General features: G+C 38.2%; 3 protein-coding genes across 9 annotated transcripts; all 3 read left to right on the top strand.

Moving 5' to 3' along the window:
- Nucleotides 1-1,862: 1,862 nt before the first annotated feature.
- On the top strand, nucleotides 1,863-20,959 carry tut1 (terminal uridylyl transferase 1, U6 snRNA-specific). The gene is made up of 10 exons (XM_079801558.1): nucleotides 1,863-2,044; nucleotides 2,628-2,818; nucleotides 5,936-6,136; nucleotides 6,222-6,336; nucleotides 8,787-8,911; nucleotides 9,015-9,241; nucleotides 9,348-9,457; nucleotides 10,523-10,645; nucleotides 11,146-11,238; nucleotides 19,493-20,959. Exons 1-10 carry the CDS (start codon nucleotides 1,969-1,971, stop codon nucleotides 20,635-20,637), a joined length of 2,406 nt encoding a protein of 801 aa, XP_079657684.1. The 5' UTR covers nucleotides 1,863-1,968; the 3' UTR covers nucleotides 20,638-20,959.
- A 19,430-nt stretch (nucleotides 20,960-40,389) lies between these two features.
- On the top strand, nucleotides 40,390-43,730 carry pyyb (peptide YYb). Its single transcript, XM_079846155.1, has 4 exons — nucleotides 40,390-40,528; nucleotides 40,787-40,974; nucleotides 43,197-43,274; nucleotides 43,434-43,730. The coding sequence occupies exons 2-4, from the start codon at nucleotides 40,787-40,789 to the stop codon at nucleotides 43,453-43,455; spliced, it is 288 nt and encodes a 95-aa protein (XP_079702281.1). The 5' UTR covers nucleotides 40,390-40,528; the 3' UTR covers nucleotides 43,456-43,730.
- Nucleotides 43,731-45,747: 2,017 nt separating this feature from the next.
- mpp2b (MAGUK p55 scaffold protein 2b) lies at nucleotides 45,748-127,350 on the top strand. 7 transcript variants are annotated; one of them, XM_079801317.1, is made up of 13 exons: nucleotides 45,748-46,096; nucleotides 65,744-65,817; nucleotides 99,910-100,010; nucleotides 100,741-100,893; nucleotides 101,001-101,156; nucleotides 110,281-110,508; nucleotides 117,237-117,368; nucleotides 117,954-118,056; nucleotides 121,569-121,622; nucleotides 121,944-122,105; nucleotides 123,685-123,887; nucleotides 124,979-125,107; nucleotides 126,401-127,350. In XM_079801317.1, the coding sequence occupies exons 2-13, from the start codon at nucleotides 65,787-65,789 to the stop codon at nucleotides 126,575-126,577; spliced, it is 1,629 nt and encodes a 542-aa protein (XP_079657443.1). In that variant the 5' UTR covers nucleotides 45,748-46,096; nucleotides 65,744-65,786; the 3' UTR covers nucleotides 126,578-127,350. The 7 variants fall into 7 exon arrangements, with proteins under 7 accessions (XP_079657443.1, XP_079657441.1, XP_079657442.1 ...); XM_079801315.1 differs by having other exon boundaries at nucleotides 121,554-121,622; XM_079801313.1 differs by lacking the exon at nucleotides 45,748-46,096 and adding an exon at nucleotides 73,970-74,104 and having other exon boundaries at nucleotides 65,742-65,817.
- Nucleotides 127,351-128,259: the final 909 nt, after the last annotated feature.

Here is a 128,259-nt window from a genome sequence, read left to right as displayed (position 1 = left end):
TTGAAAGTTGCGAAATCGCTATTGTGGAGTTTTTCTTTTGCTATTTGAGCAAATGGGGACACAACATATATTTAATGTTTTCTCTCATTCCCCCCTATAAAAGTTAACCCAACTATGACAACTTCCGCTCTGAGAAACTGTGAAAAGGGTCAATGCTCTTTTCATATATTGAAATGTTCTCTGATCCCACCTGTTACATTTATTAATTAGGGTAATGACTTCTATTCAGGCCAGCCAAACACCAGCACCACTGACAGATGAAGAAGAGATGGAGGAAGAATATCCAACAGGAAAAATAATAAAGTATTTGTAGGAAAAAAAGATGACCATAAAAATTGTAAATAAATGTATAACAGCTGTGGTGGTGGTGGTTATGGCATATATCTCATACTACCATCTGGCAGCATCCTTCCATCCCAATCCCATACAGTAATCCGTTTTCAGAAAGTGTGATGATGGGAATATGAGTGTCATCAATGCGTCCAACCACTGGAAATCCTAAAGGAAATTCAAATTATTAGGTTACTTCTAGGTTTATCAAGTGAATTTCAGGATCCTGTATGCCATTTTTGTCACTTTGACAGTGTCCTCATGATGAAATATGACCAATGAATGAATGAATGTTCCTGTACTGCAAAGAATGTTTTTCTTACTTTGTATATTTGTCAAGTGGCAGATAATTTAACTTGTTTTAAGTAAACTTGGCTTATAGATTTTTTTTTAATATTTATTCTTGAAATACGACAAAATACTCGGTAAGAAAAGCATTTGTGCAGTTTAAATGAATGAATAAAGTATTTAAACACTGCTGGCGCTTTAAAAAAGTGAGGAGACAGAAAGAAGCTCTTTACCAAAGAAAACCTGCTCCTGACCCGGTTAGGTTCACAGAGTAAGTTACCATGGTAACTGACTGAGTTTAAGTTACCTCTCTTTCAGAAATGGGCTTGACCTACCCTGCTTTCTCGGGTTTGACATACCTCCCATTCTGAAACTGAAAACTCAGAGTTTCCCTCATTTCAGGGTTAACATACCTTGGGAAATTTCACTTGTGAAATTGTGGGAAAAGTACATTTTGTATTTGTTGTACATTCTCTAGAGTGTAATTGTATGTGAATTGTTTTGATTTGTCCTTGTAAATTACTGCTTTAGCTTGATATTTGGGTACCATATGCCACAATACAATGCATTTCGCTGTTCCTTGCGGACCAAAGGTAATACCAACTGTGAATTTTATCATCTTTCTTTGCGAAAGGTTGACATTTTTATGCAAAATTTAATTGAAAATGCAAAATAACGTTTATTTTCAATATAAGTGGAGGCTACTCCCCATATATAACAATTATAATCAGAAATAAAGCATGGAATGCTTTGAAAATAGAATATCCTGTGTATAAAATAACAACATAAACAAAACAGAAGATCTTTCTAGTACATTTTCAGGGCTGCGCTGCATACAGTAAAAAACAAAACAAAAAACAAGTGCGCACAATATCAGTCAAATGTAATGCACAGAATTGTTGTATTACAGATATACCTTCCCTTTTGACAGCAGAGATAAATATCGCAAATTGTAACATATAATACATTTTAAAACCCTCCTTTTGGGATAACCTGTATTTATTTCCTAAATGATAATGACTGTAAAGAAGTCATGCAACTCAATAGAACACAAAGTAGCACACTTCGATTTGAAATGCTACTTTTGGTTACATATGATAATGTGTTCAGTATTTTTCATTTAGCTGTATATACTAAATGTACATGAATTAATACAAAAGAAATAACTTTAACTTTGACGTTCAGTCTCTGGCAACCCTCCTGACGGACGGAACTAAAATGTCCCGCTCAGTGTTTCTGTTGGAAGAATTCCGGGGACGGACGCAGCGGAACATCATGGAGGGAGATTTGAGTTGTTTTCTGTAGCATTTTGGACGCTTTTCTTTGGAATTACCAACACACAGCCTCTCAATGGAGCTCGATAAAGACATCCAGACAACGCAAAAGGGATTTCACTGCAACCTTTGCAAAGTTAATATACCCAACAGTAAGTTATTATAAACTAAAAACATTAACTTAGCCCTAACACTAGTGAGACACGTTTCTAGACGTTAACGTTACTGGTTATGCGACAATTGATGTAGGTGCAGGGTTTTACATTATATTTAGGGCACTGTTTGCCAAAAGTACTTTTTAACACATATGGTAATACTACAGAATATATTGCAGCATCTTTGAGTTTTATATAATATTATTGTAAATATGGTAGTCATTCATGAACATTATACGAAATAATGGATAGACGTAGTGTGGTTTTGACAGCTTCAGACCAAAGCAAGCAATTTTAAATACCATCATTCGTCTTGCATGCATTATTTCTGGCAAATTCGTGTGAATACAAGTGGATATAAATCAAATAGAATAAAGGAAACTTGAATTAACTAAATACTTTAATATTATTGATGAAGGTTAATATATGAAGTATAAATATGTGAGTACTTGAATTCAAAGATATAATCAATAAAAGAGAAATGAATGAATAGTATGCATAAGAAAATCTTCTTTTGGAATTACCAGTATTCCGTCACCCATGTTGCTTTCACTTTTAACTGAAGTGTTTTTTTGTGCAGGGCCGAGCCTGGAAGATCATGTTAAAGGAAAGAAGCACCAGCATCTCCAGCGGCTCCGAGCTCAGCGTAAAGCTCAGGAGGAAAACAGCGTGTTTGTGAGCGGCTTTAAACCAGACACCTCTCAAACCGATCTGAAGGAGTATTTCACACAGTTTGGGCCGGTGTCAGATGTGATCATGGACAAGCAAAAGGTTAATAATACACACTGTCTTTACCCTGTGGTTTAATTCTCTTGTGGTAATAATTTGCTCTTTGTCTTGGTTACATGTGTGCTTGAAAACAGAAGTAGTGTAATCAAATTCAGAATATTAAATTATCCTGACATGTCATACTCAATTTATAACCCAATTTCCAGAAAAGTTGGGACATTTATAAACTGCAATAAAATCAAGTATTTGTGAGTTATTTCTCTTTAACCTTTATTTAACTGCCGAAAGTTCAGAGAAAATATTTCCAATGTTTCCACGGACCAACTTAATTTTTTTTATTTAATTTTTTTATATATAAACAAATGTTTATTTTGATGGCTGCAACGCAATCCAAAAAAGGTGTGGCTGAGGCATGTTTACCACTGTCACATCACCTTTCCTTTTAATTACACTTTTTAATCATTCGGGAATTGAGGATAATAATTGTTGCAGTTTTGCAAGTGGATTTTTTTTTTGCTTTGGATCTCATCTGATACAAGACAGCTGCTCAACAGTCCATGGTCGTCCTTGTCTGATTCTCCTTTTCATGATAGACCATAGATTTTCATTGAGAAACCGATCTGGACTGCAGGCAGGCCAGTGAAGCACATTTCTTCTATGGAGTGTCTAGAAACTTTTTTTATCATGTGCAGAATGAAGCCTGGCATTGTCTTGCTTCCCAGGAAAGATGTCATCTTGATGCCATTAAATGTCTCTTTATAATCGCAATATATGCCTCCACATCAATGGCACCTTCACACACATTTGCAAGTCACAGATGCCGTTTGCACTGATGCACCCCTATACCATCACAGATATTTGCTTTTGTACCTGTCGGTGATGAAAGTCTGGATGGTGCCTTTCGTCTTATGGGACTGAGAACTCGATGTCTGTTTTTCCCAAAAGCAAGCTGAATCGTGGACTCATCTGCACACATTTCCACTATGTTTTGGATCATCTGAGATGAGCACGGGCCCAGAGAACTGATGTATTACTTTCTCCTTGCATAACAGAGATTCATGTTGCATTTGTTGATTCAGCAGCAGACTGTAAAGTTACAACAGTTTTTAAATGTACTCCCAAGCCCATGTGGCTGTATTTAACACACTAGCATGATGTTTCTCATGCAATGCCATCTGATGGTTTGTAGGCAGGTTTCCTGCCTTGCCCTTCACGGACTGAGATTTCTCTGGATTCCTTGAATCTTTTCACAATATTATGTATGCTAGATGGTGAAAGGCCTAATTCTTTGCAGTCTTCTGTTGAGATGGGATTTTTGATATGTTTGACAATTCTTTCATGAAATTTGGTACAAAGTGGTGAGCCATGACCCATCTTTACTTGCAAAGTATGGCAGCAAAGTCTTTTATACCCAATCGCTTCACCTATTACCAATTCACCTGCTAATTGTGGACTGTTCTATTCTATAGTCTTTTCGCTTTTATTTTGCTTCTGTCCCAACTTTTGGGGAGTGTGTTGCAGTCATCAAAATCAAAAATGTGTTTATATTTACAAAATACAGTTAAGTTGGTCAGTGAAATCATTGGAAATCTTTTCTATGTACTTTTGTCAGTTAAACAAAGTTTCAAGAGAATTAACAAAACATTCTTGTGTTTTTTTTTTTTTTTTTTTCTGGAAATGGGATTCTAATTCAAGAAATGTGTGGTTAATGTTATCCAATTATCAGTGGTGTTTACTATGGAAAGCATCACTGTTACTGTTGCTTTATACAAGCCCTCAAATTACACCTATCTACATACTTTACATTGAAGTAAGGAACCATATTTAGAGAGCAGATTATCATAGAGACTTAGGGATTTGAAAACATCCCATAAAACATGTTAAAAAGTTGGTATGGTTTTTACTCGGTAAAGCCTGATATGAAATAATAGTCCGAAAAAAAATTATTTGAACAAAATAAACAAACAAACAAAAAGGTTTGCATGTTTGTGACCCTGGACTACTAAACCAGTTATAAGGGTACATTTATTTAAATTAAGATTTATACATCATATGAAAGCTGAATAAATAAGCTCTCCATTTATCTGTGGTTTGTTAGGATGGGACAATATTTTGCTGAGGTACAGCTAATTTGAATATCTAGAATCTGAGGGTGCAAAAAATATATAAATATTGAGGAAAATCTCCTTTAAAGTTGTCCAAATGCATATTACTAATATTTTTTGGTTGATATATTTACTGTTGGAAATTTACAAAATATCTTCATGGAACATGATCTTTACTTAATATCCTAATGATTTTTGGCATAAAAGAAAAATCTATCTTTTTGACCCATACAATGTATTGTTGGATATTGCCACAAATATAGCGTGTGAGTCGACTTATGACCACTTATGTGGTCCAGGGTCACAATTGTTTTTTTGTTTTGTTGAGTATCATATTTGATAGATCAGGCTTTTATGGCTCATATAGCTTGATATAGGATATTATGGAGCTCATACTTGAGGAGGTAGAAAACTATTTTTTAAAGGTTCAAACTGAGCAGAAATTTGCAATTTTTTGCAGTTGCTCATATTTCTATGTCAAAAAAAGAAAGATGCAATTCTGATAGCTTAATGTAAATCAGTGAGATCTTTATATCAGTATAGAAGCAGACTTCTTGCATAACATGCATTTAAATATCTGCTGTCAGTGTATATCTCCCAATAATACGTGTTAGGTAAGATGATATTTACAAGATTAGTTTTATGATTTAATTTTTCAATCATAGTTTTCATTGTTGGGGAAAACATATAATACAATGCAATACAATGATGATTGACAGATGAACAAATAAACATTCTTCAAAAGCCTCACATTTTAAATGTATGGATAATCAAGTAAACCTAATAATAGTTTAATCTTGAAATATGACTACCAAACATCAGTAATTATCTCACAGAAAAAAGGCCTTTTACTTTCTAAAAATGTATCTATCAATCAGATGACAGAAGGCATCTAGTAGGTTGTGTACAACAGGGCTTTCAGCTTAGTTTTGATCATGTCGATTGATAATTTAGAGGCCTTAGAAATCTGTGCATCAAATATGATACAGTAGGCTTTATATGAATCGTTTGAGTCAATGGAGATGTTAATTGTGAGAGTTGTTGTTCTGTGTAGGGTGTGTATGCTATAGTTGAGTTCTCCGAGCCACAGAACGTTCATACAGCTCTGGCACAACTAGAGCATCAGCTCAATGGACTCCAGCTCCGTGTCAAGCCCAGAGAGAGGAAAGAATTCAAACTGGCCAGCAGAGGGAAACCCAAAAACACCCAGATCAGCCTGGACAAACTCAACTATGAGATCTGCAAGGCTACATCTGTAAGAGAGCATTCCACATTCACACAGCTTTCTTGTTTTAAAGCCTTTTCATTTTTTACATTTATTTTCTTTTTGTGTGTAAAAGGTAAATGAGCAGGTCCAGAAGGTGGTGGAGAGTTTTGAACTGACAGACAATGAGAAGAAAGTGAGAGATCTCCTAGTTCAGCTGCTACAGGAAGTCTTCACAGAGTTCTTTCCAGGTCTAATCTTAACTCAAACTTGAACCAGATTTCCATCATTGCATCCTTATCCCTAGACCTATGTTTCCTAATGGGGGTTCATTAGTTAATGAAGAGCTAATGATTAAATCAAATGCAGAGAACTTCATCTCTGCATGTGCTGTGAGTTTAAAGGGGTCATGCACTGGCTTTTTTTTATTTGAACACTTCAAATAGAGGATTCCCCAGCCTGTGACCGCGTGCTAAGGTATGTAATCAATAAATTTCAAACGATCTGTAACAATGCAATACGAACACATATAAAAAACATGTTTTACTCACATAAGTGTGTTGCACTGTTCCTGTCGGATCCAATATAGGAGGCACAGTATTGTTTTAATCTCAGTATGTCTGCAAATCCAGTCTCGACCTGTATCTTGTTTACAAACGATTCTGCAGTGAAATGAAGGAACAAACGCGCAATGTCGTATGCTCGTGAGCTGGAACCGGCATTTTTATTGCTCTGTGACGCTATCCGTTTAGCTCCACGAGTCGGTGGGTGGGGCTACAGAAGCAGGCGTACGTATTTATCTGTTGAGGGTGCTTTTCAGCATTCTATGACGTCAGTGGTCGACATATTCTGAGATTGAGCGTGTTCTGGGCCTGGTGTCAATAAAAGCTTTTCTTTGACTAACAAGGAAGTTTTCAGCTCCAAAACTTTTCTTATATCACAAATTAACTTTTATATATCAAAGGAAAGGAAAGTTAATTTCTCAATTCATCACCCCTGCGAAAATGCAGTGTGTGATAGGCTTACGCTATTTACATTCACTTTTGTATCATTTCCAAAATGTTTGTTAATAGAAGTTCACAGCATTTATTTGAATATTCTGCCAAAACAAAAGCTTGTATTTTAAAGGGGTGATGAATTGAGAAATCAACTTTCCCTTGAGGGCATGGTAATATAAGAATATCCTGTAAGTTTCAGAGCTGAAAAAGTCCTTGTTATTCAAAGAAAAGCTTTTATAGACACCAGGCCCAGAAAACGTGAGCTCTCACAATATGTCGACCATTGACGTAGTAGGACGCAGAAGCACCGCCTCAAGCCCGACCACTGACTCGTGGAGATGCCGGTTCCAGCTCACGTGCGCAAGACATTGCGTTTGTTTGCTTCATTTCACAGCGGAATCGATTGTAAACAAGATAGAGGTCAAGACTGGATTTGCAGACATACTGAGATTAAAACACAATGCTGTGCCTTCTATATTGGATCCGACAGGGACGGTGCAACACACTTATGTGAGTAAAACATGTTTTTTTTTATATGTGTTAGTATTGCATTGTTACAGATCGTTTGATATCTATTGATTAGATACCTTTGCACGCTGTGACAGGCCGGAGAAGGTTTGTGCGTGCGTGTGTGTGTGTGCGTGTGTGTGTGTGCGTGTGTGTGTGTGTGTGTGTGGTTCGCGGTTATATTCACTGATGATCTGGCGAAATTATACAGAAATAACATTCCAATCAGTCAAGGGTGGATGAGAGATGAATCATTGTGTTTGTTTGATAAAGACATTTTGCGAGCCTTGGCTGTAGGCTGGGCGATTCATTCCGGTTGCCGTTTGCCACACGCTGTCACTGACAGGGGAGCAGAAGCTTATTAAATATGCAAATCTTATCCAATCCTAGCCGTGGGCGTTTACTTCCAAGTCTTCAATGCGGCAAAAACCGACCGTTTTTCAGAGACCCTCAAAACCAAGGCAGAAAATAGCCTATTACTTATTCATTATTATGTTTTTGAATGTAAAAACCCTGCGAACATCATAAGTTGACCTCAGACAACAGTATAAAAAAAGCAATTTCATGACACCTTTAAGTGTTAAAAGCTTGAGGGTTTGAATGTTTGAAAGTGAAGAATTTAAGACATACATATTCATATTATAACTTGTAATGTAAAATAAAATGTGATTTAATCATCACATTTATTTTAAAGTACAATTGTAATTTATAACAGTAATGCATTTCTGTCTTCATTTTAAAGTTAAAACCTAATAATAATAAAAATTTATTATTATTATTATTATTATTATTATTATTACATTTGATTGGGTTCCTAAAAACACCAGTGTGAATGTAATGTAGACTGAGACACTATCACAACTAAAAAGATGCGTCCACTTCAAAGTCCAGCTACAAAGTGAACATATCTCAGTTCATATCTAAATACATCCTCCTGGGGACCCAGGAATAGACTTTACTTTTGTCCTCTGTAGTGGACATTATATTTTAGTCAATTTCTCAGTTACAGTCTGGATGTCCTATAAAGTTCACATTCAGGGCTTTTCAGAGATACCAAATGTTTGGACGTTTCACAATGACTAACTGCCTCTCCTTGGACTTTAAAAATGACTGAATTGTCTGTCATAAATCAAAATGTTATGTGATTTTTAAAATTAAAATATGACTTTGCTAAGTCTTTGTGTCATGTGTTATAGATTGCCAGATTGTGCCCTTTGGCTCCTCTGTGAACACATTTGGGATTCACTCCTGTGACCTTGATCTGTTCCTCGACCTTGAGAACACCAAAGCATTTCAAGCTCGTGCAAAGTCTTCTGGATCGGTGTGTTAGCACCACTAACACTGGACATCTGTGAACTCAGACATCACATAATGAATCAATTTATTTCTATCTGTAAAATGTCTAAAACCACCCATTTCAACAGACAGGAGAAAATCCGTCTGAGGATTGCCATTCTGAAGACTCCATTTTGTCCGACATTGACCTGTCCACTGCCACTCCTGCTGAAATTTTGGAGCTTCTTGCAGCCATTTTGAATAAGTGCGTTCCAGGTGTGCACAAAGTACAGACGCTCAGCACTGCCCGACTTCCTGTGGTCAAGTTCAGTCATCGAGAGCTCAACCTCCAAGGAGACATCACAATCAACAATAGGTTGAAAACAGTTATTTTCGGCCTTTGAATGTAGCACCCCATTGCACAGTAGTATACTTCAGGTTTGTGACATCTTTGTCAATAATGTCTTCCCTTTTTGCACCAGATTGGCAGTAAGAAACACTCGATTTCTGCAGCTGTGTTCAGGCATCGATTCCAGACTGCGACCCTTAGTATACACCATCCGTTTATGGGCTAAGCAGAAACAATTAGCAGGTAATGTAATATAGTTTTATATGATAATTAATTGTCTATAAAAAGGTACATTATGTAATTAAATATTTTGCCATACACAAGTGCATATTTTTAGGGCTGTTCAGTTTGTTTTCATTGTTACAGCATATTATAGTGATACATTTTTAGTGCAAAATATTAATTCTCAATATAATATTTTATGTAAATTAATATTGTAAATATTGCGCATGTAAAATGACACTTGTTTTCCTCTTTTTTAAAATTAAAATCTGTGTAAAATAATTCAGAAATTCAGACATGTACTTAACATTTTAAAAGTATTTAAATTACAGTAATGAGACAATTGAGGCATCGGATAAAAATAAGCTTTGTTGTCATGATATCAAAATGCAAACACTTTTAATGGTTCTAAAACCAAGCTTCATTTTCCCTAGACAAAATATAACTACTTTTTCCTTTTGATTTCGAGGTGATATACTGTATGACCTGGACATTTACTAGCTATGTTTCCATCCGAAGTTGCGAATTTAAATTTAACTAAAATCGGAATATCGCATGAAACATTTGCAAATAAAGCACTGTTTATTCCGGATCACTTCCTGATAAACTGGTGCTAAATATCATTAAGAAAAGTTGGAGTAGATAATAGAATAATTGTATCATATAATACATTACCTGCATCTCAGAGCGTGCAGCCGAATTGCAATAGTTATCTTGCTTTCGGAGGCGGATGCCTGCTGTTTGGGAACGCATTCGTGTAAGAGAGTTCTGAAAGGTATTTATACTAAACCACTTTGATGATAGACTTTGACCAAAACGGAATTTTAGTTCTGTGTGTTTCCATCGTAGTTTATGGACATTTTCTTATAGAATAAAACATTTATCCAACTACATTGAGAGCACATGTTTTTAAGCACATTTTTAGTATTTATGTGCATCTTGGCATTTCTATCCAACATTTTTTTTTAAATCAGATATTCCAAAATGTGCATAAAAATAGGTGGGTGGAAACAGCTTTTGACAGTTTTTGTGTAATTTGCTTGTACAGTTTGCTGAGTTAAACCTTGTACATTTCTAATGTCATAGGGAACATGTCTGGCCCTGGACCATTGTTGAACAACTACGCTCTTACACTGCTGGTGATCTTCTACCTTCAGAATCGAGACCCTCTTGTGCTTCCCTCTGTCAATCAGCTCAAGAACATGGCCTGTACGTTAACCAGGACTTCTGTTAATTTAACTTCCTTTATAAATTGTTTTATCTATATTTTATTACTTAATACTAATGCTGCCAAACAATTAATTGCGATTAATCGCAAATAAATGTTTGTTTACATAATGTGTTTGTACTGTGTATAATTATGTATATTTGAATAAACACACATACATGTATACATTTAAGAAATATTTTGAGATAATTCTGTGTATCTGACAGTTCAAGTAACAATGCGTCACTAAAGAGAACTGAATTCAGGATTTGTGCGCACATTTCGGGTGTGTCAGTCAGCGCAAGTAACGCATTGAGATCTTTTTCATGGCTTATTGTGCTTAATAACTGTATACTATTATATGTTAATAAATTCTATTTAATGAAATTTTTCGAAGATTCTTTAGTTTTTATGCATCAATGCAGAATTGTTCACATCAGCGTTGTAAAAACGTATTATATTCCACAGCTCTATTAATAATGTTTTTTTTTTTTTTGTGTAGGTGAGGAAGAAGAGTGTGTTATTGAGGATTGGGATTGTACATTTCCTAGTCAGCCCTTTAGTGTACCACCAAGCAAAAACACTGAAGATCTCTGTAAGTACCACACTTGCTTTTAGCTCATTTCAGTTGACTTATCAGTGAGTGTTAACATGAACGTTCCTAATCCAGTTAAGGTGACAAAGTGCGTGCCCATGTACATGTGTTAACCTGTTTTTGATGAAAATGAAAAACAGGTTTTGTTTCTGGCATCATTTACTCGCCCTCATGTCATTCCAAACCTGTATGCATTTCTTTCTTCTGCTGAACATTAAAGGGTAACTAAACCCCAGCTCAGCGCTTAACTCCACCCACTGGCAATATTTGAAAAATGCTGGAAAAGTGGGGCAGAGCCCAGCGGAGACAGAGGGGATGAGCGGAGGGCGGGACTGAGTGGAGGGCGTGCACCTGAGACCCGCAGTGATGCATTGATCTGATTCTGATTTGATTGATTTGTTCAAACCTAATAGCCTATTATAAACAGATTTCATCAAATAAAAGTTAGAATATATACGCCAGCACGTTACGGTATTGTTGTTCGTTACCACGGCAACCACTTGCGTGTCAGGGTTTGAAAGTGCGTCTCATGTATGAAAATGATCTTCTGTACACATGACGGGCGGCAATAATATCGCAAGAAAAGCCTGACGTTTATTGACAACTGCCTTATTTACCCGTATTTTAAAGCAAGTGTCAAGTAAGTTTCATTCATAATGTTTCTACTTCAAGTAACATGAGAGTTCATACTGGAGTGAAGCAGTTCTCATCATGTGATTGGAGAAAACATTTCTTAGGGCGTGGTGAGCCGTTGGAAGAACCATCATGCGTCACGATGACCTACAACGTCCAATAGGAAAATTCAACTGCAGTAGCCAACGTTCATCCTTAAGAGGGCAGCACTTAGACGGTTTTACACCATTGTAGAATTAAAACACTTTATACCCAAATGTCAAAACATTTACTCGAATCAATGAACAGCATTAATAAAGCCCCAGTCTTGCAGATCATTAACTAAAAAAGGATATTTTGAAAAATGTTTGGTTCCCATTGACTTTTTGGTCAATTGAAACTAAAACTGTTTGGTTACCAGCATTCTTCAAAATATTTTATTTTATGTTCCACATAAGTCATAAAATTTGGAACGACATGAGGGTAAATAAATGGTCAGAATTGTCATTTTTGAGTGAACTATCCTTTAACCAGCATTCTGTCTGGTTTCTGTTCTCATCTTGCGCAGACAAAGGAGTTGTACAGTTTAAAAGTCATACTGGATTGGATTTTTGATCCACAAGCATTGTAGAATGAGTCCATACAGGTTTACATTTTTTTTTAAGTGTAACATCGCAATTTACAGTTTGGATACAGAGTTGGATGCTCCTTTTAATTACATTTTCTAGGTAATTGATATTTAAAACGTATTGTAAACTGGTTGTCAACCGTTTTTCAATACACAATATTATTTTAATAAGCTTTTTTTGTAATTGTGAACAAAGGCAGCACTGCATGTATTCTCTGTGGGTAATGCAATCCCAGAATAAATAGGGAAATGTTTCCTATTTCCTCTGGGATTGTCTTATTGCCATTTATCTAAATTGTAATTGTTTGGCTAATGTTGAACCACCCTGCTGTACTCAATTAGTTTTTTCTAAAGTAATATAATTTATCTACCAGAATACTAATTTTATTTGTTTCTTGATAACTGTTTTATTTTGTCAGAATGCAAAGCTGCTTTTGAAACAATAAGGAACATTGATGAACATTGTTTACAACCATTATATATATGCAGTGTAATGGTGTAGTTACAATATCTACCAGCAGGGGCCAACATGGGCTAGTTTTCATTCAATACTGAAAATATTCATAGAAATCTAATGTTATAAGAAAAATTTCAGTAATTGTGAATTTTTAATTCACACAATATTGTGAATATTGGTTGCAAGTGAATCAAATGAGTCAAGTCTCAGGTTCATGTGAATGAAAATTGTGGTAGTGACTGTGGAGTATGAATGGAGTTCCTGCCCATGAACAGTATTTCAGTTAAGTCACTTATGAGGTGCCTTATAATGCCCAGCTATACTCAATTTTCTGCCTTTCAAAGTATGCTGCATTTACTGTCAAGTCACCTTTATTTGTATAGCGCTTTTTACAATGCCGATTGTTTCAAAGCAGCTTCACAGTGTTAAACAGGAAAATAATGCAACAGAATTTGATTCGGCTGTACAGCCGCTCTGGAGAAAATGGTGACGTTATCCAGTTAATTTCAAGTGACAATGCGGGCAGATTAGTAGTTGAAATTTTTTTTGGATATTTAGTTGAAAATTTAGTGTCCCCAACTGAGCAAGCCAAGCCAAAGGACAGTGGCAAGGAACCAAAACTCCACCAGGAGAAAAATAAACCTTGTGAGAAACCAGGCTCAGTCTTGGTGCCAGTTCTCCTCTGGCCATCATGCCATGTTGGTGAGGCAATTATTAGATAGGAATATTCAAAATATCGGAGTCATCACGCCGGAGACAGACAGACCGTCCGTCCGTCTTATAAGCCCACCCAGGATATCTGCCAGCTCACCCTTTTATAGCAGCCAAGAACCGAGCCTGATTACTATGAATTTCACGGTTTACATTTTTTAAAGAATTTTCTTGTTTTACCAGTATATGATAAATGACCGACCGACCCACCCCAAGACTAGTTTCCCACTGAAGCTAAGCAGGGTTGAGGCTGGTATGGGAGACCTCCTGGGAAAACTAGGTTGCTGCTGGAAGAAATGGTAGTGAGGCCAGCATGGGGTGCTCACCGTGTGTGGTCTGAATGCCCCAGTGTGACAGGGACACTGTAGTGTAAGAAGCACTGTCCTTCGGATGAGATGTTAAACCAAGGTCCTGACTCACTGTGGTCATTAAAACAACCAAACCACTTCTCGTAAAAGAGTAGGGGTGTAAATCCGATGTCCTGGCCACATTCCCTCCATTGACCCTTATCAATCATGGCCTCCTAATAATCCCCATTAAAGGGTTAGTTCACCCAAAAATGAAAATTCTGTCATTAATTACTTACCCTCATGTCGTTCGACACCCGTCAGACCTCCGTTCATCTTCGGAATAGAAATTAAGATATTTTAGTTGAAATCTGATGCCTCTGAAAGTCCTCCATTGGCTCAATGGTACTCTACACTCTCAAGACACTTAAAAGGTACTAAAGACGTCGTTACAAAGTCCATCTCACTACAGTGGTTCTAAAATAACTTTATGAATCGGCGACAATAGTTTTTGTGCGCAAAAAAACCCTAAATAACGACTTACATAGTGATGACGATTTCAAAACAAAGCATCATGAAGCTTCGAAGCGTTATGAATCACTGAGTCGATTCAGCAGTTTGAATCGCCATATTTCAGCAGTTTGGCGGTTTGACACGCGATCCGAATCATCATTCGGCTCAGTGATTCATAACACTTCGAAGCTTCATGATGCTTTGTTTTGAAATCGTCATCACTATTTAAGTCGTTATTTAGGGTTTTTTTGCGCACAAAAACTATTGTCGCCGATTCATAAAGTTATTTTAGAACCACTGTAGTGAGATGGACTTTGTAACGACGTCTTTAGTACCTTTTAAGGGTCTTGAGAGTGTAGAGTACCAATGGAGGACTTTCAGAGGCATCAGATTTCAACTAAAATATCTTCATTTCTGTTCCGAAGATGAACGGAGGTCTGACGGGTGTCGAACGACATGAGGGTAAGTAATTAATGACAGAATTTTCATTTTTGGGTGAACTAACCCTTTAACTGAATTGGCTCGATCACTCTCTATAGCCAGTGTGTGGTGAACGCACTGGCGCTGTTGTGCTGTGGCTGCCGTTGAATCATCCAACTGGATGCTGCACACTAGTGGTGGTTGAGGAGAGACCCTGACATGATTGTAAAGGGCTTTGGATGTACAGCAGTACATAGGAAATGTGCTATATAAATACTTCACTTACTCACTCACTCACTCACTTAATCAAAATCTGTTTATTTATACCAAACAATTTATATCACAGCTCTCCTCGATATAAGAGTTTTTATCATTACTTTTACTTTTCTACTGTTCAGTGACAATTTGTAAAGAAAACGCCACAGAAGCCTACTGTTGCTATAGTAACGAATGTAACTTGTTCACACTGAACGCATTTTTCTATCACACATTTTTCCATTCCACGGCACTGCCTTTTCATTATTTTTATACAGCAAACTCAATCACATAGTCGAGAGATCCATGTTTGGATTTATTACAGTCACAGATTTATCACAATGGGAGCTTTTGCAAAGATTCCAAGTGGCTCGTGACTGACCGACAGAATGGCACTTTCATTTAAGTAGTAGAACATCTCAAATGGAGATTGCTAAACAACAGCTTTCTTCTTGGTGTTTTCAGATCATTTTAGCTTTTTCCGCACTGTAGAGAGAGCATGTGCGCATGGTTACCAGATTGCAAAGATTAAGTAAAACATTGGGTAGAAAATGTGATCTTTTAACAGAAAAGCTCTGGCAACTGCAAGCATGAAAGCTTGTTGCAGCCTGAAAAACAGTCTGTAATGTTTTGTCGTCGTTTTTTTTCCACAACAAAAACAGTGATTTGGTCGAGTTTTTATTTTTAACTACATGTTAGTCTCAGTCTTATTTCATCAACGATATTGCATGTTGATATAGTCATATTTATCATTTAATGACGTTGATGTCGCCTCTTTATCGTCTTAGTCATTCAAAAAACACTATTCAATGTGCATTTATCATTGTTTTAATCACCATAAGAATGTCTATTTACCTAAAAATTTTCTTTAACAGTTCTCCTCAGTCATCCAATATAATCAGTAGGGATGCACCGAAATGAAAATTCTTGGCCGAAACCGAAAACCGAAAAAGAGGAAACCAAGGCCGAAAACCGAAACACCGAAAGAGATTATGCCAATTATTAGTACCATTGCATTTATGGCTATGACTGTGTACTAACTTTACTAAAATCAAGGCATTGCAATTGCATACATTAATATTAAAGTTTCAAAGAATAAATCAATTACAAGTTATGCCAATATTTATTTAGCACATTGCAACAATGCACAGTATAAAATAAAATTCAAACTAAAATGTTTAACCCCACTCATTTGTACATTAAATAATAATGTACAGGCCTACAGAAAGGTTTTTAAATTAAATGTTCTCTCATAAAAACAAAGTGCATTTAGGTCTAGTGCATTTAAAAATTTTCTCTGTAGGACTAACGTTACTACAAGAAAGTGCATTCAGAACAAGTGCAACTGCTTAAAGATACAACTATTTTCTCTGTAGGCCTTCAACATAATAGTGTATCAAAGCAAAGCCATAGCCCATATGTTAACTGTAGAATAGGGATAGCGGTACACAAAACTGACGGCTCGGTACAGCAGTTTTACAAAATGGCTTTTTATTTATTTTTATTGGTTAACTGGAAAAAAAAAGTATCTGTCCTTAAATTAATTAAATTATAACTAAAAGTTTATTGCATATATTGCTCTAAACTATATAGGGAGCCCTTACTTGCACATTAATATTAAAGGTTAAAAACAGAGCCCAAACTATTAGCCTAAATTCAGTTGCTATTTATTTTTAGGTCTAATAATCAACACTCAAATAACATAGTACACAAACATGTACACTTCACATAAGGCAGTTTTTGCAATACCTTCTAAATCTAATTATTAAATAGTTTTTTATCCAATTCGTTGTTGAAATATAATCATTTAAACACAGTGTCTGTCATTTTATTTAAACATAAATGAAATAATCAAGATATCATTAACAGGTTCAGTAGAATATAATGAATATAACGGCTAATATAGGTCATATATTTAGTGAAAGAGTTGATTTTTCTAGTGAACTAACAGCTGTGGATACTGAGGTGCCTGAGGTAAATGATGCTACATGACTGTTTAGTTTACAGCAGTTATAGGGAGGTCTTTCTGCCGTTGAAACACTGACTGAGCGATTACACCCCATATGATACGTGACAGTAAGTTGTAATGTATCCTCAACACACCTTAGATGTTCATTCATGTTTATTCTTAAGGAAGAGATGATCGATCGCGCTCACGCGCGCGCGCTGCCGCCAGATTGAAGTGTGTTCCGCGCTTAAAACATGCCCACTGTTAAAGATTGCGTTCGGTTTCACAGTGAAGTCTGGTCCTCTTCTCATCGAGAACATGAGCTCTCGTGTGCATGGGGCAGACGTGGGTGTTTCTAAGATATACTGAAATACGTCCACAGCCACACCGCAAACATGTTGCTTCAGACAAGCACGTGCAGGTCGCGGTTTCTGTTTGCGTCATCACAACATTTCGGCCATGTTGTTTCGGTGATAAAAGTCTTTCGGCCGAAAACCGAAAATGCACTTTTGGGGCATTTTCGGCCGAAAATTTTCGGTGGCCGAATATTCGGTGCATCCCTAATAATCAGATATTTTTAAGACAATTATTGATGATATTTTTAGCATATTTCCAAGGCTTTTTGCGCACTACCAGATAGTGCTGGGCGGTATACCGGTTCATACCGAATACCGGTGTTTATTTATTTTTTTATATGAATTTTGATTATACCGCAATACCGGTATATGTCGTTTAAACAATGTTCGGAACACGGCGCAGCGTGACACTGTTTGAGTTTACATTGTTGTGGGTACATCAGCTGTACACTCGCTATTGCGGTGCAATGTGGGATTGAATGAGTGCACTCAATAATGTCCACTATGGTTTCGGACACCATTACAAATGGCTGTCCCCTCAAATAATGCCCTATTTGAGGTTCTAGGGGGGCGATTTCGGACTCAGCCTATGATTACAGCAGAGAATTCAAACGACACACGATGAGATTAACAACACTCACCACATGGATCATATAGGACAGATATAGACCGGAGCGAGCGCCTTTTTTATGGACATATTTCATATACTCTAGTGCTCTAAACATGAACCAGAAGCGTGTATGTGCACATATTTCATCACGTCTTCTTCAAATTATATGTATGCAAACAAGGACCCTGATACTACAGCCGTACGTCTGATCACGACAGCGATGACACGATGGATTATTCTGATACACAGAAGACAAGGATTTAAGTTAATAGACTGACAATTAAAAGATGAATGGGAAAAAAATAAACTGCTTTATTGTTTCTGTGTTAAACTGATGTGTCATTTGTTCAGAGACTGTAGTGCTCTTAAATGTTTTAAATATCCTTAGACCTTTTAAATGTTCTTCTGCGTTTCTCCCTCGTTTTGGCAGTTTGTTGTTATATAGGGTTAGATTTTTAAAATGCTTAAGGTGCCTTTAACTCTGTGGTTATATTTTAATATTCATGTGTCTATAATGAATGTGTTGCAGGTCTGTGTTTTATTGGTTGTCTCCCCACAGCATCATTTTGTGGGGCTTTGCAAACCTGTATTAATTCTAGCGTGGAACTTTTCTACAATATTCACTCATCATGACAGTAAAATAGGGAGATAAAGCAGCAAAGGAAGCACTTCAGTTGGAAATGACAGAATGTAAAATACCAGCATCTGGCGTTAAACCCATATTGAACCTGTACATTTACAATAAATGGCAAATGGAATGGAACAAATTTGTAAATAACAAATTATATGAGGTGAATCCAGTTTTAAATCAAGGAGTTATTATTTTGAAAATGGATATGACCAGGTTGTATATACGAAATGCCGAATTGGACATTCAAGACTCACTCATTCATATTTATTGAAGGGGGAAGAGAAACCGGTTTGTGCTCTGTGTAAGAATTTCACGAGTGTAAAACATATTTTAATAGAATGACCTTTTTAATGGAAATTTTTAACTAGGTTTCTCCTGGAGTAATTTTAGAATTTCTGTCAAATATTAAATTGAAAGATTCTATGTAATAGGTGTTATTATTACTGTTGTTGTTATTTGTATATATGCCTGATTTTGTATAGTGATTGTTTTTAAGAAAAAAATTGTAAAATTATTGTAAACAATGTATTGAAGTGATACTGCTGATTGCCATGAATATAGTAAAATAGGGCATTCTAGTCAATCTACTGCAGTATTTCCCCTCTCAGTCAGTAGAAAATGTGGTTAACACCCTTTCATGTATCATGCGAAACCGGTATAATTTAGAAAAATACCACTGTGATATAAATTTTTGGTCATGCCGCCCAGCACTACTACCAGATGTTTGTACAGGCATCAGTAGACTGTGCATATGATGTAAATTATGTCACACGTGCTGTCCATTGTGTTATTCTCCCTATAACTTTTCCTATCTCCTTTCCCTCAGGCACTTTGCTTTTTGGATTCTTCACCTTTTATTCAAATTTTGATTTCCCTGCATCAGTGGTGTCTTTGCGAGATGGCCATGCGCTGCCTATTACAGACTTCCTTCAAAGTGACAAGGAAGAGGTAAACGCTGCAGAGGCCTCTAGTCCCAAACCGAAGCGCTCCCCTGTCCCTAGACTGGGCCCTATGAATGTCCTGGATCCATTTGAGCTAAACCACAATGTGGCCGGGAACCTTAACGAACGAACACAAAAGAACTTCAAGAGGGAATGCGGCGAGGCCGAGAAGTACTGCCGCAGTTTGCAGTACCAGCGCAAATCAGCCAAGGGCAAATCCTGGGGCCTCGTGCGGCTCTTTGCACCGCCAAGTGAAGCAGGACCCCGTTCAAAGGTTGAGACTGAGAAGATTATGGAGGTCAGCATCCCTTTCAAGACAGCCGTTCTTCCAGAACCATTGCGTGCCCAACTGGCAAAGGCTGGGAAGGGTTTTAGGGGTCTTTGGTTTGCAAAGGTCTGCTCTGCTGTGCAGATGGTGTTTCAAGAAATTTTAAAATGTTCACCCTCAGAGGAGACTCAAACTGCAGACCTTTGTCAAAGTCTGGACGGAGCCGACAAAGATGGAAATGAAATGGAGATGAATAATAACCAGAGTCTAGAAGACACTAGTCCTCAAGCCAAAAGTGAAGCTGGTAAGAAAAGGCCTCTTATAACGGAGGAGGGTCCATCAACCTCCACTGTTATACAAGCTAAAAGACCGAGACTAGATGTTGATATGGAGCACCCAGAGCCAGTCCACTGGACTTGGGCTCAAAGGAACCGCGTTTGGGCAGGCCGACGGAAAGTGCGGAGAGATCTCTTGAAGACTAGCGATGAGACTTCCAAACCTGAAGGAGGCTGCGTTGACATTGAAAGCAGGGTGACACAGAGCATTGTGGAGAAAGAGGAGAAACTTCAAAATTGGTTGGAGTTCAAAGTGGATGCAGAAGTTGTTGGTGGGAATGAAAGCACCAAGGTTGTCCTCCATTTTCAACCCAGCCATGATTCTGCAGGCGTCTTTCAAGACTTCTTCCATTTTCTAGAGTCCTTCCTGCCTAAGATGGCAGAAACGATCCTAGGGAGAGCTGAAGATGTTACAGAAATGTCATAATTGTTGTTGTTTTTTGGTTCAACGTTGAATTTGTATAAAATCTGCATACTTTGAAGTAGAGCTAAGAGGTCTACTTTTTGCAAACCTTCTAAGCAAAAAAAAAAGAAGTTCTATTTTAGTGATTTATGTTTTGAGAATGTAACCATATACTACATGCTTTTTTTATTGCATGTTTTGAGTTCAAATTTATTTCCTGTTTGAATTGTTTTGTTTGATTTTGTTTTTTCCCCCTCGTGATTTTGGCATGTTTGCCTCTCTATAATGTAAATAATGAATGTGAACACTCACATTAAAATTTAAGCTGAAAGTTTAAACCATTGAGACCTGGACTGCAGCTTTCTTTATAAAATGGATAGGTGCGATTTCAAAATCGGATTTGATGCACTGTGTTTGCTCTGTTGTGAACTATCTGGTACTGTCATGAGCTTGTCAAATTCTATATTAATACTCCAAATTGCTTTGTTGCTTGGCAACTATAATTGCCTACAGATACTTGTAGGAACTATATATACTAGCAGCCATATCACCCTGCAGCCCAAGACTGGTTTCCCACTGAAGCTAAGCAGGGCTGAGCCTGGTTAGTACCTGGATGGGAGACCAACTGGGAAAACCAGGTAGCTGCTGGTAGAGGTGTTAGTGAGGCCAGCAGGGGGTGCTCACCCTGTGGTCTGTGTGGGTCCTAACGCCCCAGTATAGTGATGGGGACATTATACTGTAACAAGCACCGTCCTTCGGATGAGACGTTAAACCGAGGTCTTGACTCTGTGGTCATTAAAAATCCCAGGATGTCCTTTGATAAAGAGTAGGGGTGTAACCCCCGGCATCCTGGCCAAATTTGCCAATTGGCCTTCTCCATCATGGCCTCCTAATCATCCCCATATACAGATTGGCTTTATCACTCTGTCTCCTCTCCACCAATCAGCTGGTGTGTGGTGGGCGTTCTGGCGCAATATGGCTGCCGTCGCATCATCCAGGTGGATGCTGCACATTGGTGGTGGTTGAGATTCCCCCTTCTATATGTAAAGCGCTTTGAGTGCCTAGAAAAGCGCTATATAAATGTAACAAATTATTATTATTATTATTATACAGGTGCTGGTCATATACTTAGAATATCATCAAAAAGTTGATTTATTTCACTAATTCCATTCAAAAAGTGAAACTTGTATAAAATATTAATTTATTACAATTTATTAAATTTTGATAATTCTGACAGCTAATAATTTTAATCAACAATAATTTTAATTCTGACAACTAAGGAAAATCCCAAATTCAGTATAATTAGAATATTGTGAAAAGGTTCAATATTGAAGACACCTGGTGCCACACTCTAATCAGCTAATTAACTCAAAACACCTGCAAAGGCCTTTAAATGGTCTCTCAGTCTAGTTCTGGAGGCTACACAATCATGGGGAAGACTGCTGACTTGACAGTTGTGACAGACGACCATTGACACCTTGCACAAGGAGGGCAAGACACAAAAGGTCATTGCAAAATAGGCTGGCTGTTCACAGAGCTCTGTCCAAGCACATTAATAGAGAGGCGAAGGGAAGGAAAAGATGTGGTAGAAAAAAGTGTACAAGCAATAGGGATAACCACACCATGGAGAGGATTGTGAAACAAAACCCATTCAAAAATGTGGAGGAGATTCACAAAGAGTGGACTGCAGCTGGAGTCAGTGCTTCAAGAACCACTACGCACAGACGTATGCAAGACATGGGTTTCTGCTGTCACATTCATTGTGTCAAGCCACTCTTGAACAATAGACAGTGTCAGTAGCCTCTAAAGACAAAAAGGACTGGACTGCTGCTGAGTGGTCCAAAGTTATGTTCTCTGATGAAAGTAAATTTTGCATTTCCTTTGGAAATCAGGGTCCCAGAGTCTGGAGGAAGAGAGGTGAGGCACACAATCCACGTTGCTTGAGGTCCAGTGTAAAGTTTCCACAGTCAGTGATAGTTTGGGGTGCCATGTCATCTGCTGGTGTTGGTCCACTGTATTTTCTGAGGTCCAAGGTCAACGCAGCCGTATACCAGGAAGTTTTAGAGCACTTCATGCTTCCTGCTGCTGACCAACTTTATGGAGATGCAGATTTCATTTTCCAACAGGACTTGGCACCTGCACACAGTGCCAAAGCAATCAGTACCTGGTTTAAGGACCATGGTATCCCTGTTCTTAATTTGCCAGCAAACTCGCCTGACCTTAACGCCATTGAAAATCTATGGGGTATTGTGAAAAGGAAGATGCAATATGCCAGACCCAACAATGCAGAAGAGCTGAAGGCCACTCTCACAGCAACCTGGGCTCTCATAACACCTGAGCAGTGCCACAGACAGATCGACTCCATGCCACGCGCATTGCTGCAGTAATTCAGGCAAAAGGAAGTATTGAGTGCTGTACATGCTCATACTTTTCATGTTCATACTTTTCATTTGGCCAAGATTTCTAAAAATCCTTTCTTTTTATTGGTTTTAATTAATGTTCTAATTTTCTGAGATACTGAATTTGGGATTTTCCTTAGTTGTCAGTTAAACATTTGAAATATATCAGTCTGTGTGTAGTAAATGAATATAATATACAAGTTTCACTTTTTGAATGGAATTAATGAAATAAATCAACTTTTTGATGATATTCCAATTATATGACCAGCACCTGTATGTATCGTGGTGGAACAGTTCACATTTTTGCTATACATTGTATGGATTTTGTCATGGAATTAAGCAAATCCTCTACTTAAACTTGATCTCCATATCAATACATCACATGTATTGTGTTGAAGTATTTGAGCATATGTTAAAGCTGGTGTGTCTGGTTTTGTATTTCAGTGGTTGGTTGGTAGGGTTGCCAGGTCTGCATAACAAAACTAGGCCAAAAGTAACCCAATGACCATATCTTAAATATCAAAACTCAGAATATGCTATTCCCATACATAAAATACATATTTTACAGTCACTGTTATGCAAATTGAAAACCACTTTACTGTAGTGCGTAGGAGTGTAGCAGTACATATATTTAAAAAGTAGCATCCATGCAAAAATCCTTTAAAAATAATTCTCTAATAAATATTTCAGGAAAATATAAGTATAAGTTCACAAAATGTGTCCCGTTTCCCGGGGACAGTCCCGGTTTTTAATGTTCTGTACCCGACTGGAGTTGTCCCCGGAAATGTCCCCGTTTTACAGCTCATTCCAAACAACCCGCGCAGATATATTGGAAAAAAGCGCCCAACCAACAAACGCTACTACGCTGACTCTACTTGGTAGCGCGCGCCACTACTACTTCATGAAGAACGTACCGAGTTGAGAGCAGACAGAGCGCCATTATCGTCAAATATCAAAAGAAACCTCGTTGTCGCTTTCAAGGTAGTAACATACTACTCATTCATTTTTAATTTAAAGTAATATTTTATGTGCTTTATAACAGAGCCTCAACAAGGTGCAGGATTGTTTTGTCCCCAAAAGTTCCGCACTCACAATGCAGTGATTACCACACATCTGAACTATAACTTAAATATAAAAACCTTAACCCCAAACAATTACACTTGCAACCAATACATGTGCAGAATACATATACTTTCTGCTTAAAATAATCCTAAAGACCAATTAAGGACAGTAAGAATTATTTTCAAACATAAAACTTTAGGATAGTATAACATTTAACATTTATATAGTATAAACTTAAATACAATTATAAAATGTTACAATATTTGTTTGAATAGTTTTATTTATCATATTTGTTTTATTTGTGTAATGTGTTTTTGTTAAGTAATGTTACAATATTGTTTTGAACTGTTTACAATGGTTAGCTTACCAATAACTGTTTTCAATTTGTTTTTTGTTTTTTTATAGTGTTAAATCCGGACCAAAAATCCTAATAATCAAACTAAATCATGATACTTAATAATGTTAAAGGGTTAGTTCACCCAAAAATGAAAATTCTGTCATTAATTACTTACCCTCATGTCGCTCGACACCCGTAAGACCTCCGTTCATCTTCGGGAACACAAATGAAGATATTTTAGTTGAAATCCGATCGCTCAGAAAGGCCTCCATTGGCACAATGCACGGTACACTTTCAAGACCCTTAAAAGGTACTAAAGACGTCGTTATTGTACCTCTCACTACAGTGGTTCTACAATAACTTTATAAAGTGACGAGAATAGTTTTTGTGCGTAAAAAAAACCTAAATAATGACTTATATGGTGATGACCGATTTCAAAATAATGCATCATGAAGCTTCAAAGCGTTATGAATCAGCGAGTCGAATCATGATTCGGATCGCGTGTCAAACCGCCAAACTGCTGAAATCAGTTGACTTTGGCGATTCAAACCACTGAATCGACTCACTGATTCATAACGCTTCGAAGCTTCATGATGCCTTGTTTTGAAATCGGTCATCATGATATAAGTCGTTATTTAGGGTTTTTTGCGCACAAAAACTATTCTCGTCACTTTATAAAGTTATTGTAGAACCACTGTAATGAGATGGACTTTGTAACAACGTCTTTAGTACCTTTTAAGGGTCTTGAGAGTGTAAAGTGCATTGTGCCAATGGAGGCCTTTCTGAGCGATCGGATTTCAACTAAAATATCTTAATTTGTGTTCCGAAGATGAACAGAGGTCTTACGGGTGTCGAACGACATGAGGGTAAGTAATTAATGACATAATTTTCATTTTTGGGTGAACTAACCCTTTAATATTAATATAATAGGACTCCACAACAACAACAAAAACATTCAAAAATGTGTTGTCCCTGTTTTTTTATTAAAATATAATAACAAATGAGATTTGAGTGATATTTTGACCACTCAAAGGAAATGTCCATTTTAGTCCAATGTTTCCATTTCAGAAATATGGTCACTGTTTTCACTACATTAGTTTGAATCACTACATTTTAGTGATGAGAAATATTTGCAATAAATTTAGTCATGGATGATTTTAAATGTTCGAAATAGTTAGTTTTTTTCAAATGTTTGAATTTTGTATGTGTTTATCTGTTCCAAAGTTTAATAAATCAGACACTGATGGCACAGTGCTCTGTTTTAAGTCTTTTTTTTTCGAACCAAAAATGCTTTGCGCTGGTTAGGGGGTACTTGGCTGAAAAAATATTTCACTGAGGGTACATCACTGAAAAAAGGTTGAGAACCACTGCATCTGACGCTTTGCATTGCACTTGATGTAAGGCTTGGATGCAGCTGCTCGGCCATGGAAACCCATTCCACAAAGCTCTCTACACACTGTTCTTGAGCTGATCTGAAGGCCACACGAAGTTTGGAGGTCTAGCTATTGAGAAAGTTGGTGACTTCTTCACACTGTGCACCTCTGCATGCGCTGACCCCACTCTGTGATACTACGTGGCCTACCAATGCGTGGTTGAGTTGCTGTTGTTCCCAATTGCTTCCCGTTGTTAAAATACCACTAACAGTTGACCATGGAATATTTAGTAAGTCAATTTCACAAATGGACTTATTGCACAGTTGGCAATCACGGTACCACGCTTGAATTCACTGAGCTCCTGAGAGTGAGCCATTCTTCCACAAATGTTTGAAGCGTCTGCATGCGCTTGATTTTTATACACCTGTGGCCATGGAAGTGATTGGAACACCTGAATTCAATGATTTGTAGGGGTGTCCCAATACTTTTGGCAATTTAAAATAATGTAGGCATTTTTTACTGGTACCGTTTGGCATTATAGGACCCACAAATATTTCCCCATTGCTTTATTATACATTACAACATTATAGTAGTTTAATGTAGTACTGACACTAAAACTCTGTAAACTTTCATTTTCATTCTAATTTTCGTTTTGGGTGAACTATACACAATACATATTGCCACTATCCACAATATATATTGGTGCTTTTTTGTATTGTGAAATTGCAATTATATTGTGACGTGTATAAAAATAGGTGGTATAAAATCCACCCATATACTCATAAATATACATATACTCACACCCATGCAGTATAAAACAGTGATATTTTGAGGTATGCTAATAACTAGAAAATGAATATAATTTCAATAGTAACAACTTGAGTTTAATGTTTTTATCCAGTATTTTATATTAAGACATGATGGTGACATGAAAATGTATTGTATAACAGGAATCACTCACCTGTGGTAAATTCAATAAGGCTTTTTCATTTAATTACTTTTCGAAGATTTCTTTCCATGTTAATATTCAAGACCTGTTTTTCCACATTAGCCTGATGTCCATATGGTGGACATTATGGCCTTAAGACATGGTTAGAATGGAAAACCTGTGAGAACTCTGGAATGAAGATTCAAAGGTGTGTGCAGAGATAAATGACTGTAATTACACAACAAGGCATGCTGCTTCATTACAGCTGCTGTATATGACACTGGAGGATTAGTCACTCACAAATGAACAGCACTTAATCTGCCTTATTTCATGCAGTCTGACGTGGATGCAAGAGCAATTAAGAGAGATAAAATGGAGGAGGTAATAGTATTTTTCTCATTTTTATTGTTGGGAAATGCAGGGGAGATACATAAATAAACCTGATTCAAATTTTGCTGAATTTTTTAAAAATTTATGTTACAAATGCGTTTAGTTCTATTTGATGCATTCAACTTGATATTCAAGTATTGATATCAATATTCTGTGGTGTTCTCTTTCTGGTATGTTTGCTGGTTTTGAGCATGTACCTATTTATGGGTATTGTGCTTGTTTTATGGTGCGTTACTGATGACGTCATTAGTGACATCTGTGAGTTGATTTTTTTTTTTTCTTAGTTGTTGCATCAGAAGGTCCATTTAGGTGGAGGACAACAGATTAAATAAAATGTAACCATTACAGACACGCACTGTAATGCCCTACAATTTCCATTCAGAAATAGCTAGTAAATTTCACAATTAATAACAAAGAAACTGCATGTAACACATTGAATTAAACAAAGCATTTTGAAGTAGAAAGAAATAGTATTTTCTTGTAATAGTATGTAATATGTAATAGTAATAGAAATAGTATGTTCTTTTTCATTAGTACCTGTAATATTCTCATCTTTCTTGATTTTTTTTAGTTAATCTGTTTTATAGTTTCAAATGCTTTGCTCCCAAAACCACTAAATCATTTATTAAACTAGATATTTTCCACTTGCAAATGACTAATATACTACTGAACATAAATTATAATTAAATAGTTCAATAAAATTAATCATTGAATTTAATAAATATTTTACAATTACATCACCGTTTAAATATATTTAAAATATTGAGTTTTATAAATTATGTATTTGAATGTTTTTTTGCCCTTTAAAACGTGACACTTTTTGAGCCAAGTGGATTTTGATCACAATTCTTCTTGGTTTAATAAAAACGAATGTATTAGTTGGGAGTTGGCTGGTTTGTATAGTAAATACACCCTAAAGTAGGCCTACCAGACAAATATGTTTTACAGTTGTGCACTGAAATAAATCAATAAGATTGACTTAATTTTTCTTTGGCAAGTTTTTGCACGCATATTTTTTTAAGTAAATTTCACATATGGAATTAAATAGACTCTACTTAACTACGTTAAGTAAAATTTACAAAGAAAATAAGTAATTTTAACTTGGCCAGAAAAAGGTTGAGTAATTTCTACTTAGTTGATATTTCCTTTACAATACATTTTCCTCAAAAAATATAACATTTAATTAAACCACACTTTTAAAGTGTATGCTTTACTTAGAAATATCTAAGTAAATAACACAACATATATTGTGTAGATACCATATCTACATAATAGAAATTAAGCAGTACTTGAACACAGAGACCTCAATACTTGGTATACAATACACAGCGATGGTAACATGTTATGGATCGTTTTTGAGTATGAATGTGTCATTTTGAGTTGAAATGAATTTGTAATAGATTACAATATTTCATAGGCAGTGTATCATGATTTAATGAATCCATTTGGACATGTTTAATTATTTAGGCTTGGTTTCACAGGCTTTTCTTAGACTAAGCCAGGATTAGGCCTTAGTTCAATTAGGGCATTTAAGTAGCTTTTATAAATGTGACTTTGAAAAAACATTACTGGTGTGCATCTTGAGACAAAACAATGACACTGACAAATTTTAAGATGTTCGTGCAAGTTGCTTTCCGTTTCAGTTTAAATTTAGTCTGGGACTATAGCTTAAGCCTTCGCTGTGAAACCGGGAATTGGTTGCATAACTTGTGTTACATAACATATGTTATAAACCTTAGTTATAACATAAGTTAAATGTTATATGTTATACGTTTTACTATCAGTAGAGAGACTCAATGATCTTGATGTCTCTCGCAATCTACATTTTCTACATCTACACAATCTACTTTTTGAGAGAAGATTTTATTGTCGAAAAGTGGAGAAATTTAATGACAACAATTTATGGACCCTAGACCAGGCACAAAAACACATTTAACCTGTAAATCTTTAACGGCACATCAACTGGTATTTTAACTGTTTTAATAAGAGGATGCTAATTGAAGAAGAAAGAGTTACAGGTTGAGGTTTTACTCTTGGGAAATCAGTTGGGTTGTGTGCATTACGAGTCAGTTGAGTCACTAGACTTATTTGTTGTTAGCTGCTATTTATCTCCCAGTGGGAGATTTAAGATATGTCAATGAAACCGCTTCACAATAGTGAGCATTTAGAAGTGTGAAGAGGGCATTTCTTTACCATTGAACTGTGGGTAACCAGTGTCTTTAGCAACAGTTGGAGACCCTTTGCAGTTCCCATCCTCTAACATGGTTAACCTTTGAGCAGTTCTCTGTAAAAAAAAATATCAACTTTGTTTTACTCAAAACAATTGAGGCAACTATTTGCATCAGACTTCTAAGTATTTTAAACTCCTCTAATTTGTGTTTGAGCAAATAGACTTATAGAAGTAATTTCAACTCAATTTTCCTCGAAACACAACTCAAATACTTTGTGTAGCAGAAACCTAATTCAACTTAGTAAGCGCCAATAAAATTAGATGTAAAAATAACTTAAAAAACACATGAAGATAACTAAATTCAAAATTTTCCCTCCCAATTAAATCCCATGCAAAGCATTCTGGGAGCTAAAATATCCTTACCCCCAGTAAGATGCACACAATAAAATTAAGTTGTGACAAAATGTTAATTTAAATATAATACGGATCTAGCAGCAAACTAGTCTGACTCCGCCCTCCTTCGTACTCAAGGAAGTTAACGCTTGTCAATGGAGAGTGGCCAGACTCTCTGCACAAATTAAATGTACGAGATTCTGGTAGGACCAGACTAGCAGCAAACATCCTCGAAACATAGAGACAACGCTGTTATAAAATTACCCTAAAATATGAAATATGAGAAAAATTGCTAGATTTGTGTTGCCATATGGAAAAATACATTGTGAAAAAGGTTTGTTGTATCAGCCGAATCCAGCTGTACATATTTTAAGTAAATGTAACTTAAAGGTTTAGTTCACCCAAAAATGAAAATTCTGTCATTAATTACTCACCCTCATGTCGTTCGACACCCGTAAGACTTCCGTTCATATTCGGAACACAAATTAAGATATTTTAGTTGAAAGCTGATGGCTGAGAAAGGCTTCAGATAGGCCTCCATTGGCATTCAGTACATTTACACTCCCAAGACGCATAAAAGGCACTTAAAACGTCGTTACAAAGTCCATCTCACCACAATGGCTCTACAATAACTTTACGATGCGACGACAATAGTTTTTGTGTGCAAAAAAAAATCAAAATAACACCTTTATCCAACTTGTTATTGTCTTCCGTGTGTGCCTCCACGACGCATGCGCGAGAATATGACGCAGATCCGGCGCTCGGACACATGACCCAGAAGCGATTTGTTTACAAGCAGAGGAAGACGCGCGTATCTAAAATGTTAAATTCTACATTGATCGTGCTTTAGGTCTCGGCGAGTCGGCGTAGTTCTCAAAATGGGGCTGAATTGTGCATTTCATGGATTCCCGAACGCTGGCGCTATACGTCATATTCTCACGCATGCGCATTAAATTAAATTATAATGTGTGATTAAGGCACTCTTTGAATTAAGGGTAGCATTTGATTTTACAGTCCTGTTCCAAATGTACATACTATGTACTTATTATTTAAATACAATAACGGGGTAATAACTAGGTACTAATAACCTACCCCTAAACCTAACCTTAACCCTTGTTACCTTATATTACGTAAGTGCACATACTTTAAAATAAAGTGCAACCGAAGTATATACATTTAATTGCCTTTTAGTGTCAGGATTACGGTTAATAACTAACTATTTGCAGTTTAACCCTTAAACGCATTCCTCAGATCTTTAGAGACGTCATTCACTACCCTCCTCATAAAATCAACCATCTTAGTATTCCTCAATCAATTTTATTAAAAATTATAAAAGAATGCCTGTTTTCCCATTCATTTTTTGTAAAAATGGTATTGGGTCGCTAATGACCCAAGTTATGTAATAGTGTAAGTATATTTTTTTCTGCACAGCAATAATTGAATCTTTATTATTTATCACCTTTGTTCCACAAGGTGGCAATGTCTGATACACAATGATGAAGTGACGTTTCACTCATAGTTACCGCAGGCAGAAAACAAAAGAATAGGAAGAATCATCAGAAAAACTTGAAATGGCTCAGTGATTTACAGCAGAGCAAGTACTGAACGCAATCAAATATTAGTGTCACTGTCACTTGATGGTGGATCTGGTGAAGATGCTGTCAGCGATCAAAATATTGATTATGAAGATGTTGAAAATATGAGAATATGTTAGAGATGGCGAATGAGGCAGATGCTGAATGTACTGGGAAATGAGCTGTGACAAGGACAATGATGATGGTATAAAACATCTGCTCAAAATGAACCCTTCCAAGCTCAAAAAGTAACAAAATATGCTTTATTTTATTCTTCAGTATTTGTTCCTCTAATATCAGGAGAGTTTTATATTATCGTGACAGGTAGAGATCCATCTGTGTTAGATATCGACCCGGGGTGCTAAAGACCCGAATATGTAATAATGATTGGCGAAATATTCATGCATTTAAGGGATCAGAATCAGAACCTGGAAAACACATGTTTGTTCACCAATTTTAATATTTGTGTCGACGTATCCTATATTGTGGTCCCTCAGTGGTTGGATGGATGGTTGGCCTGGTAGTTTGGGTCTGAGGTGGGAAAATAAGAGTTCAGCAGTAACTTTTTTCAGAAGAAATTATAGTAAATCTCCTAAAAATTTCCTTAGAATGGGATCTATTACTAAACTCAATGCAGGACCACAATACTTCTAATAGTTTTACAAAGTTTCATCATAAAAACAGTTGCAATTTTCACTAGGCTATGACCTTCATTATTCCATTGTTTAGCATTTTATGTTACACGCAAACACACATATATTCAGATAAGTTTCACTTATCTAAAATGTGCATTAACATAATTTAAAGCATGTTAATCTCTTTGGAAATGTTCCTTCTCTCTCTCTAATGTCTTATTCTTAGCTCTTTTTTTCTTTTGGACAGAGATTATGCTATCAGTGTTCTTCTTCTCACAGGTCGTCTCTCAGAAATGAATCAGCTCATGTAAATATGCTAGACTGCTACCAAAGCACTCTGCTCACATTAGTGAAGCCATAACACACGATAAGACTGATAATAATTCCATGTTTTCCCCTGACTCTCTGTAACATTGAGACAGGAGTACAGTCATAAATGCAGGAAGTTACAGGATTTTGTGCGCACAAGTGGAAGACCGCACAGTAGCGAAGTTAAAACAATGAACGATTGCAGCGTTTCATAAATGGTCATAAATGGCTTTTTAGAGTTCTTCTCTTTGGCTCCTTTCTGTCTGAATGATAGCAGTGAACTTTTCTTGCCTCTGTCTGTATGTCTATTTTCTGTTTGTTAGACTTCTCACACAAACATAACCTTTGCCAAAAATTGCTTAATACATAGTAATTTCACAAAGATTTAAAGACAGCTGAACATTTTTTCACCATCAATCATCAATATTTTTTAACTGATGAAAATACCATGTGAAGGACTCTTCTGTATTGATTTTTTTTTTTACTGGACCTTACCCACATTTTTGAATTACACACATATAGGCCTATATGAGAAAGGGATAAGAACATTCAACTTTCATGTCAGTGCTGATGCTGTGTCATCTCGTCAATTACCCTTAAAAAGCACCCATTTTCTGCAAACATATTCTCAAAACTATCATTTTCAACATCTTCGAAACCAATATTTTGATGGCTGACAGCTTCTTCACCAGATCCACCATCAAGTGACAGTGACACTAATGTTTGATTGCGTTCAGTACTTGCTCTGCAGTAAATCACTGAACCATTTCAAGTTTTTCTTTTGTAGACTGGGTAAACCCAGCCCGATCTGCCGGCGATTTGATTTCGCCCTGCAGCTCAGGCTGGAAACCTGTAAATTATTCTATCCTGCTTCCGTTACAAATCTGCGGGGATCAATCACAAACTGGCTTATCCACTTGGCGCTTTTTGTTTACATTCAACATGGCGGCCCCCGAAGCGCAGCAACCCGTTGATGCCGCTGTTTTAAAAGATTTCAAAGGCAAGTTTTCTTTGAAACAGAACAGAAACATGCCCTGGAACAACACCTACAAAAGAAGGATTTGTTTGCCTTACCAGTGTTGGGCACATTACTTTAAAAAAGTAATTAGTTATAGTTACTAGTTACTTCTTACAAATAGTAACTGAGTTAGTAACTGAGTTACATCATTATAAAAGTAACTAATTACCAGGGAAAGTAACTACTGTGTTACTTTTTTTTCTTCAAATATGTCAAATAACTTGGATGCCCCCAATATTAATTATGTTAAATTAATGAATTGGACTAGCCTGACAAGCCAGACCCACATCAAAATGTGGGGTCTGGAAACTCACCATTGACAGGGCTCAATCCGAGGGGCGGGATAAACGGTTGTCTTTCAAATTCCCTCTGTACGCAATTGGATAGCGCCATGAGCGCTACAACCAACCAGAGCAAAGAAGGTGAAGCCGAGCTAACGTTAGTTGATAGACTTTTGCCGTATCCGGTTGGCAAAACTTCGAACATATCTTCTTTTCTTAAGAATGACTTCAGTGCCGTTCTTTTCTCAAAGAAAAGCTTAAAGGGTTAGTTCACCCAAAAATGAAAATTATGTCATTAATTACTTACCCTCATGTCGTTCGACACCCATAAGACCGTAAGAGAGAAGGAACAGAAATGAAGATATTTTAGTTGAAATCTGATGGCTCTGAAAGGCCTCAATTGGCACAATGGCACGGTTCACTCTCAAGACCCTTAAAAGGTACTAAAGACATCGTTACAAAGTCCATCTCACTACAGTGGTTCTAAAATAACTTTATAAATCTGTGAGAATAATTTTTGTGTGCAAAAAAACCCTAAATAACAAATTACATAGTGATGACGATTTTTAAAACAAGGCATCATGAAGCTTCGAAGCGTTATGAATCAGCGAGTCGAATCAGTGTTTTAAATCGCCAAATTTCAGCAGTTTGGCGGTTTGACACGCGATCCGAATCATGATTCGGCTCATTGATTCATAACACTTCGAAGCTTCATGATGCCTTGTTTTGAAATCGTTCTCACTATGTAAGTCGTTATTTAGGGTTTTTTCGCGCACAAAAACTATTCTCGCCGATTTATAAAGTTATTTTAGAACCACTGTAGTGAGATGGACTTTGTAACGATGTCTTTAGTACCTTTTAAGGGTCTTGAGAGTGAACCGTGCCATTGTGCCAATGGAGGCCTTTCAGAGCCATCAGATTTCAACTAAAATATCTTCATTTCTGTTCCGAAGATGAACGGAGGTCTTACGGGTGTAGAACGACATGAGGGTAAGTAATTAATGACATAATTTTCATTTTTGGGTGAACTAACCCTTTAACTCCAAGTCTTCCAGAGTCGCAGCCAAAGCCGATTCAAAAGACCGCTGTTCGTCAGCTTCTTTGTTTACGAGTAGCACTCAGAACCTCCGCAACTCTGCCGTGACGTGCCGTCATTATGTTAGGCCCGCCCACCGACTTTTCACACGCTGTGATTGGCCTGACCAGAGTTTGTTTTTTCCAGCTCTCAGCTCTACCGAGAGTTGCTAGACTACACTCGCGGCAAAATAAATTTTCTGCCTCTAGGGTGCGTCTAGATTTCTTGGCTAGAATTGGACACTAAATATAATAAATTATTATTATAAAACATTGTACATTAATGTACACTATTGTAATGTTGCTGTGGGACAATGTTATAGACACCTATCAAATTCAATACATTATTGTAAATATTATCAGTAGGCCTAATATAGTGTACATATTGTGTAAATATTATCAGTTCTATACTACTCCTTTGGTAGTGGAGCTCACGTTATCACCTGGGTTTTTAGCCACTAATTTTGTGGCGGCATGTGATGATGTGATGATTTTTCATTAGATTGGAATTACTTGCCACCGACGTGGAGAGACTCTCTTCCTGGGCATAAGTTGCACGTTACATAAACATTCTTACCTTTCACCTCAACGAGGGAAAAGTAGTGCTTATACTTCCAGTTTGCGAAAGCTGCCTTTGAAGTCGTTGGACTTGCCATTGCTCTGACTCCTCCTGGTCGTAGGTGTGTGTGACTGTGCAAATGCGTGTGCGTGTGTGTGTGAACTCAACCTCAACCTTGTCTCCCACCCACCAATCATCATCAGTTATGTGTACCACCCCACCCACCCCCCAACACGCAAGGCATGCACACACGCCCGCACGCACACACACATGTTGCAGGTCTGACTGACAGAGAGCCTGTTCGGATGAAAACCGCTTCAGGGAGCTCAATTATAGTAACACCGTATTTTATTCTCAGTAACGCTAATGGCGTTGTAACGGGAGAAACAGTAATTCGTTTGATTACTCATTACTGAAAAAAATAATTCCGTTAGTAACGCCGTTTATCTGTAACGCCGTTATTCCCATTACTGCTTACTACCGACCGGCTTTGGTAAAAGCCTAATTTACCAGCTAGCCCCGCTGGTGGCCAAAAGAATGGAGCTCAACTTAAACCCTGGATCGTTGGTCTGATTGGTTGTAGGACTATCCAATTGTCATTTTATTTCGAGTCATTTGAACAATGCCCGTCGATCACGCCTCTTGTGCAGTAGAAAATACAGAGCAGACTCCCCAGACTAATGTTCAATCTTAAAAGATTGAGCTTGGTCTGGTGATAGCAAGACAAATTATTTTGTTTTCTGCCTGCAGTAACTATGAGTGAAACGTCACTTCATTTGTGTATCAGACATTGCCACCTTGAGGAATAAAAGTAAATTGCACTTATTCATCAAAGATTCAATTAGTGTCATTTGTGACACTATACAATTTTTACAAAAAAATTTATGGGAAAACAGGCATTCTTTTATTTATTTATTTTCTTGTTATATTGCTTACAATGAATTTATTGAGGAATACTAAGAACTTGATGTCTAACTTAAAAAAATTAATGAGGAGGAAGGTAGTGAATGATGTCCCGGGTCACTAAAGACCTGAGGTATGCGTTAATTGTATACTGTGTTTACAATTAAACTGTTTAAGGAAACTGTTTAAAGATTAGCTTATACTCTAGTCTATATGATGGAATAGGCTACATTCATGTACAATATTGACAATACAGCAATAAACAAACTCTTTTCTTTTTATGCCGTGTGTGCCATTTCACTACCTTAATATGCTTTAACTTATTTATTTTGTCATGTTTATTCTGTACATCATTCCCTTTCCCCACACACAGTTTTATGATTCTTCATATAATTTAATTTTATGCCTAGTGGAATTATTACACACAATCCTGCTAAAACCTAAAATCAATACAATTACAACAAGCTCCATAGTAAAAATGTGTTCCCAGTATTGATCCGAAACTATAACACCATTCATTTTCATATGAAAGTATATACATGCAGAGCACTCTCAGATCAAACCGTCTCTTCTGTCGAGTTCATCCGAGCACACTCTCATCCGCACAACAATGGTCGCGTCAGAGGATATTATTTGTTGAGTTATCTTAGCGTAAACACTCAGCCAATCAGTTTGTGCTTGTATTATCTGCCGTGGCTTTCTCAGTGTTTATTCATACTGATAAGCTGAAGTGTGAGCATCAATATCTACTGTGTGTTGTTTCTCCTCATTGACTTTTATGGTTGCACTGGTTGGGCGACTCCAACCACCGATACAATCCTAAAAATTTTACAACAGAAGCCTCAGGAAATGTTCCTGTAAATTGTATGCGTAATATAAACAGAGAAACAAGCAATCTGTCTTGCACACTGTAGGCTGATCATATTTGTATTTGCGGAAGAAAATGTTCTCAAGAAAACATGTACTGACCATCACTGAGATTTACACAATTTCTATATGCCTTCGTGATCGGCCATGACATTAGGATTTACACTTGAATCTACTCCTGCATTTATGGGAGCTCACAGAGAAAGTGCCCATGCGCCTTTACTTATGTGTATGAATATGAGTATAGATTTATAAGTTGAATATTAGTAGAATTAATTAGGTCTATAACAATATTACTTAATATTCAACAGTATTATTGATCTGACTGAACTGATGCTGTTGTATGAGAACTGAACTGAGTTGGACGATGCCATCATTTTTTTGCAGAACTGCTTTATGAAATTAACTAATTTAATGATTGATGATCTTTACAAATGGAACTGAATCAACACCGAACTGTCTTCAGCTGTATGGAGTATTTTTGTAGGCCAAAACCCAGAAATGAATTAGCATTTTAGCACTTATGATTCCATCGTCCTGAAGTCAGTGGGGGTTTTTAATGGGTTTTTGGTTTAAAGTCTGTGGTGAACACAAGCTCAAGATATTTTCACATTTTATTCTATGACATAAAATATATCAGTAATACCCCCTTGTGATTTTAAAACCTTTTATTTGTCTTGAAAAAGAAGGTTGCTAGTGGCTAAATGGAACTACTGAGATCACGCGACCGTGGTGTAGTTTGTTTATAGAATAGCCTACTTTTAGCTTTTTACTTCTGTTGATTGTATTTGGGCCAATGGAAAAGAGGGAACTGATCTATAAATATGTAATTACTGCAGCACTCTATTAACATTAGGATGTAATCTGAGAAAAAATGACAGAAATATGTCAATTCCAACCCAATCTCATGAGAAAAATGTAACTGTGTTAATTACATGTCATTGATCTTTTTGTATGAATTCGGACGAAAACATGTCAGCATGAAGAAGGTCCATCCCTAACCTTAAACATTTGATTATACGAAAACGTATGAATGATATCATACAAATTCATATGAATTAGCTTGGCCTACTTAATCTACTCAAACATAAAAATAGTATCTAACTTAGGGTGACCATATTTTGATTACCGAAAACCAGGACACTCGGCCCGGCAATGAGATACTCAAATAATACTCGAAGTTTACTCAAAGATTTCTTATTAATTTCAATACGTTTAAAGTATGCCCCCTCTGTATGGATAGAAAATTGTTATATTAGGGCCAGGACAGGACTTGAAAACATGTCCTGGGAAAACCTGATGTTTGGTCATCCTAAGTGCCAAGAGAGTTTGTTGGATTTGTCTGTTCAACCATATTATTTGCATATTATTACATTTCCCAAATCTAATTCCCGACACTTACATTAAAACATAATCGAGTTGTTAGTCAATATATGTCATTTGAGTGCTCTGATGGAGTCATTAAAACACTTGAAGATTAATTCCACTGGCTAGTTAACTGATAGTTCAAGATGACTATTGATTAACCACCCCTGCCTTCTTTAGTAATCAATGATGTATAATTAACATTTCCAGCTCTCATTTTCTTCCGGAGTCTTTATTCTAAATGAATTTCTGTCATTTAGAGATTTGAGAGAAATCAGATCAGAAAGGATTTCCACATAAATCGTTGTATCACCTCCTTTGTACCACATGTTACAAATGTTCGTGATGCTAAGACAATAGTGTACAAAGCATTTTTTTTTACTTTGTTAGTTGGACGCAATCTGGATTAACGAAGGTCAGAACATGAGCCACATGCGTAGGCCTACGTGTCTGCACGCATTCAGCATGCGCTGTGTGTGTCCGCTCAGCTCCGCCTTCTAGTGGATTTACACAGGCATTTTACATTATTTAAGTATTATTTTAGCGGGCCCTTTATCAAACGCGACTCGTGAATATTATTCGCAGTGCAAAATACTTGCTAAACTTCAAAAATACCTTATTCAATGGACGCTAAAGGCTATATTAGGTAGGCCTATATTCAGTGGGGTTTACTATGGGCTGGGAGTTGATACTTCATCTGACACAACTAGAGAAAAAAGAGACTAAACGTTACGGGAAAAATGTGTTTTAATTCAAATTAGACATTATATCCGGAAATTAAGCGAGTAAGGTCCTCAAAGAGCGATTTTCATTCACAAAAATATGGAGAATGAAAAAGGTAAGCCACCAAAGGCTGTAGGCTACGCTGATTCTGACATATCAGTTCTTAGTTTCAGTCAGTGCAAAGTAGGCTAATTTGATAAAATAGCAGTATAATAATAATAAAAACACACCAATGTTCATTTCGTATTTCCAATAATAGGCTACCCATAAACAAGTAATATTCAAACACTATTTTCGTTTCCCCTATCGTGAATTTGTAGGCCTACATTCTTGTAAAATTCTAGCCTACTGATGTGCACTACAGTTGTGTGTGTGTGTGTGTGTATGGACTATTTTACAATGGCTTCAAACATAAACACAGCTGATCCAATCAGAATTTTGAATCTGAAATATTAAATAGTCCTACATCATTCCATTCAAGACGAAATACAGTACCTATAGACACTATGTGCATAACTGCACAAAACCCATTGACAACTATTATCCTTAATTTACATGTCAGGAAGGAAATATATCTTCCTGTGGGAGAATGCCAAATGTTTTTTCTTAATAAAATGACATCTTAATGAAAAAGCGACCATGTTATAAAAACAATAAGGCACTTGAGGCCATATTGTGAATATATCCCTGCTTGTTGTGCTTACCTTATTATAAAAATAGTCACAATATTTACCCTATTGCTGAATTATGTAACAGCATACAATTGTCTAAGCTTGCTCCGCCACGGAATAAAAAATAAAAAGGGTAATTGGCTAATTGCGACATTTTTTCTTTCAAAAGTAAGTTTATACTCTCTTAAGAATAAAGCTTCTTAAATGGTTCTTTGGCAGGGTGTATGGTTCCATGAAGAACCTTTAATATCCAAAGGACCTTTCCATTGGACAAAAGGTTCTTTGTAGCGCAGACAGGTTCTTTAGACTATAAAATGGTTAGAAAAAAATGGTTCTTTTAAGAACATTTCACAAAGCGGTTCTTCAGGGAACCAAAAATGTTTCTTCTATGGCATCACTGTGAAACCCCCTTTTTGGTTCTTCCTGGCACCTTTATTTTTAAGGGTGTATCTCACATTTCAGACGTTATAACTAGCAATTGCAAGTTTATATCTCACAATTTGAGAAAAAAAAGTCAACGAGTTATAAACTCACAATTACGATAAAGTCAGAAATAAATTTCGTCCTGTGGCGAAAACATGTAAGTTACAAAAAGTAACAAATTGTAAGTTTAAGCAAATGTAATTCTAGTATTATACAGCCGTCTTGTTAATGTCCAGAGTCTCCTAGATATTGAGATCACAGGGTTGGATGGCTTGTGCCAATGACTCATTAGTTCATCATTAACACTCTGGTTGTGTGTAAGTGCTGGGTGGGGTTTGGACCTCCCTCTGGGGTCTCTTGAGCTATAAAAGCATCATGGTCTGGTGAGAGAGGAGCAGATCAACAGCAACAACCAACTTCAGCTCTACACAATCCTTCTGAGCCTGAACATCTATTGCAAAGTAAGTAGCATTCTGCTTCTTTAGTTGATGATAACTTAATCATAACGGCATCAGAATCAGGACCATGGATAGCTCTGTTACAAAATACATTAGTGTGTGAACTTGACAAAACTGTTCAGCGTTGAGCATCTCTTGGGTCTATTGATAGAGCAAAAGGGAAATGTTTCATATCTTTGAAATGTTCTGTAGACTTTGAGACTTGCTCTGATCAAAAGTGTTACTTTTTGTGACTAAAGGTTTTCTCTCTGTGTCTATCAGATGGCAAGTGCACTGCGATCCTGGACTGTGCCGCTGGCTCTTGTGCTGTGTGTCATAGTATGTCTCAGCAGCCTGGCTGAAGCTTACCCGCCTAAACCAGAACCTCCAGCGGGAGATGTGGGTCCAGAGGAGATGGCCAAGTACCACACGGCTCTAAGACACTACATCAACCTCATCACACGACAGAGGTAAGGCTACAATGACCCGGCTGTGCAACGTATAATTGTATGGGTAACACATTACAATCAGGTTCCATTTGCTAACATTATTTAACTACATTAGTTAACATATGATAAACATATGATAAAGCTAACAATGATAAATACACGTGTTAATCTCAGTTAAGTTTAATTTCAACATTTACTAATACATTATTAAAATCAAAAATTGTACCTGTTAATATTATTTAATGGACCTGAGCTATGAACTAACAATGAACAGTTGTATTTTTATTAACTATTAATTCATCAAAAAACGTTAACTAATGGAACCTTATTGTAAAGTGTTACCGTTATTAGTACCACTTAATGATAACTTTTATTAATAATAGTCAGAACATGATATTTGCAGTACTTAAAACTGTACTAAATGGAAATGTCATGAAACATTTTATTTCATATTTATATTTCCCAAAAAAACGTCATATATTTGATAACAGTATTAAATGTAATTTAAGTTAACATTATTTAATACATTAATCCTCATGAAATGATAATGAACAAAATGTTTACAGCATTTATTAATGTATTTAATGCATTTACTAATATGTAAATTTGTTACATACATAACATTAGATAAGCTATTATAAAATTAACATCAATTAACATTAAACAATAATAGACCTATATCTATAAATTTACATTAACCTACATTATTAATGTTTCTTAATGTCTTCTTATTGGAAGTTATTAATTGTTACAATTGCAAAGTTCATATTGTCTTAGAGACAATCCTAATCCATAAAACAGAAATTCTGTGTAAATTGTTTGTAATAGCATCTTACATAAATGTCACATTGGACTGAACGCAACAATATCTTTTAGAATTATTTTACAAAACAATTTCTTCTGCCCGTAATTCATGATTAAAGCCCATTGTACAGATGCAACCCAAGCTGAGTAAGTTCAGATGATTCTTGAAATATGATTCTGTGGAAATAAAAGCAGAAAACAGCTAATGGCCCAACAAAGATTTTCAGATGATAATGGAGAATATGATGCCTAAATTAATGGAATCATTTCTAACACATCTCTCTCTCGCTGCCCTTTCTCTCTTGCTCTCATCATAATGACGTAATTTACTGTGAATGAGTGTATTGCAGTTTTTTTTTTTTTCACATCACATTTTACAGTCAATGAGTTTCTTGAGCCTTTATTAAATTTGTTTAAATATCCCTAACAAAAAAGTACTATAGCAGGTACAGTTATGGTATTAAATGTTGTTACCATACATACTTTGATATGTAGGCCTATGTATTATATTTTATATTCCTGTAATATGATATTTGCATGGTACTCAAGAGTAGAAAAAGAAAAAGCTATTATTATTGACTAAAAACCACTAAACTAAAACCATAAAAAAAATTCTATAAAAATAAAAAATACATATTTTGATTTTGATTCTGCTATATTGTTCTCATTTTCTTTAAGTTTAACTTGATATTTGACTTAAAATGAAATGTATAATAAAAAATATTAACAAAAATATAATAGGATGTCAATGTTAGTCCCTAAGGTTCTCAAGCTGCCTTTTGTCTGTAAAATCTCTATTGTTTGTAAAGCTGCTTTGAGCAATGCGTGACAATGTTGTGATAAGCACTAAACTAATTGAATTGATTTGAATACAGTCAATGCAAGAGGGTTCATAAGAGAATAAATCGATTCGATTTTACAGTTTAAACAAAGCCTCTTTTTATTGTGTGTTCTTGGTTTTACTAAATTGTGCGTTGCTATGTTTTTCTCTGAACACTCACAAATGTGCGAGGGGTGGGCTGAGTAGCCAGATATCCTTCAACCTGTACATAACCCCTCATTATTGTGCTGTGCGCTAAGATAGATTGTTATTAAGTGGGATTAACATGTCTGGTAACGTCTCTGATAATGCATGCTAGAGATCTACCCTGATATTTTCTGCAGCAAATTTAACCTTAAAAGGCCACAATTAAATGACGTTCGTGTGTTATTTCGGTTCGGTTTCTTGTTGATTTGCCTATTTCTCTGAATTGATCTACATTTATCTTGAAGATGTTTCAGTTGAATCAGGAAGTTGGATGGTGCTTGTTTGTTCAGCACTATGCTACAGCTCACAATTAGGGTAATGGAATTTGAACAAACGCTAAGCACGTAATTTGTGCTTCAGACTTGACCGACACCTCAAATCATGCTCGTACATCTTGTTTCTCATTCTTCAGATATGGGAAGCGATCCACCCAAGAGGATGCTGTGGCTGAACTGCTGTTCGGAGATGATGAACAGGACGTCAGGCCCCGGTATATCTTGGTTACTCTTACATCACAGCTTTGTATCAATGCATGTTGTATTTAATCACAGATACTAACGCACCTGCTTAGACAGTCACAGTCAGTCCAGAGATATTCAGACAAACCCCTGGTGGAGATATGAAAATTAACAATTTTGTTTTTGTGCAGCATGGAAGACTTGTTATGGTGACGCGACTCCTCTCTCCTCATCTGTGGCTGATGCACTGGCTTTCTTCATCCATTCATCTCTATGATAATAAATGAACAGCAGAAACCAGCATGAGCCAAACTCTCTTCAAAAAGAGGCTCCAAAAACACCTCATGATCCGTATATCTCAATCGGCCTCTTTCTCTCTCTTTTTCTTTTCTCTTTCTATGATTTAATTTACGCTTTGTGAAAGACAATTGTAAATAATTTATTATTCATCTGACAAAATTGACAATAATAAAAAATAACTGAATGTTGAACGCTTGATTCCTCTCTTTATTTATGCATTTAATTGTATTTATTTCAGTGCTATCAAACGATTAATTGCATCCAAAATAAAAGTTTGTGTTTACATAATATGTGTGTGTACTGTGTAGCCTATGATTATTATGTATATATAAATACACATACATACATGTATATACTGTATATATTTATATCCTATTACATATGAACTATATAATAAATAAATAAATATAAAAAAAACTTAAATATATACACATGCATGTGTGTGTATTTATACACAATAATTATACACACACACATATATTATGTAAACACAAACTTGTATTTTGGATTAATCGTTTGACAGCACTAATTTATTAATTTACCTTTTCTTAAATAAAGAAAGATTGTGTCTGAACTAGTACATCTGTATACCACTAGATGGAGGAACTCAACAATATTTCTAAAATGTTTTGTTTAATTTGCCAGTATCATTGTTTTATGATCACAGTTTGGAAGATTGTTTTTTATTGTTATAAGATAAATACAAATATTTAAAAAAATTACCATAAATATTCATATTGCACTGAACAAAAACTGGACATTCTTTAACTTCATATGGTACGTAATACGCTATACATCACATTAGTATTTCAATAAGCTGAAATAAAAATGTTTAGGCAATATTAATCTGTCTAATGATTTATATTTCTGTCTTTCAAGTGAGGATGAAAAATTACAATGAATAGAATAGTCCTTGGTATTATCATAAGTTTGGACATGTAGCTTGGTAATACCACTTTTTTTATTTCAAGTGCACTATATTTTCAGGATATTTTTGAAAAATAACCGAGCATGCTAATGGGATAGTGTGTTTGGTTGTCTATAATTGCTATTAATATATATATATATATATATATATATATATATATATATATATATATATATATATATATATATATATATATATATATATATATATATATATATATATATATATATATATATATATATATATATATATATATATATATATATATATATGTATATGTATATATATATATGTATATGTATATATATATATGTATATATATATGTATATATGTATGTATTACATATATACATATAGCAGTATATATGTATGTATATATATATATGTATATGTATATATATATATGTATATGTATATATATATATATGTATATATATATGTATATATGTATATATATATGTATATATATATGTATATATGTATATATATATGTATATATATATGTATATATATATATATATATATATATATGTATATATATATATATATATATATATATATATATATATATATATATATATATATATATATATATATATATATATATATATATGTATATATATATATATATATATATGTATATATATATATATATATATATATATATATATATATATATATATATATATGTATATATATATATATATGTATATATATATGTATATATATATATATATATATATATATATATATATATATGTATATATATATATATATATATATATATGTATATATATATATATATATATATATGTATATATATATATATATATGTATATATATACATATATATATACATATATATATACATATATACATATATATATACATATATATATATACATATACATATATATATATACATATATATGTATATATATATATATATATATATATATATATATATATATATATATATATATGTATATATATATATATATATATATATATATATATATATATATATATATATATATATATATATATGTATATATATATATATATATATATATGTATATATATATATATATATATATATGTATATATATATATATATATATATATATATATATATTAGTAGCTATGTAAAGACAGAGACTGCGGTATGTGGTGAATTGTTCTTAAACTGTAAAGGTTTGAGTGATTTAATAAAAGGTATAGCTGGCGATGTTGTGGGGTCCGCAGAGAGGCGTGGAATGTGTTGCCCCTTTAAGACTCACAGCATCTCAATATACAACAAAAGCGCATCGCCGCCGGCCAGATACGTGATGTAAAGCAGTTACACAGATTGTTTAAATCTTCGTGTAGTTATCAGGTACTGAGAGGTTGACTGAGCAGATAATCTAGTTGAAAGTGTTCGCGTGGTAATATATTGCTGTCTGTGAGACCACGCACTGGTTGCTGTGTTATCAGGTGTATGTGTGTGGTAAATAAAACGCGAAATTGTTAATGACTCGGAAGCCTATGGATTATACGCGTTAATTCAGCGACCATCATCATGACCGCCGTCTGCAAAAAGTGAAAGACGTGCACTGCTGGTTTATTTCACCCTGTCAGACATCACAGGTGAGTCAAAGGCGTTCATGACAGATAGTGAAACAGCTCATTACACTCCTTTCTGCACAGCGAGCTATGCGACGAGATAAACAAGTAGGATATAGACAGAGTTTGAGCTGAACTGTATTTGAGTCTTTTGCACTGATCGATGTCAGTGTTTATCACTGTGCTCGCACAAAAAAATACAATGGTATTACATTGCCTTTTCTGGATATTTGGTATGTTAGTAATATGGGATTCTTTGGTGAAGCTACCATTTACCATGTAAAATAAATAACACAGAATAGGAAAATGGTAATCATTCAGTACCATGGAATATATTATAAGCGTACCATGCTTTACCATCTGATACACTGTACCATACATACCACACTAAATGTGTTCAGGTTGTATTTAAACTGAAAACCATGTATTTTTAGTATATATATATTGATAGTTAATTAACAGTTCGCTTAATTTACAATGACGTCACCCATCATGATGACTTTGTAAGGTGACTTTGATCTCACTGCTTTTATTAGTTTTTTTTCCCCAGTCCATAAATCATTAGAAAAGATAGATGATGTAATTAAATATTAACTATATGCTGTCAATTCATTATGTTTATAATTGAAATACTTTATACAAGTAGCCATGAGTGAAAACAACAACAGCGTCACTGCATGAGGCTTAGTCCAGAGTTTGGTTTCTAATGGACATTTTTTCCTGCAAATATAGTAATTATTATTATTAATTTAAAACAATATATATATATATATATATATATATATATATATATATATATATATATATATATATAATTTTCTATTATGGTTGTGAGACAGATCTGTCAAGGTTAAATACTTGTTTTTATTTGCATTATTAATTTCATGTCATTATTATTATTATTTTTTTATTATTATATGCATTTACATTCCTATTACCATATTTCTATTTATTATTGAATTTATTCAATAATTTAAGTTTTATGTTGTCCTTTTTCTTCTTGTAGTAGTTAATGTCCCATATGTCCTGTATGTCCCTATATTTGGCTATAGTTGGCTATATTCATGTCCCTATATTTGGCTATGAATCAGTGGTCAGTTCTTTTAATATGTGTTTGCTGGCTTGTGTGGGAAAGTCGACACCTCTTCAACTCCTACATTCTTTTCTGAGTCTCATTCATAAACATGACATGACCTCTCTGCTTCTGTTCCACTCGGTGTGTGACAGCTTTACCCACGTGTGCAGCTCCAGGGACTGTTTCCATGAAAACCGGTGATGTAGTCATTGCACTCAATAAAAACAAGTGACAATGCAAGATGAGGTATTTGACCAGAAGGTCTAGGATTTGATTGATTTTGCTTTGATTTTAAAACTGTGATAGGCTATAAGGTCATTCACATGTTTCCGATTAAATAATATACAGTCAGTGAGACAACAATATGCCATGGGAAGAGGTTTTCGGTCGTCACTCGTTTGGCACATTATTGTACACCAGGTGGCACAACAGCTGCCAAAGAGGCAAATTTGCTTATTAAATTATCTGTGTGTAGACACACAAAGACAGACCATGAACACTTCTAAAAGCTGACCACAGATTGTTCTGAAACTTGAAACCAGCCAGTTACTTAAATAACGTACATCACAATCTCGTAATAAAGATCATTAATCAACATGTCTAAATGACATGCCTAAACACAGAACAGCACCATTAACAAGATTTACTCTCCAATTTTCTAGCTCTTTTGCTCCATTCAAATACCCTACAGTAGAGGCTCTTGGGATTTCATGTGTTGCTAGGCAACCAGCACTGCAGCTGCGCAGCCGGAGAGTTAATGCTACAGTACTGTTAGTGCTGACCTCCCACTGTCATCTGCTCTCCTGACTGCCTTTGGTTAAGTTAATTGAGCATATGTGTGTGATTGTGTGTGTATGTTTAATACGGCTGTATCTGCGTAAATCAAAAGCAATACAATCTAGAAAAAAAGTGGTGCTTTGCTTGTGCAAATTCACAAGTGGATGGCTGAAACTCATTGCTGTTTACACTGATGTTTCAAATGTGTCAGGTGGAAACAGGGCCCAAGGTATTATGGTCTCTTGATATTTTAAGTCCCTTCTTCAATATTAGTCAATAAAGTCAGGCAAACATCGTAAGTCTGATCACTTAGGCTACGTTGACACCGCAAGCCTTACTGCTCAATTCTGATTTTTTTTGTATAGCTGTTCACATTGTTGGTTTAAATGTGGTCAATAACAGATTCCAGTGCGAACAGATCATGGTCCTGAACTGACCCGCATGTGCAAAAGAACATTAAAAAGTCGTCACGCAGCACGCTGTCATACGGAAGTAAACTCAGAGAACATTCAAGCGATAGTTCACCCAAAAATGAAAATTAGCCCATGATTTACTCACCCTCAAGCCATCCTAGGTGTATATGATATTCTTCTTTCAGACGAATACAATCGGAGATATATTAAAAAATGTCCTGGCTAATCCAAGCTTTATAATGGCAGGGAATGGCAGCCCAAAATGTTTAAGCCCAAAAAAAGAGCATCCATCCATTATAAAAGTACTCCACGCGGCTCCGGGGGTTAATAAAGGCCTTCCGAAGTGAATCGATTGGTTTGTGTAAGAAAAATATCCATATTTAACACGTTATTTAAGGGGTACTTCAGCGCTGGAAAGATGCATGTGTATTTAAATTTGGGTAATTTATGTAATTGAAATTATTTTTGAAGTTGGTGCCTTCTAAACTGAGAAAAGCCAGAAAATGTATTTTTGGCTCATATGGATGAAAGACAACAACTCCCAGAATGCACTTGCTTCGCTGAGGCCACTCCCAAGCCACGCCTACCGGTTACACCCCACCATTGTTTTCTTTTTTATAGTAATAAAATAATTTATTTCAGTTAGAGAACAGACACTGCAATTCAAAAACTGAACGTGTCTGCTCAATACAGCACGAGCCGAACGAATGTCGCCGCACAGACCAGCAGCAGGAGTCAAATTTCATTCATCACGAGAGTAAACAGCTGACAGACCAGATGATCACGGAAGATTTGATTTCAAAGCTAAATGCGCCTATTTAAGTGAGTTTGTCATTGTAACGTTTTGTTGTTGTGTTTTTTCATGAACCCACAATTCAAGCAACCCGCCCCGATTTGGCGCTAATTTTAAACGAAACTAAAATGAGCACGGCATTCATTCACAGCCGCATTGTCATTAATTCACGGCCTCACAGTCATTCACGGTGCATGTCCAGTCTGGCGTGTTTTCAGTTCATGCCTATGGAAGCTTAACTTTCATAGGAATTTATTGAGCTTTGCTCCGCATCGCTCCGTTATGAATGTCCGTGCGGCCGTCTGTGTCTTACATTCTGTAAGTGAGATCCCACCCCTATGGGCGGGTTGAAAACATGCGGAACTAGCTCCTACTACTGGCTGTAGTCTCTAGCCTCTGTCCAAAAAAGCCTCCGATGACGTAAAATGATGATAATTGCGTCATCGGAGGCTATTTTCCAGACATAAAATACATAAATTTCTTGTCTCAGGGGGAAATTAGGGGGGGGAAGCATGATCATTCAAATATACTACCGGGTTTCTACTGATACAAAGCTTAATACTAAATCACTGAAGTAACCCTTTAAGTAAAATATAGCTTCCGCCAGACCACCTTCCGTTTTCAACTTATGAAAAAAACGTAACTGGCGCAACATCAGATGTAGCGTAAGCGTTTTGAACTGCGAGAGGTGTTACACTTTCTTCGTAAGTTGAATATAGAAGGCGGTCCACCAGAAGCTAGATATTTTACTTTATAAAGTATTTTATAAAGGCCTTTAGGCCTTTACTAACCCCCCGGAGCCGTGTGGAGTACTTTTATAATGGAATGATGCACTTTTTTGGGCTTCAAATTTTGGACTTCCATTCAGTGCCATTATAAAGCTTGGATTAGCTAGGACATTTTTTAATGTAATTTTGATTGTATTCATCTGAAAGAAGAATGTCGTATACACCTAGGATGGCTTGAGGGTGAGTAAATCATGGGGTAATTTTCCTTTTCAGCAGAGTTTTTAAACATTTATGATATGAGCCCTCATGTTTTGCTTTCATATAGAGCTGTCACCGTCCTTCACTGACTATCTTTCGCAACTGTCTTGAAAATTTTGGTATGTAAAATCTTTGAAGCGACTCCCATGTGCGCAGAATTGTGGCGAATGTTGCATTAGAGTGACGTAAGAGTCGTATGAATTCCGATATGACTGTTCAGACTGAGGTCGCATTGCAAAACATCTGACCGGTATGGGATTAAGGACCACATATGGAAGTGTCTCAAATCAGAATTGAAAAGATCAGATTCCATGTGGTTTGTGCTATTCACACGGTCATGACAAAAACCGATCTGAGTCACATATGAGCAAAGAAATCAGATTTGCTTTACCTGTGGGGACTATATCTTTTAGCAAAGGGGTTCCCAAACTTTTACGTTAGCTGAACCCCTTAAAACTTTTACTTGAAGTACCCCTTGAAATTTGAAGTTACCATTTTAATAAGTTAGTGACGCACGTTTACGGTTAATGATGAATAATGTCACATAAAACACAAAAATGATGTGTGTAATTGAACACAGTGATGCTCTTCACTTTGAAACACAGTGCAACTGACTTGCTATATATTTGTTTTGCAGCCTTTAATTTGATAACCCTGATATAAGATTGATGAAGTTTTCAGATTTATTTCAATTAATTGTGCAGCCCCATTTTATATTTTAATGTTACGTTTGATTTAATTAATTATTAGCTTTCCATCATCTCACAAACTGCAGTTTCCTCATACCCCAGTTTGGGAAACTCTGTTCTAGCAGAAGAATGGATTCTCTAGTAGTAACCATTTTATAAATAGTATTTGAGGGTGTGTTAAATTGTCAATGTAGTAAAGTTTTTTATAGTAACTAGTAACTTATTTCTTTGTAAACAACTTTGTAAAAACCACTACTTGGTGTAGATTGTAATTACTATTTAATGTAGTCTCTGTCATTGCCATGGTGAACCAACACAAAGGAGAAAAGAAAAAATAGAAGCTGCGTGTGCGAGGGGAGCTTATGGTTGTCTTGGTTACAACCATTTTCCCAACCTGAGGGAATGGAAAGGGGCTATTTTTAGCCCATATTCACCAGGACCTGTGGATTTGTGCCTTTTTTGAACATTTGTTTGTTCAGTTGTATTTGTTCGGGATACTGCTATCCCGGATTGAAATTTTGTTAAACTTAATGTGCAGAAACTACTTTAAGTCATTTGTAAGTTGTATCCTGAAGATGAACTGTTTTTTTCCGAACAGTGCCAGACAGAGGAACCTGTTTGGAACCTTCACTATGTCATAAAAGGTGGCAGGCTGATGTTCAATAGATTGGTCGGTTTGTTTAATGTTTGACCTCAGAACTTCAGTTTTGCTCTATGTTAAGAAAAGAAATCTGGATAAAAAGCATCAGTGAATGGCAAGTTACATAAAAGAGATGAAGTGGTTTAGATCATCTACTTCTGGTCTTCTGGTCTGGTCTTTTGACTGGAGATCTTGTATTCTAGATTATCACAGCATCTTTTTATTCACTAAAAGGATATGTATTGTCATACACTGATGAGCCCAAACATTATGACCATCTGCCTAAAGCCGCGTTTCCACCGCAGGAACTTTCCTCTGAAACTGGGGACTTTGGGGTGGTACTCTGTGTGTTTTGACCACAGGAACCAGTGTCTAAATGAAGTTCCGGGTAAAAATTTCCCCCAGTACTTTTTCAAAGTTCAGGAACTTTCGGGGGTGGGACTTGTGCGCTGAACATGCTGATTGGTTGAGCTCACGCAGCCTTTTTTGTCAACCTAAAAGTTTGTTGCGGTGCGTGCAGTAAGAGTTGTTTGCTATTCGAATCAACAATGGAGTTTAAAAAATACGACCGATGGACTGACGACAAGGTTCAGGCTTTATTACGTTTAATCCAGTGGGCTCTGGAAAGTCGCGTGCAGTCTTACGTAAGGCTGGGCAAAAAACTTTTTTTTTCTTCGATTAATCGTTTTTTAAAATGTGGTCGATTCAAAATCGATTCTCAAAGGCCACAAATCGATTTTTCCCCATATTGTTTCCCCGCAAACATTGAACATAAGATTAACTTAAATCTAATTACTAGTCTTCTCCTCTAGATGTCACCCTCTTATTTGCCTTGCGCGATGTTACAAAGGAGGGAGAGGCGCGTCTGTCATTCATTCATTCAGTGCTTAAATGGCGGCTTCCGGTGTGTTGTCGACGTTTGTTTGCATTATGATCGTTGTATTAATCTTGAGCGTTCAATTAAGCACGTACTTTGGCCATAATAGACATATTCAAATCAACTTTCAGTCAATAGACAGTGCAGGACCAGTAATTCGAACCTAATAGCTTATATTATAAACAGATTTCCTCAAATAAAAGTTAGTCTATATATGTCAGCACGTTAAGGTATTGTTGTTCGTTACCACGGCAACTACTTTTGTCCAGGTATGAACACACTTCTCGTGTATGAAAAGTAACTGCACACATGACGGGCGGCAAAATCGCAAGAAAAGCTTGTTGTGTACTGAAAATTGCTGAAAATCATCCAATTTCCTTTTTATGTTTTAGAATAAATATATAAAAATATCCATAAAAACAAAATTGTATAAATACTTCTCAGATACATTTTTTAGAATATAGTTGCATCAAAATTGTATTGTAATTAACATAATTGTATGCATTTGAATTATAGAGATGGGTTCTATTTTAATGTACCCAAGTGTACCTAAAATAAAAAGTTTATTATACAGGTTTGTGGCTCTTAATTTCTTTTCAATTACCCACTTGTAAACTTATGTTCACTGTTCTTTTTTTATACATTTATTATTTTTATTAAATCTATATTCATTGAGTTGAATCGAGAATAGAGAATAGATTTGAGAGCTTGCGAATCAAAATCGAATCGAATTGGAACATCTGAATCGATACCCAGCCCTAGTCTTACGTCCCTGGACTAATCTTCGCGGTACTTTAGACTGCAATGGAAATGCAGACAGCAGCAGGTCTGGGGGTAAAAAAAGTTCCTGGGACAAATTGTTGGTAATTTCGCTGGAAACGGGGCTTAATATGCTGTTGCTGCCAAAACAGTGCCAACCTACCGAGGAATGCACTCTATAAGACCCCTGAAGGTGTCTTGTGTAAGACGTTAGCAGCAGATCCTTTAAGTCCTGTAGGTTGCGAGGTGGAGTCACCGCGGATCGAAATTGTTGGTCAAGCACATCCCACAGATGCTCAATTTGATTGAGATCTGGGGAATTTGGACGCCAGGAAAACATCTTGAACTCTTCACCATGTTCCTCAAACTATTTCTGAACAATGTGTGCAGTGTGGCAGGGTGCATTATCCTGCTAAAAGTGGCCACTTCCATCAGGGAACACCGTTGTCATGAACAATAAAACACAGTTGTTCTCTGCAACAATGTAAACCCAGCAGGGATTCCCAGGAATTCCTAGCAAAACATTGCCCAGAGCATCACACTTCCTCCACTGGCTTGTCATCGTCCCAGAGTGCATCCTGGTGCCATCACTTCCCCAGGTAAATGGTGCACACGTACATGGCCGTTCACGTGATGTAAAAGAAAATGGGACTCATTGGACAAGGTGACCTTCTTCTACTGCTCCAAGGTCTAGTTCCGACGCTCGTGTGCCCATTGTAGGCACTTTCGGCGGTGGACAGGAGTCATTTTAAGGCACTCTGATTGGTCTCACAACAATCCTTAAAATTTGATGTGACTTACGCCAGAGTAGACCTTCTGTTGACTCAGACCAGACGGGATAGCCTTTGTTGCCCTTGTGCATTGATGAGCCTTGGGTGCCCAACACCCTGTCGCTGGTTTATGGTTGGTCCCTCCTCAGACCACTATTGGTAAATTCTCCGCTGACCGGGAGCAACCCACATGCCTTACCGTTTCTGAGATTCTCTGACTCAGTCGCTTTGCCATAACAATTTGGCCCTTGTCAAAGTCGCTCTGATCTTTATTCCTAATTGTTAAATTAGGTCATTTCATCTATAAAGCAGTTCTGCAGAAAAACAGTGATGTCGTCATCAAGCTCAGTTCAGTTCTTATCCAATAGTGTCAGTCAATTCAATAATATTGCTGAATATTCTGTCACATTGAGTTCACTTAAAGGGGTCATGAACTGGCTTTAAAAAAAAAAAGTATACTGTTGTCTGAGGTCAATTTATGACATTTGTGTGGTTTTTACATTCATACATTCAAAAACATTATAATAATAGGCTATTTTCTACCCTGGTTTTGAGCCTAGCTCCTGAAACGCTCTGTTTATGGGCGTGCCACATTGAAGACTTGGAAGTAAACGCCCACTGCTATGATTGGATAACAGTTTTGCATATTATAGTGAGCTTTGGCTGCCCCGTCAGAACACGTGGGGAATTGTTTTGAAAATGTGTGGAAAAACGGCAACTGGAATGATTCGCCCACGGGGCTCACAAAATGTCTTTATCAAACAAACACAATGATTTATCTCTCATCCACCCGCAATTAATTGGAATGTTATTTTTTATTACTTGGCCCGCCAGATTGGTGGATATAACCGCGAACCGTGCATCACTAACACACACGCACACACACACATGTTTGTTTTTGTGAAATGTGAGGACATTCCATAGGCGTAATGGTTTTTATACCGTACAAATCGTATTTTCTATCCCCTTACACTGCCCCTGCCCCTAAACCTAACCCTCACAGGAGACTGTGCAGTTCACTTTCTGTGAAAAAAAACTCATTCTGTGTGATTTATAAGCATTTTGAAAAGTGAGGACATGGGGAACGTCCTCATATTTCACCCTCTTTTTGTAATACCTATGTCATACCCATGTCATTATACACATTTGTGTCCTGATATTTCACGAAAACATGCCCACACACACACACACACACACACACACACACACACACACACACACACACACACAGAAACACACACATATATACAAGCCAAGTATGCGCATCAGCAAAAATTCACTGCAGACAAATCAGCATGTTCAAAACTTCCGCGATTGTATTTTTCCTTCAAATAACAAGAGAGTGAACAACGCACATCAAGAAAGAATGTTATTTCACTATTTAAGATAGCCCGTCGCCGGGCAGGCCGGTGATACATTTTGGTAGCCCGACTGGAAAACACATTAACGTTAGACCCAGGACGTTGGGTTCTTCTTCTTCGGTTGAGGCGGTGTTTCACTGCTCTCTGGGAAACAAATTCGCAGATTGATCGTTTGCTGAGCCAGCTGTCAATATAAGCTTTTCTTTGACAAACAAGGAAGATTTCAGCTCTGAAACTTACAGGATATTCTTATATCACGATGAGCTTTTATATATCAAAAGCTCAAGGGAAATTTGATTTCTCAATTCATGACCCATGAACCCTTTTTTTCGGTTTAATGTAAACCAAAAGTCAAATTGGTTTAGCCAGTCAAGCCATTGTTTTAGCAATCTAGGTCCATTCTGGTTTTAAGTGCATAAAATGAATTGTTACCATAACAATTATCAATTACCATAAAAAAAAATTCTATTTCATTTGTAACATTACAAAAATGAACATTACATACAGTAAAAGGTGTTGTGAATTTTGTGGGTGAGAAAACATTTCAGGATTCCAGATCACTCAAATCTTTACGGTTCCATACACGTTTAAATAAGAATCCTTATATCATCCACATGAGAAGTGAAAACAAAGGATTTATATCAATAATACTATTCACTATTATTATATTAATGTAGCCAGTGAATTGACTGGTTGCTCTCTAAAACACCACCCACCAAATACTTTAGCAAATACAAACACTACATATAATTGACACACTCTAAGTGCTTGCTAGTTCCCTTTCAGTCGGTCACGTTCGACGTACGTCTCCATTCTCTCCTTCAGGGAACGAGGGTTACATGTGTAACCGAGATGTTTTCTGACTGGTTCACATGGTGGGCTGCAGTCAGATTCCTTCTTACATACAGTGGGGCAAAAAAGTATTTAGTCAACCACCAATTGTACAGTTCTCCCACTTAAAAAGATGAGAGAGACCTGTAAAAAAAATCCAGAAAGTCACATTGTCTGATTTTTTAAGAATTTATTTGCAAATTATGGGGGAAAATAAGTATTTGGTCAATAACAAAAGTTAATCTCAATACTTTGTTATATACCCTTTTTTGGCAATGACAGAGGTCAAACGTTTTCTGTAAGTCTCCACGTTTCATCTTCAATGCCCTTGCTGATGGAAGGTTTTTATTCAAAATCTCACGATACATGGCCCCATTCATTCTTTCCTTTACACGGATCGTCCTGGTCCCTTTGCAGAAAAACAGCCCCAAAGCGTGATGTTTCCACCCCCATGCTTCACAGTAGGTGTGGTGTTCTTTGGATGCAACTCAGCATTCTTTTTCCTCCAAACACGACAAGTTGAGTTTTTACCAAAAAGTTATATTTTGGTTTCATCTGACCATATGACATTCTCCCAATCCTCTTCTGGATCATCCAAATGCTCTCTAGCAAACTTCAGACGGGCCCGGACATGTACTGGCTTAAGCAGGGGGACACGTCTGGCACTGCAGGATTTGAGTCCCTGGCGGCGTAGTGTGTTACTGATGGTAGCCTTTGTTACTTTGGTCCCAGCTCTCTGCAGGTCATTCACTAGGTCCCCCTGTGTGGCTCACCGTTCTTGTGATCATTTTGACCCCACGGGGTGAGATCTTGCGTGGAGCCCCAGATCGAGGGAGATTATCAGTGGTCTTGTATGTCTTCCATTTTCTAATAATTGCTCCCAAAGTTGATTTCTTCACACCAAGCTGCTTATCTATTACAGATTCAGTCTTTCCAGCCTGGTGCAGGTCTACAATTGTGTTTCTGGTGTCCTTTGACAGCTCTTTGGTCTTGGCCATAGTGGAGTTTGGAGTCTGACTGTTTGAGGTTGGGGACAGGTGTCTTTTATACTGATAACAAGTTCAAACAGGTGCCATTAATACATGTACACTTCAACTATGAGAGACAGAATGAGAAAAAAAATCCAGAAAATCACAAATTATGGTGGAAAATAAGTATTTGGTCACCTACAAAAAAGCAAGTTTTCCGGCTCTCACAGACCTGTAACTTCTTCTTTAAGAGGCTCCTCTGTCCTCCACTCGTTATGATGAAAATTACAGGCCTCTCTCATCTTTTTAAGTGGGAGAACTTGCACAATTGGTGGCTGACTAAATACTTTTTTGCCCCACTGTATATATTTACCCTTTATTCATACTATCATGAATATAGTAGATTTAGAATATAAAATTAGATTTTTACATATTCTTTTGCAATGATGACAATTACAATTACGATATTTTACCAGGGTGTTACAGTGACAACAATGTTAAAGAAAATTGTAGACAATGTAGTGATAGTAAAATTACAATGGCAGTTATAATTAAAAGGGGGAAAAGGGTTCGCTCTCAAACAACACATTTTACTAATACACTACTGACATTAAGTTTGGAGAAACTACTCAGATATGCCCTTTTCATTTTTTTTTAACTCTTAGCTAAAGATGTTCCAAATCTTTTAGAATTATGAGAAAAAAATATGTCTGTTTGTGAAATTGCACTTTCTTTCCATAATCCATAGAGAGGGTCCATTTCATGTAATGCATGATAATTGAAAAAGCTGAGATTTTAGGGGGAAGAAAGTCCATTAGACTTTAAAATCTATTCAAATGGTGCAATTAGCTCTGTTCCAGATATAAAGGGTCCATGTGGCTCCAGCATTTGGACTTTTTCTTATTTCTTTGCAATTTATTAACCTCTCTCTCACTCTTTCTCTCTGGATCTGTTTCTCGTCACGTTCTCTCCCTTTTTTTCATCATTTCTTCAATTTTTTTTTAAATTACAGAGAGACTGAAGAATACAATACACAGGATACAAACTGACAGATCTGTATACATAACGCACCTATATTCAGTGGTGGTAAGTAATGAAGTAAAAATACTTTGTTACTTTACTTAAGTATTTTTTTCGGGGATCTGTACTTTACTTGAGTATGTTTTATTTGCATCTACTTTCACTCTTACTCCACTATTAAAGACAAAGTTTACTTTTTACTCCAATACATTTCCCCATGCCCGCTCCAAGTATTTATTACACTTGCTTTCCAAACCAACAAAAAACGTGGGTGCAGGAGAGAATCAAGCTAATAAACTGGTTATCTGCCTGCATGCTGTCAATCGGTCATGGATGATCCAGTCTGGGATAGACTTGGAAAAGCTGACTAGGTTTGCCACAACGTTAGCTCAGTGTTTCCCAAACTTGTTTCTTTCGCGGCACACTATTTACTATGAAAGCATTGGTAACACTTTACTATACGTGTGCACAAATATGCATTAATTCATGCTTAACTAATGCACAGATAATCAAGAGTTAATGTATGACTCATGAAGAACTAAACCATTTATTAATGATTACTGCATCAGCAACTAATGAACATTATATATGATTAATAGATTAAGTAATACATGAGTTTCTATTAATTAAATATGACAATGTATTAATTCCCTAATAACATAGTATATTAACTAAAAAATGTAAATTAATATGTTAATTATCACAATGGGTCAAAGCCATGCATTTCAACTTCCAGTTGTCTGCTTTAATTAATCATTAGATAACGATTTGCAAAGGTTTCATTATGTCATGACTTCACTTGTTGGATCACTATTAACTCATTGTTAAGTAATATGTCATTGTGGTTATGGCTTTTCAATTAATTTTAAATTAGTTAATAGTATCTTGCACATCTTCTGTGTGATGCAGCTAATGTTATGGAGCATGTCTATTTTAAGTTCAACCCCTATACTGTTGCTTCATTGTCTCTTATGATTGCAAATCTAACAAATTCTTAATTGCAGTATCTAATCTTATCATTTGTTCAATTAAAGCATTGCATATCACTCCCGAAACAATTGATCTGCTTAAGTATTGATATTTACAGTTAATTTGAATATTTACTTTTTACTTTCGGTACTTGAGTACGTTTTAAATCGGATACTTTTGTACTTTTACTCAAGTGATGTTTGAATGGAGGACTTTCTACTTTTACTGGAGTAATTTTTTATTTAGGTATATATACTTTTACTCGAGTATAACTTTTGAGTACTTTTACCACCCCTGCCTATATTGTACATAACATACATTACTGCAGGTAGATAAAGGTATACATGTAGATCTGTATTTTGTACATAATATACAACTACACATGACTGTATCATACATTATTTAGCACCTTAAGGGCAAGTCACTGAACATCTATTTTATCCGTACATTTCATTATATTTAGTCACATGTTATGATTCATAACTAGAAGAGGACTCCATGTTTTTTTTTTTTTTCAAAAGTGATGGCAGAAGAGTGAGGCAGTTTATTTCAAGTGTTACAGTGTCTATTAGTAGTTTAAAGGGGCTATATGCGTTTTTCTGAAATTTAAACTCGCAACTGACACCTGTGGCCAAAAAACAGAACTGCTCTCATTTTCTGCTCGCTCTCGCAGCGGTGGTGACGTCACATGCGCAGACAGCGCGGGAAAAGACGACCCGCCAGAAAATAGGAAAAATAGGATACAGGCTTATAGGTGCACCCACTGTGAGCGGACAAGGTGTCAGTATGCTCATCAGGAGATGTTTGAGTCATAAATGGTAAAATAAAAAGGCTATTGTTACGTTTATTTTGGGGAAAAAGTTGCATATAGCCCCTTTAAGCCATTTTTTTTATTTCTGTCCTTCCTGTTTAATAGTATTACTTTTTTTTTTTTTTGTTGCTAATATGGCTGAAGTAAAGATTTGGCCCATTAATATGAGAAAGATTTCCCAACAGAAATACTGAAGGGGGTAGGGAAATTTAAAAGTCTAGGATCTCTACTAGTTTAATTACAACTTCTGCCCAGAATTTCTTTACATGTGTGCAGTTTCAAAAGGATTGGATGTAATTATCCAACCAATTGTGACAGTATGTACAAGTGTTAGTGTTAACAATGCCCATATGACACTTTACTTTTTGTGATATGTACTCAATATAGTATTTTGTATTGGAGCAATTGTATCCTCAAATTACTACAAAAATATTTTTACAAAATTCGAAGGTCTAGTTCGGTTGAGGTCCTTTATTCCATTTGTTTGTAGGTAATGAAATTGTGTGATCATTAGAGGCTAGGATAAGGTTACTATACATTTGTGATAATAGCTTAAGGGTAAAGAGTTTATTTTTTCAAAAAGTAGGTATATTGTATTGTTTTTCTTTTATATCCTCTTTTAGTTGTATGTATTGATAACGAGTATATTTTCCGGAATATCATATGTCCTTTGTAGTTGTTCAAAGTTATGAATGAGTCATTTTCAAAGTCCAACTAGATGGTGAGTGGGTAAGATGGAGCAGACTGTTGGATTTACTCCAAGCTAGTGTCATACCTATAGTGAGATATTTAAAGCAATCATGTTTCTTAATGCTATTGTCAATAAAAAGGATGTTTTTTGAATCATTGATTCTAGATTCTATATATTTCCAAGCTGAAGTTGTATCACTAGACATTTGATGTATTGTAACTGCATTGCTAAAACTATAGTAGTAGAAATGTGGTGCATTTAACCCTCAGAGAAATTTAAGTTTCTGTTAGGTGGAAAGTTTGATTCTTGGTTTCTGCCCTTTCCAATAAAATGTGTTAACAATTGTATTAAGAGAAAAGTTAGAGGGGGGAAAGACAGGTGTCATAGATCCCTTACAGCACATTTAAGAATAAAGCAGGGTTTTCTTATATTTAAATATGTAGTTTTTATTAATTCATTAAATGAATTATCATTTTTGTTATTTTGGTAAGTTAAACCAAATAAATGTTTTGTCTTTGTCTTATATTTAATTTTCTAAATATTGTATTATTTTAAGTAACACATTTTTTAGTTAACTATAATAACCCTGCATCATCCAACCAGATCTCATGAGAAAACAATTATCTTACATGGCCATTTCATATGAATTTGTAACGTGATATGAAACACGATTTTTAGAAAAAGTAAGCATGAAGGTCCACCCCAAGCCCATCCCTAAAACTGTCAGTGGAGGGTAAGCAGATTGTATGAAAATGTATGAATGAGATTGTACGAAATAAGAATTTAGCTTGCCATAACGTTAAATATACAAATTGCCACGAGTGTGTTGTATCAGCCTTAAAATAAAACAATTTACTTACACCAATGAAGCCAGCACAATAAAATCAGGAATTTCATTTGGTGACACTAATGGCACAGACTCCACCACTTTAGTAGAGACAACTGAGCATTGTTAAGAATGAATATAGTGTGTCTTTACTGTGATCAGGATTGCCTTCAGGATGTATTTCAGAATGTACTCTTCCATTGCTTAAAGAAAGAAATACTTTTGCTTCTCTTGTGTTAAGAGATGTAATTTTGTCTATCACTCCTGTAGCTTATCTCTCACTTGTCAGTAAGACACACACAGCTCCTGCGCTGGCAGGAATAGCAGATTGCCACTGAGGGAAAACCCATGTCACAACAGACTGATGTCACAAAGTAAAATCATTAAATTCCATCCTTCTGCTAGAAAAATAGTCCCTGCAGTGACAGCAAACATCAAGTGAATGTTCCTAGTGGTGTCATGCTTCATCTGATGGAGCTCAAATAAAAACATAGACAACTCTAAAGCTCAAAATAATTCATTGGTTTGAGTAGCGTAAACTTAAATTAAACAAATTAGTTCAATCTGAGTATTTAGAACTTTCTTTTGAGTTCACAAAACTGACACATTTTAAGTAAATGTTTTATTGTTTCTTTAACTGATACTGGGCTGGGATTTCTATTTCCCAGCATGCTTTGCCTGACACTTTTAAAAGGGAGAGTAAATGCTAAAATTAAGTGTTATAAAATGTTTGTTTTTTTATGTGCAAGATTAAGTGGGCGATTTAGTAGTGTTTAATGTTTTGTTATGTTGGGTTTTTTGGGGGATTATCATCAATGCTGACTAGTGGAGCATGAGCTTAGTTTGAGAACAGATATATTTTAAATGGTATATATGGTTGTACTCATTCAACAACTGCTAAGATATGCTAATTCGATCAAAGCATTGTGTTACCACCTTGCAAGTTAGCATTTACTGAATTAGCTAGTTAAAACTAGCCAAGTTTTGATTACATGGTATTTTTAAGTTGTATAAATTAGCTTACTCAAATATTTTTATAAGTTAAGAGCAATTAAAATGTATGAGTAAAAAAAAAAAAAAAAAACTACTTTCGTAATTTTTTAGCTTGAAAAAAAAAAGGGTGTTACAAACTGCTCCGACACAAAGGGTTGTTAATCCAAATGCAGCTTTATTAGAGGGACAATCCAGATACATAATCCAATGTAGGCTACAGTAGGGATGGCTGACGCGAAACTGACGTTTCGGCACTTTGTCGAAATCCCAAAGCGCAGATGTTCGGGATGTTCGAACGGTGATTCGAAACACCCATGTCACGTGTCGTGACCAAGGCTAAATGAAGCTTCAAGTGTTTCATCCGGTGGCGCCTGTCGAAACTGCGTTTGATTGAAAGGGGCGGGAACAAACCACACAGTCACACATCTGTATGAACATAATTCATTATGTTAAGTTAATCCATCTTCACCTCGTGTGGTTTTGTGAGAGGAGAGAGATTTTGTGATAGCGGTGATTTTGTGATGGCAGTGGTTTTCCCTCATTTGTATGTACTTGCTAAAAAATATGTGTGCATGCCAGCAACAAGTGTCCCTTGTGAGAGGATTTTTTCAAAGGCTGGAGAAATGATATGTAAAAAAAAGAAGTCGGCTAAGTCCTTCAACAGCAGAGCAAATAATATTTTTATTAAAAATGTTACTTAACAAATGTGACACATTGTGGCTTTATTTATTTTATTAATGTTCATTTTTCATGACCAACAAAAACCTATAGTTATTCACAATGAGGAGGCTACAGGTTACAACACCAAGATCATAGCTGTCAGACAGATGTTAATTTTTATTTATTTATTTATTATATGGATCATTGTCAAGGTTATTTCAGATCAACACATGCAAGTGACCACTAGGTGTCGCCGTAGAGACGGGTGTCGGATTGATTCGAAGCTTCGAAACAATATGGCACATTTGCTTCAACTGTAACCAGTGATAAACACTCGGGTGCGTTCACACTTGGTTCGATTGCCTGGACCGAACCCGAGTTCGATTGCTCCCAACTCCCCCTGCCCCCGCTGGACTGTGTTCATATTATATTATTTGGGTCCGAACCGGGGTTCGTTTGCGTCATCAAAGCAGCAGCTGTTTACCCAGTTGCTTAGTAACGACAGCGAGCGTGAAGGCGGCAAAATGCATAGCGTTGCTCACCTCACTTTTATATTTTTGTTTTTTAACCGTTGGTTTTCTTTCTAAAGCTTCAGTATGTAATGGCACTTGCGTCTATATGCCATGTACTGCAATGCTCTAAAGAATGCTGAAGACGAGCAGAAATGAGATCTACAAGCTCTCTGCTTGCAGTACATCAGTCACGCTCGCCAGGAAAATTAGTGAAACACACACAAACACAAATTTTTATCAAATCATACGTTATTAATAGCGGTTCACTTTCGCGATTTAGTACGATTGCATTCACATCAGCAGCGAACCGTGACGGAGTTCACATGAACCGTACCCCAGACCACCCTTTTTAAGCGGACTCTGGTACGGTTCCCGGGTGCGCACCCGAGTTCGGAAGACCGCATTCACATCATCTAAACGTACCGAACTCTGCCGTCAATCGAACCCGGGTGCGCACCAAAACTGCTAGTGTGAAAGCACCCTCAGAGATGCAGTAACCTTGCAGTGAACCACAGGGTGAACAGGCTAGATAGGCAGAGGTAATAAGGTAAATGAGACACAGGTGTAAACAATGAGTGCTGATGAGCCCGGGCAATGGATATATATATATATATATATATTATATTTATTTGTTTTCAGAATTCTCATTTATATATTTGGAATTTGTTAAATGATATATGATATTATTGGAACTTCACAACGTTAATGACAGAAAATTTGTTTCTTCTTTACTGCAGCAGGAATATATGGATTCAGAAATTGGATTATGAGTGGTTTGAATAGGTGTTTCATTATATTCTTGCATGTTGTTAACTCTGGGTAACTGTAATTTTGCTGTTGAAAATCATCTCCTTTGTCTTGTGAACCCAAGGGAAACTTCTTGATTTATGTTTTGCTTTGTTATCATTAATATTACACCCTGCTCACAGTCTTCAGAACCCCTGTATTATCATGTTAGTAGTTCTCCGTGCTCAAACACTGTTGTGTTTCTGCGTTAAGAGTTTGGTTTTGACATTAAGCTAAAGAGAATGTTTAAGAGCACTGGAGCGTAACACACACACATACTGACACACTCTCTCTCTCATGCACATTCAGCTGGGTTATGCAAAGTATTGCTGAGGTGCACAGTCAGAGTTTAACAGCTTCAGTGAGAGCTATATTTAACATGGTGTGTGTGTAGTAGATGTGTCACGCTGTAAAATAGCGCCTTTAAACTCCCCGTAAGAATGTGTCGTTTAGCTGTGTGTGCATCCAGGACGTGTGCAGGTATCCAAAATTGTGTGAAAGAGTTGCCAAATTTGCCCATGGCTTCACACATTTATTTTCCCTCGAGGATAGTGTAACATGCTTCTTTTTCAGGAAAGAAAAAGAGACTAAATGCTGAAATGATTTCTGTTTATGTCAAATGTAGAAAATCTTGGAAAAGTGTTTGTTTGCTTACCTGGAAATTGGATGATTAAAAAAAACAAAAAACAGTCATGTATTCAGTGCTGGGGAGTAACTGATTAAATGTAATATGAATTATGTAATCAGATTCTTACTAAGTACTTGTAATTAGATTATATTACATTTTAATATGCTTATAATCAGATTATAAACAGATGGATTGTATGATTACATATTATTCATACATTATTTTGACCTAAAATATTTACTTGAAGATTTTAAGTTAATATTTAAATAATTTGACAACACATTCGCACGCTCACAGTTCTCTAATGTTTTTAATGGTTACACTGGTATGCAAGTACACAAATAAAATAAAAATCCGTTTTTAGAGTCTAAGTAGTGTTTTTGTTTTAAAAGTATCTATTTTTTCTTTACATTTACATTTTTTATGATTTAATTCATTCGGTTTTCATCATCTCACAAACTCCCTGCAGTTACTTTGCAAACCCTATTTTGGGAAACCCTGTCATTTAATGCACCTTGTGTTGTTGATAATAAAGAACGGAATACATTTTTTTCCTCTTTGCTTTTTTATGTACATGGTACAAAATAATCATATTAAAATCTATATGACAAATGAGGTCGAAAGCAATAAGAATACATTACCTAAATGTGTATTCTAATAGATTATGTTACAATTTTGTAATTTGTATTCAATAATGGACTACAATTTGTAAGTAATCTTCCCAGAACTGAATGTATTATAGCTCTCTGCAGAGAGGGGGGATTTGGGGTAAATACTTGGACTGACCATGTGATGAAGTTGCTTTTCATACAGAAACTCTCTCTCTCCCTTTTTAGTTGGACAAATTTGACACACGGACAGACACAAACGAAAACAAAAATGCCTGTGGCGTCTGCCAGCTCTGACTCAGGTAAGATACTTTATTTGAATAATTATCTGAAATTAGAGTTTGTTACCATTCCAAAATCTTGTTAGTCCACAAAAGGGTTTTGTGAAATAATGAGAAGGGAAAGTCAGTGACAACCATAACAAGCCAGTCAGCCTTTTCTGGCTGGAACACCACAATAAACTGGGATTAAATGTTTGTGCTTCACTGAGCATCCACACATCCGCCAAGCTTCAAACCTAGCTTTCACGGCAGAGACACTTGAGTCAATATCATTGCATTTCTCTGAAATCAACGTGTTGTTCTGTTATAATGTTCTTTTGATGAAAGAAAGACAAAACAGAGAGATGAATCACATGTTGTTGAGGAGGGATGATGAAAAACAGAGGTGATGAGACAAGTAACATAAAACAAGCAATTAGAATTTATAGAAGGTGCAGATTTTTAAAGAATAAAGATTATAGTAGAAGCAAAACAATTCAAATAGATTAAATATAAATGTAAACCAAATGTATATCAAATATTACAGTAGATATCTATATTGCTTGTCCATATAGGTATTCATTCATTTAGATTTTTAAAATTGTACCTCATGGCACCATTATATAATTAAATGAGAAGTGTGCATTTTTTTTGTAGTTTGTGGGACTGTAGAAACAGCTTACCAAAGTGAACTTTCTGAAAAAGGTCACTACAGCTGGTAAACACCTTTGTACTACCTTTAAGCACATAACCGTGCCTTGGCTTAAGGATGACCTTACAGTCATTCAGCCCAAACTCAAGACAGGATGAACTAATAGAAAAGCGACTGCAGGTTACCAACTCACTTAACAGAGGCAAGCACTAGCAAAAGTTCAGTTTTGAGAGAGAGTGCCCATAATCTGACTGACTGTATCGGCTCTAACCGGGGGCCTTGGAGGTCCTTGAGGAAGGTGGACATGTCCCAAGTTAGAACCTTAAGGGGGCGAGACTGGTTTAAGATCGTTCCTACTCAACGACTGCCCAGCAAAGGAGGCATGGTACAGCACATCAGACCTTAAACATGGACAGGGTTCACCCACCGTCCAGCTGCTCATGTAGAAAGGAAAGGATTGACGCCACGTCAGAAGTTACAATATCATCATTCCGGACTGCGCATCAGTTAGACAGACCACTTAAGGGAGTAGAGGCACCTTGTAGATGGGGTTCCTGCCTCTGCAATGGTGTTTAGCACACTCCACGATAGGCACTAAGGTCTCTGTCGAGGCCACGCATGAAGGCTCCACAACTCTGTTTGGGTGTGCCAAATTGAGCCTGCCGCTTGGGAGAGGAAATAGCACTCTGGTTCAGCCTGCCCGGCATGTGCGCTGCCTTCACTGAGCGGAGGTTGTTCTGTACCTACAGGAGATCACCATCATGTTGTCCGACCGTACCAGGACGTGGTGGCCTCTCAGGTCTAGTAGAAAGGCCTAGATGCTAGGTGTACTGCCATCATCTCCAGACAACTGATGTGCCAGTGGCACTCCGGACCTGACCAGGTGGCGATCACTGTGTTTGAGACTGTGTGTGAGACATCTGTCTTGACCAATTTCTATCTGGAGATCAGGCCCAAATCCACTACAATTGGGGGGACTGGGGGTCCTCCAAAGTGCCAGATCCCTGACACAGCGGTTTAAGCGTCCCGCTTGCCAAGCTCAGGGTTGGATGCAGGATTTTAGCCAGGACTGAGGAAGCTGCTGCCATGAGGCCCAGAAACCTCTGAAATGTCTTGAGGGGGCAGAGACCCCTGGCTTTGAATGAGTCACATTGAACGTGTGCTCTGAGTCTGGCAACAGTCAGGCTAACATCTGGGACGAGTCGAAAACTGCACCCAGGAAGTTTAAATAGTAGGATGATAAACTGGTAAGCCACCCCTTTGAATGCAAACCTCAAGAACAGTCTGTGATGAGGGGCTATATGGATATGAAAGTATGCATCTTTCAGATCCACTGATAAAATCCAATCCCCTGTGCGAATCTGTGAGAGGATTTGTTTTTAGGTTAGAATTCTGAATGGCCGTCTCATGAGGGCACTGTTAAGTTGTCTTCGAGGATGGGCTTAGGGCACCATCCTTCTTCGGAACGAGGAAGTAGCGGCTGAAAAACCCTGACTCACTGTGGGCTGTGGGGACTATCTCTATGGTGCCCATCGCCAGTAAGTTCTACCAGAAAGACTCGGGAGAATAAATACTGTGACAATTATCCATTTATTAACAACCCAGCAAGCAATAAAGTACTTTGGCATAGGCCTCGTCCGTAGCTCGCAATCTGAGGGTCCGGACTCTGCATATCCTGCCTGAAGACAAAGGCAGAGGCGCAGCCGACCCCCCCATGAGGTATGGAAGGGACCATCCTGGTGGTGGTGGGGTGGATGCAGGGAAGGATTTGATTTGGAGGTGGTGGGGAGGATGGCGGTGAATTGGAGCGTCAGCATCTGCGAACTCAGACATGACTAGTTACCGATCTTTTATACCCAAGTATTAGAATGTGATTGGATAGATAAAGTTGAAGTGACGTGACAATTGAGTCTTCCCGGCAGAACTTATGCTAAAGCTTTCATTTCTCTACCTCGGTTCGTAAAACATGCGACCGGACCACACCCTCAAAGCGGGAGCGTCTGTGAGCAAACTGGAATGAGTAGCCTCGTTTGATAATGTCCAAGACCCAATCTGATACTGAGAATGGCCTCCCATCTATGCCGACAGACGGCGAGAGGCAGGGATGCTGCGTGTGGCAGGTCGCCGCTCTGAGGCGGGGAGCTGACCCTTGCGCTTTTGAGAGAGAGTGTGAAAAGGAGAAATGCCCTTTTTATTTTTTGATCCGCTGTAACAGACTTACAACGCACACATTTGGTGGGGACGTAGGCTAAAACGATTTTTAAAGTTGTACAAATGAACAGTTTATGCATTTTTAACAAGCATGAATTAACAATGAACAGAATATTTATGAATTCATTAACCTATATCAGTGGTATTCAAATGGCAGAGCGGGGTGTCCGGTTCTGGACCCTGGCTGGGTTCCATCCGGACCACTGGACATAGTTCATAGCTCCATTTTACCGTACACACACCACAAGCGCTCAACTTAATTTATGGTAATGATCTTTCGTCAAATGAGCCAAACGACATTCAAGCCCCTTTATATTCTGTGCGGGTTGCTCCTCTCTTCTGCTAAAGACATAAAGCGCTACATGAAGAGCGGCAAATGATGCGGTTATTTTAACAACAGTAGCAGAAACATGGTGAGCAGGAAAATAGATATGCTAAAACACAGCAGAAAACGAGAAAGATAAAGAAAAAATGCAGCGAATAAAATTATTTTGATCTGTCAGATGATTTGACCGCTAAACCAGGTTTGAGACAAATGAATGTGTGGCGCCTTTAGACTTTTTTCGCATAGGCGTACATTTAGCAATATTAATCAGCATATTAAGAACATTTCATAACAAAATTTGGAAAATGATTTAGAGATGGCAAGGGAAGGCAAAAAAACTTTGAAATTACTAATTAAATTTGTTTTGTGCTCATGATGAGAGTTTGGATTATTAGATTATGTACTTTGTTTGTTTTTAGTAGTTTATTACTTTGATCAAAATATACAAATATTCCATACTTTTTTTAATTGGTAAATCCTGCACCCCCAGTATGTTTTCTCAGTCCCAAGGACTTCTCTATGCTATATACGTTACGTAGGTGTCTAAATGGAAAAAGAAAAAATAATAAAAGGATTATTAATATGAGCCTGATAAAACAACTGATCTTACCTTTTTATACTCGTATCCAGTTGGGAGGAAGATTTACTTTTTTTGGTAAATATTGGTAAAAATTCTTAGACATCACTGCTTTGGTTCTCAGGGCCCAAGATTCTCATCTTTGTAACTATTTTGAGTGTTTAGGATTTTTTTCTGGTAACACTTTATTTTACACTGTCCTTGTTGCATATGTTACATGTACGTACCATAGTAATAACAGTAAATTATGCAAAATTACATGCAACTACCAAACCCTAACCTACCCTATTCCTATAGTAAGTACATGTAGTTAATTAATATTCCTGAGTAATTTAATGTGTAATTGCACTGTAACACTGTGCAATTATACACTGTAAAATAAAGTGCAACCTTTATTCTTTTACAAAGTTCTATGGATGCCCTGATGGAAATGTATAATTGTTCCAAAAAAACTATTGTCTGAAATACTTCTGGAAAGGAAATATAGAGACCGGACCTCTTGGAAATGTAATTGAATTTCCCTGACCTACAGTAGATTAATAAATGCTGTAATACCTAATACCTAATGTGTTGACTAATAGTATTAAATTCAAACCGTAAAATGTTAACAAGTACGGTTATTAAAATAAAGATGCCCCAGAGTATATATTTAAAGGAAGTACCTTGTGAGTCAGCATCACCTACATCAAATGTGTATCTTTTAAAAGAAACAGACATTACTATCCTTCTGTTAAGGTGCACGTATCTGGTATTAAATTAATGAGCTCACAGTGTCCGACCTGCAGTCATGAGAAAACACACATTGTAATCTCTTACACTGCAGAGAATCTTGGCTCAGAGCTGATACTTCCAGCTCTGTGATCGCACTGAATGAGCACGCAGACAGAAAAGAGAGCAAGAAAAATTAGGTGAACTTGCCTTTTTTCTGTGAATAACAAAGGGTGCAGCAACCTGGGACAAGTTACTGTTATTCACAGGTTAGTGACCCTCTGGGACGTCTGTTTTAGATATGTGCTATCTGTCTTCTGATGTCTAACCAGTCGCAAAAGAGGTTTTGTAGACTGTAAGATAAGAGATACAATGACTTCAGACCTGATGTTTGCCAGTATTAACAGGATCTTGTCATTGGATGTGCAATTGTGCATATAGACTAAATTCGCTTCACAGGATCGGTTAAAGGAAACATACTAAAACATGATTTATGAGTCGTATGGTAAAGACTCTTTTTATAGAGGAAGAAATTCCACAGGGACAAGCTAGAGTGCTTTAGCAGCACAACATGAAGAAGTGCACTGGGGCTATAGTTGGTCAATGATGTTTGTCATCAGTTTTTAGTTTTATTTACTAATTTATAAAAATAAAAATACATTAAAAAGCAATTCATATAGTGACTTGAATACACCTCTCCTGTGGTTAGCTTTTTTACATTTCTGAATGTAAAAATACTTGGATATTATTTAGATGTTTTAAGGGCATAAAGTAAAAAATGTCAGGGTGATACAATTAACTGTCCAATGAAAATAAATATTTTTTATTATAATTTACTAGAATTATTTTCTCCATTGATCATCTTTAAAAAAAAAAAAAAAAAAAAGATAATTTGATATTTTATGACAAGGTTAAATTCGGTGTGGCTCCACAAAAACTTAGTTTTGTGAAAAATACGATTTACCTTTAAAATGAATGTTAACAAAGTTTTGGAAAATAATGATTAAGATGCATATGTATTCAAAATATAGGGAAAATATGTTACTTGATGATAACACCACATGACAGTCATTTCCTTGAATATTTCTTGAAAATGGTATAAAAGTTTGGTATCACTTTACAATAAGGTTTCATTTGTTATTTGTTAACATGAAATAAGAATAAACATCAAATGTTGTTTGTTACTTAATTCACTGTGAACTAACATTATTAAACAACAAATATTTGTTTTTTGGTTAAGTAACATTAACCAAGATTAATAAATGTTGTAAAAAATATATATATATGTTAGTTAATACATTAACTAATGTCAACAAATGAGACATTATTAAATAGTTACCAAGTTTTATTTTTTAAAACATGACGCCAGCATGAATACAAAAAGTGCATTTCTAAGACTTATACACGTCATTAACCCAAGTTTATTAGGCAGATGTTGTTTATCCAAAGTGACTTTTCAAAAATAAAATATGCATTACGAATGTTAAAGTGCTCATTCTAAAATATGAATACAGATTCATGCTTTGGAATGTGTGGGCGTACAACTTAATTGACCTTTTACAGTTATTCACTGTGGTTATGTAATTATATTGTGTTATACAATAATGTATCTAGTAACTGTAAATGATTAAAAAATGATTCCGTTAATAGCATGTATTAGAAATAATTTTAGATATCAACTTAAACGTTGGTTAAATCAAGGCTTTTCAAACTTTTAGATGCCACGGACCCCCAAAGATGAACATCCGCGTGTCAGGATAAACACCCAATTAATACACTAAAAATTTATATTATATATCTAACATTAGTTTCTATTTAGTTACTTCATTATATATCTTTTCTACTCACTAAAATAATTAAAAGTATTATTTATTTGTTTAATTAAATCCAATATGGATATATATTTATATTAATATTTTTATGCATTTATTTTAATCTAATTTATTTATTTTACATTTTATTATATGCTAATTTAACACTTATTTTTATTTATCTAAATAATTTATGTGCTTTAGTTAATTAAACATTTAATCAATTATTGATTTATTTTAGTATTTTTTTCATGGTCTTTAGTCATGTTTTCCACGGACCCCCTGTGGGGTCAATATATACAAATAGCACTTCCCATGCAAAATGTCATGCTAGTAAAAAGTGAATGTTGGTCAATAAAAAAGACATCAAGAATCAAAATAGACGCTTCACATCTTGAGAGAAGTAATGCTGACTTAAAGAAATAAAGCTTTATTTAGAAACGTTTATACTGTTTTAAACAAATATAAACTTTTAAACAAATATAGTGCAGTATAGTAATAGAGGCTTGTATTATAATGTTTATTGTATTCAAATCAGTTCCTGCTAATAATCCCAGATATAAATTCATGTTAAATATTTCCTGCATAATTATATACATAACAAAATATGTTATGTTATGTTGTGCCCATCATCATAATGACTTCTATCCATTGCCAATCCTGCCTGAAATAACCATAAACATAAGAGATAACGTGCAAAGTAACAATTCATTTACATACATATTTCCTTAATACTAATTCTGTGCTGTGCTGTGAATTGGGTGATTTTAAATGAAAGTTTTGGCTGTCAATCAATAGTGCCCTCTGGTGCTCAAACGTTTCCTGTGGCTTCACCACCGGCTGGCAGTGTAGAAGCAATCTGGTCATATAAATTTGCCTGTACTTTATAATGCTGCTCAGGTTTTAAACATGTAGCCTTATACCAGTCTCTAGTATCCAGCATGCTTTTCTGTATTGTGCTGAGGGAGCAATGCTTTTTCAGCAGGTTCTAAGCACCTAAACATGCTGATCCAGAAGCCCAGCTCGACTACTCACCGAATGAAGTGCATGGCAAAAGGGTTCTTTGACAGAATGTCTTGAGCTGATCTATAGGTTCTGAGGTGGGTTAGGACTAGATTGTCAAAGGTCTTCATCAAAAAGGATGTCAGTACTTCTAGTTTTTGGCTGCCCGTTGTTTCCACTTAGCTTGCCTTCAACACTTTGCGTCACCACTGTTAGGACCTGCTGGCTTCCTATGCTTTTCCTTCACCTGATCAACTTGCCATTACTGAAGTGTCATCCAGAGTCCTAATTTAGCTCATATTCAGTTGACACTTGAGATAATGAGGTCCAGTTTGCCACAAGTAAACACTAGCTGACAACATCGTGATGGCTAACTGATTATACAGCATGACATAACTCCTTTAGCCAGTTTTTAGAAATGTGCACTTTCCAGTTTTTATTGTTGAATTTAGTCCTCATTGCAAAGTTTAGATTTACTGTTTGCAAGGTTATGTTTACAGAGTACACTGTAAAATAATTGCATGAATTGGGGTATCTGTCAGATAACTTGTAGTACAAGTTCTAGTGTAAAATCACAAACCTGACTCTCAATCTCTCCCATACCAGACAGGGGCGCCCCGAATTTAGCGATTAAGCAAATGTTGTGATTATCATTATTTGAATACCTTTTCTATGGAAAGCACTTTGAATTACCATTGTGTATGACATGTGCTATTTAAATAAACTTGCCTTGCCGTGTATTTTACAGTAGTACTGCTACAATACATATTGCAGTTAAATATACATAAAAATTGTACTGGCTTCACAATGAACAGGAACAGGAAATGACTGATGTAGCAACATTGTTCTGTAGAATCACAATATTTATTTGTGTCTGTATTACAGTCATCTCGTGTTTTTATTTTCAGATTAACTGTAATAGTGTGATGTCCACAGTACCACTGGTGCTTGGGTTCCCAGCATGCATTTCGGCATTAACACATTTGTCCGCCTCTTGGTGTATTTTGCTGTTGCTGTTTTCGTCGTCACTTCAAGTTATTTGGGTAACAGTTTACAATAATGTATTTTTGTGAGGTTTTTTTTGTATTTTTGTTTGATAGTTCACCCAAAAAATGTATTTCTGTCATCATTTACTCACCCTCAAGTTGTTCCAAACCTTTATGAGTTTCTTTGTTCTGCTGAACACAAAAATATATTTTGAAGAATGTTTGTAACAAAGCAGAGAGAGCAACCATTGACTAGGGGGAAAAATACTATGGTAGTCAATGGTTGCTCTCTCTGCTTTGTTACAGACATTCTTCAAAATATCTTATTTTGTGTTCAGCAGAACAAAGAAACTCATACAGGTTTGTAACAACTTGAGGGTGAGTAAATGATGACAGAAATTTCATTTTTGGGTGAACTATCCCTTTAACAACCACTAATACATTAGTGAGTGCACTGTTTATGTATGGTATCATGAACAAGTTACCAATACTTTTACAGGACTCTTTACTAATCTACTAATATATTTTGAACATTTTATGTTGTATAAATTATCTTCAGTTAATTGCAAATTAAAAGTTACTACATAGTTAACTTCAGTTAATTCAGTTAACTTTAGTTTATTTATTATGAGCAAACATTTAAAATGAACAATAGCATATTTATAAATTAAATATTTAACTTAAATTTAAAATTAACTTAGTTTAAATGCTGTCGATGTTGTTCATGGTTAGTACATGATAACAAATGTCTTGTTTTTTCAAAATCATTGGAAAGTGTTACTTGTTTTGTAATGTTCAAAGTTTATTCAAATTTTTTTAATCTAAAATTAATTAGTTGTTTTATGCCAAGCGTTGGTGTTTTGCATGCCCTGGTAACTCATATTAAAAGATCACCAGCAATAATAACCACTCAGCTCACCACAACAGCACAAACTAACTTAACTGCTTATAAAATATATTTATTTAGTTGCCTACTAAATTACAGCTAATGTGTTTTTTGCTGCTTTTTGTTACTTTTTAAATTTTCGCAAAAAAACTATTTACCATATTTGGTCCATAAAAGTGCATATATCCATCATATAACTGCTCCACGCGGCTCCTGGGGGTTAATAAAGTCCTTCTGAAGCGAAGTGATGTGTTTGTGTAAGAAAAATATAGACTAAAATAACTAACTTCCTGCGGACCGCCGTATGCATCGATTTACCCTTGATTGACCCTTAAACCCTTGACGCATACATATTGACAAACGCAGAAGCGCCAGAGGATGGAGCAAAACAAAACACCGGTCATGAATTATAGTCTAAAAAGAGAAATGGCGGAGGATTACGATATAAAAGATGAGGGGCTTGAGTTTGTTACCCAGCCCTATCCTCGAGAGGCGTCAGAGCTTGCAATGCTCCTGTACATCGCTTCAGGGGTTATTCTTTTGCGTAAGTCGACTCACGCACTGCTGACCGCCGGAAGCTATTATTTTAGTCTATAAAGTTTTAAATATGGATATTTTCCTTACACAAACGCGCCACTTCACTTCAGACGGCCTTTATTAACCCCCCGGAGCCATGTGGAGCAGTTATATGATGGATTGATGCACTTTTATGGACTTCAAAAGCGGAATGAAAAGTCACTGCCATTATAAAGCTTGGAAGAGACAGGACTTTTTTTAATATAACTCTGATGTTATTTGTCGGACAGAAGAATGCCATAATCACCTAGGATGACTTGAGGGTGAGTAAATCATGGGCTAATTTTCATTTTTGGGTGAACACACTTTAAACCACTGGATTCGCATGGATTATTTTAGTTCCCAGCATGCTTTGCAACTACTGAATTGGGAGAGTAAATGAGATATTGATACTTTATTAGTGTTTGAGTAAAGGCAAAAACCAGGGACCTATACCATGAAGCTGGTTTAGGTGGATAGAATGTTTCAGTTTAGTTTCCACCAACCCTGGGTTTTAGGCACCATGAAAGTGGCTCATCTTTTAGCGCGTCTGAGTCCCTGTATACCTATATATACAGTATATTATAATATGTTGGAGTTTCTTTTTTGTGGTTATCATTGTGCTGAAGAAGAGCTTGTGATAAGATGGAAAATAGTAGTGATTGTTTTTTCATTCATGTCAGTGCAGTGACAAACTAAAAATAAAACGTTTATCTGAAATTAAGATAAACTCATTTTATGTTAGCATTTGCCTTAAAATATTCAAAAGTACAGTGTATGAACATTGTAAATTTGAATTAAAGTGCCCCTATTATGCTTTTTCGGATATTATCTTTCATGTAGTGTGTAATATAGCTGTTTGTGAATGTAAAAGTTTTGCAAGGTTTCAAAGAACCGTTTCTGAACTGCATCCTGCACGAACCTACATAGGTTTGTTACAAACTTGCATAATGCCGTCCATATTGTCTTTGCTGGCTGTCCGCAAACAATTGGTGTGATCGGCTTGATGCGGCGCTACACAGACCGATCAGTGTATGACATCAAAGTACCGCTAGAGAGATTAGAGAGCAGACAATTCTGTATGCTTTCAAATTACTCTCGCAGTACTTTGATGTCATACACTGATCGGTCTGTGTAGCGCCGCATCAAGCCGATCACACCTAATGTCTGCTTTGAGCCGCCCTCAAACTCTGTAGTTGTAGCTGAGGCCTGGAAGAGTTTGATTCGTGTTGTTGACATGTCAAGCAGATGCTGTTCTGCGCTGCGAAAGCAAATCCACTTTGCATGCACTTCCAAAAGACTCGAATTGATACTGTAATATAAAACTGAAGCCATTGTTACAGTTCATATCACTAGCCAAGTTTACATGCGCACTTTTTTGTCATTCCGATTAAAATCATTCCAATTGAAAGATTCGGTGGACTGTTTACATGAGACGTTATCTAAACCGATCTGGTGTTTACATGTGCTGACTTTCAATCGGAAGCATTTTGGGACATGCGCACACAGTTTGTCTGTCGCATAGATTCGTAACTTTGCCAATTATAGTAACTGCGACGTTCGTGGATCAATAGTTCGGCGTTAGTAATTTTTATATGTATTTATTTATTTTTCTGTGGGCGGACATGCAGTAGTTTAACCTAATTTATGTCCTATACAATTGCTTTTTCAAAATGATGAATGCAGACTCAAAATGAATTAAATTCATTTATTTTGAAAAACACAAAATGAACACTAAAATGCACCCAAATTATTAATAAAAACATAGGATATACGGTGAAACAAGAATGAAAGCATTCAAGACGTGCACGATCCGCATCATTAGCCTGCTGAGTTAATAGGCTAATGTTAAACGCATAAATATTTCAGATGATTAAGGAAAGATACCATAATAGAGGTAGGCTATAAATATTAACAAAAGTAATTAAAGTAGACTGTGGGTAATGTTACTTAACCAATTTGAAGCAGTTGTTTAACTTTTTTATATTTATAACTTCCGAGAAACAGAGAAATATTGCCACGTCCTCTCCAGCAGCTTGAATGTTCCCCATTGCCATGGCAACTCTCGATGGCCACCAGGACTTATACAGTTTTATAAAAGTTATTTATTATTTGTTGTAAAGTTTAAGAATCCCCTCAGAAAAATTAATTCTGTCAGGCGCAGTTGAAGCCTAGGACAAACGCTGTCAAGATGAGATGCTGTAGCCAGGCTATTTCTGTGTCATTATTCCAAGATTTCCAACATTATGTTCATAATGTCAATAAAAAAGTTTAATACCTCAGAAAAATTAACTTTCTTGTCAACATTAGCCTGGTGTGAGCACGCCGTATATCACATCACAGAAAGACGCACACTCAAAGTAATCGGATCAGGTCGTTTACATGGTGGAATTTTTCGTTTGATCGGTTCATGAAAAGGTTTATCCCACCCCTCTCAAACCGATTACAATTTAATTCGGTTTGGACATTTTTATTCCGACTGTGGTGTTTATATTGAGCATTTTCATTCGGATTGGACTTTTAAACCGATTACAGTGCTCCATGTAAACACACCTACTGTGCATACAAGTGCTGAGGAAGCCTCTGGAGCTGAAATTCAGATATGATAATGCTAGGGGTGTGACGAGACAAGCTCACAAGATGAGATGAGACACGAGATCGGGTTCATGAGAACGAGACGATACAAGATTTTTGCACAGTATTTTTCGGAAAACCTCAATGAAAAAATTCAAGACTGGAAAAATAGTCTGCAGGTGCATTTTGAAATGTTTTAACTATCCATCTTGTAATGAATGTAATGTCAGTACTTATCCAACTGATTTAAATGCAATTACAAAATGCAATTAAAAAGTAAATTCTGTTAATTTCACCTCATGCTCCTTCATGGCGATATCGCGAGAAAGCTCGTCACACCCCTAATAATGGCCATTGTGTTTCCGAAACTTGCTGCAAGCAGTAGACCAATCACAACAGTAGGCCATCTGACCAATCAGAGCAGAGTAGGCTCTCAGAAAGGAGGGGTTTAGAGAAGCTTTATCAAACCATTTCAGACACTGTGAGTAAAGAGATGATGTCATGTATATTATGAGAAATTAAAAAACTTTTCTTTTTTTACCTTGAATGCATGCAAACCTATTGTAGGAGACCTCCAAAATAAAACTAGGAACCTTTAAAAAAGAAAAATAGTGGCACTTTCACTTAGTTATTAGTATTTTACTACATATTGTCTGTAAAATGTTCTTGAAACATCTGAATGAAAACACTTGTTTGAGTAATTTGAGTAAATTGTAATTGTTTTTCAGTGTGGATAGCTCATCATGAAAAGTTAATTTTGAGATCTCTGACACATCTTGGCAGGGTTTGAGATTGCATCTGCAATCGCTCTACAGCATCTGAGATCTAAGAGACTTAAATAAAAGTCTCCATTTACACTTAATGTCATTTTAATAGGAGAAACATTTAAAGAAATTAGCTTTTATAGAGATCTCTTAAGTGAGTCTCCGTCCCTACAGAGAATTAGCCATTTGTCTTCCTCCTCGGTTTTTCTATATTCTGTCTTTCCCTCTTCTGCATTGTCTCCTCTTATTAGGTCTCTGCGTTTAGTTTCGAGCTTTCTCAGTGGGTCTATTGGGCATTGAGACCGACACAGTCTTCAGTGGCTGAGGGAAAGTGATGGGGAGGAGGCTGAAAATTTCTGGCAACCTGTGTATTTGGAAACAGTGCTGTTAGAGTCAGATAGAAGCAAATTCGGAGGCAGAATGCAAAGACACCCAGTTGTTTGACACCCAGTGCTGCCTCAAACTACCTTTTTCAGGGAGGGAGGATGAAGAGAGAAGACAAACAAGGAAGGAAGCCTGAGGTGTTACCAGACAGGGAGGGAAATTGAATATCTAGGAAGGGAAAAGCAAGAGAAAGAATGAGAGGTGGGGGGCTTTCTGGTAAATGATGCTGACGTCAAGGAGGTGAAAGAAGTGAAGGAACAGAAAATAGGGAAGGCTCGCATGTGAATTAAAAGCAGGAAAAGAGGTTTGAGAGAGACTGAACTATGGCTGGGAGTCTCTATAACAGATTGTCCCTGGAGGAGATTGGATCGATCAGATCTTTAGAGGGTCCAGGAGGTAAGACACAGAGAGCATAAGATCAGCTCTTTAAAAGCATGCTGTGGTGTCTCTGGAGAAATATGTGACTTCAGCTTTTATTGGGGTTTTGCCGTTATACTGTAACTGTATGCAACTATAAGGATGGATGAATTGCCTAAGAAATGTTGGCATCAAGAGTTGTCATATTCTCATTGTAGTTGATAACATGACCAAGCCATACTACTGCTGGTGTTAAAATAAAGAAGTACGTTTAATGAATGCATATCGTTTGCCATTATTTGTGCATTATAATCATAATGCCGGATAATAAACATCTGTTCATAATTGCGATGATAGTGATTATATTTTCCTTCATAGAAAATCTCACCAACATTCATCCCTCTGTAGCACAGAAAGTGTGTGTGTGCATGTGGAGAGGAGAGACAGGGAGGGGTGCATTGAAAGAGAAGTGACAAACCAGTGTCCAATTAGCTTTGAGCATGAGAGCACATCCTGTGTTTGTTACAGCTGCCTGGAGAGAATGAGTCTGAGTCCTTTATTTCCTGATTTCCTCTCTCTCTCTCTCTACTCCCTTTCTCTGAGGTTCAGATACAGTCATTTACAAGTGGAATACATTCCATTGCATCTTTTCGCATGCAGTTTTCTCATACAGTTTCCTTGGATATAAAGCAGTATTATTAGACTGTCAACTTTTTATTCTAAATTAAACCCTATTCCCGTGACACTTGAGATGGTTGACAACATATCGACAACGTGTCCTTCCTGAACACAATAAGCAGCATCGGCTTCATAAATATTCAATCTGCCTTTTGAATTATGCATGATTACATTCAATCACGTGCTTACGCACCTGTAGGCCGGCTGTGTATATTGCATGCATAGCAGGGCTGATATTTCCTATCAAAATTTATGAAAGACCAACAAGGTGAGCCTTTTAATATTCTAGGTGTGATGTGTCAAACTGTTAAGAAATCAGTAGGGGGAATTATGGAATAATGACAGACTGCGTCTAGGAACTCAATGATTCACTAATAGTGTGGTCGCAGATGGAGCGAAGGAGATTTGATCAGTTTTTCTGGAGGGTGATATGTGATTTCACACATGCAGGAATATAATAGCATAATGCTATATGTTAAACCTTGTCAGAAATGTGAGTTTGATTCATGCAGTGGTCACCTAACCACTGTTAGTGTGAACTCATCCTCAGACGTCACACCCACGGACTGTTGGCTGAACTTATGATGCATAAGGAAAACACAAAATGGGAAACACTTCAGGAGTTTCAAAGCCGTCATCTGATTAGTTGAATTCTACAGGATTTCCGGCAGATGATGTGTTTCACGTTCTTTAACGGTCCGCCTGGAAACAAACCTGTTGTGACGGCAAACCCCCTCATAGAAAAAGAAAGCCTTCATGTTTACAACCGTGACAATTATACTTATACTGGATTAACTAAACGTGAAGTTTGCACCGCCATTATTGCAGTAAACTTGCACTACGTTCTTGAATTAATAATTTAATGCACGCCAGTCTTTTATCATAGGGACATCAACACTATTTTCACAAACATGATGCAGAACAAACTGTGATTGATCAGATATACATTTGGTACATGCTAAAAAAATATGTGTTGGCTCAACAACCCCAAAAAAAACCCCACAAGAGTCTGCATTTCTGACAACTTCGAATGAAACTAACCAAAACTTCAACATAACAGAAACTCTTTTAAATATCAAACATAACAGCATTAAACACTAAAAGTTCTTTCCCTTAACTAAACCCCCCCCCCCCCAAATTTCAACATTTATTCTCCTTATCGAATCCTATGCAAAGCATGCTGGGAACAAGAAATCCACTGCCCAGTTATCAAGACAATTTAATTAAGTCAATAAAACTAAGGGTGGGTTAAAGGTTTAGGGAAGGGTCAACAGTGTATTTATAGATGTAAATACACAACAACCAATTACAGATGTAGTTACATTTGTTACATGCAGTTATATTTAAATGAGTACAATGTAAAAACATGTATGTACACAATAAGCGCAATGTAAAATGTTAAATTTAAATGTTACTACAGTAGTTAAATACACTTAAAGGGATAGTTCACCCAAAAATGAAAATTAGCCCATAATTTACTCACCCTCAAGTCATCCTAGGTGTATATGACATTCTTCTTTCAGACGAATAAAATCTGAATTATATTACAAAATTATTTTATAAACTTTTAAATATGGATATTTTTCTTACACAAACGCATCGATTCGCTTCAGAAGGCCTTTATTAACACCCCAGAGCCGCGTGGAGCAGTTATTTGATGGGCTGATGCACTTTTTATGGACTTCAAAAACAGAGCAACTATAAATCCAATTCTAATGCTTGGATTAGCCTGGACTTTTGTAATATAACTCCGATTTTATTCGTCTGAAAGAAGAATGTCATATACACCTAGGATGACTTGAGGGTGAGTAAATTATGGGCTAATTTTCATTTTTGGGTGAACTATCACTTTAATATAAAGTGGGACTGAAATATTTTCACTGTGTTACAGTAGATATTTTGCCAGTTATAATTTTTTGAGGGTTCTTAAAAGAGTAAAATGGACTTTGAGTCTTTTAGTATTAGTAAATACATTTTTTGGGGTCTTTTAAGCATGTAGTATTCAGTAATTTCCTGGAACTATTCCAACCTCCCCTTACACTCATACTACTCATACTACATGCAATTGTAAGAGTTGTTCTTTTTTTCTTCTTTTCTTTTTAAAGTATAGCCACTGTTATGAATGTGTACAGTACCAACTGCCCAAAAACCAAGATAAGATAATTAGTAAAAGATAAGACAAGAACTGTCATGCCGCTTAAGGAAAAAAAATATATTTTTATTTGTTTCAGCTGTACTGCGCGATCTGTTTATCTTTGTAACTATAGTAACGTAATACCAGTGCATGTGAGGAATCAGGAAGTAGATTCCCGTGCGGTAATCAGCTGCCGCTGTGTGTGTGAGCTCTTCCAGTTATCCGTTTCTCAGGCGATCGCTTTTTCCTTTCCCCTTTTTGCTAAAGCAACGTCTGTGAGTATTTCTTGTTGTGTAATATTAGGATAGTGCCTATTTTCATCTTTTGTAAGATTATTGAGATGGCTAAATGAGCTTCATGTTTATTACTGCCTATTGTTTACTAGCACGATTGCGTTTATCATATAGATCACCGCTGTGTAGATAATCCGTGCTGTTTTCTCTGTTTTTCTCTGTCTTTGCACTTGGATTTAATATTAATACATCTTATTTGTATTGTATTACAGTTTTACAATAATCCCAGTAAACTTTATGGAAATGAAGCACCTGTGTCCTGGAGTTTATTGAGAGTGTTTAAGCTGAATGGAGCATAGTCCATGACAGTAAAAAGACGACGACGCAGCTAACAAAGGACACTAGGATCGCCATCTTACGGAGCAACTCAATACCAAGAGATAAGTGGGTAAAGCTACAGCGCCCTGTCAGCTACTCAATAGCTTTCTTCTCCTGTTATTGACAACTCTTTGAGTCACAATGTCACAACACAGCAACAGTAGAAAAGGGAACGAAGATATCCAATCTGAGACTGTGCGTTCAAGAAGCAGTCGTTCATCTGGTACATCGTCCAGCTCAAAGATTAGTATGGCCGTTGCCATGGCAAAGGCGAAGGCTGAAGCAGCGCAAGCTAGAGCAGCGCACACGCAGAAGGAAATCGAACTTAAAGTAGAGCAAGCTCGTGTTCAAGCTAATCTTGATGCATTGAATGATGAGAAAGAAAAGGATGCCGCCATAGCAGAGGTGAATGCCCTTGTGGCTGGTCTACAAGACATGGGCTTTGAAATATGCAGTAAGGCTGGCAGCCAGGTTCCTCAATCGGTCAAAGACCAGCGAGTCGCCGCTTATGTGTCGGTACAAGCCAGCTTATGCAGCAGAGGTCTATCAGTCAGAAAAGGTAGTGATTATGCTTCGCCAACACCGCATTTATCACATTCTCAACCTAATGATGCTATCTTCTCAACGCCTCATCCACTCAGTGCGAGTCAAAATCAAGCTGCTGCTTCCGCAGACATTATGCCACAGCAAGTTCATCAAGCTCCTCAGACCAGTGGAGCGCCGCCTCCAAAAAGCTTCAATCAAGTGCTTAACTCCTTCCCAGTTCATCAGCATGGTGGGAATCGTTCGCAACAGAATGTCAAAGCAGATCCCTCACCTCCTGCACGCATGGATGCTCACAGGACATCTTACGGAGCTAGCTATGACCATCCCACGTCCACTGGGGATCTCATCAAGTACCTAGCTCGTAGCAGCCTGGTGACTTCAGGTCTAACTGCATATGATGACCAGCCAATGAACTATTGGGCCTGGAAAACATCGTTCCTGAACGCTATCGCCGATCTAGACCTGTCTGCTGCAGGAGAACTCGACCTCCTCACCAAGTATCTAGGAAAAGAGTCGACAGAACAAGTAAGAAGAATTAAAACAGTCAACATTAAGGATTCAGCAATTGGATTGCGCATGGCATGGGAACGCCTCGACGAAATATATGGCTCACCAGAGGCCGTCGAACAGGCTTTGTTCAACAAGCTAGAAAACTTTCCGAAGGTTACAACGAAGGATCCACAAAGACTCAGGGATCTAGCCGACCTGTTGTCGGAGCTACAAGCGGCCAAAGAAGACGGCTACCTTGCAGGCTTGTCGTACTTGGATACCTCCAGAGGTATTAAGCCTATTATCGAGAAACTTCCATACAACATGCAAGAAAAGTGGCTTTACCTTGGCACAAGATACAAACAGGAACATTTTGTTAGCTTTCCACCTTTCTCCGTTTTGGTAGACTTCATCGCCACGGAGGCAAGGGCTCGCACTGACCCAAGTTTTAACTTCTTCACGCAGGCTCCAGCAGAGAAGAAAAGTAAGTGGGAGAAACCTACTAAGACATCTGTATACGTTCACAAAACGCAGGTCTCAGGAACTGCTAATGCAGAGTTTAGAGAAAGTACGGAACGTATTGATCCTAACAAACGGTGCCCTCTGCATAGAAAGCCCCACCCTCTGAGGAAATGCAGAGGCTTTCGTGAGAAGAGCATAAATGATCGCAAACAGCTTTTGAAAGAGCATTACATTTGCTTTCGCTGTTGCTCCTCCACAGACCATCTCGCAAAGAATTGCAACGCTGAGATAAAATGTACAGAGTGTGGGAGTGCGGCTCATGTGACAGCCCTTCACCCCTACCCACCTACCTGGAAATCTAAGTCGTCCACTTTCACTTCAGAAGATGGCGGGGAGGAGGACAAAGCAGACGTCCAGGAGGTCAAGTCGACGTGCACTCAAGTATGTGGTGAAGGATTGAGTGCCAGAACATGTGCTAAAATCTGTCTTGTCAGTGTGTTCCCCAACGGCTGCAGGAAGGAGTCCAAGAGAATGTACGCCATACTAGACGAACAGAGCAATCGCTCCATGGCGCGGTCAGAGTTCTTTGAGGTTTTTAAAATTTCTGGAAGTTCTTACTCATATACCCTCAAAACCTGTGCGGGGTGTTCAGAGATGGCGGGGAGGAGAGCCAGTGGTTACACTGTGGAGTCGGTGGACAAGAAAATAAGCATTCACTTGCCTACACTCCTGGAGTGCAATCAAATCCCTAACGTTCGCTCCGAGATTCCTACGCCGGAAGCAGCCTACCATCATGCCCACTTGAAGTGCATCGCTGACAAGATTCCGTCTTTAGATCCTAATGCCAAAATTCTCCTCTTACTGGGCAGAGACATCTTACAAGCACACAAGGTCCGAGAACAGATAAGTGGCCCAGGAGATGCACCGTTTGCGCAAAGGCTTGATCTAGGATGGGTTGTCGTCGGTGATGTGTGCCTTGGAGGTGCTCACAGAACACAAGAGGTGAGAAGCTACAAAACAACCTTTTTAGAGAACGGTCGTATGAGTTATCTTCAACCATGCAACAACCAGATCAGAGTGAAAGAGGTATTTGGTCAAGCGTCTAGACCTCAGCATCATTCAGCACCAACCTCCAACCATGGTTCAATGACGCTCAGTGGAGACTGCTTAGGGCAGACTGTCTTCGTTCGTTCTCCCGACGACCATAGACTCGCTCCATCCATGGAGGATCTAGAGTTTCTGAAGATAATGGAAGCTGAGTGCTATCGGGACAGCTCCAAAAGTTGGGTTGCACCTTTACCCTTCCGGTTGCCTAGGCAGCGACTTCCCAACAACAGGAAGCAGGTTTTCGACCGTCTTGTCTCGCTCCGGCGCTCATTGGAAAAACGACCACAGATGAAAGCCGATTTCCTAGAGTTTATGGAGAAGATGTTCAAGAAGGCACACGCTGAAGTTGCCCCGCCAGTGCAACCTGGACAAGAGTGTTGGTACCTGCCCCTATTCGGTGTGTATCATCCAAAGAAACCAGATAGGATTCGTGTGGTCTTCGACAGCAGCGCATCATATGAAGGAGTGTCGCTCAACGATATCTTGCTCACTGGTCCCGACCTTAATAATAGCCTGTTAGGTGTTCTTATGAGGTTTAGGAAGGAACGGGTGGCAATCACTGCCGACATCGAGCACATGTTCCACTGCTTTCTCGTCAAGGAAGACCACCGTGATTTTCTCCGCTTCCTGTGGTACCGGAACAACGACCCTAACTCCGACATTGTGGACTACAGAATGCGGGTTCACCTTTTTGGGAATAGTCCCTCGCCTGCCGTTGCAGTGTACGGTCTGCGACGGGCAGCTAAGGAAGCTGAAGCGGACTATGGTAGCGATGCAAGAAAATTCATCGACCGCGAGTTCTATGTTGACGATGCTTTGAAGTCCTTCAGCACAGAGGAAGAGGCCATCAGCGTCCTCGGGCGAGCACAGAAGATGCTTGCAGCTTCTAACCTCAGGCTACACAAAATTGCTTCAAATCGACCGGCAGTCATCGAAGCGTTTCCAATTGAAGATCGCATCAAGGACGTCAACAGCCTAGATCTCTTTGTTGATGATCTGCCAATACAACGAAGCCTTGGATTGTTCTGGAACATGCGCACAGACACCTTCATGTTTCAAATCGAAGATGATCAGAAGCCATTCACCCGCAGAGGAGTACTTTCGACCGTAAACAGCCTCTACGATCCTCTAGGATTCCTTGCACCCATCACGGTTCATGGAAGACTGATACTCAGAGAACTGACTAAGCAAGCAGAGGATTGGGACACACCTCTTCCCAAAGACATGGAGACCGAATGGACTAGATGGAAACGGTCACTCCGAGACCTGGAGGGACTCCAGATACCACGCCCTTATACATCCTTCTCCACCGCAGGTGCTCTAAGAAGAGAACTCTTTATCTTCGCAGATGCATCGGTCAAGGCAATAGCAGCCGTAGCCTACATCAAGGTTACAAGTCACCAAGAACAGACTGATATTGGCTTTGTCTTCGGGAAGGCGAAGTTGGCGCCTCAGCCTGATTTAACTATTCCAAGACTTGAACTTTGTGCGGCTGTACTCGCCATCGAGATTGCTGAGATGGTAGTTTCAGAGATGGACACGACGTTCGACAACATCACCTACTACACAGATAGCAAGGTCGTATTGGGATACATCCAGAACCAGTCAAGGAGATTCTATGTCTACGTACATAACAGGATCCAAAGAATCCGTCAATCACCATGTTTCGGCCTGTGGAAGTACATTCCAACACACCTCAACCCAGCTGACATTGGGTCAAGAACTGTGACTTCAGACTTGCTTAGCAGCACAACTTGGCTCAAAGGGCCAGCCTTTCTTCATGATGTATCTTCGCATTCACCTCAGCTTCAAGAGACTTATGACCTTATTGACCCTGACACCGACTCTGAAGTGCGTCCTCAGGTGGTGGCAAGTTTCGCTCATGTTACCAGGGATGTGATACATCCACTACGCTTTGAACGCTTCTCTAAGTTCAGCACTCTCCTCACAGCCATAGCTCACCTCATCCACGTGGCTCGTACTTTTGTCCACTCTACCAAGGATGAATGTCAAGGGTGGCATGTCTGTCGACCTACAGAGGAAGAGTTGTTGAGAGCCAAAGTGTGTATCGTGAAGAGTGTCCAGAATGAGTGCTATTCAGAGGAAATTAAGTGTATAAACTCAGGATCCAACATTCCACCGAGCAGCAGCCTGTGGAAATTGCACCCCATCATGGACCAAGATCATCTTCTTAGAGTAGGAGGTCGGATTGAGCTGTCAGATCTGAGCATGAACGAGGTTCATCCCATCATCGTTCCTGGCCGGCATCATCTAGCAACCCTGCTTGTGTCTCACTATCACGAAGCAGTGAAACACCAAGGAAGACATCTGACTGAAGGTGCCATTCGAGCGGCTGGATTCTGGCTGGTGGGAGCTAAACGCTGCATCAGCAGTTTGCTTCACAGATGCGTAACTTGTAGAAGGCTGAGGGGAAAAATGGAACATCAGCAGATGGCTGCTCTGCCAGCAGAACGATTACAAGTAGCACCTCCTTTTACCTATGTAGGTGTCGACGTCTTTGGACCCTGGGAAATTGTCTCACGCCGTACAAGAGGAGGAGTCTCCAACTCTAAACGATGGGCTGTGATGTTCTCTTGTATGTGTTCGAGAGCAGTTCACATTGAGGTGATTGAGGCCATGAGTACCAGCAGTTTTATCAACGCCTTGAGAAGGTTCTTTGCAATCAGAGGCCCTGCGAAGCAGATCCGTTCCGACTGCGGAACTAACTTCATCGGTGCTTCTCGTGAACTGGAGATGGACCAGTCGAATCCAGGTTTCAAAAGAGTAAAAGAGTATCTGGACACTCAGAGCTGCACCTGGGTTTTCAACCCACCCCACGCATCTCATATGGGCGGTGCGTGGGAACGAATGATTGGCATCGCCCGCCGAATTTTGGATTGCATGTTGCTTGAGCAGAGAAGGTCTCATCTTTCACATGAAGTCCTGACCACCTTCATGGCCGAAGTAACTGCAATAATGAATGCCAGACCACTCATCCCAATTTCATCGGATCCGGAATCGCTTCTCATCCTCACTCCAGCGATGCTTCTGACCCTCAAGACAGGTTCTGCACCTCCTCCTCCTCCATTAGGTAGCTTTGAGGAAGCACGTCTTATTAGAGAAGAGTGGAAGCGAGTTCAGGGCCTAGCAGACATGTTTTGGAACAGGTGGAAACATGAATACCTCAAAACATTACAGCTTCGGCACAAGTGGCAAGGAAAGAGGCCGAATCTCCAAGAAGGAGACATTGTCCTCTTGAAAGACAATCAAGCTAAGAGAAATCAATGGCCTGAAGGCATCATCACAAAAACCTTTCCAGGAGAAGATGGATTGGTTCGGAAAGTTCAATTGGAAATTGTCAAGGATGGAATCAGGAAAGCTTTTTCTCGGCCTGTTACAGAAGTGGTTTTGCTTTTTTCTCCAAAGACTGAGTCCGTTAATTAATGTGGGCTCTTTAAAGACCCCAAGCGGGGAGTGTCATGCCGCTTAAGGAAAAAAAATATATTTTTATTTGTTTCAGCTGTACTGCGCGATCTGTTTATCTTTGTAACTATAGTAACGTAATACCAGTGCATGTGAGGAATCAGGAAGTAGATTCCCGTGCGGTAATCAGCTGCCGCTGTGTGTGTGAGCTCTTCCAGTTATCCGTTTCTCAGGCGATCGCTTTTTCCTTTCCCCTTTTTGCTAAAGCAACGTCTGTGAGTATTTCTTGTTGTGTAATATTAGGATAGTGCCTATTTTCATCTTTTGTAAGATTATTGAGATGGCTAAATGAGCTTCATGTTTATTACTGCCTATTGTTTACTAGCACGATTGCGTTTATCATATAGATCACCGCTGTGTAGATAATCCGTGCTGTTTTCTCTGTTTTTCTCTGTCTTTGCACTTGGATTTAATATTAATACATCTTATTTGTATTGTATTACAGTTTTACAATAATCCCAGTAAACTTTATGGAAATGAAGCACCTGTGTCCTGGAGTTTATTGAGAGTGTTTAAGCTGAATGGAGCATAGTCCATGACAAGAACCATTAAAGCTAAGAAATTATCAAGATTAAAGCCCAGAAGATTTGAAGAAGATCCATTTAAACCCATGAGGGGTTTGGAAATACAGTGTGTAATTAGAAATTAAGTTTGGGCATTTTTATGCAAAAAAATTAGAACAGGAATAAATGTGAGTAATAATTTGGGCTCTAGGGAAAGAACAGATTGCATTTAATAGATCACTTGCAGAAATGAGCTGGAGGTTTAAGTGACTTCATTTTTATATACAAAAATTTCTCAGTGGATACCATAAAAAATATATGTAGGTAGGTACTGTTTATTACAACCGTATGTCTTATATAATAATAAATGATAATTTAGTGAAATGAACTGTTATTATATATATATTCATTGAATTCAGGTGTTCGAATCACTTCCATGGCCACAGGTGTATAAAATCAAGCACCTAGGCATGCAGACGCTTCTACAAACATTTGTGAAAGAATGGGTCGCTCTCAGGAGCTCAGTGAATTCAAGCGTGGTACCGTGATAGGTTGCCACCTGTGCAATAAGTCCATTTGTGAAATTTCCTCACTACTAAATATTCCACGGCCTCAGCCACGAAATGTTAGGCCACGTCAAATCACAGAGCAGGGTCAGCGCATGCTGAGTGTGCAGAAGTCACCAACTTTCTGCAGAGTCAATAGCTACAGACCTCCAAACTTTGTGTGGCCTTCAGATTGGCTCAATAACAGTGCGTAGAGAGCTTCATGGAATGGGTTTCCATGGTTGAGCAGCTGCATCCAAGCCTTACATCACCTGTGCATACGGCGTCACTGGACTCTAGAGAAGTGGAGACGTGTTCTCTGGAGTGATGAATCAAGCTTCTCTGTCTGGCAATCCGATGGATGTGTCTGGGTTTGCCGGTTGCCAGGAGAACGGTACTTGCCTGACTGCATTTTGCCAAGTGTAAAGTTTGGTGGAGGGGGGGGGGGGGGGTTATGGTGTGAGGTTGTTTTTCAGGGTTTGGGCTTGGCCCCTTAGTTCCAGTGAAAGGAACCCTTAATGCTTCAGCATACCAAGACATTTTGGACAGTTTCATGCTCCCAACTTTGTGGGAACAGTTTGGGGATGGCTACGCGCCAGTGCACAAAGCAAGGTCCATAAAGACATGGATGAACGAGTTTGGTGTGGAGGAACTTGACTGGCCTGCACAGTCCTTACCTCAACCCGATAGAACAAATGCGCTTCTAGAAGAAAGGTTAAAAATTCCTATAAACACACTCCTAAACCTTGTGGACAGCCTTCACAGAAGAGTTGTTGAAGCTGTTAGGTAAAGGGTGGGCCAACTCAAAAAAAGTTAATGTGCATGTAAAGGCAGGCGTCCCAAAACTTTTGGCAATATATATTTATAATTTATATAACAGATAGTTATAGTATATAGTATAATATATAATAAATAGTTTGAATAGCAAGCCATAGTTTAAAATACTTTTCTATACTTTATTTTACTTCTTTAATTAAGCAATCAAATTAGCAACAATGTATTTCGGACTGGAGTCTACGAAGGTAAAGAATGGTTGAATTTATTTTAGCTACATAACCATCTCTAATTATGAAAAACTATGTTTGGTTACTTATATATGAGCTAATTTGCCATGTGTTTATGCTCGGAAATTAGTTCAAGTTTGAGCTCCACGTGAGAAAATGAGCATGACAGCAATACGAATATCAATATCAATATGCCAAATTCTAACCTAATTTGTTTTGTCAGCCAGGCTTCAAGTAGTATGTGTGTAAGGGGAGGTTAGAATAGTTCCAGTAAATTACTGAATACTACATGCTTTCTCCGTTTCTGAAGGAGTGGTGGAATGGAAATTAGTCAGAATCCAAACACTCAGCACTAGTCCTGAGCTGTGAAAATAAACAGCATCTCTTACATATAGATAAGCATTACAGACATCTGTGACCTGAATCTAACCTGTGCTGCAGTGTGAGAAAGACATAATGTGACAGTATACAGTGACACATTCTTGTTGAACATCAAGGCATTTCCTTCAGGTAAATTTGTAAAAGTTATTCACATATACAGTCCATACTGCTCCTCTCCATAAAACATGTGTTGGAATTTTAATCAATCATAGCTTAAAGGTCTCAGGGCTCAGACTCAATAAATGTGTGCATTTCTTTAGTGTGTCCTTTCAGCTTAAATGTCACTAAGTCTCGGCAGGATGTCGAACCAAAGCTAGTAATGAGCTTGACCCTTCTGTTCAGAGACACACCAGTAGGACGAGTTTCCATAGAGATATTACAGAGCCTCTCGTGGTATTAATTATAGCAAAGAGGTCTATAATTCCTGGAGTGGGCTATCAGTTAGCATACACATTAGGTTGTTGTTTGGCTGGCGCAGGACTCTCTCAGAAGTATGCGACCTGATCCTCTTTGCGCACGGACGACATCAACAACAACAAAATAAACTAAAAGAGAAATGAGTGGTGTAGAGTTTTATAAACTCCCTTAGCTGTTTTGGATTTTTCCTCACATAACTCCCATTAGATCCCAGATCTCAAACTCTGTTCCAAACACTACTCATTTTTCTGTGAAAAAGAAGTACACTTTAGCATACTTAGTAGAGTACTTTATTTATTAGGGAAAGGATACAAGAATATACTCAAATGCAAACTGAATGTATTGTTTTCGGACACTTAACTGCATGTTAATTGCAATTAAATGAAAATGTATTATAGTTTAGTTTTATATGAAAGGTAGTTAGCTGAACTTTGGAGAGCTTTTTGGCCCTTTACAGGACTATATGTAGGATTCAAGTACATCTTTATATGTAATTTGACATTATTATTGCAAAGTGCACTTAAGTGTGTTTAGAAACAGTCATGAAAGTGCACTCTCTTTAAGTACACTTAAGTGGCCGTTTGTTTTATTAGTATGCTTGTATCTGCTTGTCCACATTGCTGAATAAATATAGCAGAATTAAATAATTTAGCTTAAGAAATAGCTAAATATTTGCATTTTTGCTCAGCTCAGGGGTTTTCAAACTTTTTGATACCAAGGATCCAAATAGGCTAATTCCATTTTGCGAGGAACACCGCCCTAAAATATAAATTGTATAAAGACTCATTTATACTGTGTGAGTAAAGCATGATATTGTATATTATTACACTTTATAAAGACATTAAATTGTTGGCGTTTTTACAACCCCAATTCCAGAAAGGTTGGTACATTTTGTAAAATGCAATAATCTCTGATTTATTAATTCTCTTGAACCTTTATTTAACTGACAAAAATACAAAGAGAAAAATGTTTTCACTGACCAAGTTATTTATATTTTGTAAATATAAACAAATTTTGATTTTGTTGGTTGCAACACACTCCAAAACAGTTGGGACAGAGGCAAAATAAAAGTGATTATGACAAAACGATTATATCTGATTATACTTGAATATTACATTGAATCATTTAGCAGATGCTTTTATCCAAAGCGACTTACAAATGAGGAGAGCAATAGAAGCAATCAGACAAACAAGTGGCAACAGCATGCAAGTGCTGTAATAAGTCTCAGTTAATCTAGCACAGTACACATACACTTTAAAAAAATAAAATAAATAAACAAACAGAAAAATGAAGTGTTAGTCTTTATTGGTCAGGTGCTGCTGAAAAAGATGTGTTTTAAGATGTTTTTTTGAAAATGGCTACAGACTTGGCTGTTCGAATTGATATAGGTTATTCCACCAGGTGGGAATGGTCCAGGAAAAGGTCAGTGAGAGTGATTCTGCATTCTGCATTCTGGATCAGTTGCAAGGGTTTGATAGTGCATGCCGGAAGGCCCGCTAGAAGAGCATTACAGTAGTCCAGTCTGGAGAGAACAAGAGCTTGGACTAGGAGTTGTGTAGCCTGCTCTGATAGCAAGGGTCTAATCTTCCTAATGTTGTATAACACAAATCTGCAGGACCAGGCTGTTGCAGTAATGTGTTCAGTGAATGCAGTAATGTGGTCAGTGAATATCCGAGCTAAACTGTTTTGAAACAGTCCACAATTAGCAGGTGAACTGGTAATAGGTAGGCGTATGGCGATTGGGTATACAGGGAGTGCAGAATTATTAGGCACGTTGATTTTCTGATCATATTTTTTTTTCCAGGCACATTTGACCAATTCCAAACCACAGTAATCCTAATAACTACTATTGATTTAGTATTTAATAATGTATAAGTGATATATAATTGTTCATGAAGGCTGGAAATGAAAAACACCTTATATTCAGGTGTGCAGAATTATTAGGCATGTTTTCTTTTACAGATAAATTGAGCCAAAAAAGAGATTTAACTCAGACTGAAAAGTCAAAAAGTATTAAATGCCAATGAGAAGGATGCAATACTAATGCAATACTAGACATTGCAGTTAAGGCGTGACCATTGGACAGTGAAATGCTCGTTGGGTCAGCAGGGTCAGACAAAAACAGGTGGTGAAGAAAAGACACCTGTTAACTGCAAAAGAATTAAGAATTAAGGTGAAGAATTAAGGGTGAAACCATCAGGAACCCTTTAGTCTCCAGCGCCACCATTTTCCAGAGCTGCAACCTACCTGGAGTCTCCAGAAGTGCAAGGTGTCAGGATCTCAGAGACTTCAGTTAGGTAAAGAATCCTAAAAAATTACCCCCACTAAATAAGAATCATAAGCTGAAGTGTTGTAAAATACATGAAGCCTGCTTTTTTATAGGCTTTATAGGTTTTATAGGTTGAGAATGACTCTTGAAGGACCAGCACCACATCCTCTAGTACCACTGTTTGAAGAATTCATCCTCCAGAATCTGGCAGTACGTTTTGGGAGTTCATTTTAGTCCATCCTGAAGTCCGTTTTGCAGAGATGGACTAAAAATGAACTCCCAAAACGTACTGCCAGATTCTGGAAGATGAATTCTTCAAACAGTGGTACTAGAGGATGTGGTGCTGGTCCTTCAAGAGTCACTCTCAACCTATCTGTCCATAAAGCCTATAAAAAAACCTTCTTCATGTATTTTACAACACTTCAGCTTGTGATTCTTATCTAGTGGGGGTCATTTTTTAGGATTCTTTACCTAACTGAAGTCTCTGAGATCCTGACACCTTGCACTTCTGGAGACTCCAGGTAGGTTGCAGCTTTGGAAAATGGTGGCGCTGGAGACTAAAGGGTTCCTGATGGTTTCACCCTTAATTCTTCACCTTAATTCTTAATTCTTTTGCAGTTAACAGGTGTCTTTTCTTCACCACCTGTTTTTGTCAGATCCTGCTGACCCAACGAGCATTTCACTGTCCAATGGTCACGCCTTAACTGCAATGTCTAGTATTGCATTAGTATTGCATCCTTCTCATGGGCATTTAATACTTTTTGACTTTTCAGTCTGAGTTAAATCTCTTTTTTGGCTCAATTTATCTGTAAAAGAAAACATGCCTAATAATTCTGCACACCTGAATATAAGGTGATTTTCATTTCCAGCCTTCATGAACAATTATATATCACTTATACATTATTAAATACTAAATCAATAGTAGTTATTAGGATTACTGTGGTTTGGAATTGGTCAAATGTGCCTGGAAAAAAAATATGATCAGAAAATCAACGTGCCTAATAATTCTGCACTCCCTGTAATAGTAGCATCCACCAAAGACTCATGGGTCAGGGCTCACCCCTTTGTGCCAAAATTTCAGTAGAGAGTTGTTAAACAATTCAAAAATAACATTTCTCAATACAAGATTGCAAAGTATTGCAGTCCATGAAGGGCAAGGCAGGAAACCTCTGTTGAATGTGCACGACCTTCAAACCATCAGATGGCATTGCATGAGAAACATCAAGCTGCTGTGTTAAATATAGCCACATGGGCTCAGAAGTACTTTTGAAAAATGTTTTCACTACATCAAGAAATGCTCAAGTTCTCAGTCCCAAAGACGAAAAGGCACCATCCAGACTTTCATCAGCGACAGGTGCAAAAGCCAACATCTGTACACTAAAATCAACGGCAACGCTTACATTTATAAAAACTGCTTAGCACCACGTCAGGGTTCGAGCAGATGTTTTTTCTTGTCGGGGTACTGCAGGGTTTTGGAAATCTAAGCTATTCTTGCAGCTTGCCATTCTAAATTAAAGGATTTGGATGAAGACTGGTGCTCTTTTATATATGACATTAATTAGGCATTGTTTACAAGGCAGAGAACTGAAGCCATTTAGCTGCGCGCAAGTTCAAAATCATTTGCGATTTATAGATTTCACATCTGAAAGAGAGGCATATGCGCATTTTCTATGCGTATGTTCATTCTATGAATTATATGTACGCACATTTGAGAAATGATTGTAAGATCAAATTTAGGACACTTTCTAAGCAACATTTTTAGAAATGAGGCCCCAGGTCCGTCTCTTATTGAAAATACACGGCCCATCATGAAAAGGAGAATTGTACAATGCTTATCACAGTTACATTTTTGATTTTACAGTTAAATAAAGGTTGAAGAGTATTACCAAGTCACAGATACTTAATTTGATTGCATTTTACAAAATGTCCATAACTTTTCTGTAAATTGGTTTGTGTTGTTGTTTTTATATTGTGCACTAAAGCCAAAGCTAATTATTATAATATTGACTGTAAGTATTTTAGAAACTTTTTTCCCAACCAATATTAGAGTGATGTTAGATAGATGCATTAACCAGAAAAGTAACTGAATAAATGTTTTTGTATAACGCTTTTCACTATGTGTCATTTCAAAACCGTTTACAGTTATCTTTGAAAGCCCTAAAACATAAATAATGCTTTTCAGTATTAAATGCATATTTATAAGCATATTCATAATCAACATTACTCTAACATCAATGACAGCCCTGACTTTCTTAGTGCTGTAGACAAACGACATTGCCAAAGAAGAAAAAATTACTTTATTATTAGTTCAATATACATGTAACTCGTATGCAGGGAGACCCCCGTATCGCAATATAATATAACCAAGCTAAATTTAAACTGAGTTGATGGCTTTGACATTTTTAAAATTGCTTTTTTTGTCTCAAAATAAATTAATTAAATCAGCATAAATTTAATTTTGTCAAATTCTGACATTATTTGTGCTTTTAGTTTTATTTAAAAAATCTACTTTACAATTTAAAGGGTACATAACACACACAGTTCTGCCAATCTCATGATAATATTGAGTACCTATATAGAGTAGTATTGCATATTTCATGTCTCTGAAGATTCTTTAGTTTTGTCATATTTATAAAAGACAGATACAGATATTATATGCACTTACGCGCCGATTGCCAACAAAACAGACATTTGTTGCAGTTTCACTCTCCGCCATGTGGTTTCGACTCCTGACCGAGAACAAACAAACACACTTGCAGAATTCCGCTGCTGCTCCGGAAAAGCAAACTGCATCCACTGTTTCCTTAACGTTGGGTTATTTGGGAAACTCACGCCTCCCCTCACAACCAAAAACAAACTCCTTTAGTCACATTGTTGATTTCGTGGTCTAAAAACAAAATGACAGCGCTGCCGATGGCTTCTATAACGCAAACAATGTTTAAATGCACAATAATGTCATGACAGTAATGTCACAATGCAAAACATATTAATGGTGCTAAACTAGGCTTCACCTTTTTATCCAAAATCTTACATTCTTTATTTTTTCTTCTTCTTTTTTAATTTAGGCTGAAATATGACCTAGACATTTCACTGTTACACCTGTATACCTTAATCTCTTTGCTGTTTCCTCCAGCACTGATCAATCTCACAAAACACAGGCTACTCTCACACAGAATTCCATGTTTCACTCTGTTTGGTTTAAAGTAGATTATGCAACATGGCTGAAAAGTGTTGAAAGAGTTGAGAACACGGGGGAAACATAAATGAGTTCTGTGCTGTGCAGATCGACCATAAGGGTCTCTTGGGTCTCTCTAGAAACTTTTTTTCATTAAAATAAACTGTTTGAGTGTGAGGAGATTCACCTTTGATGGTTCTCCACTGCATTGATCTTCTCTCATGGTTATTCCAGTGCTTCGCAAGTATGAAAATAAACGTCTTTTTTTAGCATCTTAAGTATGTACAAAGGACTTCAACGGATAAATAATTATGACTATTCAAGATATCTATAAACATTATTTTAGCAAAATGACTCATAGAAGACTATAAATCATCTGCTGTGATCTGCCCGGGAACATGATGTCAGATGCTTTTAATGAGGCTTCTTTAAATAATGAGTTGCTTGTTTCACACTGAAGAGAAAGAACTTTGATCAGTGGGAAACACATCTATTTCCCATTGGTATTTCCCTCATTTTAACAGTGTAAAGGGAAGTTCTTCTGAAATGATCAATATAATTATCTCTGTATCATAATTTATTCATACATTTTTGGTTGCTACAATTTCTTGTCTCCAGAAGTCCTTGTCATTTGTGTGTCTCTTAAAGTCGGCATGAAACAAAGTTGCAATATTCTTTTCTTTCCTTATTGATCTGAGTGAAACTGCTTCTCGAACAAGAAGAAATGTAGGGCGGGGATTTTGTCTATCTGGAATTGATTGGATGGTTATATGGTATTGCTGTGATCTCATGTGAGTGACAGGTTGTCCCGGCCTCGCGCCAGTAAACGTCATCAGAGAAGAGAAGAGATGTCAGAAGAGGGAGAGGCGGTTATTTTGATTGAAGATTACGAGAACACATGCTGTGCATTGTTTACTGATAAATAATTTATACTTCAATATTCCACAAAAAACATTTTATAGTGACTTTAAACTGTAGTTTGAGTGTCCCCTCATGCTGTAGTTCAAAGCTTAACCTGTTAACTGTCACTGGCCCACCGGTGGGCCCATTTGCCACTGCATATTTAAAACAATTATATCCTATATTTATCCTGATCTAATGTTGACAAACTATATATCATTCGAAAGCTTACGAACTCAAGATTCATCCTGTGAAAACCATTTTGAAATCGGATTTTGCGTTCCCATGGAAACGGTACTCTAAATTCTTCTAGCGGCTCCTCCCCTAGTGGGCGTCGTTATGTTCCATATTACAACATTTATTTTAAAAACTTTATAATAAAAACCTTTTCTAATCTTGACAAAACACATATCATCGGAAAGGTCTGAGTCTCATGGTTCTATATCTGCCCACTGTTTTGTGATATTTGGACAAAAATATATACATTTGTTACAGGAGAGTGTGTAAAAAAAATCAATGGAATTTCAATGACACCCGGTGGCTATTTGTGGAACAGCGCCTAAACAAAATCTCATGGGAACTTCAATTTTTGTGGTATCAACTTCAAATTTGGAACACAAATTGGTTAGACATTTGGCTTTTATGTGATAGTACTTTTAGAGTACAAATTATTTTGTAACATATATATTTTACATAAAATATTAAATATTTAGTACAGTACATTTGATTTACAGTAAATGTAAACTTTCATAACTTTTTCATACTTTAATTTTTTGAAGTGTTTTCACTTGAGTCATAATCTGCTGATTGTCTTCTTTAAAATGAGACCAAACTTATGTCTATATTCCAAAGCATTCTTGAATTGCAACCATTTAAGTTTGGATAGTGCATTTTCATGTTTATTTTCAAAAAGGGGGGTGACAGTTAACAGGTTAAAGGGTTAGTTCACCCAAAAAGGAAAATTCTGTCATTAATTACTCACCCTCATGTTGTTCCTAACCCATAAGACCTTCTTAGTTCATCTTCGGAACACAAATTAAGATGGTTTTGATGAAATCCGAGAGCTCTCTGATAGACAGCAATATAATTATCACTTTCAAGGCCCAGAAAGGTAGGAAAGACATCGTTAAAATAGTCCATGTGACTCCAGTGGTTCAACCTTAATTTTCTGAAGCGGCGAGAATACTTTTTGTGCGCAAAATAAACAAAAATAATGACTTTATTCAACAATTTCGTTCTAGCCTGTGTCAGTCTCCTACGCAGTTTACGTTGTAAATTCAGTGCTGCTCCTGCATCATCATCATCACACACATGCGTCTCAGGTGAACAGCATCGGCTGCCATAGAACTCGAAGGTGCTGCGCTGTTTACAACATAAACTGCATAAGAGGCTGGCACATGCTAGAACGAAATTGTTGAATAAAGTCGTTATTTTTGTTTGTTTTTGCACATAAAAAGTATTCTCAACCACTGGAGTCACAAGGACGATTTCAATGTTTTTACTACCTTTATGAACAAACAGGCAGTATTTGCAGCTGAGACTTCATCAGCCTGAATGGGGCAATGGCATAGACCATGTCTAATAAACCAACGAAAACAGTTACGAAATTTCCTGAAATATTTGTCTTCTTGTCCTCAGCAATGCAGAGTCTCCTGGACACCTTGAGTGACAGCACCAGTTCCACCACAGCCAATGACCTGGACCTCATCTTCCTGAAAGGAATCATGGAGAGTCCAGTGGTGAGCCACCCACTTTCTTAACTTGATGTCCATGAGGCTTCTTTAATTAAGAGTTTGGTCTGTCAGTAGATAGTTATCATATTTGATCCATTTACCAGTGTACTGCCTAAAATATACAGAATTTTTTACTGTGCTGTTTGACCACACATTGGAATTTAGTGTGTGGCTTTATTTTCAATTAATTTCCAATGTTTTTGTGGACAGATAATTACAGCGTATCATGCTTTCACATAGATTTAAGTAGCATTTATAAACCTGTTGTCACAAGAACTTAAAAGGCTTCTCTGCAGTTTTCCATCAAAATTAAAGCTTGAGGGTTTAATTCTTGCAAGTGAAGAAGTCTGAGGTCTACTGTACACTAAAATAATGAATATACTTATTATGAATAATTTTACAGTGCATGTTGTATTACATTAGTAATAGATGTATTTCTATCTTAAAAATAATAGTCAAGTTAAGTTAAGTCACCTTTATTTAGATAGTGCTTTATATAATACAGGTTGTTTTAAAGTAGCTTTACAGAGATAACAGGAAAACAATGATTCAATGATGCACTGAACCCACTGTCAAAAAAGCATCCATTCATGTCTAAATTTGGTCAGTCTAATCATATCACACCTTCACATGCCATTTGCTAAAAATTCTACCTCTCATCTACCCATCTACCCTACCTTGATTGAAACTCACATTTTCTTCATATTAAAGAACTTTTAATGTGTTGTGTGTGCAGTCTCGAGAGCACTATGAAGCGCCAAAGCTGGAGGCGGTGAGGGACAATAATTTGGAGTTAGTGCAGGACATCCTGAGAGACCTCACCACCCTCACACCTCACTGTCAGGCGGCACACGAGCTCGTCTGCATCCTCAAAGAGCCTCACTTTCAGGTACATGCACAAATGCTGGAGATTCAGTCTAGAGCAATCTGACTTCAATTGTGTTTCATTTCGATTTTTAAAGTGGTTTCCCTCAATACCTGTTTTTTTGTCTACAGTCTTTACTTGAAACACATGACTCTGTAGCTTCCAAAACCTACGAGACTCCGCCTCCCAGCCCCTGTGCGTTTATGGACCCTGCGTTCAACAACCAGCCTGTGCCCCCTGATGCTGTCAGGATGGTGGGCATCCGCAAAGTGTCTGGAGAGCACCTGGTAAGACCTCACAATCTGCAGTAACCTGACAAACTGTTTGCTGTTTTCTTTTGGAGCCGTAGATAATGTGAGCGCTATGCAAATAAATTAAACCAAAACTGAATATTCAAGTAAGTGAGATGTGATTTTGCTTTCATAAAACTGAAATGGAGCATTGCAATGTGAGCTGCTCATTAAAGAGGAAGCGTGACATTTCTTTGCCACTAACAGAACAAAACAACAAAAAATCTAAAACAACGACTGTTTCTAAATAGAGCCCTTTCACATTTCCAGATTTGGAACATGGACTGTAGCACTTTTAGACTTCTGTAGCAGTACTTGGACCAGGGTTATTATTGATAAAGTACAACCCCAAATCAGAAAAAGTTGGGACAGTATGGAAAACGCAAATAAAAAACAAAAGAAGTGATTTCTAAATTTACTTTGACTTGTATTTCATTGCAGACAATATGAACACAAAATATTTCATGTTTTGTCTGGTCAACTTCATGTCATTTGTAAATATGCATCCTTTCCTGTCATTCAGACCTGCAACACATTTAAAAAAAAGTTGGGACAGTAAAGCATTTATCACTTTGTAATGTTGCCATTCCTTTTCACAACACTTAATAGATGTTTAGGGACTGAAGACACCAAGTGATGAAGTGTTTCAGGTGTAATTTTGTCCCATTCTTCCTGCAAACAAGTCTTAAGGTGGGCAACAGTACGGGGTCTTCGTTGTCGCATTTTGCGCTTCAAAATACGCCACACATTCTCTATTGGAGACAGGTCGGGACTGCAGGCAGGCCAGTCAAGTACCCGTACCCTCTTCCTCCGCAGCCAGGACTTTGTAATGTGTGCAGAATGTGGTTTTGCATTGTCTTGTTGAAATATGCATGGACGTCCCTGGAAAAGATGTCTTCTTGAAGGCAGCATATTATGCTCCAAAATCTCTATGTACTTTTCAGCATTAATAGTGCCTTCACAGAAGTGCAAGTTACCTTTGCCAAGGGCACTGACACAACGCCATACCATGACAGACCCTGGCTTTTGGACTTGTTGCTGGGAACAGTCTGGATGATCCTTTTCTTCTTTGCACACGGCGTCCATTCCTCCCAAAAAATACCTGAAATACTGATTCATCTCACCACAGTACACGTTTCCACTGTGTGATGGTCCATCCCAGATGCCTCCGAGCCCAGAGAAGTCGACGGCGCTTCTGGACACTGTTAACATAGGGCTTCCTTTTGGCACAGAACAGTTTTAACTGGCATTTGTGGATGTAACTACGTATTGTGGTACTTGACAAAGGTTTTCCAAAGTAGTCCTGAGCCCATGTGGTGATATCGCTTATAGATGAATGACGATTCTTGATGCAGTGCCGCCTGAGGGATCGGAGATCACGGTTGTTCAGCTTAGGCTTGCGCCCTTGTCCTTTACGCACTGAAATTCCTCCAGATTCCTTGAATCTTTTAATTATGTTATGCACTGAATGTGAAATATCCAAATCTCTTCCTATCTTTCTTTGAGGAACATTGTTTTTAAACATTTCAATAATTTTCTCACGTATTTGTTGGCAAACTGGCGATCCTCTGCCCATCTTTGCTCCTAAAGGATTAGACATTTCTTGGATGCTGCTTCTGTACCAAATCATAATTACAATCACCTGTTGACATCACCTGTTTCAAATCACATCATTATTTAACCATTTTACCTCATTACTAGCCCTAAATTGCTCCTGTCCCAACTTTTTTTGAAATGTGTTGCAGGTCTGAATGACAGGAAAGGATGCATATTTACAAATGACATGAAGTTGACCAGACAAAACATGAAATATTTTGTGTTCATATTGTCTGCAATGAAATACAAGTCAAAGTAAATTTAGAAATCACTTCTTTTTTATTTTTTTATTTGCGTTTTCCATACTGTCCCAACTTTTTCTGATTTGGGGTTGTAAAACTAAAACTAATAAAAGCATTTTTGTTAGCTGAAATAAAACTGAAAAAAATCTGAACCACTAAAATCTCTAACTGGAAATAAATTAATACAAAATTACAAATTGAAATTTAAGGTAAATAGAAATATTTTAAATGAATACATACTAATAACAAAATCACATAACGAAATTACTAAAAATGTAACTAAAATTATAAAGAAACAATAAATATACATATAAAAGCAACATATTAATAAAAACGTCTCGGTTACGTATGTAACCCTCGTTCCCTGAAGGAGGGAACGGAGACGTACGTCGGAACTGACCGACGAATTGGGATCTATTTTCAGAGACCAATCTACTTCGAGTGTATAGAAACGAGCCAATAAACATTGGCATGCGGTTCACACACCGCCCCTCAGCGCGGGTATAAAACACGGACGTGAACAACGCATACCGCTTTTACAACTGAGGAGCCGAGATGTGACTCGGGCCTGCAGCTGAAGCACAGCACCTGGCGACGGGACGTACGTCTCCGTTCCCTCCTTCAGGGAACGAGGGTTACATACGTAACTGAGACGTTCCCTTTCAGTCGGTCACATTCGAAGTGCGTCGGAACTGACCGACGAATTGGGATCCCTACAAAAACGCCAGGGTGCTGGCCCTTCCAGCGCCCTGCTCAAGCTCACTGGGTGCTCCTAGTTGGAGCAGCAGACAGGGCTTAAGCAGGGAGGTCCGACACTGCTGTTTCTGCAAGACCCACTCAGCGTGACTATTGGATAACGCTGGGAAAGCGTGCCCGTCTCGGGAGATGGTACACTGCGGAGCCACGTCCACCGGAGGAGGAGGGTGGAAAATACTCATACGGACTAACCTATCTGGGTAGTAACAACATATGGCAGTCTCTGGGGTGGTTCCAACCTGGTTCCAGGGGGGAAAGAACACCGCCAGAGACGACAGAGTGGGCTCTGTCAAGGGAAAGACACGGGGCTAGCCGAGTAGGGTAGCAGGTACCGTGGAAATACACATATGGGGTCACCGTGAGGGAGCCGCTACATATGGACCCAGCCTAACACACACGTTCCACAAGCATACGGGTGCAGGCCTGGTGTCAGACGGCCGCCACGTCTTGACACCGAAGGGGTGACGGAGGAGCTCGACAGGGTTCACCATTTCTGGGGAACACAACTGGAGAAAAAATAACGCACGTATCCGGCCATAGGCGGGAGTGGCGTAGCAAGCCGACACAGGAACGGGCACTTCGCGTTTACCGGCCGTTGGAGGCGAGTACATGGGAAGAAACCGGCTCCACACGGAGGCTATAGAATCTAGCGAACGTGTTAGGTGTCGCCCAGCCCGCAGCTCTACAGATGTCTGTCAGCGAGGCACCTTGAGCCAGCGCCCAGGAGGAGGCAACACTCCTTGTGGAGTGCGCTCGCAACCCGAACGGGCAAGGCACGTCTTGCGATTGGTACGCTAAGACGATAGCATCCACTATCCAGTGGGCTAACCTCTGCTTGGAGACAGCCTTTCCCTTCTGCTGGCCTCCGTAACAGACGAAGAGCTGCTCTGAGGTCCTAAAGCTTTGTGTCCGGTCAACGTAAGCGCGAAGAGCGCGGACGGGACATAACAAAGCCAGGGCTGGGTCTGCTTCCTCCGAGGGCAGCGCTTGCAGGTTCACCACCTGGTCCAGAAAGGGAGTGGTAGGAACCTTGGGCACGTATCCGGGCCGGGGTCTCAGGATGACGTGAGAGTTACTGGGCCCGAATTCTAGGCACGATTCGTTGACCGAAAGCGCATGCAGGTCCCCCACCCTCTTGATTGAGGCCAATGCAGTCAGGAGTACCGTCTTCATAGACAGAATTTTTAACTCAACGGACTGCAAAGGCTCAAAAGGAGGGCCCTGAAGTGCTCTGAGCACCAGGGCTAAGTCCCAAGAGGGTAGCGAAATAGAACGAGGAGGATTTAGTCTCCTCGCACCCCTGAGGAACCTGACGATTAAGTCGTGCTTCTCTAAGGATTTACCTTCCACTACATCGTGATACGCAGCTATTGCTGTGACGTACACTTTCAGGGTGGAGGGAGACAGCCTTCGCTCCAACCCATCTTGTAGGAAAGAAAGCACAACATTAATCGAACACTTCCGGGGGTCTTCGCGGCGAGAAGAACACCAGTCAACGAACAGGTTCCACTTCAGGGCATAGAGGCGCCTTGTAGAGGGGGCTCTAGCTGAAGTGATGGTGTCTACCACTGCCTGTGGCAGGCCACCTAGAACCTCTGCTTCCCGTCCAGGGACCAGACATGGAGTTTCCAGAGGTCTGGACGCGGGTGCCATAGAGTGCCCCCTCCCTGAGAAAGAAGGTCCTTCCTCAGGGGAATCGGCCAGGGTGGGGCTGTCGCGAGGAGAGTAAGTTCGGCGAACCAGGTCCGGTTGGGCCAGTAGGGCGCAACTAGCAAGACCTGCTCCTCGTCCTCCCTGACCTTGCACAGAGTCTGTGCTAGAAGGCTCACTGGGGGAAACGCATATTTGCGTAGGTCCCGGGGCCAGCTGTGCGCCAGTGCATCTGTGCCGAGGGTACCCCCGTTCAGGGAATAGTACCACTGACAATGGGACGAGTCCGGAGTGGCAAACAGGTCTACCTGTGCGGCTCCGAAAAGGTCCCATATCAGCTGGACGCTCCGGGGGTGGAGTCGCCACTTTCCCGGAAGTGGACACTGATGAGAGAGCTTGTCGGCTGTCTGGTTCAGCGCACCAGGGATGTGAATGGCACGAAGCGACCTCAGATGCTTCTGACTCCACAGGAGGAGGTGGCGGGCGAGTTGGAGCATGCGACGGGAGCGCAGACCACCCTGACGGTTGATGTACGTAACGGCCGCAGTGCTGTCCGTGCGGACCAGTACGTGTTTGTGCTGAAGCAGCTTCTTGAAGCGACTTAGCGCAAGACGTACCGCCATTAACTCCAGGCAATTGATATGCCAATGCAGCTGGGGCCCCGTCCACAGACCCGAGACTGCATGCACTTTGTACGTGGCCCCCCAACCCGTGGCTGAGGCATCTGTGAATACCACAACATGCCTGGACACCTGTCTTAAGGGCACTCCGGCCCGTAAGAACGAGGGGTCCGACCAAGGGTTGAAGGTTTGGCGACAGTACGGGGTAACTGGGACCCGATACTGGCCGCTCTGCCACGCCCACCTCGGAACTCGGTCGTGTAGCCAGCACTGAAGCGGTCTCATATGAAGCAATCCGAGCGGCGTTACCGCGGCTGCAGATGCCATATGCCCCAGGAGCCTCTGAAAGAATTTCAGTGGGACCGCCGTCCTGCTCTTGAATGTATTCAAGCAGTTCAACACTGACTGGACTCGTTCCTCTGTGAGGCGCGCAGTCCGATTGACCGAATCCAGCTCCATGCCGAGATAAGAGATCCTCTGCGTGGGACAGAGTTTGCTCTTCTCTCGGTTGACCCGAAGGCCCAACAGGCTGAGGTGACGGAGCACCAGGTCCCTGTGTTCGCACAACTGTTCCCGAGACTGGGCGAGTATAAGCCAGTCGTCGAGATAGTTGAGAATGCGAACTCCGCGTTCTCGGAGTGGAACAATGGCTGCCTCCACGACTTTCGTAAAGACGCGGGCGACAGGGACAGCCCGAAGGGCAAGACTTTGTACTGATATGCCTTCCCCTCGAACGTAGGAACGGTCTGTGTCGAGGAAGGATAGAGACATGAAAGTACGCGTCCTTCAGGTCGATCGCTGCAAACCAATCTTGGGGACGGATGCATTCGAAGATGCGTTTCTGCGTTAACATTTTGAACGGAAGTCTGTGCAGGGCCCGATTCAAAATGCGCAGATCCAAGATTGGCCGTAACCCGCCCCCTTTCTTGGGTACAATGAAGTAGGGGCTGTAGAACCCCGACCTCATATCGGCTGGAGGAACCGGCTCGACCGCGCCCTTCGCCAGTAGGACATCGATCTCCGCCCGCAATACATGGGCATCGCTGCTCCGCACTGAGGTGAACAGGATGCCCTTGTATTTGGGGGGCCGGTGGGCGTACTGAATCGCGTAACCGAGTCTGATGGTACGGAATATGCCAGCGAGACAGCCCCGGGAGCTCTAGCCAGGCTCCCAGAAACTGAGCAAGCGGGACCAACGGCACCACAGACATACCCGGGGTGAGGCAGCGAGGTGGAATGTTCAGACCTGACTCGGACGGCCCGGAGAAGGGTCTGAACATTCCGAGGTGGGGCAGTGTGTGGGAGAGAAGGCCCGGGGGCGTCCTCTAGCCTCACACTGCCCCCTGGCGAGAAGAGGGGAAGACTGGAGTGGCAAGGCCCGGGGGCGTCGCGCACAACGATCTTGGCCCTCTTGGGGCCCAGGGACATAGGAAACTGCTCTTTTATTGACAATGTGGGTACCACTGAGCTCCGAGGAGCTAGTGGCTGAGATGTTATGTTGTTGGCCCCCCGGTCCTCCTCCGGGGGGGGGAGGAGTGCGGACACCATCTCCCTCCGAGCAGATCCATCCGTCCCTGGGCTTCCCGTCTCAGGGCCGCTTACCCTTACGTTTACCGGCAGACTTAGCGGGGCCCTGAGCGGGTTGGGCGGCCCCCTTGTGTCCGGCGCCCTGCTTCCCGGGTGGAGGCTGCTGCTTGGGTTTAGCAGGGGCGGAGGCGGACGAAGGAGGACGCCCTCGGCGACGAGCAGGAGGAGGCGCTGGACCCGGCGGAGGGGTGAAGGCAGCAGCGGTCCGCCGGGGCAGGATGTTTCTTGATCGCCTCCGTCTGCTTCTGGGCCACCGAGAACTGTTGGGCGAAGCTCTCGATGGCGTCGCCGAAGAGGCCGGCCTGACTGACAGGGGCGTCGAAGAACCCCGGTCAGGGAGCGGGCAGCGACTTTCGTCGCCCGGAGGGCGAGGTCCGTCGCTGTCCGCAGTTCCTGCATGATCCCTGGGTCGGCACTACCCTCGTGCATCTCCTTGAGCGCTTTGGCCTGGTAGACCTGCAGGAGCGCCATGGCATGCAGCGATGATGCGGCTTCCCCGCAGGCAGCGTAAGACTTGCCCAGTAACCCGGACGAGAACTTACACGCCCGGGAGGGGAGACGCGGGGCATTCCGCCAGTCGACCGCGGCCCTGGGACACAGTTGCATCACCACGGCGCGCTCGACCAGAGGTATCCCCACGTAGCCCTTAGCCGCACCACCGTCGAGGGTAGTGAGGATGGAGGAGTCAGTCGATCGATGGTGGGCGCTGTAGGGCGCCGACCACGACTTCGTGAGCTCCTGATGCACCTCCGGGAAGAATGGCACTGGGGCGGGGCGCTGAGAACCAGCATGGGCCGCCCCGAGATACCAATCATCCAACCGCGAGGGTTCGGGACACGGTGGGGGGTTCCACTTGAGCTCGACACTCGCGGCGGCCCGGGAGAGCATAGCCGTAAGCTCTGGATCCGGCTCGGACAACGCTGCCACACCCGAAGGGGGCAACGCAGCCGGGTCGTCATCTCCTGAACCCATTAGCTCATCCTCCGATGCAGCCAGCGAAATCATATCCTCAGCCGGAGCCCCAAAGGAAACGGCCGGCCCCCCGTGGGAAGAACCAGCGCGCTCCTCCGAAAGCTCCACCGGCGCAGCGGAGGGTGGGAGGGGCCCAAGGGGTTTTTGGCCCTTCGGGGAAGCCCTGACCATCACCCTCAGATCTCCACCAAAGGCATCCGCCAAAGTAGCAGCCCTCTGCTTTGCAGCGGGAGGACCGCTAGATCGGGAGATGCGCATTGGGACTCCACCCCGTTTGAGGTATTCGAGCCTAGATCTAAGCACTGCGATGGTCATGTTCCCGCAATGGGAACATGAGTCATTCACGAACGCTGCCTCAGCGTGTTGAACACCCAAACACGTGAGACAACGATCATGACCGTCAACTGGGGACAGAAAACACACGGCGGCATCCAGAAACACACGGTTTGAATGACATCTTGAAAAAGACGCACGGTCAAACCGTGTATTTTGCTCTTTTATGAATGGAAAAATGTTCTTTTATAGTGCTGAAGCACTCAGGGAGATGGCCGCGGCTCCCCGCGGTCCGATAGTGCAAGCCCGCGGGTGAGCACTCAAAGGAAACGCCCAACGAACCAACACCGGAAGTCTTTTGCGGCCACTCGCTGACTCGCGCCGTCACGCCAACACCAGGAAAAGCACTCTCCAGACTCGTTCTCTTGAACACTCTCGGCAGAAACAGTCTTGTGCAGGTAAGCAGCAAAACCATCGGCTCCGAAGTTGAAAGCGGTATGCGTTGTTCACGTCCGTGTTTTATACCCGCGCTGCGGGGCGGTGCGTGAACCGCATGCCAATGTTTATTGGCTTGTTTCTATACACTCGAAGTAGATTGGTCTCTGAAAATAGATCCCAATTCGTCGGTCAGTTACGACGTACGTCGAACGTGACCGACTGAAAGGGAACTATAATAGTGTTTGTTATAGGCAGTAATAATAAGCCATTGATTTCGGGCTGTTGGTAAACATAATTCTACAGGGGAAACCATCTGAACACCAACTGATAGGTTGTTCATGTTTATATGCACTTTACTATCATTACTTACATTCAACAAAGTGTACACTATTTCAACATTAACTGATGTGTTACTAACATTTGTAGACTTTTATTAGCATGACGTGCCATTAACGAAGCATGACATGTATCATTATTTACTGCTTTGTAATGAACCTGCAAATGTCAACACGTCAGTTAATGTTGAAATAGTGTATGCTTGATAATAAGGTTCTCAAAACACATTAATACATGCTTTGTTTAATAATGTTGATAAAGTACACAACAACATTTTTACCTTTAGAGTAAGATGGTGAGTTAGAAATGTTCATCCTTAGTGTGTGTCAACTGCTACGTAAACTAATGTAAATAGGTACAGTAAAAACATAAAAGCTACAGGCATTGCTCATGGTTAGTTCATGTTAACTAATGCATAACTAACGTTAACTAATAGCACTGTTAAGGTGAATAGATGCATTAATATATGTGTGAGTAAAGATTAACTAATGCTAAACAGAGGTGTTGTTCATGGTTTGTTCATGTTAACTAATGCATTAACTAATGTTAACTAATACAACATTATTGTAAAGTGTTACCAATAAGGTTGATATTTTTATTTAAGAAAATAGTGTCACTTTTGTTTGAATCACATCCTGTTTACTCCGCCAGGGTGTGACGTTTCGGGTGGAGGGCGGAGAGCTGGTGATTGCTCGGATCCTGCACGGGGGCATGATTGATCAGCAGGGCCTGCTGCATGTGGGTGACATCATCAAAGAGGTGAACGGAAAAGAGGTCGGGAGCGACCCCAAGGTTCTTCAGAACATGCTAAAGGAGTCCAACGGGAGCGTGGTCCTCAAAATCCTCCCCAGTTACCAAGAACCACACACACCTCGACAGGTGGGCAACATTCAGATGTATATTTAGCAGAGTTTTTGTGTTCTTATTTTGAGTAGTAATTGTAAATGTATGCAGACTGTCCCCTCAATGAAATCTCATTAAAAGTGGTCACAGAGACATGCTACTGTTCTACCAGGTGTAAATGATGTGTTTTGCCTGTCTGCTAGTAATTTATTTAACCACTCTCACCGCTTTTCAAGGGCGGTTACTCTATCTATGTCTGTCAAACAAATTATGCTGCTTCCTCACCTAATGATTTTGGAAATAAATTCTTCAAATGCATAGTTTATCATTTAGCAAAAATTTGAAAGCACAAGCTTTTGTATCAGTTTATGTTTAATCAGTATAATGGTATCCTCCCAAATCTGCCCAAGTTTCAAGAAGTCGGACAGTTGGCATGTCATAAACTTTGATGTAGGCTTTGTAGATGTTTTTCTTAAAGTACATTTTTGGCTGCTTGTTACATTAATTATGAGAGCACATAGATGTTGAACCAGAGTCTATTCAGCATGCTTCTGTTTTTCAAATTAAACCAAATTATCCACACAAAAGATAAAGTAAATAGATGCACAAGTATCTTGGATAAAGCCCATTTGCATTTAGTATACAGGTGTTTACTCTAACTGTAGATTTATGGAGGAATTTAACTAAATATTCTCCTCAAATTTTCTTACAATGCCATAAAAAATTCCATGTAATTGCAAACACAAGCTTTATTCATACAGTGTTTTTATGTAATGGAGAAAACATTACAGAATCACAGAAGTATAAAATGACAAGTCTGATCCAATGCTTGCTTTCTTCAAGTTTACTGGCTGATTTTGGGAACGGAACAAATTAAACTCCAAAATAGCCACTCTGAATACCTAGGGGCCAGATTTACTGAAGGTCAAATTAGTGCGAGATCACAATCCATTAAAAGTGCCGATGGGAGTGGAAAATTCTGCGGCTGATCTACAGACAAAGCACAAATTAAACAACACAAATGCAGGCAGCTCCTTTCCAAAATGACCTACGCAATCTACCAAGAGCAGTGCAAGTTCGGTCCCAAACAAGCGGAGCCGATGATAATCAAATGCAGGTAATCTACCAGCAACTCAAGCGCACAAATTCAAAATAACGTATCATTGCAAAAAGATGTTTGTATAACATCTTTCTTAACATCAAGATTTTACCTGCGCCTTTTGCATTGCAGCCAAATCCACCACTGATAATTGTGTTCATTTACTCACACAGAAACAGCATATGGCTTTATGTCTTTATTTTATTTATTTTAGACCCCCCCACACACACACACACACATAAACCAAATTATAAATACAATATAAATAAGATTATTGCACAAAAATCTATATTACAGATTCTAACTCTATTGCATTTGAAGAGAAAAGAGGAGTATATATGTGACCATTGGGTGTTACATTATATTATTAAAAAGAAAAAAGCTGATAATGGTGAAACTAAACAAAAATAGCACCTAAGCCACATTATAGCCCAAACACAAAAATCAAGAGTAATTACATCTAGCATTCATGCAAAAAACTGTATTCTTTGAGCACTTCTCTAGAATAAAGTTTTCCAGTAGATATGGCAGCAATCTTCCACTAAACTATGCTTTGAACAACTTAGAACGTAAGTGAAGATAGGCATATAGTTCATCATAATATCGTAATATAAATCATATACATAATTTACCCGCTACATTGCTAAATGTACATGATTTTTCATATCAACAGAAAAATATACCGGTATGGCTTCTCTTGAGACTCCACTGCTTCACAGCATAGTTAAAGGGGCGATGAATTGAGAAATCAACTTTCCTTTGAGCCTTTGGTATATAAAAGTTCATCGTGATATAAGAATATCCTGTAAGTTTCAGAGCTGAAAACTTCCTTGTTAATCAAAGAAAAGCTTTTATAGACACCAGGCCCAGAAAACAAGAGCTCTCACAATATGTCGACCACTGACGTAGTAGGACGCAGAAGCACCACCTCAAGCCCGCCAACCGGCTCGTGGAGCTAAACGGGTCGAGCAATAAACATGACGGTTCCAGCTCACGTGTGTACGACATTGCGTTTGTTCGCTTCATTTCACCGCGGAATCGATTGTTAACAAGATACAGGCTGGATTTGCAGACATATTGAGATTAAAACACAATGCTGTGCCTTCTATTTTGGATCCGACAGGAACGGTGCAACACACTTATGTGAGTAAAACATGTTTTTTATGTGTTAGTATTGCATTGTTACAGATCTTTTGATATCTATTGATTACATTCCTTAGCACGCGGTCAGAAGGTGTTATTGGTTCATTCGTGATCAGACTCAGACTTGTAACGCCAGCTCGCAAAGTCCCGGGGCTATGTGTTTTTCAGACGTGCTATCACCTTTCTTGCGCGCGCGCGCGTGTGTGTACGGTCCGATCGTTTTTCAGAGAGCCTCAAAACCAGTGCAGAAAATAGCCTATTACTTATTCATTATGATGTTTCTGAATGTAAAAACCACGCAAACGTCATAAGTTGACCACAGACAACAGTGTAAATTTTTTTTAAAAGCCAGTTCATGACACCTTTAAAAATATGCTAAAGCCTGCCCGCCCACACGTTGACATGATTGGTTACAAGGTAGTTTGTGATGTTAGAAACACCAGCGATTTCAAACCGCATTTTTGAGACTTTTTTTCACTGCAGTTTTAAGAAGGAAATACTCAGTAATGGTGTTAACTTATGATTTTGCACACGGTTTGTCTGAAAGCATATTACATATTAAAAACACCACATACAAACAACATTAAAAACTTGATTTTCCTTTAAAGGTCCCATGGCATGGATTTTTATAGTATTTTATAATGTTTCCTGAGGTGTACTTATATTGTTAGTATGGTTTTTACATTAAAAAATGTCATAATTTACAAAATAAAAAGCATTTTTCTATACTGATATTAGCCCTCTGGCTTGAATGCTCTGTTACAAGGGACTGGTCTGCTGTGAGACTTCAGTGAAAACGCCCACTGTTGTGATTGGCTGACATCTTTGCATTTGAAATGAGTATTAGATTATGTGGTGAAGGGGGCGTGGTTTAGTGAGATCTCCACACACTGCCAGAGAGAGAGAGACGGGCTGCATGTGGACCAGAGAGACGCAGAGCAGGATAAAGATTTCTGAGAAAGTTTTATTGTACCTAGTTGTTGAGAGCGCAAGTTTATTTTGTTTGTATCTGAGAGTTCTGAATAAACACGAGTCCCAGTCACGCGACCTGTCGTCTTCCTCCTTATTCTACGAACTTTGTAACATGTGGAACCCCTCTAAACACCCTAAACTACGTTTTTTTTACCATCAGAGCCGTCGAGATGAACGAATCGTCAAAGTGTTGTCTATAGCATTATTTTATGATCTATTCCTATCACATGAAAAGCTGCAGTGATGAGCATTGAGTACACATGCAGTCTTGTTGATCGTGTGAATGCAGTGATCTCGTCATAGCAACGCGTTTTTTCTCACAAAATGCTTTCACCACAACTAACAGCAAACACGACATTGACAGGAATACAGTAAGAGCTTTGTGCAGCATAACAGTGTCATTCATTATAACGGCAGTTTGGACAAGTTTGCAGATACACTCGCGACGTGTGATTCACAGCTCCAAACATAAAGAGTGTTCTTTGATCGCTCTCTAGTTTAATCATTTAAATAACAGAAACGATGTGAATTTGATCATTTAGTCGCTGGCTTGATTTGCTGATGCAGTATTAAACGATTTCAAAAGAAAGTCTGCGTGAACTCGAATATTTAGCTACACATCTGCAATCACTGATCACAGATCAGGCATTAATGAACATTGTTACTCACTGTTTGTGGCGGTGCTGTCGAATCCATATGGTAAAAGTCTGTTTGTAAAGCCTGTGCTGACATCGTGACTAATTCTTAGTCTCTGGGCGGGCAAAGCAGAGGAAGGGGAGGGGAGGTAACCTTTCCTGTTATGATGACATAACAGGCAAGATTCTTGATCGGCTGTCTGAGCTCTCATTTTCTTAAAGGCAGAGAAGGACACCCAGAACTCGGTTTACACCTATCAAAATATCTAGCCACTTGGGGACCATATACAGGCTAGGGGAACTCATATTAATGTTAAAAAATCTCATAAAATGAAAATTTCATGCCATGGGACCTTTAGGAAAAGTGCTGAACTCGATTTTTGTGCCATCTAGTGGTTGAAAAGAGAATAAAGTCAAATACGCCTTTTACCACATTGCGCCTTTAGCCCTGTTGTACCCTATTAGTAAAAAAAAAACTTCACTCATTTGGGCGCCCCAATGGACGAGCGGCGCCCCTAGCATTTGCCTATTCCGTCTATGCCACAGGCCGGCCCTGGGCATCCCAAATAAATTAAAATGAGTGGATACAATTCTCTCTCTTCTACAGTGTGCTCTCTCTCCAGGCACCTCCTCCTAGCAGCAACTATCACAGGCATGTCAAGTGTAAAATGGGTGAAGTCTGTTAAATAATGGCGCAAATACTAGTAAAGCTTTTGTAAACATTTATCTTTAGTAAATCCAGACCAAAGCTGTTCATAAATCTAGTCCCTAGTGTCCAAATTACATGTGACATAACCACACCCTTTTACCATAATCAAATGAATTTGCCATAAAAGGAGGTTTGAATGTGTCTGACAGTTCAGTAAGCTTTAAAGCTCGACAGACAATTGGCTATTCGGGCTGTCAGTTATTTATAAGGTCAACTTGATCACCCGGGTGGCTGTTAATACCAGATGTAACAGGACCAAAATGCTCAGATACTCACATGCTGACACAAACATGCAAACACACATGAAATTAGCATCTACTGTAATAACCTTGGTTCAACATGCCTTTAAATGGACATCTTTGAGTTCAAACTTTGGTTAGCCCTGCCAGGTTTGCGCACCTGTCTCCACTCCAGAGCATGCTGGGAGATTAGTGAATTATGCCAAAGCCCTCCCTGTTTTTTGACACTGTGCCACCCCAGCGATTGAGATGAGACACCGACAATCTTCATGTCTGCCCTTATTCACTTTCAGTGGTTCTTACCCGCATTCTGCATGTCAGAGATTTTCAACTTTGCTGCTTATTAAATGAGAATTAAATGAGTAAAGTTCTGTTTGTCTGCCCATATGGTGCCATATTCACAGTGTCCCATCTGTGCCTGTCTTAATTTGATCCCAAAATAAACGAACAGCTTCCTGTGCCTGCTGCTAATATGGGACTGGACATCACAGTGTTATGTTACTAATGTGATTCACGCTTACATAGTGGGAATATTCATGTTTTTGCTGCTGTAGGTTTTTGTGATGGCAGATGGTATTGTTGGCATGTGTTATGCGTGGAGTATGCTTGTTGTTGACTGTTTGAAGGATGTAATCCATGCGTATTTTCTGTGACATTGACGTTCCAGCACCTAATAGCAACATTCCACTGGACTGCAGGTGAGTGCAGTTGCCATGACAACAGGGTTTCGGCTCACAAAAAAAGTTTACGCTAACATTCGTCTTAAAGGGATAGTTTAACCAAAATTAAAATCCTGTCATCATTTACTCACCCTCATATTGTAAGTGCTTTAAAATGCATCATGTGAATATAAAAGTGTTCACTTTTAACGTTTTTTTCTTGTTAATTTTTAGGTGCAGTTTGTAATATTTAGGAGGATCTATTGACAGAAATGCAATATAATATAATAACTATGTTTTCAGTGGTGTATAAAGACCTTACTTAATGAACCATTATGTTTTTATTACCTTAGAATGAGCCATTTCTATCTACATACACAGCGGGTCCCCTTACAGTGAAGTCGCAATTTTGTGTCGCCATGTTTCTACAGTAGCCCTAAACGGACAAACTGCTCTACAGAGCGCTAGCTACTCACTGCTGACATCTTTGTCCTGTGTCGGCCACTGTAGCTTCTCTATGTGCTTCGAAAGGGAGGGGTGAGCGGTGGGCGGTTACAATTCCCAAACTTCACCACTAGATGCCGTTAAAATTACACAGTGCACCTTTAAGTGTGTTTAATTGAATCGAATGTGCACTTAAACTGTGCTTTAAATCTTAAAGTACTGTATGTTTAAGCAACTTTATTACAAGGGTTAGCATTTAATTTAAACACAAATAATATTTCACACTTAATTTTACATATTAAAGCTTGAGTGCCAATGATGCGCTGTAAAATGTCTTTGATATTAAACTTTTCCCCCACACATTTCATATTTAATCTCAAACTGACACTGTCAGCTTGTCTAAAAAAGAAAAAAAGCACCCTAACTTTTTGAGAGAAAAAAACTTAATTGGAACAAAATTGTTGCTTGTGATGATGGCACAACTGAGGGAAAGGTGTAATTTTTGTAAAACATTATTTTGTTCTGACCTTCATGTGACAAAAACCTCAAATCAATCAACCTAAAATCAGCATAAAAATGAAATTACCATAAAAGTGCCTGAATTTGATTATTAGTGAGTGTATGTTTATGTTAGATATACAGATATGCCCACCTCCTTTCATTCTACACATACACACAGAACTCTGCAGTCAGCCGGTGATGACAGTAAAGAATAGCTAACTGTGGAAGTGCCACTAAAGTTTTCAACAGGCTGACAAAATGACACTCTGATGGATGAATTACTCATATTCAGTAATAAGAACAATGTGTTTCTGTGTTTTACTGCATGTCTATCTCCCCCCCCCCCCCCCTCTCTGTCTGCAGGCTTTTGTAAAGTGTCACTTTGACTATGACCCCACTCATGACAACCTGATCCCCTGTAAAGAAGCTGGACTCAAATTCAGCAGTGGAGACATCCTTCAGATCTTCAACCAGGAGGACCCCAACTGGTGGCAGGTGTGTGTGTGCCCTGGTAATCCCTATGTTATGGGACCAAATGTCCCCACACATATGGCAATACCAGTCATTTTTAACCTTCTTGTGACATTTTTTTGGTCCCATGAGGAAACAAGCTTATAAATCATACAGAATTATCATTTTTGAAAATCTACAATAGCAGAAAGTTTTATGTGATGTACCCAATCTTATGTAGATTTTCACCTTTTTAAGTGCTATATAGCACCAATTTTGGTACTTCAGTGGTTCTTCAGCGGTTCTTCAGAGGTTCTTCACCGGTTCTTTGACTAAGGTGCTATATAGCACCGCTACCATATACAGAACATGTTAAGATATGGTGCTATATAGCACCAAAAGTGTTTCCTCTATGATTACGACGAAGAACCATTTTTGGTGCCATATAGAACCTTTTTTTTTTTAGAGTGTATGAAAAGTCCCCATAAAACATAGAAACCCAACATGTGTGTGTGTGTGTGTGTGTGTGTGTGTGTGTGTGTGTGTGTGTGTGTGTGTGTGATAATATATAGCCATGACCCTTAAGCTCTATATAGTGGTCTTACCTTGACTCTGGTCTCTCAACTGTAGGCATGTCATCTGGAAGGGGGCAGTGCAGGCCTGATCCCCAGTCAGCTGCTAGAGGAGAAGAGAAAAGCATTTGTCAAGAAAGACCTGGAACTGACTAGCACAGGTAGGACACAGGGCACTACAGAATATATATATATATATTATATGGCAAAAATGTGCCTGCAGATCCGCTTGGCTGGGTTTATAATAAGCGAGACGCTCGCAGTTGCTAGACAGAGTGTCAGCCGTGGTTCATCTGTAAGGGAAATATTCATCCAAATATAGACCTCTATACACCTCTATAAAATAATAATTAATAGTAAATGTGTTCAGCATTCTGCAAAATATATTTTTCTGATTTTCTTGACCATTTTAAGTCGCAAAGTTAGCAGGATATTAAAAAGTTTAGCACATGAATTCGGCAGGCATTTATCATGATACTAAGCGGGGAAGCTGGTCTCGGAGCCCTCCCAAGCTCTACAGCGCCCCACAAATGTCCAATGTAAATCAAGCCTGTAGCACTCCTCTCAGAAACTGAAGCCTCCGCAAATCAAGCCTGTAGCACTCCTCTCAGAAACTGAAGCCTCCGCGCCTCTATCGCCCCCAGTTGGCTGGTCCCAGTATAGGTCCTAACCCCCACCCCACCGTGTTTTCTAATGGACGCGAGATAAACTAAACAATCAAATTACACTTCAAATAATTTTTTCCAAAAGTTGTTTTCTGTCATTGTAGTCAGTTTTTATCACGGTGATTTCATTTCAAGTGTTCGTTTTTTAAATAAGTTTTGTTTTAGTTAGTTATTTGATACTATAAAAACGGTGGGTGTGTGACGTCACGATTGACAGCTGTGATTGACGGCTTCTCTGAGTGAAGTTGTCACTGAGGCACTAACAGACTTTTTTCGGGATTTTAGGTAGGAGATTGGAGCTTTAGCTTTAATTTCTACATTTCCATAACTGTTTATTTCACACCAACATAATGAATTGTTCTGCATCTGTGAGAGTGTGGGCGGGCTTTTGATATCACGGCTATACTTCCTGCTCTCTACTGCGCAGACTCCGGTTCTGATATCGATACTGCGCAGACTCGGTCCTAAATCTGCGCAAGATGTCAGCGCCATATTCGGAACTCTGGAGGCTTCAGTTACTTCAGCGGAAGCCAATGAAGTTGCGTTGTCCATATTTTTTTTATGATCTATGATGTAAATGTGTGGTAAAAAATGGAACTGCAGCGTGCTCTAATTTAGAGCCATTGGGGCAGATTTTAGGCTGCTCCCACTTATTTTATGATATCATTTACAATATCAGTTTAAAATAACTCCTTTTTAGTTAATTTTAAATGGTAAATGGTATATTTACCTTTTAATTTTAATTGATTTAAACATGTAATTTATTCCTCTGATGGCAAAGCTGAATTTAAAAATATTAAGCAGCACTGTTTTTTTTTTTTTTTTTTTTACATTGATAAGAATAATAAATCAGCATATTAGAATGATTTCTGAAGGATCATGTGACACTGAAGACTGGAGTAATGATGCTGAAAATTCAGCTTTGATCACAGGAATAAATTACATTTGAAAATATATTCAAATAGATAACAGTTATTTCAATTTGTAATAATATTTCAAAATATTACTCTTTTTGCTGTATTTGTGATGTAATAAATGCAGCCATGGTGAGCATAAGAGAATTCTTTCAAAAACATAAAAAGATCTTACAGACCCCAAACTTTTGAATTCCGTAAAGGGCATAGTACCACTACGGCCATTTTAAAAGTCTTAAACGAGATAGTGGAGTCCTTAGATGACAAGAAACATTGTGCTTGTCTCTTTATTGATTTTTCAAAGGCCTTTGACTCTGTCGATCACAATATATTATTCAAAAGGCTTTGAACGGTAGGATTATCAAAAAATGTAATTTTGTGGTTTACTGCTTATTTAAAGGGGAAGAACCCAGTGCGTACAGTTGGAAGGTATTCAGTCAGATCCCTTGGATGTTGTTAAGGGAGTCCCTCAAGGATCTGTGTTGGGGCCATTATTATTTAGTATATATAAATTGTCTAAATTTAATATTGATATTGCTAGGTTTAATTTTTATGCGGATGACACGATCGTTTACTGTCCAACTACTTCTAAGCAGCAATCTGTGGGGTTATTACAATCTGTTTTTGATATCATGCAAAATAGGTTTTGTGCTTTAAGGCTCGTCTTAAACGATAAAAAAACTAAATGTATGTTATTCTCAAATTCTAAAACGTCCTCAGAAAATTCCCTCGCTCTTAGAACATTTCAAGGGAGTCTGATAGCATCAGTGACAGAGTATTAATACCTTGGTTTAATTATTGATAACACATTACGTTTAAGTTCACATATTAACTACTTGAGACAAAAACTCAAGAAAAAATGTGGATCCTATAACTATTTTAGAAACAAGTCATGCTTCTCATTCAATGTGAGGAAGAAATTAGTGTCTGCTACCTTTTTACCAGTTATAGATTACGGGGATGTAGTTTACCAGCATGCTCCTTCTTATCTTCTCGTCTCTTTGGATGCTTTGTACCATGGTGCTCTGAGATTTATCACTGATTGTAAATTCTCAACACACCACTGTGATTTATACAAAAGGGTTGCTTGGCCATCGCTGAACATCCGAAGAAAAATACATTGGTATATGCTGATCTACAAAGCTATATTGGGTTATCTGCCAACGTATATTTGTTGTTTGGTTAAACGGAAACTACAAGGCAATTATACATCATGTTCTGAATCAAATTATAATCTTTGTGTGCCCTTTGCCAAAACTGAGCTTGGTAAAACGTCTTTCAAATATGCCGCAACCTCAGATTGGAATTTTCTCCAGACTGAGTTGAAACTAAAAGAACTGGTGACGTGTAGTTATTTCAAAATGTTACTACATAATTTTGAGAGTAAATTAATGGTTTGTAATTGTTTTTAATTGGTTGTATGTTTTATGTCTACATGTAACTTAGTGTATAACTGTACATGCAAACTCAGCTGTCAGGACAATCCTGTAAAAGAGATTTTAATCTCAGTGAGTTTTTTCTCCTGGTTAAATAAAGGTAATAAAGAGCATATTAATACATGCTAAAGCTATCATAGTTTTATCTTACATTGTATCTCCATATAAATAACAATATCTGCACCAAGTTGGTTATTTTTGCTAAGTTTGGATGTTTGAACAAAAGGTGTTTTTTCCTCTTCGAGCATGAGCTCATTCTCATGATATCATAAATTCTGAGAAAATAAGACATTAATATCTTTCCATAGACTGTCTCTAACATGGCTTCAATAGTCAAGATTTTAAATCATCTGCTAACAGCCTGAGGCGATGCTGAACTGAGAGTAGCGCCCCCTGGGGAAAGATCAGCGTGGTAACGCAGAATGCTCTGGTTTTGATGATAGGAATAAGCCATCATTTATGCATCCTCATGTCATTCCAAACCCGTATGCTGTTATTTTACTGTGTGCACTGGGCAATGACATTTGAACGAACTGAAAGGTTTGATAAGTGTGGCTTGAGGTTAAATGTGTTTGACTCCTGCAGTGGACAGGAGTCATGCTGTTTGTGTCTATACTACCAGGATGTGTGCTGATGTCCGCAGGGGCTCTGTGTGCAGGGATGGGGGGTAAGAAGAAGAAGAAGATGATGTACTTGACCACCAAGAACGCTGGTAAAGATGACCGCTCCATCTGTCCAGTGCAACGGATGCGCATGTGTCATACTCTTGATCTCTGTTGTGATTGTTGTTGTTGTTGAAGTCAGTTCTATGAGTTTGTTTCATGCTAAAATCGTTTGTGATGAGTTTGCAGTCAGTTCCATTTCAGGAAAGATGCTTCAAGTTCATAAATGGAAATGCATTTGTTTACTCAAAGAAAATGAGAACTACAGTACATAGAACCTCCATAAAACTGAACTGGAACTGACAAATAATAAATATTGTTAAAGCGACTAAATCAGACTAACAAAAGATGAGATGTTTTCACTTTACCAGAGTTTGACCGACATGAGTTGAGGATCTACGAGGAAGTGGCCAAGGTGCCTCCGTTCCGCAGGAAGACGCTGGTTCTGATTGGAGCTCAGGGTGTGGGCCGCCGCAGCTTGAAAAATAAGCTTTTGGTTTCGGACCCGCATCGCTATGGAACCACAACACCCTGTCAGTGCATATTTATAATTTTGATTCAATATTTATACATTAAAAAAAAAAATCTGTCATCATTTACTTACCCTCATGTCGTTCCAAACCCATAAGACTTTCGCTCATCTTCGGATCACAAATTATGATATTTTAATGAAATCTGAGAGATTTCTGTCCCTCCATTGAAAGTCTATTCATCCACTGACCTAAATTAAATCTGTTCATCATATAAAGCAATCATGTCTCTTCAGAAGAACGCTTGATTATTTTACGATCTCTTTATGAATGTTTTGAAGCTTAAGAGTTTTGGGTGAACAGACTTTTAATGTAGGGAAAGGAATATCTCTCAGATTTCATTAAAAAGATCTTCATTTGTGTTCTGAAGATGAACAAAAGTCTTTTGGATTTGGAACGACTTGAGAGTGATTGATGATTTCTGTAAACTCTCCTTTTAAGTTGGCTTCATGTTGGACACAGTTAAGGTTTGGTCACATGTAACGTTATTCTGAAATTTTTGTGTGAGTAGGACATTTTTCCTCATGCAGATTTTGCATCGGGTTCGCTAGGCTACTTGGCTTGAAAATGACTTCTGTGTGAGCTGTGCTTCATACAGTACTATACACATGACAATAGATACTGGACCTTTTATGCTCATGAAATTTGCTGAAATTTTGCTAATGTGACTGCACCTTTATTATTAATATTTGTATTATTATTAAACCAATAATTTACCAGTAACATGACCAGGGCTTGTCTAACTTTTTTCCTTACCAGTCACTGTGGCTAGTGGTTATCCAAAGCTACTAGTCACTTAGCATTTTCACTGGTCATAATTTTGACATTGATACCTTGGAAAACTACCATACGGATATTTTTAATATCGTCCCATAATTTGGCAGCCTGTATATTAGGCTTCTGTCACTTTAAGACCTGACGCACGGGTCCATTATACTGTTACACATGCATTTTCTTTCTCAACTTTTTTACGTTAAAACATAAGTGACTGTGTTTACGTGAACACTTGCCAAGACCAGCATTTTGACATTATTTTGTGTGTATTTGACTGTTTAAGCGCAATAAGCAGCAAAAAATAACTAAATTTAGGACTGGGAGGTGACTTAATGTGCGTGCACTTTGGGTGTGATCTGCGGGAACGAGTAAAATTGTGGGCAATACGCCAAATTCCACTCCGAAATTCAAGCCCTGTAACACCAACAATATTCATTTGGAGTAAACGAAACGAGTGAGGGGAGGCGGGTTCGTGTATTGGAAGAGTTTCAGCTATTTAAGTATCGACAATATGACAACACTACATTGATCTTAGTTTATTATTTCTGATGCCTTTTAAAAAGACTACAATCGAAAAATGTATATGTATATTAGATATAACATTTTATTTATCAATGAAATACACCTGCAATTGGCTGTTGTTAATGTTAAGCCCTGAACACGACCCTATTAGAAACATCCAACCAGCTCAGAAACATCCAAAAATTACACTAAAATATTAAAATTAACTTATTAGGAAATAGAATATACTGGTTTGCATAAATCTGATTATTTGCACAGCTTATGCAATATTTGTCCCTGTGGACAGACACATCTCGTAAGCCAAAGGTGGATGAGAAGGAGGGGCAGATGTACCTGTTCATGTCTCGCAGCGAGATGGAAGCTGACATTAAATGTGGCCGTTTTCTGGAACACGGGGAATATGATGGAAACCTGTACGGCACCAAGATCGACTCCATCCATGAGGTCGTGGACTCCGGCAAGATTTGCATTCTGGATGTCAATCCGCAGGTGCCCTTTGAAATGCTCTATATCCTATTTACAATGACTGTTCACAGGCTGAATACAACTAATGCATGATGCTGATTGTATGTATTGTAAAGTACTTTCAGTAAAACTTTACAATACGGATGCACTAATATGCATTAATTCATGTTTAACTAATGCACAGATAACCATGAGTTAATGTGTGACTCATGAAAAACTAAACCATTTATTAATGATTACTGCATCAGCAACTTAAATTGTTATTACCGGTAGTTAAATCACCAGCAGCCATATCACTCTGTAGCCCAAGACTGGTTTCCCACTGAAGCTAAGTAGGGCTGAGTCTGGTCAGTACCTGGATGGGAGACCAACTGGGAAACCAGGTAGCTGCTGGTAGAGGTGTTAGTGAGGCCAGCAGGGGGTGCTCAACCCATGGTCTGTGTGGGTCCTAACACTATACCGGGAACACTATACACTATATATAATGGGAACACTATACCGTAACAAACACCGTCCTTCGGATGAGACGTTAAACCTGTGGTCATTAAAAATCCCATGTCCTTTGATAAAGAGTAGGGGTGTAACCCCGGCATCCTGGCCAAATTTGCCCATTGGCCTCCTAATCATCCCCATATACTGATTGGCTTCATCACTCTGTCTCCTCTCCACCAATCAGCTGGTGGGCGTTCTGGCACAATATGGCTGCCATTGCATCATGCAGGTGGTGCTGCACATTGGTGGTGTTTGAGGAGATCCCCCTTCCATGTAAAAGCGCTTTGAGTGCCTAGAAAAGCGCTATGTAAATGTAACAATTTTTTTTGATTACTTTTATTAAATGTGTCATATTGTATTAATTCCCTAATAACATATTATATTAACTAATAGTGTAAATGAATGTGTCAATTACCACAATGGGTCAAAGCCATGCATTTAAACTTTCAGTTGTCTGCTTTAATGAATCATTAGCTTACAATTTGCAAAGGTATCATTATGTTATGACTTTACTTGTTGAGGCACATGATTATTAACTAATTCAAAATTAATTCAAAAGCCATAACAGCAATGACATATTACTTAACAATTTCCGTTTCATTTCATACATTGTTCTTCTACAGGCGCTCAAAGTTCTCCGAACAGCCGAGTTTCTTCCATATGTGGTGTTCATCGAAGCCCCAAACTTTGAGGTTCTGAAAGACATGAACAGATCTGCCATTGAGGCTCGTGTTGTGACTAAACAGATGACGGTAATTTCTTTCTTTACAGTTTTTTTGCATAACAGCAGTCTATAGCCCTATGAGGACAGTAATTGTTTCTCGTGGGGTCATAAGGTATGTCATCATTAACAGTGATTTTATTGCCGTCCGAATCCAGAATGTCAGTGTTTTTCTCCCACCACCCGTGTAAAAATCCCCGACTGAATTACCTACTGTTTTTTTGACTAACACCAAGGTCGTGTGGTAATTTAATTGCCGTCCGAATCAACATCTCTGAGTTTTCAAGAATATATCACTTCAAAATTCACTGTTTATATCCTTTTTGACCACTGCAGAGCACCGTATGGTTGCGCTTCGCTGAAATGTGGATGCATTTTAAAGATCTAGACTTTTATATTTAATCACCGCTCAAAATATTAAAAAAGAAAGGCACGTTAACATTTCAAATGGCCTGTTATTATGGGAAATTATATAAATTACCAAGCAGCATTATGTTTACCTCATGTAAATAAGAAGCTGTATTAATTAATTTCTGCTCCATCCTTTATTTTGAGATAAAATACAAGACAGAAAACCATTTTAACTATAATGTGCGTCTATATATCTTCCTGTTTTTGTAAATAATAATAAGGATATTGATTTCCTATGATTAAAATAAATATGCATTTATTCGTATTATTCTTATTTATGTCCACGTGAAAAACAATTACCATCCTAATAGGGCTTTTGTGGGCTAAACTGGATTATTTATCATTGCTTTGGCACAAAATACATGCAATGACTAGTATGTCTTTCAAATTACACGAATTATTTTCTCACTTAAACACAACACTGCCAAAACTCTATATACTTTTTGCATGTTTCCACTCTTTCAAAATTGTTAAACTTAAATTAAAAGACAGTAATTTCTACAATAATACCATACACTGTAAAAAAAAAAGTCTGTAAAAATAGGGCACAATGTACTGTATAAATATGAAGGAATTTTGTGTATTGGTTTTTTACAGGTGTTTTGCCTGTATTTTGAATTACACACTGCATTAGTTTGTGTTTTAAGAGTTAACGGAAATTTCCATAAAATTACTGGATAATGTCCTGGCAGAAAATGACCGGTACATTTTCCGGTTTGATTTTTTATAATGTATAGAAATATATTCCAAATCTAAAAAAAAATCAAATGCAATGAAGGCAATTAGATGTAGCTGAACACCTACATAGACGTTAGTCCATTTCATTACCATCTATTCTAGACAAAAAGGAGAAAACTTAAAATCCTGAGAATTCTTAGTTCCCTCAATGTTGACTATATTGATCTCTCTCTAGGACTCGGAACTCAAACGGACGGTGGACGAGAGCGAAAGGATCCAGAGGGCGTACAGTCACTATTTTGACCTGAGCATTGTGAACGATAACCTAGATGGAGCGTACCGCAACCTCAAGAGGGCACTAGACAGACTCAACACAGAACACCAGTGGGTTCCTGTCAGCTGGGTCTTCTGAGAGCAATTGTTCAGTTAGGTTCTTCGGTCCGCGTTTCTCACGATGGCTAGGAGTCTAGTTAACTGCTGTAATCTACGTGAACTTGCCTGTTCTTTAGATTTTTGCACAAAAATCATGACAATACAAAGCTAGTTTATTATTTTGTAAAGAAAACGAAACTGATCTGTATATCTGTATTTGTTTTAAAGGAGTTCTGTACAGTGCTGTATGTTTGTTATTCCTGTGAGAGTAGGGCTGTATATTTGTATAGAAACTGTAGAATATGTTTTAGCACCCTACAATGAAGATATTCAGAGTCACGTTGGATGTATCAATGCTATATGATTACGTAGTGTTTCGCAGGGATCGTTTAGTTTTGATGTATTAAAAACAGAATTGAAGAGTGTTTTGGTGTGTTTAAGGTTGTGTCATATTCTCCTGCATGTTCTGATTTGTTAGTCTTTTCTTGTAACATTTGTTAGTATAAAATCCATTTCAGTTCAGAAAACAACAGCCAAATATTTTCGCGAAATATGTGGTTTGAAATGGATTAGACTGTATGCATTATAAAAGGTTCAAAGATTCAAATTTTATTATTCCATCCCAAGAATTCTAGAACACTTCACTGTGACCGATCAATCGCAGAGTTCTGCAGTCATATATTTTTCTATAATGACTCAAAACTATATAATTGACAGTTGCCCCAAGAAAAGTGATTTGCTTCAGATGTATAGTTTCACTGTCTCTCGTATAACTCCACACTTTCTTCTCACATAATAAAATAATATCAACTCAAATCAATAGTTCATGTCCATTTATTTATTTATTTATTTGGCAAGCAGCCATGCAATATGCTAATATTTACAGTTTGTGAAAATGCAGTGCATATGTATCACAATGAAGAAATTAAATACAATTGCTATTACTATTCATTGAATAAAAATGTATTATTTTAAATAACCACATATTAATGTGACTTAAAAGCTAGTTTCATTTGATTATGATTAATTTAATAATTAAACATTTTAACCAGGTCCAGCAAGTATAGCCAACAAAACAGGTTTGACTGTACACTATATTGTGTCTAAAGACGCCTGCCTTTACATGCACAAACTTTAATGGCATCCCATTTTTAATCCGTATGGTTTAATATGGAGTTGGCCCACCCTTTGCAGCTAAAACAGCTTCAACTCTTCTGAGAAGACTTTCCACAAGGTTTAGTGTTTTTATGGGAATTTTTGACCATTCTTCTAGAAGCGCATTTGTGAGGTCAGGCACTGATGTTGGACGAGAAGGCCTGGCTCGCAGTCTCCGCTCTAATTCATCCCAAAGGTGTTCTATCAGGTTCAGGTCAGGACTCTGTGTAGGCCAGTCAAGTTCCTCCACACCAAACTCGTTCATCCATGTCTTTATGGACCTTGATTTGTGCACTGGTGTGCAGTCATGTTGGAAGGGGAAGGGGGCATCTCCAAACTGTTCCCACAAAGTTGGTCTTGGTACGCTGAAGCATTAAGAGTTCCTTTCACTGGAACTAAGGGGCCAAGCCCAACCCCTGAAAAACAACCCAACACCATAATCCCCCCTACACCAAACTTTACACATGGCACAATGCAGTCAGGCAAGTACCGTTCTACCGCCAATCCCAGACTCGTCCATCGGATTGCCAAACAGAGAAGCGTGATTCATCACTCCAGAGAACACGT

The sequence above is a fragment of the Gobio gobio genome, assembly GCF_949357685.1.
Source record: "Gobio gobio genome assembly, chromosome: 20".
Classification (NCBI taxonomy): domain Eukaryota; kingdom Metazoa; phylum Chordata; class Actinopteri; order Cypriniformes; family Gobionidae; genus Gobio; species Gobio gobio.
The sequence above is the reverse complement of the archived record's forward strand: the minus strand, read 5'-3'. Positions and strand labels throughout refer to the sequence as shown.

Excerpts from the sequence above, each read along its gene's own strand:
- tut1 (XM_079801558.1), top strand. The coding sequence starts at position 1,969 with ATGGAGCTCGATAAAGACATCCAGACAACGCAAAAGGGATTTCACTGC. Across the intron at positions 6,337-8,786 it reads CTTCACAGAGTTCTTTCCAG|ATTGCCAGATTGTGCCCTTT; the intron begins GTCTAATCTTAA and ends CATGTGTTATAG. Across the intron at positions 10,646-11,145 it reads TCAGCTCAAGAACATGGCCT|GTGAGGAAGAAGAGTGTGTT; the intron begins GTACGTTAACCA and ends TTTTTTGTGTAG.
- pyyb (XM_079846155.1), top strand. The coding sequence starts at position 40,787 with ATGGCAAGTGCACTGCGATCCTGGACTGTGCCGCTGGCTCTTGTGCTG. Across the intron at positions 40,975-43,196 it reads AACCTCATCACACGACAGAG|ATATGGGAAGCGATCCACCC; the intron begins GTAAGGCTACAA and ends CTCATTCTTCAG. Across the intron at positions 43,275-43,433 it reads GAACAGGACGTCAGGCCCCG|CATGGAAGACTTGTTATGGT; the intron begins GTATATCTTGGT and ends GTTTTTGTGCAG.
- mpp2b (XM_079801316.1), top strand. The coding sequence starts at position 65,700 with ATGAAGTTGCTTTTCATACAGAAACTCTCTCTCTCCCTTTTTAGTTGG. Across the intron at positions 100,011-100,740 it reads GAATCATGGAGAGTCCAGTG|TCTCGAGAGCACTATGAAGC; the intron begins GTGAGCCACCCA and ends TTGTGTGTGCAG. Across the intron at positions 100,894-101,000 it reads TCAAAGAGCCTCACTTTCAG|TCTTTACTTGAAACACATGA; the intron begins GTACATGCACAA and ends TTTTGTCTACAG.